Source organism: Squalius cephalus, assembly GCF_949319135.1.
Source record: "Squalius cephalus genome assembly, chromosome: 4".
NCBI lineage: Eukaryota > Metazoa > Chordata > Actinopteri > Cypriniformes > Leuciscidae > Squalius > Squalius cephalus.
In genome coordinates, this window is record NC_137125.1 from 12,906,448 (window position 1) to 13,050,626 (window position 144,179).

A 144,179-nucleotide genomic window follows, 5' to 3' on the forward strand; every position below is an offset into this window, starting at 1 on the left:
TACTGTGAAAAGCCCTAAAACCTGACTGAAAAACTTCAAAGATATCGTTCTGAATCAGAAAGCTATTAATTTGATTCAAAACGACCTTCTCCAAAACCTTGGACAAAAAAGGTAACTTCGAGATTGGCCGGTAGTTTGATACGACAGCAGGGTCCAAATGAGTTTTTTTCAAAAGGGGCTGAACAAGAGCGTATTTAAAGTGTTTAGGAACAACTCCAGTTAAAAGACTATTGTTTATAATGACTAAAATACTATGGCCAAGAACATCAAATGCTTCCTTTATCAATTTAGCTGGAATAATGTCTAATGAACAGTCAGTTATTTTTGACTGTTTGATTACCTCAGCTAGTGACTGCAAGGAGATCATTTCAAAATGGTCAAATGTAACAAATGGTGGCCGAACAACAGAAGGATCAAACAAACTAGGTTTGATTGTGGTTTTAATGTCAGAGATCTTTCGGACAAAATAATCCAAAAAAGTCTCACAAGTAATGGGTGGCAGATAGAGTAGCACATCTGATTTTGGATTAAAAACAGAATTTACTATATTGAATAAAACTTGCGTCTTACTACTATTATTTGTAATTACTTCTGCAAAGTAATTCCTCTTAGCCATCTGTACGGTATTCTGATAGTTATCTTGAGACTCCCGTAGCATTTGAAAAGATACCTGTAACTTATCTTTTTTCCATTTTCGTTCAAGTTTTCTACAGGTTATCCTCAACCCACGAGTCACATCATTCAGCCAGGGCTCTGATCTAAATTTGCACTTTTTGACATGAAGTGGGGCTACTGAGTCCAAGAGAGATAAACAAACAGAATATAGCACCTCAAGTGAGGAGTCCACATTAAGAGAAAAACTATCCATAAAATAAAAAGGGTTAATTTCAAGAAATTGATCTTTAAATTGCTCTATTGCTCCAGCATTTAAAGCCCGTCGTAGTTGGCTTTGAGCTCTAGGTTTTTCAACTTTACGTGGTGTCAACATCTTAAAAATAATTGACTTATGGTCAGAGAAAGCTTGATCTGATATTTCAACATCAGCAATAGATAAACCATAAGTCAAAACTAGGTCTAAAACATGACCTTGAACATGAGTGGGTTTATGCACGTGTTGTATAAGATTAAAAGAATCGATTACATTCAAAAAATCTCTTACCAGTGGCTTTGTAGGACAACACACATGTATGTTAAAATCACCCACTAGTAGCAATTTATCATATTTCAGTACAATTTCACTTAAAAAATCAGTAAACTCACAAATAAAATCCTTGTTGTATGCAGGCGGTCGATATATTACAGCACATACAACTTGATTAGTCAGAAACAACTGCAGTTCAAAGCTTAGAAAAGTGCCGGCAGATAATAGCTGACACGAGAAACTGTTTTTAAAAATAGATGCCAGGCCTCCACCACGACTTGTGATGCGTGGAGTATTAAGAAAGCCACAGTCCTGAGGTAACAGATCCGTGAATGGGCTTAAATCGTCAGGTATTAGCCACGTCTCAGACAATAATAAAAAGTCTAAGTTGCGTTCAGTAAAAAAGTTATTTAAAATAAATGTCTTATTTGATAACGAACGAACATTCATCACTGCCAATGTTAATTCAGTGGATACCTCCTCTAGGGTTGATTCGCAGCGAACTTGTCGGAGATTCTGCAGGTTCGCCTTCCGTCTGCAAAGCCGAGGGATCCGATAGTATGATGATATGGCTCCGTCACATGGACGCACCGGTAAAATCCATTTATACGAAGATTCAGAAGGGCGCCCGGTGAGAGACCACCTTTCTTCCCGTTCAAATGGTAGTTTGAGGAAATGAGAGTGGGTCGCATTAGAGGAAGTAAAACTCGCCTTCACCTTCACCTTCACCGCGAAGCCACCTCGCCGTCCGCGTCTCCTGCGACGTCTGTAAGCGCTCAGCGGTCGACACAGGTGGAACGGGAGCGAGCGCCCAGGTGGCAAGTAATCAAAGCCAAAACCTTTCTGCGCACAAACGCTTGCTCCGTCCATTGATAATTTAATATCCAAAACCATTTGCCGGTCATAGGTGATCAAAGCAGAGGAGTTTATCACATAAAAAGATATAATCACGAATACAACAAGGACAAACTCGCAGAGCGAGAGACGGCGTGCCAAGTACACCAGCGCCATCTTTTCCCGAAATGTTCATTCATAACGGAAAGGATGTTGCACATGTGTGGTGTCAAAAAATGAACTCTTTGAGTAACTCTTAACTCTAACTCAATACTCCTGATGTGAAAGATTTGTTCAAAATTAATCGTTCATGATCGACCCACAGTTTGGTCGCTGGAGGGTGAGGACATCTCTCACTGAACACCGCAAGATACATAGCTCTTTTGCTAAAGCTAAATTAAACCTGTGTTTCTAGTAACAAAAGCTACTTGGTTAAAAACTTTTTGAAAACTCCATGCCCTGCGCCTTTAAAACCATAGTTGTTTCATAGGTTTTGTGTCATAAACACATTTGTTTTCTTTTTTTTTTGTTAAAATATTTGAATGCTTCATACCTGTCTAGACTTTTTGATTTTGCCAATAAAACTGAATGTACCTTTTCAAGAAAATAATAAAATATACATTGAAAAATGAATAAAAACCTTTTGCAATTGGAAAAAAATAATTCACAGGGAATATTTTGTACTTCGTTTTTAAATACGCTGCTTTGGTAACTGCTTTCTCTTCTTTCTTTTGCTGATCTGGAAGTAAAAATGCACTGTTTTTATTTACACTTCTCTTATTTTCTTTTACAGTTCCTGAGTTTCCGTTCCTGTTCTGATTCAAATCCCTTGTGTGGTCGGTGGTTCTCAATGGCAATTGAGTTTTTGACAAATTCTTGACCCGAAAGTGAAGGCTTCATGTTGTTTAGAAGTGTGACTGAGAATCTGTAAGCGACTTCCTGTTTAATTTTAGTGATATATAGGAGTTTCATTTTTGAATTTTATCTGTATTTATCTTCTATCTACCACTCCTTTGTCGACAGGCTTCCAGGACCAGTGTTGCTCCAATATTGTGTACTGGACATTGGTATGGTACAAAATTAAAATATTAATGCAGCCAGTAAAGTTAAACTGTGGCAGAAAACTGTAACGAGTTGCTTTACAGCTTCCTCCTCCTTGACCTAGAAACCTGAGATTCACCCAGAGTCTGGATCAGAGTGAATCACAATCAGAGGCTTATCTCAGGGTGTTTACATCGGTTTTAATGTGTGAAATAAGGGATAATCCACGGCTAGCTGTGGATTAAACTATTATAATGCACGACGTGCAGGCAAAGAAACATTAGATGCGAAGCAGAGTGCATAAAAACAATTTAAAGTAGTTATTGATGTTTGCAGCACAATATTTAACCAGAAGGGTAAAAATTACAGTTATTATCGTTATTTCGACTCAGATCTAGCATTCTGCCCATTTTACATCAGACACAGAGATGAAGCAGTGCAGAAAGATTACATTTATTTGAATGAATGAATTATAGCATATATTCAAATGAATTATCGAGAGATGCATGTGTGAATCACCTACCTCTGTTCAGCATCTCAAACTACAAACAACAAAGCTGTAAATTTAATTATTTAAAAATCAGCAATGTAACCCCCTCATTGCTGAGAAGTATAATGTATTCAGTAGTAATCAATTCAGTAATGAAGCAATATGACTAATAACATTTGCAAGGCAGTGTTGACAAGAAGTTTCTGTGCTCCTGTTTCTGTGTGCTCAGAGCGATCGCCGATCTCTGTGCGAGTGATGGACATCTTGTTTTCCTTGTTTTACATCTATAATTACCAGTGTTGAGTTTTCCCTTACACCTCAACCCACCCTTAAACCTACCCATACCACCAAACCTGCCCCTAACCATACCTGTATCCACCTTAATAGCAGCATATGTACTGTGATGTAAGTACATAGTAGATAAAGTCCCCATGTGGTGAAAATCAAGTTTTAAATGTTATTTATAATATGCTTTAAGACAAACCATGTGTAAATTCATAAGTCGACACCATTGCTGAGTATTTTCTCCTTGCAGTGAACTGCAGTGAACCAAAGACAGTCTCAAAAACACGCTTTGAAATCGCTGGTGTTTCTGACGTCACAAACTACCTTGTAACCAATCAGATCAACGCATGATCATCAACGAGTGGATCTCTGAGCTGCTGTGAGTGAGTGGAGGCGGGGCTAATTTGCATATTCATTGAACCACGTATACTAAATGAGGCAAGGGTGTCGAGTTACATTCTGCTATTTTAAAGCATGAAGAATGTTTTTTCAAGGAAAAAAACATTTAACTATGTCATTTTGGTGATCAAAGATGAGTTTTAAGGGATAAAATTATTGACTACAGGGGGACTTTAAGACCATCGATTATTTTTCTTAAACCATTGGCAGATAATTTACCCTAAACCTACCAGATAGTTTTAACAAAAGCAAATGCGACATAAAACCGTAATCATAACCATGGCATTTTAGCTTGTATTTTAACTTTGAGCCCTCATATATTGTGACTCGTCTTTCACAGGGTTCTTAGAGCTCTCCGCATCACAAGTACAATTCTGTACCAGCTGAGCTATCGAGCAAGCTTAACAAGTCAGTAAAACATATGGAGCTCTGGATATCTAGTAAATGCATCTTTTTAAAAACATTTTTAGATATTTGGACTGGGAAAAAGACAAAAATACTAAGTAAGAAAAAACTTACTTTTTTTTTGCAGTGCATTCACATGGAAAGGTGACTTGGAACTACATGTGCTTTAAACTGTTTAATTGTACACAACCAGCCAATTGAGTATTCAGACAATGGTATAAATACATTTAAAATATTATCTGCTACCAAACTTATATGTTAAAGAGTAAAATTTGAATTGTAAAACAAGACAAAGACATTAATAAAACTACTCAAAAGAAAAAAGCCGAACTGCAGATCAAAGCGATGTGAGAACTTTCTGAAGAGCACATTCATCAGCGGGGAAGCACAAAAACAGCTTATTAGAAAATATTCATTTAAAAAATAAATACATTTATTTACATTATAGTGCATGATCTCATACTGAACTCTCTCTGAACTCCCTGAAAACCCTGATCTTTCTCTCTGATTTTCTCTCAGAGACTTCTCTTTTTTTCTTCTTCCTGTTTTCTATAAATTCTGGTGTTTCCCTATCATGCACACAAAAAGAGGAAGTGTGAAAGAAAGTTGGAATTGGAAATATACAACTGTGTTTAGGACATGTATATGTGAGAAATATTGTGACAACCTCATAAATAAGTACAGAAGGGGGATAAGCTTAGGAACATTTAAGATTAATTTATCTCATACATTGTTTACTTAAAGTTGCCAGTGATAATATTTAACTCCTGGGTTCTTGTTAAGAATATAGTGTATGATAACTGATTTTTTGGTATAATTTCTTGAATAATTTCTGTATCTGCAGTTAATCAACACAACACAACTGTTTATATTCATTTAACACTTTTTAACACATTTACGACTGTGGTTATGACAAAACAGAAATTTCGATTTTGTTTGTTTCTGTCTCTTTCAAGTGTGCTTTCTAATGCTGTATTCTGTGCACCCGTTTCAGGTATTTGTTCACAGTGTGCCAGTAAAGATTTTAGTTTTTTTTTGTGTGTGTGTGTGTGTGTGCATATTATCACGCTTGAATGGTTTAATAACTGTAACAGCCAAATGATGAAAAAACAGAATTTTTTGAATATAACTTATTATTGTGATGCAAAGCTGAAATTTCAGCATTATTACTCCAGTCTTCAGTGTCACATGATCCTTCAGAAATCACTCTAATATGATGATTTGTTGTTCAAGAATCATTTATGATTATTATTATCCTTTCTTCCCAGGATTCTTTGATGAATAAAAAGTTCAAAGGAACAGCATTTATTTGAAACAGAATATTTTGTAACTCTATAAATACCTTTACTGTCACTTTTAAACAATTGAATGCATCCTTGCTGAATAAAAGTATTCATTTCTTTAATTTCTTTCCAAATTTTTTTTTTTTATTACTGAGCCCTTTTGAACGGTAATGTTTAATGTTACAAAATCAGAATCCTGAAAAAAAAAAGAAAAAAAAACAACATTGATAATTGTTACATATTCATGTATTTGTGATTTATTTATTCTGTTATGATTGGTTTGTCCTCTAGGGGGCGAGTATGTTGTGTCTTTGTTTTATTAGGCACTGATTGCCGGCACCTGTGGATCCTGTGTGTTTGGCATAAGAAGTCTTAGCGGCCAAACCTGCATGGCGGGCGGGGTGTTCGGCGGCGGTTCTGTGTGCTCTCTTGTTGTGTGTCTTACCCTGGTTCATTTTCCTATCGTTATGTCTATATCATTTTGTTAATAAACCCCTATTGTACGAGCTGAGTTGTCTATGTCCTCTCTTGTGTTATGGCCGCGGTCGTAACATAATTGGGGGCTCGTCCGAAACTATTACGTTTTTGTTTTGCTTTTTCACGTGTGGAGGAAAATGTGTGACGTATTTTGCCCGTCCTGGAAAGTGTTTGGTGTAACTGCTGTGGTCCCACGTGAGTATTTGCCCTATATTTTTGTAGTCGCCGGGTAGGTTGGACCTGCCACTTTGTTATTTTGCCTTTTTTATTTTTAGTGGTTATTCGGGTACGCTTCAGTTCACGTGTGGCTGATCTTGTTAATGGGATCGGTGCGCAGGTGGGCATGAGTTTAGCGTTTAAAGTCGCCCCGAGCCCCTAACGCCACTGAAGACTAGATGGTAAAATTAAACTTGTTATAGGGTAAGTACATTTTTCTGTGGGATCGCTGTTAGTTACAATTAGGCCTAGTCCACACGGACACGGGTATTTTTATAACCGGAGTTTTTCCTCCTGCGTTTAAAAAAAAAATCCCGTCCACACATGCTCGGTTTAAAAGAAATCTCCGCCTACATGAAAATGCAAAAAACACGCTATCATGCGTTGTCAAGAGCATGCCACACCAGCAGGCGGCGATCGTTAAGCCACGTTGGCCAATCAGAAGCCTGAATCAGAAGCAAAAACCCCGGTTTTACTGTCTACACGACAACACTGCAACCGGCGTTTCTGAAAATCCTCACCCTGGCAGGGGTTTTCAAAAATGTGCGGTTTCAGTGACCTGATACTGCGTTTCCGTGTGGACGAACGGCCGAACCGCGTAAAAAAAGTCACGGTTATAAAAATACCCGTGTCCGTGTGGACAAGGCCTTAGTTTGTTAGCCGCGATTGTTTGGTTGCGTAAATGATCGTTAATTAGTGAGAGCAATTTGTTTGCATACGTGCTTACGTTTGATATTCATTCGTTTATTCGAGTGCGGATAAAAGTTTGAAATGGCTTCGGTGGTGGATGTTTTTCAGGAATCTCCTTCTGAAGAACTGCTTTCATTGTATACAAAGGAGCAGTTGTTGCAGATAGCAGAGTTTTATAAAATAGAAATAGCTTCTAAGGACAGGAATTTAAAGGAAACTTTGCGGAGCATACTGAAAAGTAACCTGGTTAAGTTGGGTATTCTAGAAAGGCCCTTAGCAAAGGAAACGGCTGGTCCTTCTATGGGAGATCATGCCATTCGTTTGAGAGAATTAGCTTTGAAAGAAAGAGTTGGAATTTGAAAATGCAAAGTTAGAGTTACGAAAACGTGAATTGGATCATGAGTTTGCATTAAAACGAATGGAATTAGAAATGGCCACTAAGAAGGGTGCTGCTGTCTCTGAATTTGATGTGGGACGAAATCGGAGGATGGTTCCTCCTTTTTGCGAAAGGGATGTTGAAAAATACTTTAGTCATTTTGAGAGAGTTGCGATTACTTTAAAGTGGCCTGCAGATTTTTGGTGTTTATTACTGCAATGCGTAATCACTGCTAAGGCACAAGAAGCTTACTCTGCCTTGACTATAGACGAAGCAGCAGATTATGAAACCGTGAAATCAGCAATTCTAAAAGCCTAAGAATTAGTTCCGGAGGCGTATAGACAGCGTTTCAGACATTATGTAAAACTTTCTGATCAGACTTATGTGGAGTTTGCGCATGAGAAAGAGATATTGTTTGATCGTTGGTGCGCGTCCAAAAAAGCTGAAAGCAGAGAACAGTTGCGACAACTGATGTTGGTGGAAGATTTTAAAAATGGTTTACCTGCTGTTCTTTCTACGTATTTAAATGAACAGAAAGCTGAGACACTTCACAACGCTGCTATGTTAGCTGATGACTTTGTGCTGACGCATAAGGTAGCATTTAAGGAGAAGTCGTGGGACCGATCTCCTGTTTCTTCATCAGTTTTAAGTTCGAAAAGATCATCTGGCAATAAAACAGTCATTCCTTATGATGACAGGGCTTGCTTTTATTGTAAAGCTTCTGGACATTTAATTGCAAACTGTCCCATTCTTAAAAAGAAGTCCAGCCCAAAGTCTGTTGGTTTGATTTCAGGTGATTTTCTTTCGAAATCTGTTCTTTCGTCTGACTCCATGATTCAGCCCGAGAAGGCTGGATATGGGCCATTCCTGAATAGTGGAACTGTGTCCGTGTCTAGTTCTAATGAGTGTGTGCCCGTTAGCATCCTCCGAGATACTGGGGCTGCTTTGTCATTCATTTTGGAGGGAGTATTGCCGTTGTCTGAAAAGACCGCTACTGGTACTTTTGCTCTAGTTCGAGGTTTCGAAATGGGAGTTATAGAAGTTCCGTTACACCGTGTTCACTTGAACTCTGAATTGGTGTCAGGGAACGTGATAGTAGGTGTTCGTTCGTCTTTGCCCATTCCTGACGTAACTTTCATCTTGGGAAACGATTTAGCTGGAGGCAGTGTGTGGAGTTGTTCAAATGTGCCACCTGAAGTTGTATCGTCACCTCTCGATGCTACTGCTGATGAGTGTGCTGTAAAGCACCCTGATGTGTTTTCAGCATGTGCGGTTACACGTTCTATGGCTAAACCTGATGCTCATATCTCAGACGAGGTGGAGTTAAGTGGTACGTGGTTTGAAAATCCTGATTTAACCAATTTGTCTTCTGTTGCTCCACAGGGGGAATTAGATCCGCATCCTCTGAGTGCTGAAAAAGGTAATGAAAAAGGTGAAGGTTCACTTTTGGGGGGTGAAGGTGTTACATATTCATGTATTTGTGATTTATTTATTCTGTTATGATTGGTTTGTCCTCTAGGGGGCGAGTATGTTGTGTCTTTGTTTTATTAGGCACTGATTGCCGGCACCTGTGGATCCTGTGTGTTTGGCATAAGAAGTCTAAGCGGCCAAACCTGCGTGGCGGGCGGGGTGTTCGGCGGCGGTTCTGTGTGCTCTCTTGTTGTGTGTCTTACCCTGGTTCATTTTCCTATCGTTATGTCTATATCATTTTGTTAATAAACCCCTATTGTACGAGCTGAGTTGTCTATGTCCTCTCTTGTGTTATGGCCGCGGTCGTAACGTAATAATAATAATAATAATGTTTCTTGAGCATCAAATCATCATATTAGAGTGATTTCTGAAGGATCATGTGACACTGAAGACTGGAGTAATGATGCTGAAAATCAGCTTTGATCACAGGAATAAATTACACTTTACTAGATATTCACATAGAAAACAGCTGATTTACATTGGAATAATATTTGACAATAATACTCTTTTTTTGTATTTTTAATTAAACAAATGCATGGGGGGTTCAGGCGGCATGCACCCCCACCCCACCCCACCCCGTAAGAAAATTTTGTGCTTTTTAATGTTGAATTCATCAATCTGGTGCACTTTGAGAGTTCAAAATTAAAAGCTCCAACCCATATTCAGTGTGCAAATTAAACAAAGAAAAATTCTAACCTTTTTTAGTAACAGTGTCTGTCTACATTACACTAGTGTTGTATGTCTCGAGACCGGTCTTGGTCTAGGTTTAGTGGGTCTTGATTACAAGTCTACATTACACTACTACATAATAGTAGTTATAATATTAATATCATGATAGTAATAGCCATATATTGTAAATGCACTGAAAAATAAAGGAAACTTTTATAATTAGTTTTATACTAATTTCTATACTTCACATTAAAGATGTGATTGGGCCAGCCCAGTGTCAATCAAGAAAAGAACCAATGGGCCGCTGATCTACGTGTTTAATGAAAAATGTAAACAAAAAAAAAAATAATGCTGACTTTTTTTTTTTGACCAATGCATTACAACGGCACTAACCCAGCGCCACCAATTAAGCAAAGCAAAACAAAACAAAACGAATGGGCTGCCGATGTACAAATTTTAATGGGCCGTTAAGACAAAGACAAAAAAAAAAAAAAATAGCCTATTAGATGTATCGGCCCAAAAAGCACGTCGGCCCACCGGGAATCTCCTAGCCTACATGCGTGGACGTCACACTTTAAATCCTACCTGTTGCCTTTGACCATCCACTTGTTTAGCTGCTGGCGCATCAATTGACATGCCATCTCCTTTTCCCTCTATATTTTTCTATTTTTAGTCCCGACCGATTTTTTGCTTGATCCATCTTTTTCGACTCGTACCTGTTCGCTCAGCACTCACGCCGCCCCCGCCTGCTCGCGATATTACCCCCCCCCCCCCCCCCCCCCCCCTCTCTAAGGCAAAATTCTATGATGCAATCTTATGAATATCCTACTCTAGCCTGTTAGTCCTCTAAAAAGTTATATAACATTGAGGAAATGCAGAAATTATTTAGAAAGGCACAACAGCAGCTATACGTACAGATTTAAAAAAATAAAAAATAAATAAATTACCATCACTTTGGCACGCCCCTATGTACCACATATAGTGCATACCCACTTTTTGCGCCACTGCCTAGAGGGACAGAGGTCCACTCAGCAGTGGATTCATCACTGTGAAGTATAGTTGAATTTTATTAATAAACGACAATTTTGTACTTATTTAATCTGTTAACTATCACTCGTTCCTCGCTCATTACATGGCACAGTTTTTTTTTTTGGGGGGGGGGGGGGCATGCAGCAAAATTGTTGCTGCATACCCCTCTGACACTGGGTAGTCGCGCCCCCTGATTGCATCCTTGGTGAGCAGAAGAGACTTCTTTCAAACACATAAAAATTCTTTATATATATATATATATATATATATATATATATATATACACACAAAATCTCTTATCTTAGTAATATGTGTGTATGTGTGTGTGTGTGTGTGTGTGTGTGTGTGTGTGTGTCTTAAGTAGTCCTAAGCCCAGCCCCCTTCACATTCTGATGGACAGTTTATAAAGAGCATCAGACTTCAGGAGCTGTTTCACTTTTCTCACAGACATCGCCTTGTATAACTGGAATGAAATCAGGTTGTATTTTGTGTGTGTGTGTTTTTTTTTTTTTTTACTTTATTAAGTTTTGCTATAATTAATGCAATTCCAATTGTTTTTTTTTATCTTACCTTGCATAACTGTTAAATACTGACTAGTATTCCTTGTTTTACTGTAACAGAATATCCTGAATAATGGGGGCCAAGGTTTCAGTCGTCAATGAGACTCCTTATACCTGGCACTATGCCACCCAGGACAAAGGGGTGAGAACTTTTGCATTCACTACACCACATTATTTATGCAAGTAAGTATTCTAAATTCTGTTTCTTAGTTATTTTTTCCATATTTAGCATGTCCTCTGATTAACCAGATAATAACTGAGAGCATGAAATAATATCTCACAACAACGTAATACTGTTCTTTGCATGTCATTTTATTTATTGCTTTTCTGATGGAAACTGATGTATAATTCTGCTCCTCAGTTTACTCGTGTCAGTCCTTACAGCAGAGCAGAATATGAGGAGAAAAAGTTAATCCATCGCTACATCTACGTCAGATATGATCATCACTCATGGAATAGTATGTCCTACGAGTTTAACACCCATAAAGGCGACACCTCCTTCATCTTAAGAGAAACCTACAACCGTTCCCAGATTCAGATGCACTGCACCTCTGAGGGTGGCACTCATTACTGTCCCAACTATGGTAAGTTTCTGCAAGTATTTCAGTTATGCACTACACTATACAGCCAGAAGTATGTGCACCCCCGACCATCACACCCATATGAGCTTGTTGAATGTCCCATTCCAGAATTATTTCCCCTTTGCTGTTATAATAAGCTCCACTCTTCTGGGAAGGCTTTCCACTAGATTTTGGAGCATGGCTGTGTGTTCATTCAGCTACAGATGTGGCCTTTGAGAATGCGTGTCGAAAGAAAAAGGGGTTACGCGTAGTCAAGTGGGATGCTCTGGCACAGGAAATACATGATCAGTAGGGGGCAGTCATGTCACGTACTGAGGCGACGGAGCACAATACACATGTGAGAGACATAGCATATTCAAGTTTATTGTTCAAGTATTATTCTGCGCTCATGCCGATAAAATATTCCTGATTCTGTTATTAACAGTATTATTACGGTTAACATGCTAGTTCGATCATGGATAAAATATCTCTCATTACTACTGTATAGCGCTATAGAGTTTTATTTTATGCTCCGCTATACGTCCATGTAAAACGCATGTTGTAGTGTGGTAAAAAACAATGACAAGAAACCAGCAATTTTTTAATCACACTCTTCTTGTCTTATGCCCAGTTCACTACCAAAACAATGACACTATAATTTAAGGCGAGACACTACAGGTGAATAGGGTAACATTTTTAACTAGCGGATATCACAATGAAACTTTCCCAGTTGATTACCTACATTAAGATGAGAAAAAAATGTATTACAAGTTTTCTGTAATTTAATGTTTAAATATGCAAATTAGGCAATATCTAATTAAATATGCGCTAATTTGCATATATTTAAAAAAAAAAAACGAAATCTGAGTATTGGATAAAGCCAGGTTAAAAAATTTTTTTTCATTGTGTTCACATATAAGATGGGAAAAAATTACAGAGGGATTTATGGATATCTACTTTTGTTATCCTGTAAATCAGAAAATACTGTCAATAGCCTAAAAAAATTTATTTTCGCCATGTTTTTTTGGAATAAAATGTTATATAAATCAGGCTAGGAATAATATATTTACAAATCCCTCCGTAAATGTCTTCATAATATAATAACATAGATTTCAGACTTGGAGAATGAGAGAAATGTCATTTTGAGAAAACGGGCTTTAAAGATTTATCATCAGCCAATGAGATTGCGCATTCAGCCCTTTTACTTTCATGATTAGTTGCTGATAAAAAGGAAATGACCATATTTGGATCCGACAGCATTGTACAGGAGAGAGAGAGAGAGAGAGAGATAGAGAGAGAGAGAGAGAGAGAGAGAGAGAGAGAGAGAGAGAGAGAGAGAGAGAGAGAGAGAGAGAGAGAGAGAGAGAGCTTCCTAACGGTGTGTGTGATGACAGGGTGCCGGCAGCGATCGCGGAGCAGCATGTTGATTAACAACACCAATTTTTGTTGAATTTATGAGAAATCTACAGATGCAAACAGACAAAGTGTAATAAAATAAAGACCTAAATGTGTATTTCTGACTTTATTTCACCACAAGTCTGAAAGAAGACATGTTATTGAAGACAAATATCCAAAAATCTCAAAATTGACCAGTAAAAAAAAAATATGTTTTTGCCTGCCGTGTCTCGCCTTAAGAAGACAAATAATATTTTACATTAAGCCTTTTCTCCTCTATAGAACATGATAAAGATAGCGTTCATGCAAGACAGACAAACTGAAGAGCCCATTATTAATTGCACATTCAGTTTAAATTAAGTGCAAATATCCTGTGTTGCTGGCAAAGGCCGTTTACACTAATAGAACAAAAAATTGACGCAGCGAGCAAGAACAGGTTGCAGTTGTTTCATTCTTTGACGCGACTGACCCTAGTTTGAATCCACATTTTCCTGATCCCAACGGACAAGCAAATGTATTTGTACATTTGTACATGAGATCCAGCTCTCAGATTTAATCAGAAATATCTTAATTTGTGTTCCGAAGATGAACAAAAGCCTTAGGGGGTTGGAACAACATGAGGGTGAGTGATTACTGACAGAATTTTAATTTTTGGGTGAACCAACCCTTTAACAGTTTATAATGATGTTTCACACTTATCTGTATGGCCAAACATGATGGAGTATTTTAAGCTGTTTCCGCTGTCATGAGGAAAAAAATCCAGCAGAGCGCTCCAGTGTGTTTTGAGACCCCAGAGAAAGAGTGAGACATGTGCTACCTTTGTTAATATAAAAATTACTAAAAGTAGTAGAGATAAAAAGATAAAGCCGTTCCAATACAGTGTCAATTGTGCAGTTAATACAAACAATACAGACATCACTAATGTTCATCTGTGACAGCAGCACGTGTTTAGAGCTGAGTGATAGCCTATAACTTTTGTATGTGCAAATTAAGTAACCCATAAAATGATAAAGTTGAATCTGTACGTTGTTTCTAATCCCATGTTGTCTGATGATATCTTTCAATAGGAAAAATTGAAGAAGATGAAAGACAGAGACGGCAAGAGGAGGAGAGAAGACGTCAGGAACGTGAGCAAAGGATTCAACAGGAGCTGGACAGAAAGAGTGAATATATCTTTATCTTCTACATTTATTGGAGTGCTTACCAGCTGGAGGTAGCAGACAAAAAAGCTGTTACTCAGAACTGGCTGCACAGTCCTCCTATGATGGCTCAGTGGTTGGAAACTACACATAGAAAACCTTACATATGTGTACACACATACACACACTAGGGCTGTAATGGCATGAGATTTTCATGGTGTGATAACGGTCTCAGGTAATATAACAGTATACGGTATTAAACAATTATTATTATCATTATTATTATTATCATCATATAGTCCTATGAAATGTAGGTAACACTTTAGAATAATGGTCCGTAGTTAACAAGTAGCTATGCAGGAAGTAATAGGTAGTACTGCATTAACACCGAACTTAATACTATTAACTAATATGGAAGCAATATTAACTAAGCAGTAAGTAATAGCTAATTTAGTACAAAGGTAGTTCCTTGGTAGGTATTTGATAATTAAATAACTTGTATTACTTGTGAAAAACATGTTAACTCCTCACTAATTACTCAAGCGTTACCTTGTCATCCCGCAGGAACTACTAGTGATGTGACCCATTATTTTAAAGTGAAAAACACTTTATAACACTTAGAGTTTTTAAACACTTCACTATTATACTACTAGTGAATCACTAGTAGTTCCTGAGGGATGACAAAGTAACGCTTGTGTAATTAGTGAGGAGTTAACATGTTTTTCACAAGTAATACAAGTTATTTAATTTTATATTTGACACATACTGTACATGCATACATTTCTGTGAGGCACTAGTAATATTCTAACAAACATTGTAATCTGGAAGATGTGGTTTTGCGCTTATCGCAACATAAATGCAGCCAATTTCTTCATTAAGGATGTAAATTGTTTTTGACAAGAGAACATCAATGTTTATATTCATATCCTAAAGAGAAGTCCTCCTCAGACGGCTACTGTAACATAAATGTAGGTCTTTGGAGTCTGAGACATATTGAACTGACACTCATTAGAGCTCATAATAGTGAACTTATCCAATTATGTGTGTCAGCATCACTCCTAATTATTTAAAATTTTAAACAAATTATCATTATTAGTATTATTCTATGTTTAAGTTTGAAATAAACAGAGAACATACGTCCATCCTTTGGCAAGTAGTCACAATCTCAACCTGTAGATAATGTATTTGGGGGGATATAATATTCATAAACTGGTTTCCACAATTTGAGGCACAAGCTTCTGAAATGTTATGACCCACAATTGTTCACCTTTTAGACATTTTACTTTTGTGATTAGTAATTAATTGGTTATTCTTAAGTTCGGTGTTAATGCAGTACTACCTATTACTTCCTGCATAGCTACTTTGTTAACTACGGACCATTATTCTAAAGTGTTACCGAAATGTATTTTATTCAGAAAATTAATTTTTCTTTTTATGATTTAATATTATCAAAAACGGTGGTAATCAAATGAATGCATAAAACTAACATTGTAACTAGTGTTTTAAAATGTAATCAAATGAAAATAACTTTTTTCGTTTTATATTTTGGCACAAGTGCTGCACAACAGAGATTTACTATAATTACAAACAGACAAAAAATATAAAAAAAAATATATAAAAAATATATTCCTTAAATAATGTTGAAATAAATTGTATTATTATTATTATTATTGAGAAGTACATTCTATTGTGCAATAGTAATATATTTATGTCATCATTTTGGGGTTGTAGTGAAGACCTTTGAGTTTATTTGACAATAATTTTTCTCGAATACAATTGCGCAGATATTAACTTAAATACATAATATTCAATAAAAATAAACATATTGCAAAAATTAACTAGATTAATCATACTTTTTTTTCTGTGATAAATCACGATGAATCACCATTAAAAAAGTTTTTAACGTTTTTATATTAAAAAATTAACGTTTTTAATATATTTTATAGAGTTGATCCGGATACTCGGCTGAAACGAGTATCCGGTACGGATAAAGCACTTTTGCCGAGTACGAGTATACGAGTAATACGAGTCAATATCTGTGCTCGGATTGAATAAAAATCTTTTCGGGTCTTTTCCATTAACGTTTAGGGTTTCTTCAGCTTCAGGTTTTTTTTTTTTTTTTACTTTGGTTTGTAGTACTTACTTATTAACCAGTAGAGTTCTGGTAAACGTGGGGTTTGTTCAGACGTGGTGCTTGGTAGAATGCGACTTGCGTTGCGTCTCTGCCTGTCGGAGATCTTTTTCTTTTTTAAACCGTCTGCTGGCTCTAACCAGTTTTTTTTTACTTCACGCACTGAGTGTCTGACACGTTCTTGCTGTATTTCATTAAAAAAAAAAAAGGAAGTAGTGGTATAAAACTATATTACAAATTAGCTACACACACACACACACACACTCTCTCTCCCTCTCTCTGCCGGTCATCGGAGTTTTTTTTTTTTTTTAAACGTCTGCTGGCTCTAACCAGTTTTTTTTACTTCAGTGTCTGACACATTCTTGCTGTATTTTATAAAAAATAAAGGTAGTTGTTAGGGATGAGCGAGTACAGCATTATCTGTATCTGTAAAAATATAAATCTGTATCTATAAATATAACAATTTCTGATCAACCCACATCAAATGCATGCTTAAAATAACATACTGGTTAAAGCCCCTCCCATTTCAAGACAACCCGACCCACTTCCGGGTTAGGCCCCGCCCAATCCGAGTACAGATACAGATAATTCATATGGTTAACAGATACAGATACAAATACAGAGAATGCTGTACTCGCTCATCCCTAATATTTTATAATGTAATAATTTCACAGTTAATCTCCAAATTAATGTAGAAACAACATAAAGCCAGTATATTTAAAATATGTGTCTAACAGGTAGGAAATATACAGAAATTTAATAAAGTTATCAAACAGTCTGGACTGCATACATTTAAATTATATGTAGATTAATCTTTATTAAAGGAGAAGTTCACTTTTAAAATGAAAATTCTGTCATCATATACTCACCCTCATGTTGTTTCAAACCTGTATGAATTTCTTTCTTCTGCTGAACAGAAAGGAAGATATTTAGAAAATTATCAGTAACCAGACAGTTTTTGGGTCCCATTGACTTCCATAGTATATTTTTTTCCTATAATTTCCTGTATAAAAATATATACACAAAGAAGTAAAACACTGAAATACAGCACTCAATCACCTTAACTACTACTAATAATAACAGATTTTATCAATAATAATGCCACAGGCTATTCTGATTATCGATCCGATTCTTTAACGATTCTTCTTGATAGCACAATGTGGAAAAATGTAGTCCAAAAAAACAAGTGGTTTTATTTATTTTAAAGCTTGAGTAAGCAAACTACTTTTTATGTAATTTATGTAATAAATAGAACCTTATTGTAAAGTGTTACTGATTAGTTATACACCGATTCAGAGTTCAGAGTCTCTTGAGTTCACTGTTGGAAAGATCAGTTGTTTTAATCATTCATTAAAATGAATCGGTTCAAAGGAGTCATAGTTCACGAATTGGACGTGTCATGCACGTTGTGTGATTATCCCAGCAGTTAGGACATGGACATCCAAGATTTGTGTCAACACAAAAAACATTTTATCACTGGATATTTTTTTTATTTTTTTTATTAAAGTGTGATTTTATGTCAGCTGAATGTCCGGAACGCTTTTCAGAGAAGATAAGGCAACTTATTTATCACAATTCACACCCAGCTGTAATTCAGAAAAAAAAAAAAATCTCTGAATGCTCCACGTGAAACTTTGGTCTTCCGACCTTTTACCACCGTGTCGATTTATTTTGATTAATATGTGCGAGGGAGAGAGAGCAAGACCGCGCTTAGTTTGGAGACGGTGAAGTCTTGTTTATATGAGGTGTGATTTGTGCACTTTTTGACGATCGCGAAGCAAACTGAGAGGTGAACTAACGTGTATACGTATGGCAAGCCAAAGTGTTCATAAACGCCTGGTCTATGGAACGCCGTTGGGGACAATACCTATTATATGCAACGCGTGAAATTTGGACGCATTAACACGCACAGTTTGTACGCGTAAATACGAAGTATATGTTCGGGTGTCGCGTCAGACCGCACAACAGCCAATAGCGTTGCTCTATTTAGGATTTCATTTGCATTTGTGATGCGATGGCACGTTGCTGTATACATATATAAACATCAGACGACATTTCTTTCCGTGAGGGATGATGTGCTGTTAGGTAAGCAAATACCTATGCAAACGTCACACGTAACATTTGTTCGTGAATGAGATCGTAATTTTACGTTGGCATGTACATAGGCAAGCGTAAAACTTTAGAGTCAATGATGCATTTATACGTTGGTTGTGATGTCAGTGCTGTGTCATGCTGTGGCATCTCATCTGAATGCAGGTTTTTTGTCTCCGGTAACGTGGAAAAGTGGATTGCTCTCTACGATGGCTCTTAGAATTTTTTTATTAAACTGTCAAAGAACTTTTACAGACTGCGTTCAGTTGGCATCCTCTTATAACAGGCTATATACACATGTATAACATATGTTAACATGTATACAACATACAACACTGGATACGGCCATAGCCAGGGTGTCAATAATTATACATAATAGTGCCAATAAATGCCATAAATCATTCAACTTTAATAAATACAATGAATAATAAAGTTAGCAAAGGCTAAATAAATACTAAATACTGTGGCTATTGTTTTTTTCAAAATGACTAATGACTAAATGAGTAATCTCCGAGTGGGCCAGCATCAATCTGGTATGAGAGACTCTGGAATGCTCCTTGAAGTCGGGATGTCAGTTTGACTGGAAATAATTAATACACATATAAACTTTACTCAAGAGATATTTTGTCGTACAACACAATTTGTTTTATTTTGTGACTTCAAACATTTGCTGCAATATTTTTGACTTGTTTGGACTACTAACAAACAACAAAAACAAACTTTCTGTGTCCCAGTCTTGCAGCATAGAAGTGAAAAACAACTGTATATAATAGAGAAAAAGAGGATAGAAATTAGAGCAGGGCGATATATCACTTGACATTGTTATGCGCATCTCGTCAGTAAAGCCGGTTCCTTGATTAGTAGTAAATCGCCATCACCTGCTTTCAGATGGAGCGGCGTTTACTACACAGAGCCGTAGTTCACTGACAAGCTGAGCCATATCGCATTAATTATCGCGCCTGCAGCAAATGTTTGAAGTCACAAAATAAAACAAATTGTGTTGTACGACAAAATATCTCTTGAGTAAAGTTTATAACAACGTGTGTGTGTGATTTTTAGAGAAAAAACTACTGTACCGCCTCAGTGGAGCTTTGCTGCATCTAATGGGTAAAATCTGGCACTGCGTCCAAACAAACTTTTAATGAAAGCTCTTTTTTGATACATCAACCTCAAATTTGGAACTTATTATTCTTATTATGCAACTTGTTTAGATTTATGGCTTTGATTTTCTAGCCCTTTTTGAGTTCAACATGTTTCATAAAATATATGATTTAAATACAATATTGTTCATAAATAATTTTTCCTAAACTTAAAACCTATATAGCTTTTTTCTTTCACTTTTTAAATAATCTGCCAACCGTCGTCTTTAAAATGGGACCAAACTTAAGTCTGCACTCCCATGCTTCAAATTTTTATGAGTGTGTCTGTATAAGGACATTTTTGTTCACTGGACCTATGTGTAATTTTTGTAATTGATGCACAAGGTTTAATGTGTCAAAACTTACGACTATGCAGTTAATGATCAGGGCGAAGCCAAAAAGTACCCTTACACTTAAGACACTTAAGGCCAGGGGTGAATCAGTGATAGCCCTGTCTTCTCTTCCTTGGAAAAGAGCAGGGACACAGATTTAGACCAAAAAAAATCTGTATATTATGGAATCAATTATTACTAAGCATTGCTGCTATGTAATGGTATTTATGTAACTGGTCTAAATAAATGACTTTGGAGCACCCCAAACAAAGTAGCCTACACCTCTCATATCAGAGGAGCCAAAAAAAAGACCTGGAGCATGTAGGTGGTGTGGCCTAAATAACTGCGATATCAATTATTGCTACTACACATACATGTACTAACAACACATACATTCAAAATGTAGTTTTGTGGATTCAGATTTAGTGAAACTCAAATCACATTGTCTACCATTTGTATTGTATCAATTGAATAAAAACTTCTTCTTTTTTTTAAAATAATTAACTTTTAATATATTAAATAATAAACGTTTGGATGTCATCTAGTGGAAAAGTTTGGTACTGCACACAATACAATATTTCCTGAAGCTCATTTATTGAGACATCAACCTAAAATCTGGCCCAGAACTTTGTATTGATTTTCTTGAAGTTTTAGAGTTGAAATGTTCATAAACTTAAACTTCATAACTTTTTTAACTTTTTAAACTTTATTTTTACAACTTTGTTTTACTTCTTTACTAATCTGAGAAGTGTACCCTTTTAGTACCCTGTTAGTTCGCAGTGCATTAAGTAATGTTAACCAATACAACTTTTGATTTGAATAATTATTAGTAAACGTTGAAATTAACATTAACAAACATCATTAAATTCAGTAGAAGTGCAGTTCATTAGTAATTCATGTGAACTAATGTAGTTAAATAATGTATGAAACCTTTTTGTAAAATGTTACCAAAATTACAATTGGAAAATAAAAAAACGGTGTTTTTTTCTCTCTTTCTTTTTTTAACTTAAATTGTAACTATTGGATTATAATAACTCACCAATTATAATCCCCTCCTCTGTAAAATTTGCCATCAATAATTCCATGCTGTTTTGCTTGGGTTTAATGATAATACAAGAGACCTAAACCTATAGGGACAAAGGCATGAGCGAAGAAAAACAAGGCAATTTTATTTTTATCTAAATTTTGATAAAACTGCAATTTAAATATATTATTTCTATAAGTTCTACAAAAAAGGACAAAATAGATAGGTTAAATAACCTGATCTATGGCATGTTAAATGGTGGTCGCCTAGTCTATGAACAGTAGCTAAACCCCCCTAAGCCCACAGAAATGGTTAGACCCAAGCCTTCAGCAGCCAATGACACTGACCCGTTCAAACTGATTTTAACTCGCATTTCACGCGTCCTTTTCGCCTGGTTGGAAACTTCACACACGTTTGTACTGCCTGTTTGGGTTATCTGTTTACACGTCAAAAGCGTGCGTTTTGTCCTAGTCAAAACACACGTTTTCAACGCCCATTTTTGTTATTATAAACGTTTTCGGTGACCCCAAAGCGCACGTTGCAAACGCGCGTTTTAAATGGCAGATCACACGTCGATGACACGCGTTTTGATGCAAAAACCGCGCGTTTGTGACGCGCGTTTTCTGTGACCACAAAGAACGTTTCATTAAAAGTTTAAGAACGTGCGCTTTTATGGCAAATCGCGCGTCAGGGACGCGCGTTTGGCGGTCGAAACGCACGCTTTTGACGTGTCAGTGTGCAATCAGACGCCCGACCAGGCGTTTATGAACACTATGGCTTGCCATATATACGCTCGCCAGTCGTCTGGCCAAAATCCCATAGTAATCAGGCGTCAGACGTAAGATATGAGACGTTAGACGTCACGGCCACGTGTTGGAGCTGCGCTCAAAGTGCACGGTGATGTGGCGGCGACGTAGCTGTGTAAGGATTTTTTTTACTTTGCGTCTGGATAACGTATGTGTGGATAAACGTGTGGAAAAAACGTCTGGATAACGTACGCATGGATAAGCGACTGGTTAAATTCTATTTTCTTTAATATTGTACCTTTTTAATTTGGGATATGATCATTCATAACACACTGTTTTCATGTTTTTATGGGTTGTACAAAAGTGTACACACTATTAGTAATATCTCATTTATATATGTTTATATATTTATTTATGTGTATGTTTAAAGGTAATATTGTAAATAAAAAACAGAAGTAAGGTTAAAAAAAATAAAGGTAGCCTATTAATTTATTTTTTAACTGGTTATTGACTGATTTTAATTTACCTGTTAAACGTAATGTTTTATGGGTTTCTCTGTCGGTTCTGTATGCTGCATGTCGCCTCAATCAGAATCATCTTATTCAGATCAGCTCATTAATAGGGACTTTATACAAAAAGAACATGTTTTTCTCGTAATAACGAGATGTTATGTCATTAAAACGACATATTTTCTTGACCTTATAAGGCAGGGTTCACCAATCTCGGTCCTGGAGGGCCGCTGTCCTGCAGAGTTTAGCTCCAACCAGCTCCAACACACCTGTTTGAAAGTTTCTAGTATGCCTAATGAGACCTTGATTAGCTGGTTCAGGTGTGTTTAATTGGGGTTGGAGCTAAACTCTGCAGGACATCGGCCCTCCAGGACCGAGATTGGTGAACCCTGTTATAAGGACATATGTAGTCATGTACAAAATATGCCTTTATCCACATACGATTGATAGCCTATCACGCCTTTATCACACTTCTACGTTCAAAAAGCTTAAGCAAATAGTAGCAGCCCCCAATCAGAGGCGAACAATTAATCAAATTAAACAAATTAATCAATGAGGCCCTTTTTAAAAAATATATTTTATATAGGCCTATACGTTTTTTTATATAATATATTATAAAATGTATTTTTGTTAATAGGCTATATCTTTATTACCTAGAGATATAATTAAACAAAAAGTAGTCATCTAACAGAACATAGCCTAAGTTGTTTATTTTTTACAACATTATGTTCTTATTTTGTTTAATTAACGAAATGTCAATATTCGTCTTTATAACAGAAGATACAATACAAAACAAAAATCTTCAAGATACAGTCTACAGTCTTCACATGCCGGATTGCCACCTTTTAAACAGTCCTTTGTGTGGTGGAATAAGCAATGCTATAGACATATATTGTTAGTTTCTTAATTTAAACTTTATTTTATTATTTTATTAGTTCATTAACTAATTATGCTAACTCAACTATTTAATGTAAAGAGCTGGATACTAATTACCTACTAATTAAATAATGTCAAATAGTAGGCTATTGATTAGAGTTGCCATAGGCTAGTAGTCATTCATTTAAGCAATTAGGACTAATCACACGTTTATATTCAATCCTGGCTGCATAGGCTATAGCCTATATTCCGCGCTCAAGCGCATGCTTAAAACTTGCCGCAAAGCACCGGCAAAAGTAGGCTAATGATAATAAATAACTGAAAAACTGAAAAAAATAACGAAGCATTTTAACTGTTTATTAATAAACTAGTCTTTTCTAAATCAGTGTAGGCTGCCTGCAAACATATCTCCATACATCTCCGCTGTAATGTAGCCTAGATGCGCCTTTCATACGGACTGGATTACATAATCAGATGGTAACGTATTTTTTTTCGTTGGAGGACATTTTTTATAAGCTTTATATAGATAGCTATATTTCACATGTCTGTGAGGCGTGTCTATACATTGGCGTCGGAAGAAAAAAAAAAGTGGGTGGGCCCTCCCCAGAAAAATGTTACTGGAGTAAATACCATTTCATTCCTTTTAATTTAACAAGTAAACTCCACTTAACGTCGGGCGGTTCTTTGCCTCCACGTCGTGCATTAAATGCACATCTATCCGTGGATTATCCCCCTAATACGGTCATCTGCCAGCAATGACAACTTAAAGCTGTTATTGATGTTTGCAACACAATATTTGACTGGAAAGGTACAACAGGCGGTTACTTTCGTCAGTTGCGGCTCGTTGAGAAATATAATGTAGCGATTCAGCGGAAATGGAGTTTAATTTATTAATTGTAATAAAAAAAAAATTAAAAAATTCCTCAAGTGGAATGGATTTGACTGACGGCGCTCTGAAAAGCGAACAGACAAATGCGCTGAATTAGAGATGGTAAAAGTGAGTGGGTCCAATATCATTGATCTTAAAAAGTGGGTAGGTCCTGTCCCACCCATATACAATGGTTCCGACGCCCATGTGTCTATACACTGTTTTTCAGTTTATTTTTGAGACGCGCTCCAATTCACGGAGATCATGAAAGCGCGCCCTGTTCGTCTTTTATTTTACAAAAGCACAACGTTTTATTCTTGTTGTGAGTTTACACAAATAAAAGTAGTTGCAACTGATGTATTATTCTTTTCTGTATGACCAGAAACGATTGAGTATTTTAAGTTGTTTCCACTGTTGATAGGGAAATGCGAGTGATGGCACCGGCGCCTCCATGTCATGCAGCGCGCGCTCCACACTCCGCACAAATACTTGGATATGCGCTTAATAATAGCGAACATTTATCTAGGTTAACGTTAGAGCGAGCGGCCATGCCAGACGGATAATCCTCTTCATGTTTAACAAATCAAATTATGTTGCATTTTCTTGTGCCAGTTTGAAAATGGGTGGCTGAAACACTTAGCCTATACAGATAAACGCCAAACGCTGGTGTTTTTCTTTAAACAAATTCGTTTAGGCTTTAAAATAAATATTGTTTGAGGGCTAATAAATGCCACAATAATTTGTTTATTTTATTGCCTACTTATATTTTTCATTTTTCTTTTACATTGAATACCATTTAAAGGATTTGCTGTGCACCGGCTTCGAAAGACACGTTAAGAGACACCTTTATTTTCTTTATAATAAAGAGTTTATATGGGAGGAAAACGCTTAACGTGTAATTAAATGCGTTGCGTTCATATTCTGGGCTCATCTGCTTTTCTGTAGGATAGTATGGTTTATTAATAAGGTGTGTACAGAATTTGATCTTTTAACATAAATGTCCATTGGGGGCTGCTATTGCTTCAGATTTTTGAACGTTGAAGTGATGAAAAATGATTGGCTATAAATTTTATGTGGATAAAGGCATATTTTGTACATGACTACACATGTCCTTATAAGGCCAAGAAAATATGTCGTTTTAACATTATATTTCGACATAATTGAGTGGAAAAAAATATATTTGTGGCAGCAATGCGTCACCGTACTAACAAGCCCAATTAAAGACTGCTACCTGTTCTTTTGCCTTGTTACATTTTGGGCGTTCATCCTGTGTTTGTTCCTGGAGGTGTTCCCTCAACACACTGTCAGCTTATGAGAGTTTGTAATTACATTTACTTGACTTCAGCGTGTTTCTTTTTGTGTCTTCATTGCTTGGTTTGTAAATTAAAACAATTGCAACCAATACATTTTGAAAAAAATAAAAATAAAAATAAAAGGTTTGCTTCTTCTAAGTTAACTGAATGTAAATATTGTCAGTGCACTGAACTTAAAGTATTTACACGACTATAATAATAATAATAATAATAATAATAACAACAACAACAACAACAACAACAACATACTCGTTAATGCAAAATTTTTGCCAAATAATCCAACGATTTATATTTGTGTTAAATTTATTGGTCAAAACTATACTAACACAATAACATACACTCACCTAAAGGATTATTAGGAACACCTGTTCAATTTCTCATTAATGTAATTATCTAATCAACCAATCACATGGCAGTTGCTTCAGTGCATTTAGGGGTGTGGTCCTGGTCAAGACAATCTCCTGAACTCCAAGCTGAATGTCAGAATGGGAAAGAAAGGTGATTTAAGCAATTTTGAGCGTGGCATGGTTGTTGGTGCCAGACGGGCCGGTCTGAGTATTTCACAATCTGCTCAGTTACTGGGATTTTCACGCACAACCATTTCTAGGGTTTACAAAGAATGGTGTGAAAAGGGAAAAACATCCAGTATGCGGCAGTCCTGTGGGCGAAAATGCCTTGTTGATGCTAGAGGTCAGAGGAGAATGGGCCGACTGATAGAAGAGCAACTTTGACTGAAATAACCACTCGTTACAACCGAGGTATGCAGCAAAGCATTTGTGAAGCCACAACACGCACAACCTTGAGGCGGATGGGCTACAACAGCAGAAGACCCCACCGGGTACCACTCATCTCCACTACAAATAGGAAAAAGAGGCTACAATTTGCACGAGCTCACCAAAATTGGACAGTTGAAGACTGGAAAAATGTTGCCTGGTCTGATGAGTCTCGATTTCTGTTGAGACATTCAGATGGTAGAGTCAGAATTTGGCGTAAACAGAATGAGAACATGGATCCATCATGCCTTGTTACCACTGTGCAGGCTGGTGGTGGTGGTGTAATGGTGTGGGGGATGTTTTCTTGGCACACTTTAGGCCCCTTAGTGCCAATTGGGCATCGTTTAAATGCCACGGCCAACCTGAGCATTGTTTCTGACCATGTCCATCCCTTTATGACCACCATGTACCCATCCTCTGATGGCTACTTCCAGCAGGATAATGCACCATGTCACAAAGCTCGAATCATTTCAAATTGGTTTCTTGAACATGACAATGAGTTCACTGTACTAAAATGGCCCCCACAGTCACCAGATCTCAACCCAATAGAGCATCTTTGGGATGTGGTGGAACGGGAGCTTCGTGCCCTGGATGTGCATCCCACAAATCTCCATCAACTGCAAGATGCTATCCTATCAATATGGGCCAACATTTCTAAAGAATGCTTTCAGCACCTTGTTGAATCAATGCCACGTAGAATTAAGGCAGTTCTGAAGGCGAAAGGGGGTCAAACACAGTATTAGTATGGTGTTCCTAATAATCCTTTAGGTGAGTGTATAGCAATAGTTCAGTGATATTAACACATCACTGGGTTAGTTTCTGGGTCATTTTTAAAACATTTTTTAACCTAGGCATTTCATTTAAACATGTTTACTAAATGTTTAGATTTATAAAATTGCTGTAGGCAGTAAAATCTGTCAAATACCAACTGCAAGATTTAATTAATTGATTTACATTTTTCTAACTGGCAGCCTTAAAGGAGCTGTATGTAAGAAATGTATTTCAATTAATCATAAAATGGCCCTGATATGTCACTAGACATTAAGAAATCATGTTCATTTCAAATACTTATATCACTGACAAAAGTAGTACGGCCAGGATATTGTCATTTAAAAAGTGAAGTTGCAGCCCTCAACTGATGTTGATGTTGTCATCTTGTGTTTTGGCCTGAAGCGCCGCCCTCCATCTATCTACCAATCACGAAGTCAGTAGTGTTTCTGCATCCGGGTTGCCAGCTCTGCTCTAGTTACCACAGCTGCAGCTACAAACTGCAGCCTATGTTCCTGCTGGATCCTGCAGCCTATCTGGCAACCTCGAGTCAGGGGGAGGGGGAGGGGATACACCGCTCTATACAGTAATTTGAAAGTGATTGCAGTACCAGTTTTGGCCACAATCTTACATACAGCTCCTTTAAGTAATATAGCTAACACTTGTTGCAGTCCTACTATATTAAATCTTGGGTAAATATAATTATACTAATTATTATTATACTCATTACTAATAGTCTACACTGTTGCCCAACCCACAAAAACATGAAAACGTGTGTGTTATGATCATATCGGTACAATAGTAAAGATAATAGAATATAGCCTAAGTATTAATCCAGGCGTTCATCAACACGTTCATCCACACGTACGTTATCCAGGCGTTTATCCACACGTTTATCCACACGTACGTTATCCAGACGTTCATCCACACGCACAATATCATACGTCATTGTTCGCGGCAAGGTACGCGATGATTGACACGGTGATTGCTTAGTTTGCAAAGTAAATGCACAAATCACACCCCGGGCCCTATTTTAACGATCTGAAACGCAAGTGTCAAAGCGCAAAGCGCAAGTAACTTTGTGGGCGGGTCTTGGCGCTGTTGCTATTTTCCCGGCGGGATAAATGACTCTTGCGCCCGACGCAAATCTAAAATGGGTTGGTCTGAAGTAGCTTCATTATTCATAGGTGTGGTTTGGGCGTAACGTGAAATAAAACAATCAGAGCGACATCTCACATTCCCTTTAAGAGCAGGCGCGCTTGTTCTAAAGCGGATTCCTATCATAACGGCGGATTTGCCAGGCGCGCGCGAGGAGCGGTTCACAGCAGAGGAGAGCAACGCTCTCGTCAGGGACGTTGGGGATGGAGAAACCCACCCAAATTAACTTCGGTTAAAAAGGCGTATGATAATTTGGGTAAATGTGTAAGCTAGATGTATGCTTTTATAATAAATTGTCTATCTATCTATCTATCTATCGTAATAATGTATGATTTGCAAAAATGAAAACTGCTGCTTCTGTGTAGATGAGAGAATCAAAGTGTATGCGCGTTGTGCACACGCTACATTGATTATGGCCAAGCATGCGCCCTTAAAATAGCATATGAATAACATGCGCAACGCGCCACTGACTTTAAACTATTTTTTCCTGGTTAGTGGCGCAACTGTTTTCTAAACCTGCAAAATAGCATGAAGGAACATTTGCGCCTGAACACGCCTCCTTTTTTGCACTGAACCGCCCAGGGAGCGCAAGTTCATTCCCTAGTTTAGCGACGTGCTTCTGTGGAGGGAAAAACGCGCTTAGGAAATGATAATGAAAAATAGGAATGATATATGCGTCGGTGTACAAAGTCAATTGCGCTGGGTGCAAGATAGGGCCCCCCATATGTTTACACTTTTGCCTGGCTCCGAAAAGAGAGAGTGCGTGCGACCGAGTCTCTCTCTCTCTCTCTCTCTCTCTCTCTCTCTCTCTCTCTCTCTCTCTCTCTCTCTCTCAAATTCAAATTCAAATGAGCTTTATTGGCATGACTTGTACAGTATTGCCAAAGCATTGGCCATTACATAAATGGACATTACATACACAAATCTATCTATAAATTACAGGAACGTCTGTCTGTCTGTCTGTCTGTCTGTCTGTCTGTCTGTCTGTCTGTGTGTGTGTCTGTTCCTCGCATATCTCTCGAACCGTTAGTCCGATTGATTTCAAACTCGACAGGTGTCTCGCCACGGGCACGAGTAAGTGCAGTGCCAAGTTTGACATTGTTTGGATGAGAAATGCAAAAGATATCGTTAAATATATCATTTTTAAAAGGTTGTGGTTTAAAAATAAACATTCTGACATTAGAGAGTTGTATCGGTCAAAGAAGCCCCAAGAAGGTTGTGGTTTAAAAATAAACATTCTGACATAAACACTCAAGGTGATGATACACAGGGCAACTTTTTGAGCAATCTTGCTGGGCAATGTTGCCGTCAACGGGCAACCAGATGAGACACAGGGCCCACGACTGATCTAAATTATCCAGACAGAAATTTACTGCCAATTTTCAATGGGAAAGTGCCTAAGCAACAATCGATCTGCAAGATTGCCCAGCAACATTGCTCAAAAAGTTGCCCTGTGTATCATCACCTTCAGTCAGCTACACTGTTTACTTCTGAATATTATAGTTTGGTTCCCGAACCTGATAAATCCATCTATCTATAAATTACAGAAACGTCCGTCTGTCTGTCTGTGTGTTATTCGCATATCTCTCGAATGTGAGATAACCACTAAATGTGTGAAAACCACTATTTTCTGTTTCAAACTTTCACATAGCATCTTTAGGTTATAACAACATTGAAAATCAAAATCTGGATTTGAATTTTTTAAGATTTATTATAAAAACGGATTATTTTTTCCCAAAAATGCAATAAATTCATGACTTTTTTTTTCTTTTCAAAATGCAATTAATCCATTGAATCAATATAAAGTTATTTTTGATCATATTGCCATCGCAAGAAATATCTCCTGAACTTTTTTGACGGCGATCAGCTCACAAAAACTGATTTTGCACGGGCATTTTGCACTGCTCCCTGAATCGACACGCTTATTCATTTGTGGATGTAAACTGAATCTGTAAGTCAGCTATGCTGTTTACTTCTGAATATTATATTTCATTCTGGTGCGCTTAACGCTATCGCTACTGTGTAATAGTAGCCTATGCTATTCACCAACTAAACATATCCTATTCAATGCGTTCACAGTCTCTTTCACGGGCATCATTTGTAGTTGCCTATTCACAAACTGTTTGCTCAAGCATAGCGTTTTCTCGGAGTTCACTGTGTGCTTTTTTCCATGCACAAATAAAGATGTCACTAAACTTTTGCTGTGTAATTGTAACAATGAGCACTCAAACACACCAAACCAACAATTACTAAAAACACACACAAAAACTGATTTTGCACGGGCATTTTTTGCACTAGTAATCAATAAATTCAATAAATCAATCAGTAAACAAATTTTTGTCCACTGGCTGACTCTCGTAGTTTGTGGCAGGCTGTCACATATTTTGCTGCTGTTGTGAATGAGCTGGAGTCCTCACCCAAAATATGATTTAATTTTTCTGAATTTGGTAGTGCCATAAAATTTGGTTCTAGTTGTTGGAATCTAGTGAAATAGTCTGATCTAATGCTGTGATAGTGATCACAGTGTATCAGGAAGTGTTCCTCTGTCTCCACCTCTCTCTGAGAGCACAGTGAACACAGCCTCTGCTCTCTCGGCTGCCATCTCTGCCTGTGCCGGCCTCTCTCTACAGCCAGACTGTGGTCACTCAGCCTGTACTTGGTCAGGGTCTTTCTCACTTTATGCTCTTTCACACAGCTCAGGTATTCTGCTGGTTTATAATCTCTTTTCAGGTGTAAATAGAGTTCCATCTTCTTTTGTGATTTAGTAGCATCTTTCCAATAGTTAATGTAATTTTGTTTTTGTAATTTAATAATTTGGTTGGGCCAGATAGTGCTGTGCTTGTCTGGCTGTAGTTTCAGCATGAGCTGAGAGAGTGCGCTCCGGTGCCGGTTCTGCTCCTGACACCGCAGGGCCTCAGCCTGGTATGAGCTCGGGTCACTGCGCTTTAGGTGCTGGTAGAACTTCACAGCTCTTTTCTGGATAGTGATCAGCAGGGGGTATTGTCCTAATTCAGCTCTGCACGAGTTGTTTGGTGTCGCTCTGTTTACTTTTAGGATGCTTTTACAAATTTGGGTTTGCAGAGTTTTGATTTCCTCTTTTTCCCATTTTGAGAAATCTTAGGTTTTTAGAGGTCCCCATATCTCGCTGCCATACAGAGCAATGGGTTTGATTATTGCTTTTAGGATTTTTAGCCAGGTTTGAATTGGAATTTCATGCCGAATAGTGTTTTTAATCATGTAGAAGACTCTCATTGCTTTTGCTTTCAGTTCATTCACAGCCAGATTAAAGTTCCCTGTTGAACTCAGCTTTAGTCCCAGATATGTGTATTCGTGGGTGTGTTGGAGGACTTGGTTTCCTGCTCTGAAGACATATTTATTTTCCCTACACCTGGATCTATTTTGAAAAATCATTATTTTTGTTTTAGCTAAGTTAATTTTGAGAGCCCACGTTAGACTGAATGTCTCTACGACGTCGAGGAGCTGTTGTAGTCCCTCTTTTGTTTCTGACAGAATGACTAGATCATCTGCAAAGAGGAGACATCTGATCTCTGAGTCCGTCAGGGTTGGGCCGGGGGCAGTGGAGTTATTTAAGGCTTTGGCTAATTCGTTTATATAGATGTTAAATAGAGTGGGGCTCAATGGGCAACCTTGTCTGACTCCTTGATTTTGGGGGAAAAATTCTGTTCGATTATTCCCTATTTTTACAGCACATGTGTTGTTTTTATACATGGTGTTTATCAGATCAAATGTTTTCCCTCCAATCCCATTTTCCAGTAGTTTTAGGAATAGTCCTTCGTGCCAGATCGAATCGAAAGCCTTCTCAAAGTCAATAAAGCAAGCGAAGACTTTAGATTTATTCTGGTAAACATGTTTATCAATGATGGTGTGGAGGGTGTAGATGTGGTCAGATGTTCTGTGTTTGGGCAGAAAACCAATCTGACTTTTGTTCAGAATTTTGTGGGTTTTGAGAAAGTTCTGCAGTCTTATATTAACAATCGAACAGAATATTTTCCCCAGGTTGCTATTGACACATATGCCTCTGTAATTGTTTGGCTCATATTTGTCTCCTTGTTTAAAGATCGGTGTAATCAGGCCTTGGTTCCAGGAGTCGGGGAAATATCCTACACTCAAAACAGTGTTGAATAATTTGATTATTGCAGTTTTGAATTTTTCATTTGTGTATTTGATCATTTCGTTTAATATTCCATCAATGCCACATGCCTTGTTGGGTTTTAAAGCATGTAGTCTCTCTGTAAGCTCATCTACAGTGATTGGGAAATCTAGGGGGTTCTGGTTGTCTTAAATTTTTCCTTAAGGATTTCTAATTTGGTTTTTAATTCATTTCGAGCAGGATTTGTTTCAGGTGTTTTGTACAGATTTTCAAAGTGTGTCCTCCATATGTTCCCGTTTTGAATGGCCAGTTCTCCCTGTTGTGGTCTATAGAGAGTGTTCCAGTTGTTCCAGAAGTTACTGGTATTTATTGACTCCTCCATTTCTTGAAATATTTGTTCTGTGTGTTTTTCCTTTTTTACTCTTAGAGTTTGTTTGTACAGTCTAAGAGCTTCATGATATTGATGGCGGAGTTCTTCATTGTCAGGATCTCTGTGTTTTTGATTTGACAGATTTCGTACTGTTGTTCGGATATGTTTGCACTCACTGTCAAACCACGTTTCGTTGGTGTTTTTTGGTTTCCTTTTTGATGATTTCTTTTTCAAATTGCACATGGATGCTGTTTGGTGGAAAATGTTGGTAATGTCACTTAGTGCCAGATTTATGCCTAATTTATTTTGTGAATATGTGTTAGTTATAAATTTGTCTAATAATAATTTGATAGTTTGGCTTTCTATTGCATTTTGATAGTTTTCTGTGCTGTTTTTTGTCCACTTGTAGGGCTGTTGCAGCTTCAGTAAATGGGAGGGCTGTCTGCGTGATTCATTGGTATGAGTTCGTCTTAAATATAGTGTAATTGTACAGTGGTCTGACAGAGGTGTTTGAGGACTGACTGTGAATGCTCTGAGATGCACTGGGTCAATGTCTGTGATGAAATAATCGACAGTACTGTTGCCCAGGAAAGAATTAAAGGTATAACAACCAAAAGAGTCTCCCCGTATGCGACCGTTCACTATATACAGGCCCAGTGATCGACAGAGCTCAAGTAGACTTCTCCCACTTCTGTTTGTGAATTGGTCATAATTATTTCTGAGCTGGTATGAGGGCAGAGGGTGGCTGGTGTTTGTATACTTGTCTCCCTGTGTGCTGACAAAGTCTGGTTAATTTCCAGTTCTGGCGTTTAAATCGCCACACATTAACACATTCCCTTTGGTCTGGAAATGGCTAATATCATCTTGCAGGATGGAGAAGGTGTCTTCACTGTAATAGGGAGACTCGGCTGGGGGGAGGTATATAGCACACAAGAATATGTCACGGTCTGTGGAGACGATGTCTTTTTGGATTTTTAACCAAATGTAAAATTTTCCGATGTGTATGGTTTTGATTGAGTCTATGAGATTTGCTCTATACCATATCAGCATCCCCCCTGACTCTCTGCCCTGAGTCACCCCTCTTAGTTTCGTTGATGGTAGAACTACTTCTCTAAATCCAATTGGGCAGCCAGTGGACAAATCCCTAACATTCCATGTTTCTTGCAGTATTATGATGTCAGAATCATGAATTTCCTTTTTAAAGTCTGAATGTTGGCTCTTAATACCAAAAACAGAGGACCTCAGTCCTTGAATATTCCAACATGTGACTTTTAGAGAATATGAGCTCATTAAATAATTACATTTGTTATTTCAAAACAAGACAGACATCAGTATATTGAATTGACAAATCAAGAAGAATATATTAATATTATGATGTATCTAAGAATATAAACTAATTGCATAAACCAAGTAAAATAAATATGCAAAGACATCACATTCATATTATGTATGTATATACATCCACACATACACACTCATATACATATATATATATATATATATATATATATATATATATATATATATATATATACATATACACACATTTTTTTTTTTTAGAAGAATTAATATGAGGTTTCTAAGAATCTGATACAAAATAGACAAAATAAAAATAAATACACATCCATACTTTTTTTTTTTTTTTTTTTTTTTCAAGAATAATAAATAATAGGTTTCTAAGAATCTGTTTTAAAATAAATAGAAATAAAACACTCACACCACACACATACACATGCACGCATACAGACATTTTCTTGTGTATAAATTTTTTTTTTTTCTGTCACTAACCCATGAGGTGTGAGCACAGCAGAGTCAGCATGTGCTGGATGTGTGAGAGGTCTCTGGATGGAGATGAGGCCGGCTGGCTGTGGACTGTGCTGGGGTGGGTCAGTGATCGGCTGGCTGCTTCAGCGTAGCTCCGGCTGCCCGGCTGCTGCTCCTGCTGATGTTCGTGTGGATGAGAAGGCGAGGGGGCTGCAGGCCGGGTCATGCGGTGTCTTCCAGGGGGAAACACAGGGCCTGTCGTGGGGCTCCTCCGGTCAGAGGTGAAGGGGTGGTGTTTTGAGGGGTGTCCCTGCAGTGGCTCTATGGGGTGTCCATGAGGTCGCTGTGGTGCGCTGGATCTGCGGTTGAGTGCGATGTCCTTCAGGGTTTTGGCGAAGATGGGGATTGCCCTTCTGTGGAGATGGACATGGTCATAAAGGCTGCTGAGGTTCAGTGTGGGGTGCTGAGCCAGGTGTACGTTGGGCATTAGGGCACAGTCTCTGGATACTCTAGCATTTATATGCCTGATGGTGTCTGGGTGGAAATCAGAGCGCAGTAGCAGGGTGGAGAGGATGATTTTGGAGTTGGGGAAGTTGGAGGTTGCCTTCTCTGCCACATTAATGAGAGCTGTGGCTACTCTCTCTCGCTGAGCTCTGAGGTCGTTGGTGCCGGTGTGGATGATAATGTGGCTGGGGGAACCCAGCTGCTCTTCACACAAGAGCTCCAGGGCCTTCTGTGTGTTTGGGCACCATATTTTCTTTATGTTTGTTCTTGGAAACAGTTTCTTTTCGTCGATGAACTTGCCATTGGAGTCCATGAGGAGTATAACCTGAGGCTGTGACTGCCTGCAGGAGTCGGATGGAGGAGGGCCACTGGGCTGGGTCTGTGTGGTCGCTGGAGGAGCCGTCTCCTCTGAGCTCTGCTGTTCTCCTCTCTGTGTCGGCTGCTTCTCCACAGCTGACTCTCTGTTCTCTCTCAGCTTCCTCAACTCTTCCCTCATTACAGACAGCTGATTTTTGTACTCCTCTCCCTGGTTTTTCATTTCTTGGGTTTCTTTCTTAAGGATTTCTATTTCTTTCCTGTAATCCGCTTCTTTCTCTGTTGGATCAGTCTCCTTCACTGCTCGATGCATCTCCTCTCTCAGCTGCACCAGCTCCAGCTCCATCTCCCTGAACTTCTCCTTCATGTCGCTGATGATGCTGTGCAGAAGGGAGATCTCCTCACTGTCGTCCCTGGACTGATGGCTGGAGGTCGAGGTGTCTTCTGCACTCTTCTGTGTATTAGGGCTGAGCTTGTTCAGCTGAGCTTTTTCTTTAATTTGGAGGAAATCTTTTTCAAATTGTTTCAGCTTCCCCTGAATCATTACAGTCCCATTTTTATATAGGTTAGCTGTTATTGTGACATCAGAATCTGAATCATCTCCTTCTTTAATCTGCAGTTTCCATCCATTACTGATGCCCTTTCTGATCACTGTGGGGTAATGATGTCTGATCGCTGAGTGCCAGGCTTCTGGGTCTTCTGTGTAGAATATGATGTTACTGACCTCTCCGGTCCTGTACAGGTCTGAGTACAGGGTTTCTGGACTGTTCTTGAGGAGATTTTCTTTGTGTCTTTTCTTTAGGATCTCATTGGTAGCTTTGGATGGGTATGTTATGGGTATTGATTCTGTCATTGTTCAAATATTTTGACAGTTGCTGGCAGTTGGTTGTTGTTGTTGTTGTTGTTGTTGTTGTTTTATGAATATGTTAATATCCACTGGAGTTAGCCCTTTAACTGTAGCTTAATTTGTTCAAACTCAGTTTTTGGGCAAATCTTTTCCCCAAAATAAAGGTAGTTGATTGTAGATATTTTGTATTATATCTCTACTCACTTAGAGTTCTTCTTTCTTCTCTCTGGTGGCAGTTGTGGGACCTTTTAGCCTTCTGTCAGTTAGCTGTCTGCTAGTTGTCTTCTGCTGATTTTTTCTTGATGGATTTAAAGTCCTTTTGTAGTTAATATGTTGCAGAAGGTCTTATTTTGTAGAATTGTATCAAAACTGATTGTCTGTCTTGTCTTAAAACAACATTTAAAAAGCAAAAAATCAGGAGCTCATTTTCTTGCTGCTGTTGCTGAATGGAACTCTCTCTCTCTCTCTCTCTCTCTCTCTCTCTCTCTCTCTCTCTCTCTCTCTCAGTTAAACATGCTCCCTGTCATAAGCGCAGCAGTTCATCTACATTACTCACAGATCAAATAAGACTTTGGCGGGACGAAAATTCACTTTGGCGGGCGCTAAAGCAAGTTCAATGCAGGAAAATTCCATGACCATGCACTCGCACAAATGCGACCACATACAATTTTAACTCGCACATTCTCAAATAATGCTCAAAAAGTCTGGAACCCTGATGATGATCGTTCGTTTGTTATACATCACAAACTCACCTTGTTATACAACTCAACCCCCCTATGCACGTCCCTGGCTGTCCCTTTAAAACCAACCGCTGCTGACAGAGATGCGGGTCTCATTCTCTCACAACTCTTTACGTTCATTTAAAACTTTATTTAACTAATTTAAGACTGCTCAGTCTGCTCTTATGAGGATACTCGACAAAACAGACATTTTGGCATAATTGCATGTTAGTGTTCGTACAACTTCAAGCCGAAAGAGAACTTGATTCTGGCGCTCAGGCGCTTTGTCTTGGCTTAAATGGTTTAAAAGCATATTGCAATAAGAGCGCATCATATAATATAACGCCAGCCAAAGGATGACAGAAAAAAGGGATGCTGCTTTAATTGCGCTAAATATTTACCACTGAGTCTTCTCTTCCCATTTGTACCAGTGCGTTTATTCAACTTCTCGCGTCTACTTCCTGCGCAGATATCTACTGCGCAACTGGGTTGTAGGTTGCCAGGTTGAGCTCACAAATGGGTTGAAAAATAAAAAAAAATCCAGTTTGCTTAACATTGCTGGAATGTTATCTTAAGGTTAGCATAACGTTACAGGAACATTTCATGTTAAAATGTTATTTTAAGAAGTATATCAGCATAACGTTGCTGGAATGTTAACATAATGTTCAAAGAACGTTTATTTGGAACATTCCAAGAACATTAAAATGTCCACTTTCTTTCATGTTAAAATGTTATTTTAATGTTTCTGCACCAATCTTGCAACTTATTTTTTTTTAACACAACCATGTGAATTGTAAGTGCACACACTTTAACAGCAAATCAAAAAGGTGAACATTTCATATGATTATCATACATATGAAATAGGGCTGCACTGAATTGATCGAATTGTCGCAAATGTATATATCGTGATATCGCAACAGCTTGCAATAACTGGGGTGAACAAAAGACAAAGAGAAAATCACTCACTGCTCTTGGCTGAATAACTTTTGTAGCTTTAATAAGAATCAGGATATATTTAATTCATACAGTGAAAACTAAGCAGTGTTGTATTTTTACATTTGATCATTCAGGTTCTGTTGTTAAATAAACCTAATGTAGGATAACCTAACCCCTGTGGTTTACACTGATGTTAAAATAACACTTCTTATGGCTACAGTAAATAGTAATGCTACACTGCTGTTCATTTTCAGAAGCTGTAGGGATGTTTTCTTGTCATAAAAAGAATGTGAAACATGCATGTACTGTAGGTTATAAAATTTTGAATATATTTGAAAGATAATTTAAATTTATTTTACACACTTTAAGTATTATTGGATCGCGTATCAAATATTGCATTATTTAATGAGTTATTGCACATCGCATTTTTCTTAAATATCTATTTTTCTTAAATATCAGGAATAAATAGATTTTTTTAAAATAGGCCTCTGTGTGACGTGTGGCTGTGCGCTTAAATTAAAAGAGCATATTAATATAAAATGGTGATTCAACTGACTTGTGCATTAAATGGTTGCGTGACATTCATGTTAATACTAGGCGTAAATGGCATTATAACACCCGTTTGATTTGCCCTCCAGGTGGGCGTTCCTATATTGGTGTGAGTCGTGTGACGTCACGAGAAAACTATGAATTAACCGTCCAGTGAATACTTTTAAGTTAAATAAGTTAGTTTACTTTCATTCACACATTGAAAAATTGCCAGCAAAACCTTCACAAAACTATCAAAATCTCACATAATATGGGATTAAAAGCCCAAACGTACAGCTCGAGTCTATAGTTAACCTAACTCTAATGAGCTTAACGGTTGAGATGCTAACAGACTTTTCCCAAACCATTTCTATAACGTAAATATTCAACAGAAGCGTAAATTAATTCAACTTCATTTACATGAAAGAATGTGTCAGAAGCATTTGTATGTACTATTTGTGTAAGATTGGGGACTAAACTTACCTGAAAGTAGTGAAAACAACACTGAGAGACGGAGTTACTGCTTGTCTCAGTTGAGCTGCCGTCCCGTTTCCATGACAACGCCCTCTGCTCCAGTTCAAATGCAACTCGAATGTTCAGCGCGCGCACCCATTAAAACACATAGAAGTCACGCAGCATTTACATAAATGTAGAATTGATGGAGGGAATTATTTGATCATTAATAAGTGTAATTTGTGTTTTAACAATGTTTATCCGGGAAGTTTGAATCTGTGATTATATTGCCAACTTCACTGAACTCCTTAAAGGTGGTATCAGTGATTTCAGGCCCAAAAATATATATATTTTTTTCCTAACGATCCACTAGCTGCCCGCCCCATATGCATGCCGTCAAAAAAACGCGTCTCTGTAGGCAGCCTAGGCTCTGAGATCTGCACACAAAAAAGCCGTGCTCATGCACGGCTGCACGCGAAGTCGGAGATGAAGAAAAAGCTGGCTCAAAACCTCACAACACACTCCCCCTGTCTGTGATTGGTTGGAACACTATTTGTTTTTGTTTTGAGTGTTTGGTGAAACCATTTGTTTTTGTGTGCAGATCTCAGAGCCTAGGCTGCCTACAGAGACGCGTTTTTTTGACGGCATGCATATGGGGCGGGCAGCTAGCGGATCGTTAGGAAAAAAATATATATATTTGGGCCTGAAATCACTGATACCACCTATAAGTTAACAACTGACCGCATTTCTTTGTATTTGAGTCCAAGTTCAAACACGAAACGCTCCATTAACGTACAGACCTCTGAAACACTGCCAGCGGGACATTAAACAGGAAGTGTCTGGCTGAGCTCACAACAGGTTTTGCGTGGCAAAGCAAATATCTTTGCGTGGGAACCTCTGATCTATATAGAATGACTGGATAGCTCATGACGCCATAAACAGTGAAGCCACCGCGCCACCATATTGGTATTCCCTAGTGAGCTCACGCGTTCAATTGAATCAATAGGAAATTTTATGATTTGACTGAGAAAACATTGCCTAAGGAGGAACCGTTTTTAAATTTAAAGTCTCCCTGTACATTCTTACAATGCAAATATCCTAAGCATTTAAATGGGCATTTGTTTAAAGTCGAAAATTTGTCCTGCTTATTAAAAAACGGCCATTTCTTTGCAAAAGGAATAAAAAGCTGTATGAGAACACTAGTCCGCCTTCTCTGAAGAGCTATCTTCACAGGTAAGAAGAACTGTTTGATACTATTAATTAACCCTCTATCTATGGCATGGTGTTGCCCTCAGGCAACAAACCACATTTTTGGACCTCACACCGCCCCTTTAATTTTTTTATATATATTTTTTTTATATATAATATCACCTGACATGTCTGTTCAATGAAATGAGGGGCTGAAGTGGGTGTGACCTTTTTTGGGGGGGTGGAGCTGTGCTTTAATGAAGCAAAACCACATGCTACAGAGTGCCACCAATTAGTAAGATAAATATCACTTTTTAACATGTTTAAGTTAAAATATTGTTTTATTAAAAAATATATGCATGTGCATCAGTATGTAAAGAAGTATGTTTGATTGTTTAAAGATTTATTTTGTTTTTATTTATATACTAAAACTGTGTTTTTTTTTGTTTGTTGCCTCAGGGCAACACTGTGCTACGAGGGTACTAAAACTCAAAGGTTTTCTACATAGGTGGAATAGGGAAAACAAATATTAGAAGGTTTATTTTGACAAACATCAATCACAAATGGTTTCAACCTATCACAAACATCAAATAATCAACAAAAACAACTATTACTACTAATTACAACTAACACCCCCCATAACACTTTATGTATAAATGTTCATATTCATATGAACATTTACACCAAACACTACACATACACATACATATGGGGGGTGTTAGTTGTAATTAGTAGTAATAGTTGTTTTTGTTGATTATTTGATGTTTGTGATTGGTTAAAACCATTTGTGATTGATGTTTGTCAAAATAAATCATTTTCTAAAGCATATATTGCTTGTTTTCCCTATTCCACTTATGTAGAAAACCTTTGAGTTTTAGTACCCTCGTAGCACAGTGTTGCCCTGAGGCAACAAACCCATATGTGGTTCAGGGGTGGAGGGGGGGCACATTTTATGATGGATATGTTATCAATAACCCCCAAGCTCCCAAAAAATGGGACAAAAAAAAGTCATGCCATAGAGGGTTAAATAGTGAATGCTAAAGATCTATATTTTTGTGAATATTCAGGTGAATATTGTTTGTGGCCACGAATTAATAATAGGCTACCTCAGCACGTTTTACTAATTTGTTCCCTCATTTTACTATATTGTGGCCACGTTGTAATTCATTAAATCAAAATGAGGGATGGAATTAGTTAAACGTGTTCACGATTTATTAAAATGAGGGAACAAATAAGTCGTTGTAACAACAAATTATTTAGATCAGTGGACAGGGCACCTGTAAGAACGAGCAGAGAGAGAGAGCGCACTCTCACCGTCTTCAAACAACACGAGTAAGCATGATTCTCTCCCTGGCGCATATCAAAATCAATTGACACGATAGTAAAAGGTCAGAAGACCGATTGTGTTTTATAGATAAGTAGTTTGTTCAAATAAAGTGTTTGATTAGTTAGCAAGTACATGTTCAGGAAATGCATACCGTAAAACTTCAAATAATAGTCCAGGCTTTTATTTTCCCAAATTGACAAACTGCACCGGCTTGTATTTTGAGACAGGCGTCTATATGAGACAGGCCTTTAATTTAGTGTTGAGATGAGCATGACAGTAGGAGGATACCATATCTGTGTTTGTGTTTAACAGATCAGTTAATGTCAGAATTAGCCTACTATATTTCCGAATGTCTAAATGGGGTCGCACACCAGACGAGAAGCGCAGCGCCACATCTTTAAAATTCAAACACATTATTCTCTATGAGTGTACATTGTCTCAAATCGTCGTTAATGTATATACTGACTTCACCTTGTGCTGCAATATAGATTCAGTTTTACATTCATTTACAGAAATCAGCTGCTTGAATGAAAATTGCTGATGTTATCGGATTTTCAGGTGATATTCTCAATTCATTCAGTTGTTAACGGATGCTCTTGAGTTAAAGTAAATTCAGACTGCACACTAAGCAACGATTGTATGTAATTGTACAGTAAAATCATAACATAGTGCAGACATGATCTTAATTCCATAATATTCTTAAACATAACTATATTGCTGGCCATAAACTGACAAAGTGCGTGTCCAGTGTGCGATACCTCGAGTTGTCATAGATGCGACGCGGCGCTGCGCCTTTCGTACGGCGTGTGCGACCCCCTTTAGATTATTGGCAGCATAAAAAAAACGAAACGATGTGACAGCCATGGGCTGAACAATACAAGTTACCAGTAATATCCATCGAGCCTATGAACTAGTTGCCAGAAACACATCAACGAGAAAGAATGAAGGCTACCCTGTAAAACAACTGCAATAATGTGATAAAAAAGGACCCTATTCATCACTATCATCATCACCGCGATCCTCAACTACACGTTCATTGGTAAATTCCTCCTCCTCATCGCTTTCCTCCACTTCTCCCTCTCCGGCCTCCGCTAACTCTGTTTGCGCTAACAGCTCCCGCCCAGATGCGCAGGGCTCTCTTGCGTGTGCAATCTGCTCCATAGAACTGGCTTAAACAGACGATCTGACAGGTTTAGAAGATTAAATACAACCCGAAACTAAAAAACAGACCAGGCCTCTATTTGAGACCGGCCTTTATTTATACAAACCTGTAGCCAAACCGTGTAAAAGAGACAGGCATCTATTTGGGACTCGGCTATTATTTGAAGTTTTACAGTAATACAAATTGTATGGGTAGCGGTAAACGGACTCTGCACGAAGCTCTTTTGAAGCTGTCAAATGGTGTCGCTATTGAACACTTAATTGTGATTACCGGTATTGCTTCTCTGAGGTTTCGTATAGGCTACTGTTGACTGTTTTATAAAAAAAATAAAAATTTTGAAGAAGAAGCATAACTCTTGCCTCAGAGAAACCAACACGGGAATAGCGACAATTGTGCATATACATTACTACTTACAGGGCTTGAATTACAACCTGTGGGCAGTTTTTCTACATATTTTAGTGAACGTCGTTTTACACTTGTATGCTGCACAGCTTAGAAGTGTCGTCGGAGCTACCAATCTCTGTATAACGGCCGTTGGAGCCCTCTGCTGGTAGGGAATCGTAAGATGGCCGCTCGAACACTTCCGGTGGCTTCACTACCCTCTGGCAGTTTAGAACGTCATGAGCCATCCAGTCATTATATAGATCAGTGGTGGGAATGCATATGTTTGTTATATATTCAACCCTCTCCTATCATTGGCCTGTTTGGTGTCCTGCCTGCTGACTATTCGGTTTCCTGCTATTTTGCTGATTTTGTAGCTTTTCTCACATTGTTGACCAGATGACAAATTTTGCTTAACTGGAAGAACTCCCATCCCTCATCACACTCTAGATGGATTAAAGATGCCTTGTACTTCGTCAAACTTGAAAAAAAGTTTCTAAAATTCATTCTCTAAAATTTGGACACCCTTTTTTTCATGTACAAACATTGCATTTTCCTAATTTGTCTGATTAGCCCTTTTCATTCCAGATAATAGTATCATTTTACATTAATATTTAGAATTAAGTGCATTTATTACTTTCTCTGTCTAAGATAATGGAGAACTGAAAAATACTGCTGATGAGAATGTATTTGTATTTGCATTTATATATTTATTTTACCACCTTCATTTTTACTCTTTGTCATGTCTTTTATTTTTGTTGTTATTATTACTTATTTATGCCTGTGTATTTACTTTTTTTTTTCTTTCACCCTGAATGTATAATAAAAAATATAAATGAATCATAAAAAAAATTGGAACACAAAATATATATTTTTTTTATTCTCCCATCCCAAATTTTTTCCACCATCACGTCCCTTTAGGGCAGTGTTACTCATTGCGCGGCTCGCAAGCCTCATGCGGCTCGCCAAGCTTTAATTTGTGGCTCGCATGGCGGTAAATAATACGATGATATGATAATGCATTCACTACAGATATTTCATAAAAACATTAATAACAAGTAGGGCTTTAACATAACCCGTTAAAAACTCGAAGTGTCAGCTCTATTACAAATAATTTCGATCGGATTTAAAGGGGTGGTTTATCGAGAGAACGTGAAAAAACGTGATCGACTGAAAACCGAAACTGAAAGGACGACGTATGATGCGCTGAACGAGCTGTTCTCCTGATTAATAAAGTGTCACATAAATGAATGTCCTGTCATTCTATAATTCTCCTTTCACTCAGCATCTGTGAAGTGAAGCAGGACAACGGCTCACCAGTCCTTGTTTCAGATTATCATACAGACGACTGGTTGTGGGCATTTTTACTGCGTGATAAATAGCCTACAAACAGCACGGCACAACGGTTCATATGTTCATATTCCGATTTGAATTTTTTTACTTATAAACACGCACATCAACCCGATCATGTATCACATCGCGATGTTTAGCGTTCATGTAAACTACAATACATTCAGATTCATCAATCGGAATGAATTCAGTCCGATTGAAACAAAAGTTGTGCATGTAAACATATCCAGTCTCTGCAGAGTTGCCAGTTATGGCGGTCTTTCCAGCTCTTAACGCTGCATGTGCTCTTGGATGGTTAGATAGGCCTACATGATGGGCTAATGTAGAAAATACTTAAACGTACAGTATGGAATTTTTTGTCCACTAGGAGTCGCTAACTTCTTACAATAACAAAGGCGTAGTTTGATGACGCAACACATGCTACGAATTATGGATATTGTCGTCAACGTCAAGCTGACCGATCTAATAATGTTTATGGATGACTGAATACATCGATGCTTTTATCATGACTGTGATATGAAGCAGGTCGGGATTGCTAAGAGACAGCTATCAGCTCCACATGCGACGCGAGTCCCGCGGATATAAAAGGAATACGGACATTTCATTCTACGTTACCGAACTACACGCAAGTGCAGAATTACAACTCACAGGTCAGTTTATTAGACAAATTAAACTTGTGAGGTAACGCAGCCCTGTTTCACCTGGTCTAACATTACACTATCACACTAAACTGCATTTCAATTCAGTGTGTTGAAATGTATGTGTTAGTTTGTTGTTCATCTGTATGAGACTAACGTTAGCAGTAAGCTAAGTTACATCAACATTAGAATAACATACAGATCATATTATAACATTTTATCATTGTTGAACTATATAACATTGATTAGTTTTATGTAAATGTGCTCACCTGTTTAATAAAGTACATGTAGGAGCGGTCGAAGTCTCGGACGTGGAGCTCTCGTTTATATACTGTCTATGGGAGCTCTAGGCATCTCGAAAACACCGCGCTGATATTGATTCTCGTTTTAGTTCTCCTTTTTTATCCAAAGTCTGCTTGCCATGGTCCATAATGTTTGAACGAAACAACAACAGCGTGCAGATAGACATTGCGAACTACACAGTTGTCTGCGTCTGTCGCTTTGGTTACTATCAGATGGCTCTGCTCATAGCTCTGGTTGCCATGGCAGTACGAGCGGAAACTAGAGACAACGCGGATATGACGCCATTGACTGCGACAAAACGGAAATAAAGAAACGCGCCGTGTCTAAAAATTAAATTAAAATTTCTCCTGGTTTGAAAGTTGTTGGAAACAGTCGGGATAATGTAAGTACACAACTAAAAAAAATATATAACATAGATATAGTGATTTTTGCTATTTTTAAAGCAAAAAAAATACATATTGTGCCTTTAAGGTCATTCTGGGATGAATATTTTCTGGAAATCCTGTTTTTTTTTTTTCATTAAAAGAAATCACCTTGTCTCAGTTACAAATTTGACTGATAAATCATAAATAATTCCCCCTTTTTGTATTTGCACTGCATATTGTATGTTCAGGGGTGACTGATAGGCAGACATGGTATTTATGACTGGATGTAACTTTTTATACTTTGCGGTAAAATGGCTCTCCTACTGACTTTGTCCTATCAGTGCGGCTCTCATGAAAAAAATAGTGAAGACCACTGCTTTAGGGGATACGTAGTTTCTAATCTTGTGGTATTTTATGATATCTTTAAACAGGACAAATGGAAGAATATGAAAAACAAAGACAGCAAGAGGAGGAGAGAAGACGTCTGGAACGTTTGGAACATGAGCAAAGGATTCAACAGGAGCTGGACAAAGAGAGCGAATCATCCAGACTCAAGCTTTCTCGAGCAACTGAGCGGCTTCGTGAAAAACAGAGCTTCAGAGGTCACGAGCAACATCATGAACGCACACAAGTTCTCCATCAGCAAATAGAAGATGACGCTGCTGCGATCGAGAGGGACGAGGTATGATTAATTTGGATTGAACAACATAACTGTATATACAGCATGTGATAAAATACCACTTTACTGAGACCCATTTTTGTTTTGCATATTTATGTAGGTTAATGATGTTGAAGAAAAATTCAAAGACCTTTTGTTAAAGTACCAGATCACAGAAGATAAAGAGATACTAGATGACCAGATTTGGGACAGGATTAAGACACTCCAGAATGAACTTGCAGTTCAATATTGTAGAGAAAACAACCTTTCAGTATGGTCTCAGTTTACATTTGATCATGCTATAAGATATAATGAGCTGTCTCTTACAGAGAAACTCACAGTTCTTGAGGCATCTCTACAGTTCATTCTGTACAGTAGCACTGAGGATGCTAAAGATGATGAAGATCAGCCGCTTGGCTGGGAGAAGAAGTATGACTTTCTCTTGGGTTTGGTGGAGCAGCTTTATTCCACAAATCCAACTTTGGCAGAACACATTTTATTAAATGTGCTTGACATGATCTCAGAGCTTTCACCACTAAGTAGGGACATTTTGGGTCAAATGTTGTTCAACAGAATCTGGACACCAACAGAAATAATGCTCTTCATTTGCAAAAGTCCAGGTATCAAATGTGATCAACTCGATTCAGTTCTCCACACAGCACAAACCTACCACCTGGACTGCATCCACGTTCTCTCTGCTCTTACAAATGAAAACCCTTTAATGTTTCTTCAAGAACAAATAAAAAACGACAAAGAAAAAGACGCTGACACAATTGTGAAGGAACTTCGTGAAGCAAACTGCCCAGAGAAAGTCTTGTTGCTGTTGAAGGATGTGCTTCGATACGTAGAGTCGGAACTCCCAAAATATCAATGGGTGGACCTTAACAAAGAACAAATCACTGATTTGAAAAAGAAGATAACATCCCTTAATCTTACAAACCCAGATATCACCATTCTGAAAGACGTATTAATTGGAATGTCAATAGCAGTGCAAGACTGCTCAACAATAACCACGAAAGACAACATGACGATTCAAGGCTATTTTCCAAGATGTACACAACTAGCATCATTGCTTTTGCTCCTCCTGGCACAGCTGACAGAAAATAAAGGATGTCTTCTAGAGATTGGCACAGGTGAGGGCAAGTCCTGTATCTTAGCCATGTTTGCAACAATTCTGGCCATCCGTGGAACAAAAGTGGACATTGTGACAAGCTCTCCAGTTCTAGCCAGACGAGATCAAGAAGAATGGAAAAAGTTTTTTGAAATGTTTGGTGTCACCTCATCTGTAGTACCTCCACATTACGGAAGTGACTATTCGCCAGAGAAACAAGAGGAAAATCTTAAAGATGCTTACAGGCAACAAATAGTATATGGCACAGTGGGAGTATTTGCAGCAGACATACTTAAACAGGAATTTGAGAAGAGAACAACTCGTGATACAAGGCAATTTGAGCTTGTGATAGTGGATGAAGTGGACTACATGACCTTGGACAATGGAGTTCAAGTAACATTCTTGTCCCATGAATCTACTGGATTTAGGCATGTGGAGCAAGTCCTTTCCAACATATGGGCCATGATATCTACTTGTCAACCAGTTGAAATGCTTGAAACAGGGGAGATAAAATGGGCGACAAGGATACAGTGTTTTCATAAAGCCGTAACAGCAGCCGTTATGGGACAGGAAACAGACAGCTTTTCAGCAAATGAGATCTTGCTACCCGGAGTGAATTTGGGATTCTACACCCAGGAGGATATTGAAATGATATGTCAAGATGATGTGAAAGAGGACGGAATGTCTAAAGCATTATCTGAAGTCATGAAGAAACTTGGAGTTTCACAACAGTACGATCTTCTGAGTATATTTGAGGAGGTCTTAGAGAAAAGTGCAGTGTTTAAGTGCTATTCATTAGAGAACAAGAAAGCAAAATGTTTTGAAGCTCAGGAAAAACGAGGTGACCTTAATGTTGAAATGCTACTGCTGGAAGGAGGACTGGCATGTGAAATCATGTCTGAGAAATCGCTCATTGATGCAACTGTAAGCACAATAAATTCATATATCATATACTCAGATAACCCTCAAACAGCCAACAAACTCAACAACTTCATTGTCATCCCTGTTTTTTTGAAAAGCTATGTTGAGAATCAGTTACCAGTTTTTGTTGAGAATGCACTAAGGGCTGTTGAGATGTCACAGGGCCGGGAATACATGATCGACACCTCACCGGCCGCTGAAAGAGAAGTTGCTGACAGAGATAAGTCTAATGCGATAATTCCTGTGGACTTCAAAGCGAGCGGTGTTCTAGAGAAAAACAAGAAGTGGGGAAATGGTCTGCAACAATTTTTGGAGTTCAAGCACCAACTTGCAATTTCACCGATATCCAACGTGACAAACTACATGTCAAATTTCCATTATTTTCAAAGGTATCTCAGTGGGAGTGGTATATTTGGTGTCTCTGGTACATTAGGAGGTAAGGCAGATCAGGACTTTCTGGCAAGACATTATAAAGCCAAGAGCTACACTGTACCTGCACATCGCCATAAAAGGGTGGTGGAGCTTCCAGTCGTCCAGGTGAAAGGTGGGAATCACCAATGGATCCAGACCATTTGTGAAACTTCGTGGAAAGCAGCAGAGAGAGGACAAGTTGTCTTGGTAATTTGTGAAGATGTTAAAACAGCAGATGAACTACATGAGAAAATACAAGATGGTGGCAGATTCAAGGCAGAACAGATTACTCTGTACACAATCAGTGAGAAGCACAACATTGAAAAAGAGAAATTCTGTGCAGGCAGAATCATCATTGCTACAAATCTCGGAGGACGGGGTACAGACATCAAGGTTGATGAAAGTGTGAATAAGTGTGGTGGTCTTTTTGTACTTCTTACTCACTTTCCACCCAACCGAAGAGTCGAGAAACAAATATTTGGTCGTACATCTCGGAAAGGCAATCCTGGGATGGTCCAGATGGTTGTGAACTGTGATCATCTCGCACCAGCTTACCAAGGTCAGTCTGTGGAAATCATGCGCCAGCTAAGAGAGGATTATGAAATTAAACGAATCCATGACATGGAAAGTGATGAGCTGGTTGAAATAAACCTAAAGGAAAATCTGTTTTCCACATTTTGTACATTGTTGAAAAACTTTGATGGGCATTACACACAGCAAGAAAAACTGGACCCCATGCGATTGCAGCTCAAAGATATTCCTGATTGCTTTAAACATCATCAGCCTAAATTTGATTATCAGCCTGCCATCAACGCTTTGAAAGAATCTTGGGCCTTGTGGTTGACCCTTCACGAAGATCACATCAATAGGCATGATGACTTTGAAAAACTTGAAGCAGACCTTATCGTGACAATAAACGAAACAAGTGGAAAGCTGCTAAGAGGAGAATGTGATAATTTCTATGATCACATCAAACAGGCAATTGTAAGAACTGATCTACACTGCCGTGAAAAATCCAAAAATGCATTTGGAGCCGAATCCTATTGGCAAAAAGTTGGTAGCTCTGACCCACACTACAAGGCTGTGGCACTCTATAACCAGGCGTACATCACCATCAACCTTGGTAAGGGTAACTATAAAGCAGACGCTATGAAACTGCTGGAAGATGCAAAGAAATCCATTGACGTCTACGTCTCAGAAGTCTCAAACACAATGGTCTCATGTAACTTATCAGTCACTGGTAACAAAGATCAGAGTACAGACAACAACAACTTTCAGAGTCAAATGGAGGCCAGAATGAACATCTTCAATTCTTGGAGGACGTACATTGATAATGCATCTGCTAAACTTAAAGAGTTGGAGGAAAAAAACAGTGACGCCATAACAGAAGACTGTTCAGTCTACACTCTGTCTGAAGAAAAAAACTTCATCATCACTAATGAGCTAAGATCGTTATATGACTATGGCCTCGGTGTTGTTTTTGAGGTGAAAGAGAAGCCCAAGTTTTGCATCGATGCTTTGATTTGTTTCATACTCGGGGTGGTGCAGGTTCTCGCTGGGGTTCTTGTTTGTGCGCTGACATTTGGAGCAGCCAGTCAGTTTGGATTGGGCCTGATTTCTGAAGGAGTTAATGACATGATCAGTGGAATAGAGGGAATGATAAAGGGCACATTTGATTGGGCGTCATGGGCAATATCTAAGAGTATCAGCATTGGGCTTGCTTTGCTAACGGCTGGCTTTAGCGCTATCAAGAAAGCAGTTACCACAGTGTATAAAGTGACAAAAGGTCTACTTAATGGTACAAAGTCTTTCTCTTCTGTTGCTTCTGAATTCATTAAATCAGGAAAGGCAATGTTTACTTCATTCAAAGGAAGTGTTCAGTCTGGTTTATCGTCCCTCGGTAAAGAATCTTTTAAGTCTGGAATGAAAAACATGACATCTTCAACAGTGGTCAAACAGAACTTCAAACTTGCGACTAAGTATGCAGTTCAGGAAATGGGGAAAAAGACTGTGCTCACTGCCATGAACTACGCAGTCGATGCAGCACTTCAGGAAGTCTTTAAGAAGATTTTACAAAGCAGTTTTGAGAATGCTGTTACTTTATCGGTGAAGCAGAGCAGTGAACTGGATCAGGCTCTTGTTGAATTCATCAGCTCAGGCATTCCGAAAGCTGCCTTGAAAAAAGAGAATTTCAAGATTGACCAGAATTATGAAAAGCAAATAAAAAAATCAGTTGATATGTTCTGTGAAGAGATAATTCCTCACCACATACTGGACTGTACCAAAGCACAGGACGTAATCAGCAAACTTTCTGAGGTGTGTGAAGGAGCAACAGAGCTTATGAATAAAGAGAAACTGTCAGGTGTGATTGAAATGGCAAAGCTGGCTCTGAAAGTAGCTGAGTACTCAACAACTCTCTGTCAAATATTGGGTGCCGTACCAACAAATGATATAATACAACAAAAATTTGTTCCTGAATTACTGGAGAGCATCAGTGAGCTTGAAAAAGACATGACAAAGTATGACCAAGATGGACGACACAATTTACACGATGTACAACGCCTTAAAGGAGAACTTCTACAGATTATCGCTCAGAAAGTTTCTGAGCAATTCATCAGTTCCTGTTCTACACACATGACTTCTTTAATGACCAGCACATTTAAGAGTGAGTTGGATAGTGCTGCAGGACAGGCGGTGGACAAGGTAATGCGCAGACATAAGACTCAGCGTTTCTTTGATGACCAGAGAGGAAAACACAACAAGAAATCTGCGAGCCACAAGGAAGTGGAACAGCTGTCAGTTGAGGACAAAACAAAACTAATGCAGTATACAGAAGATATGTGCAAAACTGATCAGCCTGTTACAGCCCTTGATGTGTACATGCTCACAAAAACTAACCTGCTCGATGGAAAAGGAATTAAACTCACTGTCGTTGATGAAAATGGAAAACAGCTCACTGAGGAACGTTACCCAGGAACCACCAAATCAGCAGGCGATATAAAACTGAGATTAACCAAATCTGAAAAAGCCCCACATACATCTCAGTAAGACTAATTACTAGAGCATTATACTGCTCACATATAGAAATAAATTTCAGTAAATTTTTATGAACTTTGTGTACTGAATGTGGTTACTTTTAATTTTCAAAACAGAGCTGATGCACAGCTATACAGCGGCCATTTTGACATTTTGCAGGATGATGGCAAGATAATCAGCGTTAACTCAGATCATCAGAGTGCTCTTTATCATGCTGTAGCACAAGCAACTGGCAGCAAGATGGAGGACGCATTAATGCTACGCAAGAGAGTGCAAAATGAGGTGAGTACACTTCATTTGTCTGCAAAAATCCAGAGTGCAAAAGCCAGATATTAGTTGAAGATATGCTCAGATTAACTGATGTACTGAAATCACTAGCTGTTTGTCAGACAGACAGACCGAACGACCAAACAATAGATCACTTTATCACTACCAGAAGTTTATCACCAGGTTACCTTTTAGGGACCGTTCGGTATTTATGGAAGGGGCCACTGGAGGAAAATAGGGGAGGGTCATGTCTTTTTATTCTTTGTTGAGGGGAGGGTCATCCAACTTTTTTTAGTCTAGGGGGAGGGTCACCCAACTTTTATATTCATGAAAACAGCAACATTTCAAAGTGGCTTGTTTGGTGCTATTTTTTTCCATTTAGCTCCATGTTGATCTCGCGTTATCAGCCCCCCTTCGATATCAGATGGGTCTGACCCAACAAAAATCCAGTTTGGCGCTGTTTGACAGTGCGCGCGCTTCAGTTCGCGCTTAGAAAAAGTGCATCATGTCAGAACAGTACGCCAATGAAATGTTTACCCGGCAAAGCTTTAAAGCACGAGCAAATAATTTACTTTTGTGATTGCGAATAAGTGCACAGTGTCCTGTGAGTGTAACTCTACCGCTGCATTAACATGTGATGTGAATGTACGTCGAGTTTGACAGTATTGGGACTGAGGCGCTAGAACTGCTGATAGAATGTGCGCTGTAGCGCGATACTACCATATTTTAGTTTCCATTCTTATTTTGTTTCCACGATGTGTAAGATGTAGGGCTACCACATCTTTAAATTACTATTAGTATTATAAATTCGTTAAAATTGGGCGATTCCAGTGTTATGGACGTGAGTGACATTTGCAGTCAAAACTCAGAAAATGCATTTAATACCAATATTTTGAAACGTCTGAAAGGAGTCAAGACATTAGAAAAATATCAGTCTACACATGCGTTTTATATTTAATATGAGGGAAATACACATGTGACGTGACACAAAAAAATCTTTAACTTTTAGGTGGCAAAATATTTTTTAGTAATTCTATAAATTACACTGTGCAAACCAAAAGATATATACCCACCGGATTAATAAAGATCGGCCTCCACAGAACATAAAATATTATATTATTTTTATTTTATTTTTCGTGTTCGCATTTATGTGAAAAAAAAAAAAAAATGTTACGGGCGTGACAGTTCTCCATTACGGACATGACTGCTCTGAAAGCGAAATTTCACAGAGACCTCAAACAAAAAGCACAAAGCCTTTCTTTAAAGTGAATTTCGTTTTTTTATTAATTGTATCTTAATTTTAATCAATGTTTCATCTGGATTTAATAAATAAGAAGTAAATATAGTAGAAAATAGATAATCATGACACGGAGGCGCGGGCGAGTGAACTGGACTCTTGTCTCATAAATGAACCGAAACTCAGCGTAAGGTATGCTACTTGCCTCACAGACCTGAGAAATATATAGAAAGCTTGAAATGTCTACTTTTAAACAGAACAATTCAAAACGAAGGAAAACAGACTGCTTTCTGCTTATGAAATGTCGCGACGCATCGTCAACTTCATCTTTGCAGTCGACACAGAAAACACTTGTTTATTAATAAACAATTAAAATGTCTCCTTGCTATATTTGACATATTAGTAGTCATTACTTTTGCCGGTTCTTTGTGACAGCTTTTAGATGCTTTATTGGCAACGCCACCCTCATGTTGAACGAGTCACACCGCACCGAAAACATGATTTTTTTTTCAAATCTAAAATCAGAAATCGTGATACGAACCGAATCGTAGGTTTGGTCTATCGTTACAGCCCTAGTAAGATGAGAAAGCAAGAGTTTAACGTTATGGTTTAAAAAAAACAAAAACAAAAAAACAATAGCTATCTGAACATCTTTGCCAAGCGCAAACCAGTATAGAAGTAGGCTAATCAATAAATTATCGGGGAGGGTCATGCCTTTTTTCACAATCATTTTGGAGGGTCATAGAAAAATTTATTGCTGGCGAAGGGAGGGTCATGTCTTTTTTGACAACAGATCTCAAAACTCCTCCGGTGGCCCCTTAAATAAAAAACTAACAGTCCCTTAGGAAAATACAAAAGCACAAAATGTTATTAGCCAGCCCAGCTCATGTCACCTCCTGATTAAATATGAAACATTATTCATTTGTAAGAAATATAAACACTCAAGGGGTGAAGTTATAGGAAAATAATCACTAACCGGGTGGAGTGATGAAGCAGAGTTATTGTTACTACCCCAATGATTATTTTCTCCTAACAGCACGTCCCCAAGCGTGTTATTCTTCTTAAAGGAGAACTCCGGTCAATAGCGTACCGCACGATATACGTCACCTTTTCTCATTAATATTCATTAAGCTAGCGACGGTTGCTAGGGGGGTCAAACTCGCGCGTGTCACTCATGCTAGACGCATGTAAACAGTTCACGGACGAGATGTCTACTGAGCTAAACCTGCTAACTCTGTCCGAGAATGATGTCCCCGGTGCCAAATTCACTGGTATAGAAGTAGAAGAACATACAAATATTCAATTGAAGAGATGGCTTGAGTGTAGAGGGCTGAAAAAGACGGGAAAAAGAGCCGACCTGATCCAGAGGTAGATTGTTATCGACAGAATTTCTCCCCCAAAAAACATCGCCTTACGCCACTGACAGTGACATTTTGCAGTTTCATCAAGCTATCTTTTACCACCCTATGTCCTGTCTGTCATATATACTATGTCCTCTGGTTGTCTTACGTCTGACAGTTGTTGGGGGTAATTTATATTATTATTATTAATGTATTTATTTTTTGTTTAGCGATCGCTAATGCTACTTGGTCACAACCAACAACACTTAATTTTTAATTAATATCAAATCTAAATTCTCTCAATTATTTTACCCTCCCCCCTAAGGCTGTTTCCTTACTACAGAAAAAGTAAATCTGTCAGATCTAGGGCCTACCTGTAGCATGACCAGACTTGCTAGAAAAAGGCAGAGGCTGAACATGTCTTACATATTTAAATAAGAGTATTTTAAGAAAGTAGGCCTACATATGACTTTTATGATAAATGTCATTCAAGGCAGTAGTAGCACCTACAAGTAACTATATGTATATAAATATATATATATATATATATACATACATATATACATATATATATACATACATACATACATATATATATATACATACATACATACATATATACATATATATATACATACATACATACATACATATATATATATATATATATATATATATATATATAGAGAGAGAGAGAGAGAGAGAGAGAGAGAGAGAGAGAGAGAGAGAGAGTTATTCATTCATTCAAAATAATGTCTAGGGCGTAGACCCATCGTTCACATTTATCCCTCTAGGTTTTTGGCTTCGGGAAACGAATAAAGAATACATCCTTCATATGTGGACGGTCATAGTGTCTGGAGTCGTTTCTGCAAGTTCCATAACAGCAGTGTTTACTCGGCATGTTCTTATTTGAGGGATAACCGGCAGAAAACAAGCAGTACTAGCATGAATCATAAGCGAGCTCGCTTCTATGTTGACCCCCTTCCGGTTTACGTTGCTGACGTCACGCGGCCTTGCGGTCTAAAAATAGCACTCGTGCGGCACGCTATTTTAACATTGAGCTAATTTTTTTGTAAATTTGGAGTGCTGTCAATACAGAGAACAACTGCAGTCAGATTCACTCGTGTTCACTCTGAAGGAATCACTCACATTGGCTGTGCACTTGTAATGACACATCAAGGATGTTAAGAGGCTAAAAGCAGGTTTAAAACTTGCCCCATTGAAGTCAACAGGGTGCAAATTTTAAAAAGAGGATAACACTGTGTAGGCAACACCGATTTTTGTCGTTGTTCTCTGTATTGACAGCACTCCAAATTTACAAAAAAATTAGCTCAATGTTAAAATTGACCGGAGTTCTCCTTTAAGCTGCATTCACACTTCCAGCGACACAATACCATTCACTTCAATGGCGATTTCCGGCGACACGAGTGACCATGACCATTGGCGACGGATGGGGCGTGTCCAGCGTCGCGACAAATTTGAGATCTTTCAGGCGACAACCAATTCAGGAGCGAGTGAAGTCAGTGCAGCGCACGTGATCCGTCTCTCTTCAGTGCCAAGTCCTACCGAGGCAAGATGAATGAGAAGCTCATTTTAGTAGAAACTGTCCTATAATTTATGACATCTCTCAGTGTATATTCGGTGGTACTCGCAGTGCTGACTCCGAGCCTGAATGGTTTTGTGAACCCAGACCGGCATTTGCTGCAGTTAAATAGCCGCGATGGCAAAGTTCATATTTAATATTATGCATTTTATTTACTGATTCCATTTAAGTTTAGACTTTTTCTTCCAAAATGTTTGTTTGTAGAGGCAAAAAGAAACTGATTTGTTGTCTACAACATGGAGTAACATCCATGAATGTCACTCACAAACATTACTAGGCAACCAGTAGTGGGAACGCCCACTGGCGACATGCTTTACGTTTGCTTGTAGTGTGAATGCACCTTTACACCACAGCAGTTTACCAACAATTTGCATTTTTATTTACAAAAAATAACACATTGTACCTTTTAAATGAATTAGTTTCTGTTGTTGTTCACGGGCCTCTTTTTTCTCTCTCTCTTGAAATTAATAGAACAAAAAACACAGCTTGTAACACAGCAAGGTATAAACTCCTCTGTCCTGAAGATGTCAGATAACTTATAGCTTTTATTGATTCAGTGGTTGATATGCCCTGGATATATGAGATATATACATAGCAAAAACCCCAATGTTAAATTAACACAGCTCAGTGTTTATATAATTCACACTCAAAGTGTTCAAAAGTAACATTGAAGTACTGTATAAGTTAATAAGATAATTAAAAAAAGATAAAAGATAAAAAAAAAGATAAAAGATAAAAAAAAAAGATAAAAAGATAAAAGTGATTAAATGAACATTAATGACAAACACTTGCTGCCAAGAAGCCGAATCACTGAAAGGATAACTCGCCAAAATGCAACCTAGGGGTCTTTTTGTTAATCTATCCGAGGCAAACTTTCTTTTAAAAGCATAATTAGAATGGAAATGGCACTTTTAAGTTTGACCGTATTTTCGTTTTCAGTCAAATTGCCTTTTGAATGGGAGTGCTTGGGGCACTTCTATGATAGCATCAAAATCACTATTTTTAAAACACTAAGAAGGCTTGACACAACATGAAACTTTGCTGGAAGTGTCATCAGCGGCTCTACACATGAACTTGAGCATTGAGAACATTGTTTGTGTACACAGAGTTTACTAAAAATAAAGATTTTGAACAACTCACTGTAGCTGTCCGCCGGCATTTTGTCAGTCAAAAATAGTCGATCTCCGAATGCAACGTAACAGGATGGAGAGTAAAGGTGTAAAGCCCCTAAAGCTTATTTCCATATAAATTCACGGATAATTTGTTGTTTTGTTGTTAGTGAAAATCAATTTTGACCTTGTATTTGAAAAAAGATCCTCATATACAGTAAGAAACAATACTAAAATTCAGAGTCAGCTCATTCGCATTCGGAGATCGACTATTTTTGACTGACAAAATGCCGGCGGACCCAGAGACAGTGAGTTGTTCAAAATCTTCCTTAACTAAGACGAGTTGATACACACCAGTTAATTCATTAGGATCCAAACAGAGATGAAGTTAGAAGCGGCCAAACACCTCTACGTTTTCCCTATTTAAAAACAGCTACACAATAGTTACATGACCAAGTATGGTGACACAAAATAAAACGTGGCGCTTTTCTAAGCGGGTAAAAAGGATAACTATAATGTATGGCGGAATAGCTATTGGGAGAACTTCGACTCGGCGCAATTCTAAAAAGTCAAGTCTAACAGTCAAGTCTAAATTCATTCATTGCAGGTTGATTGGCATCTCTAAATTGGCATCTGTAGTGTGTGAATGTGAATGTGTATGTGATCGTGCCCTGCGGAGGGTTTGCACGGTGTCCCATGCCTTGGGGCTTCAGGCTTCCCGTAACCCTGTGTAGGATAAGTGGTAAAGAAAAAAGATTGATGAAAATCCCATTCCTGACCAATCATTATACAGATGATCAGTATTGTGTTTCACGAGTTCACACTTACATATAATTTGAGGTGGTAAAGTTTAATGCGTATTTGGCGTGCTGTCCGGAGGGAGGGCTCCGAGCTTGGAGTTCGGCCCGAACCCAGAGTACTCCCCCCGTATGTAAGTGCTTAGGACTAGAAGCGTGGAGAAGGGGTGGTGGAGGGATGCTGCAAAACTGTCAATGGAATGAGGTGAGACTGCTGAGTATATATACACCTCTTACCATTGATTGCTGAGTGCTCTCCACTTGTGTTAATTATCTGAACGTGCTCCTCCCGAACCTTGTTAATAAAACATTATTTAATCTCACAATCTTAATTTTTTTCTCATTAGATCCAGACAAACCTTGAATCGTACAAACCCCTGCTTATTCTCCAGAGAGGATACGACTTCTGTCACAAAAACCCCAGGATATATAACATAACGGGAGGAATTAGAAAGGAGACAGACGTCGCACTGCAGAAATACTTACAGAGTGTTAAATTCATCAGAAGTGACGAACGTATCCTCATCAAAATGTACCATCTTGGATTTGTTGGTGAATATAATAGGTAAAGTTTCTGATTGCTGAAGCAGTTATTTATTCACAACACAATAGGACTGTGTCTGGAGATCCACAAAGGAAATAGAGAAGATTCACCTGATACACCATATATATATATATATATATATATATATATATATATATATATATACAGGTGCTGGTCATAAATTTAGAATATCATCAAAAAGTTGATTTATTTCAGTAATTCCGTTAAAAAAGTGAAACTTGTATATTATATAGACTCATTACATGCAAAGTGAGATATCTCAAGCCTTTATTTGTTATAATTTTGATGATTATGGCTTACAGCTTATGAAAACCACAAAATCAAAATCTCAGAAAATTAGAATATTACATGAAATCACACAGTAATTACACAGTGATACCATGGTCATTGAAGCAGGTTTTGGTTCTTTTGGCAGTGTGGGCCGGTGCAAATCCTGCTGGAAAATGAAGGAAGCATGAAGTGCTCTGGAAATGTCCTGGTAGACGGCTGCGTTGACTCTGGATTTAATAAAGCACAGTGGACCAAAGTCCTCTTTTCTGATGAGAGCAAATTTTGCATCTCATTTGGAAACCAATGTCCCAGAGTCTGGAGGAAGAATGGAGAGGCACACAATCCAAGATGCTTGAAGTCCAGTGTGAAGTTTCCACAGTCTGTGTTGGTTTGGGGAGCCGTGTCATCGGCTGGTGTTGGTCCACTGTGCTGTCCACTCAACGCAGCGTCTACCAGGACATTTCCAGAGCACTTCATGCTTCCTTCAGCAGACAAGCTTTATGGAGATGCTCACTTCATTTTCCAGCGGGATTTGCACCGGCCCACACTGCCAAAAGAACCAAAACCTGATTCAATGACCATGGGATTACTGTGTAATTACTGTGTGATTTCATGTAATATTCACATTTTCTGGGATTTTGATTTTGTGGTTTTCATAAGCTGTAAGCCATAATCATCAAAATTATAACAAATAAAGGCTTGAGATATCTCCCTTTGCATGTAATGAGTCTATATAATATACAAGTTTCACTTTTTTAACGGAATTACTGAAATAAATCAACTTTTTGATGATATTCTAATTTTATGACCAGCACCTGTATATATATATATATATATATATATATACATACATATATATAATTTAGGTATTGAAAAATAGTATTCATAACCAGGAGTGTCATTTGTCCATTTATTTGATTCCACACAGCAACAGAATTGAGAGGAAGATCATATCCTCACCTGAGCTCTAAATCAGCTTACTAGTTTAAATAAGCAGATTTCATGCTAATTTTATTCTATCAAATTGTCAGTAATTCTCATTCTCTCTGGACAGTGTTCAAAGTGCTCGGAGGTCCAGTAAGAACAACACAGGGACACTCAACACGAGCCATATTCCACCAAAGGACTCCATCAGACTAGCTCTGACGTTCATAGAAAGCCCAAACTCAGTCAGCGAGTTTAAAAATAAAAACCCTGAGCTTCATAAACTGATCAGCAGCATAAAGACTGACAATAATGGACAGAACCTGATTGCCATGGAGGTTCTGGGACACGATCACAGACAAGCTTTAACTACGGGCCCAAGCAGCCGCTCACAGATGGCCAGGTAACGTTCACAGTTCTGGACCAAGTGCTCATGCAAGACAATTATACAGAATTCCAATGAACACTACAGGAATCTAGAGTAGTGTTGAAGATTGAATATTTTAGGTACAGCATCACAAAGGTTAAATCTGCTTTTAACATTTGTTTTTTACAGGAAACTTCTAGCAGACTCAATGATTAGTGGAGACGTGGAGCTTCTGCTGAAACACTCCATGATTCTTCATCACCCGTTTACTTCACAAAAGCTCAGAGAAGCTCTAGGTAAGAAACTCTTGAGGTGTTAATCCTGCAAAACATGTGTATAAACTACCCTCCTGCAGATACTGTGATTTTCCAGGGTGTTTACGGTAGATATGATAATGCAGGAGCTTTTATGGTGAAGATGTAATCTTTGACCAATTAGATAAGGAAGATTAAAGAGTTTTATTGTCATTTGAGCCATATACAATGATACAGTAGAACGATTTAAAAGTCTCTAAAGCCTTGGTGCATCATTACAGAAGTCACAGACAGCAGTGAACACACTCAACAACATGTAGCACACAGATTAGAGGAAGACAAACTGGCAGTACACAATGGAGAAGACAATAAATACAACACAAGATATTAAGAGGAATTAAGTAAATCAATGAGATGTTGTTTTGATTGTTCTTTGTGAATATGAAACTATTCCAAGCATATGTTTGGTTTGTCGCCATTGTACATCTTTTACTGTAAAAAATGACAAATGAAAACAGCCAGCTAAACTTTTTTATTTATACAATAAGAACTGACCATAGACCATTGTAAAATTGTTATTAATCTCTAAGAAAAACATACATGTGAAATGTCATTACTTTGAAGGATTTGAAGGAGGTCTTAAAGGGATAATTCAATTACTATTTTATTTTATATTGTACAGCACTTTGGTCAGCCTTGTTGCTGTCATTAAATGTGCTTTAGAAATAAACTGAACTGAAGAGAATACTAAATGTAAAGCATAACACGACTGTTAGCCTGAGATTAGCAGAGCTGTCGTGTTGCTGCACTTGATAATATTCTTGTGTGTAATTCCAGGTGACAGCGTTCTGTCTCAGAGCTGCGTTTTGTCGGATGAAGGCATCCGAGGCTACTATAAAGCAGGATACCGAAACCTGGTGTCGGAGTACAGCCGTGTGGGAATCCTGGATCAGACGCAGCGTGAGCGTCTGGATGAGTGGGTGAATCAGGATCAACACGAGGACACCAACACTGAGGAGTACGGAAAACTTCTGCAGGGATTACAGGGAAAATGAATGTGTGTTCTCTTCAACACCTCATGATGAAGATGGTGGTGATGGCTATAGAAAGTAGAAAATGATTGATCTCTACACCTAAAATTGCATTTACGGCAAAAAAAAAAAAAAAAAAAAAAAAAGCATTTTAGCAAATCTATTGGTGATCATTTTGGTAATTGTAAGCATTTATTTCTAGAAGTGATAGAATAAGAGCATTTAAAACTCAAAATCAGTAAAAATGTCTAGAAACTGTTCTATTGAAAAAAATTACAATATGATTACATTTTTTTAGTTTTATTGTAGTTCCTTCAGTTTTCAGGGTAATAATGTTTTAATGAGTATGTTTGAGGTTTAAACATGTAGAATTATCCCACAAAACATGAATTGAGTTCCAAACAGAGGAATGGTGTTGAGTTGAGTGAATAAATTACAAAAATATATATAACAATAATGAAATCCAAATGCAATTTTTCAGTAGACTGATGTAAACACTGCTCTGTAGTGTAGAACAGGAACATACCATATTTGATGCTTATTAAAAGTGAAATAACACACTGTGAAATCATATTACTTTAAATCATATAATTCTTTATAATTAGTGAAATGAAGGGAGTTTTTTTTACACATGTAAAACATTTTGAAGATGATTATGGTGATGAAAATTGGAAACAATTGATCTCTGCTCCTAAAAAAAGCATTTTAGCAAGTAAATATGACTTGTTCTATTGGTGATCATTTTGGTAATTGTAAGCATTTATTTCCAGCATTTAAAACTCAAAATCAGTAAAAAAAAAAAAAAAAATTTGTCTAGAAAGATTGTGTTCTATTAAAAACTTACTTGTATTTTACTTTAAATCATATAATTCTTCTGAGTTTTTAATCATCTAAATTTGTAAAATGTAAAATGTTTTGTTACTAATCTGCATGATGCTGATGAATGGATTTATACTTATAACTGATCTCATTTTCTGAAATTTTTGCCAATAAAATTTGATTATTTTACTTGTCTGCCTTTTTTCATTCTTAAACATGAGGTTATCACTCATCATCAAATAAGATAAACACTAAAGATAAGATAGATGACTAAACACATGGTGGAACTGATCAAATATACAAAGTAAGAAGGTGAAAAATAAAAGGGACCATAATTGATAAATTAAGTTTTAAATATATCACGTTTTTATTTGTATTAACTTTGAGATTTTAGAAAATAATGAAAAAAAAATTACAATTAAAAATCACTCTATAATCCCCATTCGTATTTGGTTATAAATGTAACTTATTACATAGCTAATTAAATTGTATATTTAGTGCTGCAATATTGCTATAGCTTGCAATCCACTGTCTGTATATACTGTACGAGTGGACAACCTTAATCCTCATTGTGTGGTTTGGAAGACCACACAATCTATTTTTTGGTTAAAATAGAAATCTCTATCTTGCGATAACGGATTGGGCCACTCTAGTGTCGACCGCAGTGCTGATGGATTTTGACCCAAAGTCATGCCGATGCGTCACGTAACTTTTATTTTATGCTATTATTACAGTATCAACAGTGGGTCCCTCTTGCTTTTGTTTGAGGGTGCTTGTACTGGCTTGTTGTCGTCCCATAGTGCATCCTGGTGCCATCACTTCCCCAAGATACAGTACTGTACAAGGCCGTCCACGTGAAGTAACAACAACAGCAAAACAAGAGCAAGGAACATAATGAGGAATATAATAAATATATGAATGATAAAATGAGACAACACAAATATGTTTGCTCAGGTTCAGGTTCATTTAAAAAGTAAAATGACATCTATAGATTCTTCATAGAGGGCAATAATAGCCAGTGGTGTGAATCTGAAGTTTTAAAATGAAATCAATATATGAAACAATACTAATATACAATCGAAATTAGAGGACGGCGACTGTAACTGCTCAATATTTGAAACAATAGGAAAGCAAATGGTCAGGCGTGGCCACAGGCATTCATTGTACAACCAAAGGAAAAGAAAATGCATCAAGGTAAAGTATAAAGACATTAAAGATGCGAACAAAAGAAGTGGCCATGGCCAAACAACTAGTGATAAACATGCCAGAGTGGTGCGTCACCTGATGAGTATGATAGAGGTCACATTTAAAATGTTGTGTCATTGCCAAACTGTTCAAGTTTCAGATTTCTTTATGGTGAGAAGATTTTCAACAATTAAAGACTTAGAGGCTTCTCTGCAGTGTAAAGCCTCATGGTCATGTCAGTCTTATGCCGTTTTTCACTGCGTGGTATGGCTCGGCTCAGCTCGCTTTTCCAATGTAGTTTAGTACCGCTTCAAAGTGGCTGGGATTATAGACTGATCGATATAGTTGTGCCGCGATATCATCGTAAATGTAGCGCACACAAACGCACAACACAGGAGCAAGGGAGCATATTGATGGAATGTGATCTTGATTCTCGGCTTGTGGATGTTTTTCACTGCAAGACGGAGTTGTTTGTTTCTAGCAGGTTCGTCATCCAATGATGCTGGTAGTGACGATTCTCTCTGACCAATCAGTGATCTGCAGTGTTTACACGTCACATTTAGTGATGACGGCTCGGCTCGCTAGGAACCTCAACCATGCAGTGGAACAGCACATTAAGGATACACTTTATTTTAAGGTGTCATTGTAACTGTGTAATTATATATTTCAGTACTGAGTAATAATAGTTAACAACATGTACTTACTATAAGGGGTAGGATTAGGGTTTGGTTTAGGGTTAGTTGCATGTAATCATGCATAATTTACTGTTATTAGTATGGTAACATATGTAACAAGGAAAATGTATATTAAAGGAGCTGTATGTAAGAAATGTATTTCAATTAATCATAGAATGGCCCTGATATGTCACTAGACATTAAGAAATCATGTTCATTTCAAATACTTATATCACTGACAACAGTAGTACGGCCAGGATATTGTCATTTAAAAAGTGAAGTTGCAGCCCTCAACTGATGTTGATGTTGTCATGTTGTGTTTTGGCTGAAGCCCCACCCTCCACCTATCTACCAATCACGAAATCAGTAGTGTTTCGGCATCCGGGTTGCCAGCTCTGCTCTAGTTACCACAGCTGCAGCTCCTTGTAGCAGCCTATGTTCCTGCTGGATCCTGCAGCCTATCTGGCAACCTCAAATCAGGGGGGAGGGGGAGCAGATACACCGCTCTACAGTAATTTGAAAGTGATTGCAGTACCAGTTTTGGCCACAATCTTACATACAGCTCCTTTAAAGTGTTACCAAATTATGTCATCATTTACTCACTCATGTTGTTCCGAACCCCTAAGACTTTTGATCATCTATGAAATGGAAATAAACAGTTTTAAAGAAATCAGAGATTTCTGTCCCCGACAGTCTAAGCAACTACTACTTTGACAAATCAATTACATTGAGATCATAAAACTAATTAATCCATATGACTTGAGCGGTTTAGTACACATTTTCTGAAGAAACTTGGGTCGCTTTATAAGATAAACAGATTGAACTCAGGCTCTCAGAACTCAACATATACACATTCATCAGTTGTGGTAAACGGAAGCTTCAGCTTGTTCGCTTGACGTGTAAGAACCAGTGAGGATCATTCTTGTGTTACGCAGCACGTTTGAGCTTCAGCTAGAACCAATGAATTGTATCACTTTATCAGTTAGTGAGTTGTACAAAACCTTTCTTTTTAGTCAAATTTGTGTCCACAAACAATGTAGTCAATGCTCAAGGCGAGAGTTACCCTTTAAGGGGTTTCTATTCTGTGAACTCCTCCCTCACTAACGACATCTAAAACAGCTCTCTCTAACCCTAAATCCTTAAGTTGCAATTCAGGTCTTTACATGTGTAACTGACGTGAAACAGTGTGAACTCATGTCTAAAGACTTTCTTTTCAAGAAACATTCTGCCCACACAGTTTGCAGGAGTAAGGACACACTTCCCAGTGTGAATTATCATATGGACTTCAAGGTTTCCTTTTTGGGAGAAACTTATTCATCACTGCAGGTCAATAGCCTTTTTCCATTGTGAATTCTCATGTGCCTATTAAGGCTTCCTTTTTCAGTAAAACTTTTTCCACACTGTTGGCAGGTGAACGGCTTCTCTCCAATGTGAATTCTCATGTGGACTTTAAGGTTTCCTAGTTGAGAAAAACTCTTTCCACACTGTTGGCAAGTGTATGGCTTCTCTCCAGTGTGAATTCTCATGTGGATTTCAAGGTGTCCTGTTTCAGTGAAATTCTTTCCACACAATTTGCAGGTAAAAGGCTTCTTTCCATTGTGAATTCTCAAGTGCCTTGCAAGGCTTCCGTTTTCAGTGAAACTTTTTCCACACTGTTGGCAGCTGTAAGGCTTTTCTCCAGTATGAATTCTCACATGGGCTTTAAGGTGACCTTTTACAGTGAAACTTTTTCCACACTGAGGGCATGTGTAAGGCTTTTCTCCAGAATGAATTCTCATGTGAACTTTAAGGGTTCCCTGTTGAGTAAAACTCTTTCCACACTCGTGGCATTCGAAAGGCTTCTCTCCAGTGTGAATTTTCATGTGCCTGGTAAGGCGGTTCATGCCTGGGAAACTCTTTCCACACTGATGACAACAGTTCTCTCTTGAGTGAATCCTGAAATGGTTATAAAGGTTTACTTTACGTGTGAATCTTTTTCCACACTGATCACATGTGAACGGCTTCTCTCCAGTGTGAATGCTTAAGTGATAGCTAAGGTTTAGTTCTGTTGTGAAACTCTTTCCACACTCTTGGCAGGTGTAAGGCCTCTCTCCATTGTGAATTTTCATGTGGACTTTAAGGTGTCCTTTTTGAGTGAAACTCACTCCACACTGTTGGCAAGTGTAAGGCTTCTCTCCATTGTGAATTCTCATGTGGATTTTAAGGTTTCCATGACGACTGAAACTCTTTACACATATAAAGCAAGTTAAAGAATTTCTAGTTCCTTTCTTTTGAGCTTTATTTTGTGAGGTAGTCTTTTCAGTCTGTGAGCAACTAAAATATGTTTCTTCAGTTATGAAATTAGGATGTTTCTCTTCATTTTCATTCAGGTTTTCACTCTCCTCTTTCAGTGGCATCAGGTCTAAGACAAAAAGAGACAAATTAAGAGACAAATTAAGAGACAAATTAAGAGACAAATTAAGAGACAAATTAAGAGACAAATTAAGAGACAAATTAAGAGACAAATTAAGAGACAAATTAAGAGACAAATTAAGAGACAAATTAATCCCAGTTTATTGGCAAAAACCAACAGACATCAAAAGATTTAGGCATCAAAACCAACAACATGTATGCTAGATCATATACCCACTAGGCTACTAAAAGAAATATGAACTCTTCTCAATGTTGGTAACTCTTCGCTCTCTTTTTCAGAGAAAGATTTCAGTGATTTTAGTCAGGATTTAAGCCCTATTGTATTACTTATAATCACAGCTAAATCTCTCTCCTAATGCAATAAGGTCTTTCAACAACAGAGCATGTCAATCTTCTGGATAGCTTGAGATTTATGTTGACATTTGTGAACAAGCAATAGTACAGTTTAGGTCCAATCAATCCAACTGCTATCATTTTGTTAGTGTAAATGAAGAGACATCTCATCAAATGCCACAGGGCTCAGTATTAGGTCCTCTGCTTTTCTCCTTGTATATGCTTCCACTGAGGGACATAATCATTAGATTTCACTAGATGATACTCAGTTTTATATTTCCTCACATCATGACAAAATTTCTGTAGCAAATTAGCCCAAATGGAAATATGCATAATTAATTAGAACTTGTTATAATTGATTATAAATATTTGGATCAGTTGTAATTAACTTGATGTAGCAAAATTAAAATTACAATCAATTAAACTGCTTGTCTAACAAACACTCAGTATTAATCGTCTATCATCTCTGAGGAATGTCATTCTTGTGGCTACTGTAAGGGAAACAGGTCAATTTAGCTCAAAGGGAATTATTAATTACTTTATTGGGAATTTTGAAAGAATCACTTATTTTATGTAACATAGATCAGCAGGTTAATACATTAAAATTTGTAAGCACATAACACAAGATACTTCTCTTTAAATACAAATGAGACTTTATTGATTATTCTAACACTCAAAACTAATACCTAACACATAAACGCGCACACACACATTCACATGCGTTGCAGAAAGAAAGAAAGAATGAGTTTAAGGGAGTGAAATTATGAATTCTAGTAGTATATGCACTTTGTAAAACCTGACTTGAATGAACCATCAATCATTAATTTAACCCTTCTACCATTTTCTTAGGCGAGGTAATTACATTTTATATCAATGGACCAGCTAAGAGGCTTTCCTTGCGTTTGTGTCTTCTTTGAATGAGAATTCCCTTAGTGGTCCTTGCCGGAGAGGGGATTTCCCAGGTTCTTTGATTCACTGGCGGTCTCATTGTTTCCTTGAGTGACGCCTTGAGAAGCCAATTAATGGAGTCTATCTCGTGGCTGAAGTTTGAAGCTTTGAAGTAGGTGAATGTTGTAGAGTCATTGAAGAAACTTTGCGGCAAAACTTAACGTATAATATGAGACTCAATGTAAAGAAAGAAACTAAGTAAGAGGAAAAAAAGTAAAGACGAGAGTAGTTAGATGGCTTGAATGAAACTGTTAACCCATTTTCTGCGGTGTCTCTTCCGATGCTTTGTTAGTGTTCTGAGATTTTAAACTCAAAACGCTTGTCCAGCCTCCCGGAGGAGTTCTAACCAATTAGACTTTGTCTTTAGCTTAGGGTGTGACTATTCCTCCTCCTCCCCCATAAATAACATGTTATCTGACAAGTCACAAGTCTTAACTTTCCTGCTCTAGTAGAGTACAATTTGGACATGATTTCTATAAGAATTTGATACATTTTACACACATTTCTTTTAAGTCATCTTTTGTCTAACGAGCAGACGATCATCAGTCCCTCCAGAAACTCGCGATGTTGCGATCGCGCCAATTCGCGCCAATTCAGCCAATCCACGCGATTTATTTGCGGCCTTGCAATTTCATCCAATCACTGCGACTTTAGCGCAAATTCGACCAATCAGTTTGGTCCGTCACTGCATGCGGCATTATTTTCACACAGAAGGACGTCCTTATCAGAGAAAGCAGGCATGAGCGCAAATACATCACACTTACCTACAAATATCACTGCGAAAGACCGTGCAAAGCAATTCCCTAATGTTCTCCATGAAAGTGGAGGGAAACTATTTTGCACTGTGTGCAACATTGTCGTGGAACACAAAAGAAAATCCTCGCTTGACCGACACTTCTCTACAGCAAATGCCAGAAGGATGTCCGTGCAAGAGCCTACACGGCAAGTGACTATCACCGAAGCTGTTGCTCGCAAATCCATCGCAAGCAACGAAAGGAACAAGGTAAACAACAAAACTTCATAACGTTTGTAAAACTAGGTGTGTGGTGGTTTGCTTTTGTCAGTTGTCAGGCAGGCCTTGCATGGGCACAGGTGATATTGCTTGCGAGTTTGAGAGGGGCAGTTAAAACTATTTTTCATGCTTTCACACGGTAGTTTCATCAATCATTTATCCAGTGTTTCCCCTACATAGACTTAGCCGCGGGAACAAAATGCTAAAAGTCTAAATATTTTATGGGGACAACATGATTTTTTTCTTAATTCACCCTTCGCAGGGAGCTTGATTGACAGGCAATCTAACCAATCATAATCCGCCATCCGCCATTTTGTCCGACAAAGCAGTCAGGAGATATAGCAGATTAACATTGGAGGATTTGAACTTGAAAAACGGAATGTACTGATGCCTTTCCACGGTTTAAAACAACATTCCTTCTTATGCTCATTCATGTTTATTTGATGCTATAAATGAACTAGAAGGAAGAGATGATCGGTTCGCGAGCAGCTTTAACTGATGCTCTACAGCGATCTGTCAGACACATTTAAGAGCCACAAAATGGTATTTATCGTTTAAATTTCTTTTAAAAAAAATGACCAAATTTGAAAGGTGAGACTTTGTTTAATATGTTTAATATTAAAAGTAACCGAAAAGTAAGCTGGTCTGTCCTGTCTGTCACAGTGTGTTGTCAGTCTCCTCTCTGCTCCGCGATGTATTTTTCACTGCGTGAGAATATGGTGTGGCGTGAGAGCAGCGTAGCTTGTCGGACATAGCAACAATAACTAAGGGGGGCGGGTCTTTGCGAAGGAAAATTGACAAACTGATATCAGTATTCCTGCTGCTGCTCCTGAATAAAGAATAAAACATGACAGTAAAAGCTAAATTAGTTACATAACATAAATATAAGAGTTGTAAGGGTGAAGCATGAACTAATATTAATGTTACCAAGCAAGTGACCATATGTGTGGACAAGTAATGCAAGAATAAAGGAGGAGATAATAGTGATAGTGAGTGAAGACACTATCACTTTTTTCTTTTTTTTTACACATCTCACTGGTGAGTTGTGCTATTTTTACAATTGGCCTGTTGGCAACCTCATTCAGTCCTTTGGGCTTACCTGGTGCCCATGGGCACCACACTGGTGACCCCTGCTTTAAACGGTGTTCTAAGCAGGGTCATTTTTTAAGTTTTGTACTGGTCAGTCTTTTAGAAACAAAATGGTTAATTTTTGTTGCATTGGGCTGTACTGGAGACAGTAATTGTTTAATGTCATTAACAAAAATGCATGTTCTGTTTACTCTTTGTCTCCTAAGATATGTGAAGACTGGGTTGCCACATGCACTGCCTTGAATATCCCACTCTCCAAAAGTGACCACCCAGCAATGAGGAAGTTTCTTTTTGAAAATGTAACGAATGGAGGAGCCATTCCTGGATTTCACCAGCTGCAAGAAAAATACCTAGGCAATGTTTACCTGAAAGAAAAGGAGGCACTCAGAAAACGTTTAACCAAAAAGCCTGTTGCAGTCATATTTGATGAGACTCCAGATGTAGAGGGGAGATGTGTTCTAAACATTCTCATTGCACCCTTGGAAAAGGATGAATCTGGGAGAATACTGGCCTACTTGGCAGACACCGTCTTCCTAGAGCAGTGCAACCACTCAACTGTCTCAGTGTCTGTGGTCAAGTGTCTGCAGGAATATGACATAGCAAATGAGGATGTCATTGTTTTTGACACCGACAATGCAGCCTACATGAAGAAAGCATATACAGCTGCTTTGCAGTCTTTATTCCCAAACTCACTGCACGTTACGTGCATGGCCCACATAATGAACCTCATCGGTGATGCCTTCCGCAGACCTTTTGACCAGCTAAATGCATTCATGCTCAGCTTTTCGCAGATGTTTTACCATGCTGGCTCTCGGAAAAGAAGATACCTCCAGTTCATGTCAGGAAAACATCCTACCAGACAAAAGGCAACCATGGCTCCAAATCCCTGTGCTACACGGTGGAACTCCTGGTTCAGTGCGGTGCAATACCACTCAGAGCACTTTAAACTCTACAAGGAGTTCATAGAGATGGAAATAAAGGTAAGACTCTTCCTCCTTTCAGTACAAATTCTCACAATGATAACAAGTTCCAATTCATCCCAGTTTAGACTAGCATTCGCCCTAATAAACATGTTAAAGTTTTTGCAGATGGTTGTGTGCTTTTGGATTTGCTTATGTAAATTGCGTTGAAGCAGGATTCAATTCTGTTTTAATTCTATTCATAGGTGTGTGGCAGCAGTGCACCGCAGTCTGTGGAGAGACTCCATGAGATGCTACAGAATGAAGACATGGCTCAGTGTCTCCAGGTTCAGCTCAGCATCATGGCAGATAAGTGTGAACGTATTCTACAGCTACTTGACATCTTTCAGAGCAGGAAACCTATAACCACCAAGGTTTTTGACTACTTCGAGGATCTACAGATGAACTTTACTGCAAACAAGGAGTTACAGTATGAATCCTGTGCTGAGCACTTTGAAGGGCTTGATGTCCATCATGCCGCCAAAACACACATCCTCAACTTAGTGCATCTAGCGTACAGCAATGCAGAGGAAAAACTCACCAAGTACATGTCAGAGGGACAACCTGCCATCAACTTCCTTCGAGAAGTCAGAGTATTTGACCCTCGTTACATTTCATTCATGGAGGACAGTGTTTCTGGCTACACACACATCCCAGGCTTCAGTGCTGTCCCCAATGATGAGTTTGATGCCTACTTCCAACGCCTGGGTCCAGCAGCACTCAAAGCGTCAGCATGTGGAGTGGTAGATCTAGATGTGTTTTGGGATGGGCTTCTCGAGAGACTTCCTGTCCTCAGTGCCTTAGCCAAACGATACAAGGATGTCATCATGAACTCAGCAGATGCTGAAAGAAGCAACAGCCTTTACAAGCTTGTGCTATCAAGCAGAAGAAGAACAATCACTAACAGCAACCTCAAAGCCTTGGTCTTCTTGTACCACAATCAGCGACTCACTAGTAGAGTGTTTGAGAGGGATGAGCTCAAGATCAACTGTGGGCCCGACTCTGAGGATGAAGTGGAGGACAGTTTGGATACGTAGGAAGTTAGTGTTGAAGAATGAACTGTCTTACCATTCTAATGAATGATTTTATTGTTGACGTGTTTTAGTCTGCATTTCATATGCTATGTTGGAAGAACATCCAGTTGGTTCATATTTGTTCACACTGGACAATGTCAAGTTGAATTTAAAAGAAATGGGCTTTTTTTTTATTTAATGAAACAATTTATTTTATTACAAGATTATTCTTTTGGAAACTTCTGTTATGTGCATTAATTGTCAGGGCTGAAAATAGCCTTTGCACTTTATTCTAATGCAACTGATTCACTGCATTTCATATTTTATGTTGGATTTTATGTTACCATCCAGTTGGTTCATACTTGTTTACACTGGGCAATGTCAAGTTGAATTGAAAAGAAATGGGCTTATATTTTTTGCCCATGAATTGTCAAGGTTGAAAAATAGCCTTTGCACTTTATTCTGATGAGCAAATAAAACATATTTTGCCAGAATTTTTGAATTCCTGTGCTTTGGGGGAGTAAGCTTGCAAAGAACACTTAAAAAAATCATAACATGTTTGTGAAATCACAAGGTAATGCAATGCTGTTGAGAAAAATCTGTCTAAAAAAAAAAAAAAAAAATCGCAACTTTTCCCGCAACTTTTTGAAAAAGCTGTCGCAAAATCTGGCATTTTAGGCCGCAACAATCACAAAAAAATCCCGCGAAATCCTGGAGGGACTGGATCATACTGATAGGAAACAAGAAACACTTTCATTCAACCACTCAATAGTCTCAGTCTCTGTGTTCTTTAAGAGATTTCAGTGAGAGATCACTCAGAGGTCGTTAAGAAGAAGGTCTGTTTTGGATCTCTTTCGTGGGGGTCAACCAATCTCTGGCATTAACCTATGGTTTTCCTTGTGCGAGTCACGATGTCTTGCCCTTTGGACCATTAGTCTTTGGTTAACTGCCTATCATTGACAAGCTCTTCCTTTAGCTAGGATCATCTCTTACAAACTTGCATGGCCATAAAGTACTTAGCTGGGGTTTTCTAGACTGAATGGCATCCCAAATGGCAGATCCTCTGATTTGGGGTCCTGAGTGTTGATTTGGAATTCGGCTCTTCATTCACAGTCTGGTGGAGTCATTGCGCTCTAATTTGCTCTCAGATCCTACACCACAGAGAATAACTATTTCTTACTGCATACAGTTCTTCTCTTGCTACAGGCTCTGTTTTGCAAGCAGTGATCAAAGAATAAATACTCACGTAAATGTGCACAAACGTTTATTTAAATCTCAAACACATAACTAGTCTAAACACACACACACACAAATCATGGACACATGGATAAAATGGAAAGTGAAAGTGAATTCATGAAATGAAACGAAACAACAAGTAGAATGAAGCAATGGAAATATAAAAGTCACTTAACCACCTGGACAACCATTAGCAAGGGATCTACAGCTAATTCTCGGTTTGGTTTAGTTAAATGTATGATACTTGCATTGCCTTAGCCGTTGAACGAGCATCCAGATGCAGTCTTGGATGAATGTCTTGATGGTTCAATAGTTCGATGATGGTGAAGTTGCAATCAGGTGCTATCCCGGTTGAGTGAACAGTAGCCCCATTTACATGCCACTTTGTGACTTGCGCACACAGTTTCTTGAAAGCCCACATCTACTCTGTTTTCTCTGACGTTGGATAGTGGTCGCCCATCACCCATGACTTCGTCCATTTGCTCAAAGAAGGGGAAGTTTGTAGGATCCTCTCCACTCCTGTTGTTATGCATTTTAGCTTTGTTATACACCAACTTTAAAGTTTTCCACCTGTTGTTCAACCATACGATCCATGCCAACTTCTTTCAGTTTCTCATGCACTGTTTTGAAGAGGTCTGATTTTCTAAACTTCCTACCATCCAGTCGTTCATATATGTTCTGCTTTTTTTAAATACTGTTTAATACATTTGTCTCTGTCGCACTCCAGTTTGATTTGGCTGCTGCCACCATTTTGTATTATAATGTCAAAACCAGGCATGTGCAGAAGTACGTACACTCAAAGTAATCGGATCAGCTTGTTTAAATGTATGAATTTTTAGTTTGATCGTTTAATGAAAAGATTTATTCCACCCCTTTCAATCTGACTGAAATTTAAATCGGTTTGAGCATTTTTATTCCGATTATAAACAGTTTAAAAGTCCAATCTGAATGAAAATGCTCCATGGAAACAGGCCTCCTAGTCTGACCCGGAGAATCTCCTGGGTTGAAAGTTACAACATGGTTTGTTGTGGTTGATGTCTTGCCAGTATGCAGCTCTTGGGCAAATTAAGTTGATGGGGTCTTACCGGATGTCTCGACTTCTTTTCCAACAACTGAGGTCACAAAGATAATGACCTTTAATAACCTTTTTAATTTTAAAAGGTCACACCTCCTGCAACTGGCTCAACCAATGTAAAAAGAGTCATTTTTGGGCAGGAAGAAGTTTCTTTGTTTAGAAGCTGACTCATTTGCATGATCAGAGAGGGCTGGCAATTTTGGGAGAGGGACCAGGTTTTAATAGTCAACTGAACAGGTCACAATTCGTCTGTGTGTCTCGCTGCTGTAGCGTCAAATATACTATGTTTCAACTATATTTCCGTCAGGAATGGCTGATGGCAATTACATGGTTTAGATATTCAAAAACACCAACAGCAGGAACTGTATTTTCTGCTCTCTATGTGGTCTAAAACATGCGTGAAAACCAATTTTGTCGAGGCACCACACAGTTTAAACATGACACACTAGTTAAGCACAACAGCAGCTTAAAGCATTTGAAGAGACAGATACATTAATTAAACTCTACCACTTCCAACAGCATTTTGCAGACAGAAAGCTAACATTCATGACATTTAACAACTAACTTTTAACATTTAATAATTTAACAACAGAGAGGAACTACCAGGGTTTTTCCTGCATTGAAATGATTTTGACTGCAGCCAAAATGAATCTTTGTCCCGTCAAAGATTTATTTGATAATTTGACGATAACTGCTGTTCTTACAGTACTGGTACCTGCTGATAGTCGTCTGCTTTAAAACTCTCTTGTGAGTGTGCTCTGTAAAGAGCGCCAATGATTTCACAGCATTGAGCTTTGTAGCCAATCACAAACATACAGTGGGGACAACAAGTATTTGATACACTGCTGATTTTGCAGGTTTTCCTACTTACAAAGCATGTAGAAGTCTGTCATTTTTATCATAGGTACACTTAAACTGTGAGCAGTGGCGGATTTTTCTGTAACGGGCCATTAAGGGGCCACATGTTACAATCAGGGGCCAAATACAGGGTACATTCAAGCACACAAAATAATTTATTCAGTATGGTGCAAATACATTTCGGCAGTCATTCCTTTTTCAAACGCTCTAATAAAAAATTATGAGCCAGTAAAGTTCTTAATAATTTTTTTCATTTATTTATACTGTGCATAAAGGACACAATGCACTTCTTTCTGAATTCCACCTTTTAAGTTTCATAATCATGTCGTCGCTTATAAACAGTAAATTATTGTTAATTGTTTGGGGGGTGGAATTGCATCTGTGATCGTTGTGAAGAATTCTCCGGTTGCTCTTCTCGTCGACGATTGATGGGTGGGAATCTCTAGGCACCTCACGATTCGATTCGATTACGATTCAGAGGGTAACAATTATCGATTATTAACGATTTCTTTTTTTACTACTTGGTACTTTTAAAGCAAAGTATTTATGATGACCAATAACGAACTTACTTCCAATACTTCCTATATTAATTTTATTAATAAAACAAATGGAAGTGATTTGGCAAGTCAACTGTAAGGTTACATTTGCCAGCATTTGTCCCAACATTGCAAAGAACCAACAGGAAAATAAATCTGTGCCTGTACTAGCAGCATACTTGTAGTAAATTAATACAAACTTCAGCATATTCTGAATCTCTATAGCATTTAATAATAGACTTCTAACCAACATCCTCTTGTTATTTCCAATGAGCAATATAATCCTTCAGACAAAAAAAAAAAAAAAAACATTTTGCTGTAGCAAATTCACAAACAGTTTTCGTTCAAAAATATAGAATTATGTACCAGCAGCTCTCATATAATGCTTGTGGACTTATGCATATTCTGAATGAATAATTAGTAACATACAAAGCCGCTCTTAATCACAACTAAATAATAAAGAGTTATGACTTGAAATGTTTGCTGTATACCACAATCAAAAACAGCTTATACAAAAAAAGTGAATGAACATCTGCAGAGAGCACAGTCAAAATGTAACTTTTTGTGACTGGCATTGCACATATTGCAGGGCAGTATAACGTACTTATAACAGATCGGTTTACAGCATATTGATAAATATCAGCTCTCATACAAAAAAATACTAAATAGGTAACAATGAAATTGCCAATTTTCCATACGTTAGCTTTTAACGAAGAGGGTGCCGTTCGAATTTGGCGCTCAGCCATCATGCGTCTGTTATGTACACGCCACAGACTGCACGCGCACCGCACGTCCGCTTTAGAGTTCCGCCTTTTGCGTTCCGTCAATATTACGTTATTAGAAAATCAATTTTTTACATTTGTGAATCGATTCAGAATCATCGTCCACGTCCGCATCGCGATGCATCTAAGAATCGATTTTTTCCCCCACCCCTAGGAACGGGGGCCAATCAGATTTCAGCAGGGGCCAGGGCCCCTGTGGCCCCGCCTCTAGAACCGCCCCTGACTGTGAGAGACGTAATCTAAAACAAAAATCCAGAAAATCACATTGTATGATTTTTAAATAATTAATTTGCATTTTATTGCATGACATAAGGCGACAGAACAGCAACTGATAGAATGCACGATACTACGATATTTCTTTAAAAGCAGATCGTGGAGACATTTTAATCGTCCACGATCAAAAATCGTCATATCGCACACCCCTAATTTCGAGCCTTGGTTCACATGAGGCGACACACTCCATATCAAATAAAAGTGCTTTAATTCGGACATTCTTCAAAAATATCACTAATTTCTGTAGAGCTGGATGTTATAATAAGGATCAAATGACTTTGAGAATGAGACCAACCTGTTTGTTCCTCAGTTTCTTCTTGTTTCACACTGAATGTTTCTTCAATCTTGATGTCTTCACTCTCCTCTTTTATAAACTCCATGTTTATAATAGTGTCACTTGGATCTCAGTCGCTTCATCAGGAGTTTTTCTGTGAGTTTGTCCTGTTTAAGATGAGAATAATTAACAGAAAGAAAAACCCTCAAAACTAAATCTCTGAGTGTGTCTCAATCAGATCTAGTTCAGTAGTTCAGTTCACTGGTAAGAGAGTCAGTCAGAGAGAGAGTTAATGGACTTAAAATCACCTGATTAGACTAAAAACTCAAAAATAGTGCTACAAATTATTAAAAGAACGCAAACTTCAGATATTTCATATTTAGTTATTGTTTTTATTTTATATTTAATGATTTTTAATTACACATAATAAATACATATAACTTAAATGGTTAAGCTTTCATTAAAAATAAATTGAATTGATTTTGCAATTTATTTGCGACGTGCATGTGACGTCAGCGCGCGCTGTTTCAAGTGAATCATTTAATTACTGGTTCAAATGACTGAACAGTTTCAGTTTCTCTCCTTCACTAATAACTAGTGGCTGAATTAGTGTTTACGATGAGCTGATGCACGATATAGGGAGCGAAATGAGACGCACTCTTTCTGTTACTCACGTGGGGATCAGCTTTACTCTCAAAAATATCATTCATTAATGTTAGATAACGCATTACAATGTTACATTCAATAATACATAGTTAGTTTTGCAGTTCTTGTTAAAACTAGAAAGTCGCCTGAACGGTTTGCATGGATTTAAACATTTAAAATGCTTAAAAACACAAACCTTCCTTCAGCAGAATCACAACAGTAGCAGGAGCTCGACGCAGCCTTATGACGTCACGTCGGATTACCAAAATAAAAGTCCTGTTCACAACTGTTCAGAACTTCACACGCTAAAATCGCATAAGTGCATAGAAATGTGCATATAAAAAACATACAAATAATAGAACTATGTCAGAGCATTCAGATTTAAATTCTTGGTAAAATGTATGTTGTTTCTGTGTTCTGCTAAAAATAACTATTGATTAAAGAGTTTGTACCACATCTATGTGAGATTCTGTGTAATAATAGACAAAACAGTAATGTTTGAGTGCAGAAACCATTTATTTCATTGGTCGGGAACCTTTTTTTTTTAACAATACCAACCTTTTTCATTATTTCATTTTTGTTTTTATTTTACTATTAAACTATAAACCTGTGAGTTTGTGTCCTCTCTGATTTATTTTCCATGACCTTTATTTACATGAAAGAAGCGTCAGTTATGCTTTGGCTCAGATGCGAAGAGAGGGAACCGCTGGTCGAGCAAATACTCGTGTTTACTACATCAATACGCTGGACTCAAACTTCACATGATCAAATTGAGAAGCTTATTGATTTTGGTGAATTTAGTACTTCATATATAGTTTGTGAAAATAAGGCACATTTGCTTCAGTGGTCTGTTAATAACAATGTTTCTATTTACTTCCTTAACTATTTTGAACACATCTACATTGTCAGTACATATATACATATAAAAAAACACCAGTTTTCCACTTATAGAAAACAGTAATAAATAATAGATATTGTAATAAATGGCTATAAACTGCTTAGGGATTGTTACATGTAGACAATTTCATCTGGAAGTCTAAAACATTTAAGTATAACTTTCTAAAGAAAAAAACTCCAAGAGGTTCTCTCCGAGTTCACAGTAAAAAAACAAAACAAATAAAAAAACATTTTGCTGGCGTTTTACTTAATTCTTGTAAATTCACCCATTCTCAGACAAAATAAAAATAACATTGGACCTTTAAATGAGCTAGATTGAAACTTCAACTTCTCATGTTTAAGATTATATAGAATGGGTTAGAAAAACGCAGGCATTGTCAGGTGACCCAAAATGCTGTGAGACTATAATATGCCTTTTGTGTTTATATGGGACACTTCCTTTAATGTGAGAAGAGCACACAAACATCTCAACACACACAGGAAGAGGAAAGCAGCACTTCAGACCGCAGCTTCATTAATCACTTGAAACCTGACAGACATACATAGACAAAGACTACACAGCAAAACCCCCAGTGTTCACTTTACACTGCTCAATGTTTATATAATCCACACTACAGAAAAGAAACAGTTCAGTTTCAGTTTATTGTCCCCTAAGGGAAACTTGTCTTGCAGCCAGGTAAACATACAGGTAGCGCAACAGGTAAACACCACATACACATATGAATAAACAACACAAACTACTAATTAAAAACACTGTTACACTACTACTCATCTAGGTCAAAGAATTGTGCAAATTTAGCAACCAAATTGCACTTGGTATAAAAGAGTTCTTTGTGCTACTGGACTTAAAACAAGGGACTCTGAATCTCCGGCCTGAGGGGAGGACCTCAAAAGAACAACGAAGGGGGTGATTTACACAGTCCAATATGGCATCTGCTTTCCTCATAACCTGCCTCTCATAAATATTTGTCAAGGAAACCTGTGGACAGCCTATTAACTTACCAGCCACCTTCTCAATATGGCTGAGGTTATTTTTCTCCCTCAGGCTGATGCCCCCATACCAGGCAATAAAAGCAAAAGTAAGGACAGATTCAATAAAAGATTTATAAAATAAAGACAGGATAACCTTATCAACATTAAAAGAGTTAAGCTTCCTTAGGAAGTACAATCGTTGTTGTCCCTTTTTGCAGATTTGCAAATCTGTCAAAATTGAGTTTACTGTCTATCACAGTGCCCAGATACTGCTCTTCCACCTCTATGCTGATTCCTTTTATATAGGTGGGTGGAGGAGAACCAGATTGTTTTCTCCTAAAATCTATGAGCATATCCTTGGTTTTAGAGGTGTTAAGCTGGAGAAAAGACCTGTCGCACCAACTGACAAACTCGTCGATCACTGGCCCATGCTGAGATTCATGTTTTCTGCAGTAAACTGACAATAACTGTATCATCAGCATATTTCAGGATGTGTCTATTACTGTACTGGCTCCTACAATCGTTAGTGTAGAGCAGGGCTATTCAATTGGCGGCCCGCCAATCATCTCCATGCGGCCCGACGGCACCAACCTCCCTCCTCCTCTTTTCCTGGCAGTGCGGCTAATTCAGTTTGATACTCGCTCCGATTGACCTGAGAAACGTTTTACATGCGAATATTTCAGCAGTTATTATATGTGTCCCGAATTTATGTTGACTGAACCAGCGATAGGCTACCAATCATTCGTGAATGAAACATTCTTTTGGTTCGATTCTAAACGCGCTTGCATAACGGTCTAAAACTATTCGGATTCATTCGGACCGCTAAGTCACTGAATCATCTGAAGCAGTTTCTCGTTCAGTACAGTATTGTCACGCATCACACACAAAAGAGAGAGATCCAAGTGCAGTTAATTTATTGGGGTAATCCGTACTCACAATCAGTTCAGGCAAATGGTCAAAATCCAATAAGTCAATCCAAGGACATAAAACACGAACAAGAACAGGCAGCAAACAGGAACAGAAGTGTGAGGACATTAAACAAGGACTCCGTGACAAACACTGAAACTGACAGGGTATATATACACAAGTGCTAAACGAGATGACGAGAAACAGCTGAACACAATGAACACTCAGTGACAGACAGGATCATGGGAAATGTAGTAACAGAGTGTAGGACACCGTGCGGGAAGAGGACCTCTAGTGGACACCCAGGGAACACAAACCAGACACTGTGACAAGTATAACAACAAATAGTGCTGTTTTCAGTTGTTTCGCTAGTTGTTTCAACACGGCCCAGCGCGGAGTTGCGTTTACTCCCGGTCCCGGACACTATATTAAACAGCGTTGCGACAACCAGTGGGAAGCGTTTCAGTTCGACAGAAACCTCTCTGTTACAAACCACAAATCACTCGATGATTTAATTAGTATTAAATCGGATGAAACAGCCTCAACATTCCCAACAAGACTGACGAGGAAAGCAGGAGAAACATTGTGGCATGAACGAAATTAGAAGACTTTAAATCCCCTAATCACCCTTACAAACATTTACCATGAATGTACTGTAGTAATTTACCATGGTTGGGCAGAAATGTGCAATATTTATATTGAATACTAGTAATAAATAAATATAGTAAATATATATACTATAATATTATATAGTATAATAGTAATAGTGATTTATATTGCATTAGTTTTATTAGGTGGGTAGAGGAATATATAATTAATGCTTGTTATGAAATTATGTCAGTTTCTTTGTAAAGGTGCGTATAGTTTTTAACTTGTGTTTAGGCATTTTTTATACAGTGGGAGCGAGTAGCCTGTGGTTAACAAGTCTCACTGTCAGAATGTTTTCATTTAAGCATAACAATTATAAATAAAATAATTATTATTTCTCACCAACAGCTATAAGTTTGTATAAAAAATGTATTTGTTCCAAGGAAAATAGTTGTACACAGCTGTAAATTATCAAGTTTTTTATTTATTATGGTTTTATATATTTGCATAGGCTACTGTTGGGTACCACATTTCCAAGTATATACCACACTTTTTTAGGGTTACTTTAACTTATTTATTGAAACTGTTATGTTTCAATAAATAAGCTAAACCCCCAAACCAACCCACCGGCCCACCTCAACTTTTCGATTTGATAATGCGGCCCTCGAATGAAACTAATTGAATAGCCCTGGTGTAGAGGATGTATAGTAGAGGTGAAAGTACACAACCCTGCCAGTGGAAGAGACACACCTTTCAGAGAGACAACCATTCACCTTAACTTGCTGTGTTCTGTTTGTTAAAACAGAGTCAAACTACACTCAAGTAGTTTTGCGGTTAAATGAGAGAAATAAGTGATTGAGTGTTAGTGATGAACACATGCTGTTAAAAAGAAGAATATCTTTAGGAAATAGGAACAACAAGAACAGGAAAATAACCGCAGTTGGGTTTTTCTTTTTTCAACAGTGCACTGGCTATAAGAGGAGGTCTTGTGTAGCTATGGGCACTTCGTTTAATGTGGGAGAAGAGAGTTGTTTTTTCACTGACTATGTGTGTTTTTCCTGTTTCTGAGGAAAATTGAATCACGAGGCTGCGGTCTGAAGTGCTACTTTCCTCTTCCTGCAGTTCGTCGAAATGCTTGTTTGTTCCTCTCTCACATTAAAGGAAGCACCACAAAAAAAATCACACTGCAAAAACTCCTGCACTGCAAAAAAATGCTTTCTTAATTAGTATTTTTGTTTTTTGTTTCCAGTCCAAATATCTAAAAATTCTTACATCAAGAAGCGTTTACTAGAGAAGTAAAATGACATAAGAAATTCTGTTTTGTTTTAAGATAAAAAGAAAGTCATTTAAGTAATTTTTGCTTAAAACAAGCAAAATGATCTGCCAATGGGGTAAGAAAAATAATCTTGTTTTCCATTCGAATTCAGATTATTTTTCTTACCCCATTGGCAGATCATTTTGCTTGTTTTAAGCAAAAATTACTTAAATGACTTTCTTTTTATCTTAAAACAAAACAGAATTTCTTATGTCATTTTACTTCTCTAGAAAATGCTTCTTGATTTAAGAATTTTTAGATATTTGGACTGGAAAAAAACAAAAATAGTAAGTAAGAAAAGCATTTTTTGCAGTGTGATCTAGCAAGACCTGCAATCTTATATCTAGACATAAAATCTTATTGATTCTGTTTTAAGAATAAAATGTTATGCAAGAGCAGATTGTGTAAGATTGTTTAAAGATAATGTTTTTTTCTTAGTATATTTAATTCAATTCACATTTACTTGTATATCGCTTTTCACAATACACGTCATTTCAAAGTCCACATTACAATTTACAGTGATCTGATATCAGAGGGGACTGTCTAAGTTATGTATTTCAGAAATGTACATATACAAAATCACAGCTCAAAATCACGAAAAATTTATTAATTTAAACAAAGTAATAATTAAATGCAGAAACAATGAGCTCATTGAAGTAATGAATACTTGTTTGCAGGCATGAAAACAGGTCAGGGGTAAAAAAGGTGAGAAGGATGCGGCATATTTATACCCCCCCCCCCCCCCCAAATAAAAAAAAAATTTAATGAGTGAGTAACGCGTAAGAGTTAACACGAACAGATGAAATTCTCACTTATTAATAGATTAGAACTATACTCCACAGTGATGAATGCCCCCCCAAAACCTGTAAGCTGCATTGGTATAGTATTACCAGTGTTTCTCACAGGATTTTTGGATCACTGTGATGAGTGGACCTCTGGCACTCTAGGGGGGTTCGGGGGCATGCTCCCCCGTAAGAAAATTTTGTGCTTTTTAATGTTAAATTCATCAATCTGGTGCAAATTAAACAAAGAAAATTTCAAAACTCTTTTAGTTACAGTGTCTGTCTACATTACTGCTACAATAATAGTTATGATATTAATCCCATGATAGTAATAGCCATATATTGTAAAACAAATGCACTGAAAAATAGAGGAAACTTTCATAATTAGTTTTGTACTAATTTCTATACTTGAAAGAGTATATTTCTATACTTCACATTAAAGATGTGATTGGGCTAGCCCAATGTAAATCAAGAAAAGAACCAATGGGCCGCTGATCTACGTGTTTCATCTGGTGTCAGAGAAAAAAATAACTGTTTACTACTACTATTTATCACGCATTAAAAATGCCCCAAACCAGTCGTCTGTATGATAATCTGAAACAAGGACTGGTGAGCCGTTGTCCTGCTTCACTTCACAGATGCTGAGTGAAAGGAGAATTATAGAATGAAAGGATACTCATTTATATGACACTTTATTCATCAGGAGAACAGCTCGTTCCGCGCGTCATACGTCGTCCTTTCAGTGTCGGTTTTCAATCGATCAAGTTTTTTTACGTTCTCTCTATAAACCACCCCTTTCAATCCGATCGAAATTATTTGTAATAGAGCTGACACTTTAAGTTTTTAACGGGTTATGTACTTGTTATTAATGTTTTATGAAATATCTCTAGTGAATGCATTATCATATCACCGTATTATTTACCGCCATGCGAGCCACAAATTAAAGCTTGGCGAGCCACATGAGGCTCGCGAGCCGCGCAATGAATAACACTGCACTAACTATACCTGTTCCTGCTCGCTCACGGCGCCCGCGCCCACTCGCGATATCATCTCGCCCACTTCTATGTCAAAATTAAAAATAATGACATTGGCAACATCGCTGTCTGTATCTGACAGGACAGTTAACATTGTAAACTAACTTACCTCAGGCTTGCTTTCCGACGTGCGGTTCTTTGTTCGGCAGTGTGTCCAGTTGTCAGACTCACGGTGTAAAAGACTTTGAAAACATTTCTGCCCTAACTTTACTCTGACTCGTACTGGCTGTCATATTTCGGCATTAGGAATGATGATTGTTTTTTAAAGCTGCGAAGTTTATGGTAACTTTATAGGGGATAAATGCTTGCCTCGGCCTCGACCACGACCCCCCCCCCCCCAAAATAAATATTTTCTCATCGGATCTGCACAAATCACGTAGGTGACCCTTTTAGGTTTTAAAACGGCGAATTTCGCCGAAAGGTGAGGAGTTTTCATGCCTGTGTTTGTTAACAAATTTTTATGACATTTATACTCATCTGAGTATGAGTGACACCTTTCAGCAATGAGATCCTGTTGATGCTTTGTGTTCACACTGTCAGTCCAAATCTGATTATTTGTTTCCCCAATCAGAATCTGATCTAAATTATTGCCTGTAAACACTGTGTATCGTAAATGTTCGGATCTGATTTGTGAGTCCAGTTGCGATCTTTAGTTTCCCGGAATATCTGCTCTGGTTTCTATGCCAATGAAATTGCATTAGGAGGGATACACCGAAAACAACAACAGCAACAATAAAATGGTTTCTAATGCAGATGGTGTGTTATTTACAGTATGACAATGTGTAGTCATCGCGCTGGACTACTGTGTCAGAAACGTAGGAGGCTGGTATGACTGGCTTTATTCAGTGCTGTCGTCTCCGCCGGTATCTAAATTCAACACGTCTCCATTATATTGTAATTTTCAGCTCTTCGCTACGACACAACCTTGTTTCTACAGAGTTTTTCAGCATGTTTCCTATAACAATGTCTGAGGTTTACGTGGCGTGAGAAAGTAACAAACCACGTGCAGTCTGATCAGAGCAGTCAGACTAAAACGAATTTCCAGAAATTAGATATCAATAGGATTTCGAACCACATATGAATGTAGCTCAAAATGTGATTTTTATTTTTTGCTGTTCTCACTAAATATGATTAGATTCCAATCAGATATGCACTAAAAAGTCTGAACGAGGCTTTTGTGACTCATGGCTCTTGTAGTAGCCTAGTGTGCAACTAAGATGATGTCAGAAAAACCTTAGAAGAACAGATGAGATTTATTTGCAGTTAATCAAAGTCAGTTAAGGTGAAGTCAGGTGTGTACTATTTCACATGAGCTTGATGATCAGTTAATTCTGAGCAGCCGCATTTTTATCCCATGATCATTAGACATGGTTAGTAAATAAGTCTTTCTCTCTGAGCGGATGTTGGGAGTGAGTGGGTGAGGTGTAGAGCCCTGCAAGCCCGTCGGGGCCCGACGGGGCCCGACAGGCTAAGCCCATTCGGGCCGGGCTCGGGCCGTTTTTTTTTTTTACAGATCGGGCTCGGGTCGGGCTCGGGCTTATTTTAGCTTCTCTCCTCATTGTGTATATAATTAACGTGCAGCAGAGCACACGTCACGAAGTGTGTATGAAATATTGTTATATTGATTATAGTGTAATGATTATGATTCGATGGACGGTGCGTGACGTCATTGTCACGGACAAACACGGAAGGATTTATGGTTTCTGGAACACCTGTGGACGATGAACGATAATTGGGGACTTTTAAAATGGGGGTTGTCGGACACTGAACGAGAGAAGAGACTGATAAACTGTGTTTTTAACCTGCTGGGTTCACAAAGGGGATCTGTGGCGTTCGTGGTTGGCTAGCACCACCGGCGTGAAGAAAACCGGGGTCCCACTTATTGGCCTGGAGGTAGACAGTTGGGGGGAAAAATAGAAAGATAGGGAAGTAAGTGTAGGTGGACCTGGCTGGTGTAACGAGACCTTCCTACCATTACCGCGGCGAGGAAGGTTGAGGCCTCACAGTGACGGCAGGGTGTCGTCGGACGTGGACAGGGAAGTCCGAAATTATTTTAATCATTCTATATGATTTATTATGTGTGTTGTGTTGTGTCTAGCCCTTGGTGATTATTGCCTTCATGAACTGTATGTTGATTGCCTATGCTGGTTATTGTATCTAGGGCATGTGATTGGAGTTTCTAATTAAGTGTGCTTTGTCTGAGATATCACTATAGTTTGCTGTGAATTTGGAATGAGTACTTGGTTCCCTAACAAAATGTGTGTTCACGGTTTAATGAAATGAGATGACCAGTATATGTAATCAGGATAATTGAGTGAGCGAATGCCATACGGCTGCTATTGTTACTAATAAAAAGTGTATTCCTTTGGTAATTCCTGTGTTGGAGTGTGTTTGGTGTGCTCCCCCCGGACCAGACCGGGTTAGAATTAAAGGTGGTGGCAGTATAGGTCTCAAGCCGCAAGAAGGCTTGCCAGTGGCCCCTAGTGGTGGCCAAAAATTATTACACTGGTGGCAGCGGTGGGATAGAATTGTAATATACCCATATTTATTTATTTATTTATTTATTTAGTTGTGTTTTTTTTTTTTTTTTTTTTTTTTTTTTTTTTTTTTGGGTGTTGTTAAATTATTAAAATGGAGCACACTGAAAATGCACATTCTAGTCAGGAATTGTCTGCTGAAACAGCTATGGGTAGGACTGCTTCTGCTAGTAGTATAGTGAACCGTCCTGTGTTCATGCCAGAGACATTTACAGGTAATGGGCGTGATTGGTCTGATTGGTCCCAGCAATTTGAAATGGCCGCAGAGGTGAATAATTGGAACAGGGACTTAAAATTGAAGTTCATGTCACTTTTGTTGTCTGGCAGAGCAAGAGATGTGTTCTGTGGTTTGACCCTAGAAGATCGTAGTAGTTATGCTAAACTTAAAGAAGCGTTGAGTAAGTGTTTTGATCCTTGCGAAAGTGAGGATTGGAATCGTGCAAGTTTGTCAGCTAGGCGACGATTACCAGGGGAAAGTGCACGTGAGTTTGGTAACGCTTTGAGGCGATTAGTAGCCAAATCCTATCCAGTGGCTAACTGTGATACTCAAGATTTACTAGCACGTGAGCATTTTATTGCACATGTTGGAACCGGTGATCTACGAATACAGCTCCGTAGTGCTAGACCAGTTACATTAGAGGCAGCCATAAATTTGGCTTCTGAATTGGAGCTCATTCGAGAGTTAGAACGTAGTCAGATGACACCTGAATTGAAGGTGCGCGGAGTGTCTAATAACAATCCGAACGATACCCAAATGGCTATATTGCTTGAAACTGTGGAGAGTTTGCGCCAGGAAGTTAGAACCTTACAGGTGTCTGTTCAAAATCTTACTAAGACTCAAGTCAATAATGCCTCTTTTTCTAGGGCTCCTTCCCATTCTGAATTACAAGGTTGTAGTCGGGGCCAAAAGGGCCGTGGCGATGTATGTTGGGAGTGCGGTTGTGATCGCCATTTGAGAAGAGAGTGTCCTTATGTACAGGGAAAATAGAGGGGGCGAGTAAAGAAGGTCAAATGCTCGCCCCCCTCCCTGATTATACGACTGGCCTGCAAATTAGTGTTTCTTGTAGTGAACAGGGTGTTGGGGTGTTTTTATTAGCTAAAGTGGGAGGGGTAGCCTGTGAGTTGTTGTTAGATACTGGGGCTCAGGTGTCGGTAGTGTCTAAAGAATTCTGGCAAAAAGCAACAAATGGGGGCTCTGAATTAGTGCCATTTTCAGGGAAGGTGTCTGTAGCTGATGGGGGACAAATGAATATTGTGGGAAAATGGTCAACTGTGTGCCAGATAGAGGCGTTGGCTTTGGCCACAGACTTCTTAGTAGCTGATATACCTTTACAGGAGATCATTTTGGGCACTGACTTCTTGAGGAAGTTTGGTGCAGTAATTGACTTAAATGCACAGTGTTGTAACTTAATGGGGAAGAGCCTACCGCTACAATTGGGTAATGTGAACAACAAGACCAGGACTGTATCAGTGAGGCAGGATGTGATTGTGCCCCCAAGAACTGAGGTTATAATTCCTGGTAGTGTTGAAGGAGTGGGGCTAGAGTGCATGGAAGGAATGCTGGAACCTTCGGATAGATTAGTTACTGAAGTTCTGGTGGCCCGGGTGTTATGTAGGGTGGAAAAAGGAGTGCTGCCACTAAGGGTAATTAATGTGACAAGTGAGGAACTTGTATTAAGGAAAGGGATGACTATTGGGACTTTGTGTACCGATGTTCAGACGGGGGATAGTGCAGTCAATTCTCTAAGTTCAATGAAAGATGCAGTAGAGCAGCCATGGACAGCCGAAGTGCTGTTGCAAAATCTGGGGTTAAATAATAGAGGCCTGGAACCCCTACAGTTACAAGCTGTGCAAGAATTATTGAGTGACTATTTTTCTGTTTTTAGTAAAGGTGACACGGATTTAGGACGGACCCATAGGACTCTCCATCAAATTGACACAGGGGATGCAAAGCCCATTAAATTGGCCCCTCGTCGGGTACCACTTCATTTGCAGCAGGAGGTGGCAGATCATGTGAAGCAGATGCAGGAAAGTGGTATCATACGACCCTCCTGTAGTCCTTGGGCTGCTCCTGTTGTGCCGGTGAGAAAGAAAGATGGCACATTGAGGTTTTGTGTCGATTATCGTAAGTTAAATGATGTCACTAGAAAAGATGCATATCCCCTTCCACGTATTGACGACGCATTAGATAGCTTAACCCATGCACAGTGGTTTTCTACTTTAGACTTAGCTAGCGGTTACTGGCAGGTCGAAGTGGACCCTATTGATCGCCCTAAAACAGCCTTCATAACAAGACAGGGGCTCTTTGAATTTAATGTTCTTCCGTTTGGGCTGTCTAATAGTCCAAGTACATTTCAAAGGCTTATGGACTTGATTCTGGCAGATTTGCAGTGGTCCGTGTGTTTAGTGTACCTAGACGATATTATAGTTTTTGGGAAGAATTTTGGGGAACATCTTCAGCGGTTGGGTCAAGTGTTGTCCCAATTGCAGGCTGCCAATCTCAAAGTAAAACCATCTAAGTGTAATCTGTTTGCCACCAAAGTACAGTACCTTGGTCATGTTATTTCGGCTGAGGGGGTTATGGCTGATCCCAGCAAAGTGGAAGCTGTACAATCGTGGCCAACCCCTAAAAATCAGACTGAGGTACGAAGCTTTTTGGGCTTAGCCTCATATTATAGACGATTCGTGAAGGGCTTTGCTGAGTTGGCTAGACCGTTACATCGGCTAACAGAAAAGGGGAGGCGATTTCAGTGGGATGATTGCTGTCAGACTGCTTTTGAGAAGTTGAAATTGTGCCTTACTACTGCTCCGGTTTTAGCCTATCCAGACCCCCAGCGTTCATTCATCCTGGATACAGATGCCAGTGATTCGGGGATTGGGGCTGTTTTGTCACAGGAAGTTGATGGGTTGGAGCGAGTGGTGGCGTATGCTAGTAGGACTTTGAGTAAACAAGAACGTAAATACGCCACCACAAAGAAGGAACTGCTTAGTGTGGTTACTTTTACCAAGTATTTCAAACATTTCCTTTTAGGGAAAGAGTTTTTGTTGCGAACGGACCACAATTCTCTTCGTTGGTTGCATAATTTTCAGGGTTTGGAAGGCCAGTTGGCCCGTTGGTTGGAACAATTGGCTGTTTTCCAATATAAAATTGTTCATCGACCAGGTAAAGACCACATTAATGCTGATGCGCTATCCAGATTACCAGCTTATTCTGGAGAGGGTGTGGCTAGCTCTGTTAGTTATGTAGAGGTAAAATCTTTACCTCAGGGTGGTGCTTTGGAACAGGGAGAGTTCTCGAATCAAGAAATTAGGGGGGTGGAAGGAGGAGAGAATGATTTGACACAAGCTCAGCATAGGGACCCAGAGTTGAGTTTGATGTTAACATTGAAGACTCAGAAAGGTAATCGACAAGCAGTTATGAAGACCTACCCATCCCTTAAGAAGTATGCCTTGGTCTGGGAGCAGATAGAGGTTAAGGGGCAGAGGTTGGTGAGGGTGTTGCCTTCAAAAATTGGTCTGAGGGCAAAAACTCAAGTTATTATTCCACAGTCTATGGTGCCAGACATTTTGAGGTTGTTGCATAATATAACTACGGGAGGCCATTTAGGAGTGCAAAAGCTACAAGAAAAGGTGAGGGGTCGTTTTTATTGGCCAGGATGGTATAAGGATGTGAAACGATGGTGTCAAGAATGTCCTGAATGTGCGGTTCATAAGGAAAACGGTCCGGTTCCCCGGGCCCCGCTTATTCCTTCTGTAACATCTCGTCCTTATGAACGAGTTGCACTTGATATATTAGGGCCCCTCCCGGAGACCCTCCTTAAAAACAAATATGTGTTGGTTGTGGGGGATTATTTTTCAAAGTGGACAGAAGCGTACCCACTCCCAAACCAGGAAGCAAAGACCGTAGCCAGAGTACTTGTAGAAGAGTGGGTGTGTCGTTATGGAACCCCTAGAAGCCTGCATTCCGACCAAGGTCGAAATTTCGAATCAAATTTGTTTGGGGAATTGTGTCGGTTACTAGGCATTAATAAGACAAGGACATCTCCATATCAGCCGCAGTCAGATGGAATGATTGAGAGGTTTAATCGTACATTGCTGTCCATGTTGTCTTTTTATGTTGAGGATAATCAGCAGAATTGGGATGTCCTTTTGCCTTATGTAATGATGGCTTATAGAAGTAGTGTTCATTCCAGTACTGGCTTTACCCCATATAAAGTTTTATTTGGGCAGGAGATGGTTTTGCCTATTGATGTCATGATGGACGTAGATGGACAAGAGCGATTTGCAACCGTGAATGAGTATGTGAAGGGGGTAGCTGAAAGCCTTGCAACTGTAGTTGGGGCAGTGAAAAATCATCAGGCTAGAGCCTCGGAACATCAAAAGTTGCATTTTGACTTTAAAGCCAGGTTTCAGTATTATTCAGAGGGTGAGTTGGTGTGGCTAAAGAATAAGGCCAGGAAGAAGGGGGTGAGCCCAAAATTGCAGAAACGGTTTAAGGGCCCCTATAAGGTGTTGGAGAAGGTATCTGAAGTGTTGTATCGGATACAACCAGAGGCAGGAGGTATAGATCATGTGGTGCATTTTAATCAGCTGAAACCTTATGTCCCTTCTATGGTTGCAGAGTCTGGGGGTGGCTATACAAAAGCCAAAGCTGACCAGGAGATTACATCTGCCCAGACTACGGGGAGGAAGGAAAGGGGTCCAGGCTTTGGGTCTACTTGGGTGTTTCGACGATCACGGCCACCTGATGTTCCTGTTGCTGTTGGGGACGTCCATTCATCTGCTTCTTCTGGTGTCGCGGACGGGTTTCAGTTGGCTATTTCACCTGCTGCTGGAGTACCTGCTTCACCTGGGCTGTCGGCTGCTATCGGGGGATCCCAAGCATCGCAGCTTTTTATTGAGGCTGAGCTGCCCTCTGCTTTGGCAGAAGCTCCAGTGGTGGACAGTGGTTGCCCCCCTGTGTCTCCGGCTACAGTGAGAGAGCCTCCCTTACCTGCTGGATCTACGGTTGCGGAGGGGGCTAGCAGGAGTGATCTGTTTGCGGCTGGGGGGAAATTGTCCACACCAACGATATCTATTACAGAGGGGGGCCGTCCCCTACGAATAAGAAAACCCCCTGTGTGGTTTAAGGATTATGATGGAGCTGTTTAGGGACTCGAGGACGAGTCCCATTTTTCAAGAGGGGAAGTAGTGTAATGATTATGATTCGATGGACGGTGCGTGACGTCATTGTCACGGACAAACACGGAAGGATTTATGGTTTCTGGAACACCTGTGGACGATGAACGATAATTGGGGACTTTTAAAATGGGGGTTGTCGGACACTGAACGAGAGAAGAGACTGATAAACTGTGTTTTTAACCTGCTGGGTTCACAAAGGGGATCTGTGGCGTTCGTGGTTGGCTAGCACCACCGGCGTGAAGAAAACCGGGGTCCCACTTATTGGCCTGGAGGTAGACAGTTGGGGAGAAAAATAGAAAGATAGGGAAGTAAGTGTAGGTGGACCTGGCTGGTGTAACGAGACCTTCCTACCATTACCGCGGCGAGGAAGGTTGAGGCCTCACAGTGACGGCAGGGTGTCGTCGGACGTGGACAGGGAAGTCCGAAATTATTTTAATCATTCTATATGATTTATTATGTGTGTTGTGTTGTGTCTAGCCCTTGGTGATTATTGCCTTCATGAACTGTATGTTGATTGCCTATGCTGGTTATTGTATCTAGGGCATGTGATTGGAGTTTCTAATTAAGTGTGCTTTGTCTGAGATATCACTATAGTTTGCTGTGAATTTGGAATAAGTACTTGGTTCCCTAACAAAATGTGTGTTCACGGTTTAATGAAATGAGATGACCAGTATATGTAATCAGGATAATTGAGTGAGCGAATGCCATACGGCTGCTATTGTTACTAATAAAAAGTGTATTCCTTTGGTAATTCCTGTGTTGGAGTGTGTTTGGTGTGCTCCCCCCGGACCAGACCGGGTTAGAATTAAAGGTGGTGGCAGTATAGGTCTCAAGCCGCAAGAAGGCTTGCCAGTGGCCCCTAGTGGTGGCCAAAAATTATTACAATATTATAAATATTATACATCACCTAAGAAAGTAACACAAACGCAACACGCATACACGAACGCGCGCGCGTCACTCACGTGCATTAAACAGGTGACACTTCAGTTACTGAAAAGCAAAGAAAGGTAGGCCGTTTATTTACTTATTTTTGCGGTTTGATCCCGTAGCACTATATTCTCCCTTCATGTTTATGCTTCTGTGTAATGGACGGTTTGTCCAATATTTTTGGGCATGATGTTTCAGGCCTATAATAAAAGTTTACCTCTTAGTAGCGTGTGACGTGTGTGTGTTTGCGTGTGTAGCAGAGACAGTGCGCATCAGAGAGCGCGCGACGTGTGTTTGCGTGTGTAGCAGAGACAGCGCGCGTCAGAGAGAGAGAGAGCGCGTCAAAGAGCGCGCGCATCAGAGAGAGCTTAAAAGTGATTGATGTTGGTCTCGGGTCGGGTCGGGTTCGGGCTGAAAAAATTGCAGGCGTTGTCGGGCTGGGGTCGGGTAGGGCTTGAACACCACGGGCCAGGGCCGGGCTAGGGCTGGAGTTTTTGGCCCGTGCAGGGCTCTAGTGAGGTGGCATGTGGGTGAGACTGTTGCGAAACGAGTCTCTAGTCTTTTTCATTTCTCTAGTCATTTCTTTTTCTTAGTCTCTAGTCATTTCAAACTTTCTTTTCTCTTTTGGCCCAGAAATTGATTGAAGCTAGCCACTCTCAATTCTCTAACTGTACCAAGGAGGTATAAAAAAATAAGGAGAGAGGAAGTTTTAATAGGAGTTATGAGCTAGAATACACGAATAACCCACATACATCAAAATGCCCCACTTGGCGAGTATTCAAGTAAAAACAATCTGTTATGTCTTTAGTGAATATTTAGAAGTAGGGATGTTCTGAAACCGATACTTTCATTTTTAGTCCTTGCCGATACTGAGTACCTGTATTTTCATTACATCTTTAAATATTGGGCAGAGAAACCAAAAGAATATGAATCAAATAATTTGGCTTTAGCGGCTTGTGTGTGAACAAGTAAGCTTATCACTTAGCAAATTTGCTGTTCATATTATTGCTCTATCATTCTTAATCTTTACCCTTACGAAACAAAAATATATTGCAATATACTAGAATTTATATTGCAATACATTAGAAAATATATTTCAATGTATCAGAAACTTCCTCATATATTTGAAAATATATAGCAATATACACTCTAAAAACTGCTGGGTTGAAAACAACCCAAGTTGGGTTATTTTATAACCCAGCTGCTGGGTCAAAAAGGGTCTCACCCAGCGCTGGGTTATTTTAACCCAACCCAGTTGGGTTATTGATTTAACCCAACATGTTGGGTTATGTTTTCTACCCAAAGTTGGGTAGAAATTACTAAATTGTTGGGTTGAACTGACTAAACAATGGGTTGAAGAATACAACCCAAATTATGGGTCATGGGTATCATTTGGATTAAAATTACTTTTTTCAATTAACCTTTGCATTATGAGAGCAACTTGTACAGTTATTTTATAAAATTAAAGATAATATTCAAAACATTATTCTATCAATACATGTTTGTATTTCTTATTTACCAATTAAAAGATCTTCAATTGACATGAGTTGGTCTTTAAAAATATTTATTCATTTCATAAAGAATTTACAATTTAAAATGAATTCATTAGCAATTCATTAAACATTTAGTTCAAGTTCATTTTGAAGATCATTTACAAATTCGCCCAAAGTGCTGCACAATATCAGAACCAGAGAACACCATTTAAAAACAATAAAAAGTATATAGTTAATAAAACAAACAATAGAACAAATATTTAATGCAAGAATGCAACAAATTTAAATGGAATTAAATTGAGCCCGGAGAATTTTGACCTCATTTGCCTCTTGTCCAGGGATTTCAAAGAGCGCTGTTTGGATAAACTCCCAAACTTTGCTGCAAACTTTTGGGTATGCGATGTCAAAAACAAAAAAAGCCTTAAAGCAGACATCTACAGCTCCCAGAAGGGAAGGGTGCTCCAGAGCCGTCCCATTGATGACAACAAAGGCCTGGGAGCACTGATGCCCGTCCCCCAACATGAGTACAAAGGGGTACTCTGTGGGTGCCTTTGTCAGGTATTCCGCCAGGTTAGTTCCAACCTGTAAGAAAAACAAAACAAAAGGAAGTTGTTTGAACAGGTCAGGTACTTGTAACAGCAACAGCAATATCACCAGAGTTGTCATGATTTACGTGCTATGCCTTAGCTTCATAATAAGGAAGAAAAATAAATTCAGGTACAAATCATTGTAACTTACAGGCTGAACATCAATAAAAGCCCTGCTGAGCTCAAGGCGGCTGGGGCGGCACATTTTTTTGCCAACCTTGTATACCCCGGTTGGCAGCAACACCGGGAGCAGCTGCAACGCAACCTCCCCTTGTTTGTCTGTAAAATATATATGATAGATTCATCAGTCAAATACAACAGTAAATGTATCTTATGGTTGGAGGAAGGAAGATTTTTCACAATATTGGAAAAGTGGGTAACACTTATTGTTTTCCCTGGTTACTAACCAGTAGTCCCCTAATAAGGCTGAGTTGGGCGTTCACCAGTAAGTACTGGTTAACTGATTAGTTCCCTAGTAAGTAACCAGTATTTCCTGATTAGTTCATCTGGTAACACTTTACAATAAGTGACACAAAGAATGCTTAGTTACTAGGGAACTCCTTAAGGAACTAATCAGGAACTAATGGGTAGTTCCCTAGTAACTAAGCATTTTTTGTGTACCTTATTGTAAAGTGTTACCGAAAAGTGTTCATTTATTAATTGTTTGCAATACAGTAACAATAAACAATGTATAAGCAGAAGAGAAGTCCCAGTGTCCCACAAGCGTAAATCTCAAATCAACATTCTACAAATAACATTACCTGCTGAAAGAAGATCAATGTTTTTTGTGATCTCCGTTTTTTCTTTTTGTGCCAGACTGATGATCCTTGGGGCGAATAGTGTGTTCCAATTTGCTGTCAATTTGTCTGGGGCCTCGGGCTGCAGCATCATAAAATCTTGGGATATCTAAGTCCAGGAAAAGTGCAGGAAAAGTCAATGATTTAGTAAGCAATGGGGCACAAATATTTAACAGGGTCACACATACGATTTGGGATGCAAGCTCACCATTCCGGGCGTGTCCACTAGACGTGGAAACTCCATCATTATGTTCACCACCGCCTTTGTTCCATTTGCCCGGATCCACTTGGCCCTGTGGATGGCCGTCTCCTCCATGTAAGCAGCCACCTGGCTTTGTGGCCACACATTACTTTTCAACCACTCTGTCAACTGGACTGCCCGGTCCCCGCTTATAATTTGTTCTGTCATCAGCAGAAAAATCAATCAATTCCAACAAGCAGTGATTGATTGACATATTCCAAATTAACTTGTACACTGGTATGTGGAGATCTAGGCACCCTTCTGAGGATTCATATCTCTACCTACTGCAACACTGAATGTCTGTTTGAAAAGCACTCAGTACTCAGATACAACCAGAAAATAAATGCTATGAAATTTTTTCAGGAGTGTAAATTATCATGAATCTTCAGGGCCCAGTATTTTAAAATCTGAAATCCACATCAAAATGATCCGGATTTCTAAATCCCACTATCCTGATCCATGGATCAGAGTTCTCTATCCCAGTATTTCAAAACTTTGCGAGATTAGATTAAAATTATCCTGATCCTCTCAGATAGAGATTTCCAAATCCATACCGCCCCCAGGATCACAGACAGGAAACAGGAAGTGAGGTGTAATTTAGAATCTAAAGGCAGTGAGTTCAATATACTTCCTTCAAAAGTACAAAATAAAAGTCATAAACTAGTTTTCTGTTGCATAAAGTCAGTGTTTGCTCAGATTCTCTCAGCTTAAGGCTGCTATCAAACAGCACACTGACTTGTTTTATATGTACGACCCAAGATGGTTGTGGAATTACTCGGCTACATGTTAGTAAAGCTTTTAATAGAATATCTTCTTTGACTAAAGCTCTTTTTAATCCCATTTTATTCTATTTTATTTAATTTTATCTGGTTCCTTAAACTTATTTTATTGCATGGTGTGCTGCTTTTATTGTTTTTACTTAATCTTAACATTTTTATTTAAACTTGCAGTGTTTTCGACTCCCCAATGCAGCTATGGGACGGAGCTTTTAGAGTAATAATCATTTTATGGAATATATGTTGGTGTGTGATTACATGTGTGCATGAGTATATGTTATATTTGTGTGTGACTCTTGGATCTGGGATCTAGGAGACTTGATGGGTAAAGGTGGGCTTCTTTCTTGTTTCTTCATCTGTTTATTTTGTCTTTAATATAAAGGACTTTGTGTTGCATTTCTATGTATGAAAAAGTGTTTTATAAATAAAGGTAGGTTGATTGATGTTACTCCTGTCTGTCAAGGGAAATATGAAGTTATTCATGCAACATATTGACCTTTTTCAGTAGTTTGTTGCTAAATTACATTAAGACTGTTTTAAAAGAATTCTTCACTATTTTGTGTAATAATGAAAATGTGTACAAACACTAATTTTGGAAATAGTGAAACTGTTTTTCTTCCATTAGTGAGGAAATGCTCCAGTAAAACTTCCAGACTTTTAAAAAAATAATGAATATATGTGAAACAAATACATGGGATCACCTTCAAATCCACCTCTCAGGTTGGATCATTATAATGCTGCATTTTGGGATCAAAGTGATCCAGATTAGTCACAAAAGTTTTGAAATACCCAACAGAGGCTGAAATCTGGATTTGAAATCTGAAATCTGAAATCTGGAAATCTGGATCAGCCCAGGATTAATCCTGGTGGATTATGTTTGAAATACTGGGCCCAGGAGTGCCAAAACTTTGGCATGCCACTGTAGGTCAAGTCCAAAAAGTTATTTAAAACAGCATAGAAAATCACTTCTATCTACTCTCAGTTGCATTGATATTAACTGGATTGAAATTCAAGGGCAAGACATCTTACTGTACCTGGTATAATCCTTAGTGGCTCTTGTGGCACTTGTGCTGCTGCCCTACGCTTGCCACTTCGGATTCTTTTTCGGACATTCCGGAGGCGCTCCTCCAGGAATCCCGTGGCAGGTTTATGGTGCCTCCCAGGGGTAAACCATGCATCCTCAAGTTTAGAAGGTAGAAAAGGAATATATTTAGCTTGACAGTTATTTATAAATACCAGTAAGTATTTTTTATTTCAGACGCAAAGGTGGTCCGTAACAAACAGACAGACAAAACTGAGTAATGAATACTACAAATGTAGTTCATGTAAACAGTCTCCCCAGTGCTTTCAGACACTACTCTGATAAGGTGTAATAAAAACGCCCAGTTCATTTTTTGAGTCCATGACTGTCATTATATGCCAGCTATAATTTCTTGTATTTGGCTGTTGTCTATTTCCACCACAAGTGATCAGTTTAGAGTTTATACAATAGGGTTTAAACAAAACTGTTTTAACAATATCACTACACATTCCAAATTCCCGTGCAACTTTTTGTGAGTGTAAATTGTAATGAGGATAATAACTTTACTTACATAGCCTGTGCCTTGGCAGTCACGCAAGCTTGTGAACTGGTCCACTATAGCCTTTGCCAGCATTGCTTTGGCTTCTGAATTTGGACTGGACAAAAACAGGAGTTTAAAATTTTGGGTGTGGCAGTTCTGTTTTAGATACAAGATCTGTCTTGTTTATTCACTTATGTGAAACACATAACACTCTGAATCAAGATAGAGAAGAGAGCTGAGAGTTAAACCAGAGGGGTGTTGGGCGTGGGAGGAGGAAAATGGAAGCGGGGAACGGATTAATCGGGGAAGATATGGGGAAGTGCGAGAGATAAGTAAGTGGGATTGATTTCAACAATTCTTGATTGTCATGACAATCAGGATAAGCTATTTTATTACCTTGGTGTCTTTAATGCATTACCACTAATTACACCCCATTCAAGCACATGTTATCAATATCATAAGGGATGAATGATTCACCCCCTATTATAGCTATGTTAATGCTGCACTTTAGCATTGGCAACATGAGTCATTGCAGTGCTACAATGATCCCCATAGTGCTGAAGTATGCTGACATTCTGGGCCAAAATGCTTCCTTACGACCGGGAATATATGACACAGTAAGGGTGATGTCATAAACATCACATAGCCTACCGGTAATTATTCCAAATACACACTTTTTCACATACTGTAATTATTTCAAACACACACTTTAAGAATCATGTCACACGCAACAATAACCCAAACGATCTCCCAGCATCCTTTGTGCTCATGCGTTTTTTGCCTTGCTGACAGAAGGCAAGACTAATGCGGCCTGGCAAAGCATGCTGGGAGATTGTTTAAATGTATAATTTTTTTACCTGGTCTTATTTCTCCCTGCGTATTTTTCTTCAAATATGTATCTGGTTTTTGTTACGCCTAATATGAGTGTAAGATGGGTCCCTGAATCTTTTTTGCGATGCTTTTGTTGCCACCGTTAGTGTGTCACGTATGGCTGATAGTCATACTACACAGGTACTTCGAAAAAAAAAAGAGAAGTACCTAACCTAAGCATGATTATGGTAGATATCACGATCAGCTATGGCAATAGGGACTAGTTGAGTACAAAAAGTAGAGCGATAATAATAGGCGCTTCAAGGAACGAATGAAAATAGTTTATCAATACGAACAAAGGTAACAAGTAGCTGCTTACGGATGGGGTAGGGTATTGGAAAGGGAGATAGAAAGTAGTGATCTTACTTTTCTTCGTAACGTTCAATTAAGTGAGAGACGAGGATCCTGACCATCGATCTCCTCTCAGATATGGAAACGTGCTTGTGTTCATCTAGACTCACAACCAAGCTTTTCCCTTCAGGTGTCTTATTGAGGACTTCACGGATATTCTGCCAAAAAAATATAAATGTAAAAAAAGAAGGTGTTAACTCTGAAGTTAACCACACTTAAGCCGCTTTTCCACCGAAATTACCCGGAACAATTTGTCCCAGGAACTTTTTTCCCAGGAACCTTTTTTGCCCCAGACCGGTTGCTTTCTGCGTTTACACCGCGGTCTAAAGTACCGGGAAGGTAAACTGCGCGCAACTGCTCCTCCCAGTCTGCGACGGACAGTAATCAGTTTTGAGCGCCACATTTATAAGTATGGAGGAGATTCAAACTGTGCTGCAGTTATTGGTTTACTAACGAGGTAGGCTAATTAACATAACAAAATAGACGAGCACTGATACTAAAGCGTGTTCAGAAAGCTCGTATGCGTATAAAATTAGACAAGGTACGTTGTGAGATGACTGGGACGAACGCGCAAAAATTTCCTTTTGCGCAAATACTCTTAAAAAAAGCCTGAACCCCGTCTATCAATCATAAATAGTGACAGTCTTGTAAATAGTTGTTTGTTACCAACCTCAATGCGCTATTTCAATCCTGTTATAGTAAATTTGTAACATGGTTTGCCTTGCAATAGATGACAATGTGTAAACATAATGACTTAATATTAAAAGCTGTGGCAGAAAAGAGACGAGCACTGATAAAGCGTGTTCAGAGCTCGTAATGCTAACGTTAGATATAAAATTGTATGTTATCAGCTATTGCGGACATTGGCCGTGAGATGGCTGTGACGAACGCGCAGAAAGTTTCCTCTTCCACAAATACCCAAATAATAAAGCCTGAAACTCGTCGCCAGTCCCCCAGTTTTTTTTATTAAATTCCATATTTGCAGACAGACAACTTTACTGCATGAAGCCACTTTTTAAAAGGGAGGTTAAAAATAAAGAAAATGCTGCGTGGAGTCATCCAACCAAAATGCGGCGTGAACACAACCAATCAGCTTGTGCAGCGCACAAGTCCCACCCCTGAAAGTTCCTGAACTTTGAAAAAGTACTACCTCGTGAGCAGGGACTATCGGAGGGGCAAATATTTACCCGGAACTTCATTTAGACCCTGGTTCCTGCGGTGTAAACACATCGAGTACCAGCCCAAAGTTCCTAGTTCCTGGGGAAAGTTCCTGCGGTGGAAACGCGGCTTTAGTCTCCCAATGGTCAATGCAGTTTTAGTCTTTTTAACAAGTGAACTTACAAATGTTGCTCCAAGCTCTTCAAAAACATGGGTAGTGGGCTCTAATGGCAATTCCAGGGCCGGAGTGGCACCAGCCGGTTCAGTTTGGGGGTTTGAATCCTTTAAAGAATGTAAAAGAAATAATGACTATTGCACCAAGGTGAAATGTAGACATGGAATAAATTGGTTAAATTGTTCTAAGCAAAAAAGGTTAAAGGAGAACTCCGGTCAATTTTAACATTGAGCTCATTTTTTTGTAAATTTGGAGTGCTGTCAGTACAGAGAACAACGACAAAAATCGGTGTTGCCTACATCGTGTTATCCTCTTTTTAAAATCTGCACCCTGTTGACTTCAATGGGGCAAGTTTTACACCTGCTTTTAGCCTCTTAACATCCTTGATGTGTCATTACAAGTGCACAGCTAATGTGAGTGATTCCTTCAGAGTGAACACGGGTGAATCTGACTGCAGTAGATGTGAAAGATATTAATAAAAATGATGTTATTTCAGCCAGCGCACATACCTGTATTTTCTTCCTGTTTTCGGTCGAAGTCCATAGTAATCGATTGTCGAGTTCACACGCATAGGTTACCTATGATCACGCGCGTGAACTCGACAATCGATTACTATGGACTTCGACCGAAAACAGGAAGAAAATACAGGTATGTGCGCTGGCTGAAATAACATCATTTTTATTAATATCTTTAATATTAATTAAAGATATTAATTAAAGATATCAACACCGATTTCTGTATTGACAGCACTCCAAATTTACAAAAAAATTAGCTCAATGTTAAAATTGACCGGAGTTCTCCTTTAAGTTGTAAGGTACTTACAAGATGCATTATATGTGTTACCGATAATTCCACGGCAGTGAGATTACATATTGTATTAAACATCATCAGAAATAAATGAGGTGGCAAAAGGACAAAGCTATAGACAAAATGTAGTTAAGATCAACTAACTATATACAATATTCCTATCTATGCATCTTATCTAAAATAACTTGTATCTCAAAGAAACGTAGCGATCATTGCAACTCTCCTTGTGGGACCTCATGACATGTAGTGGGTGATGGTCAGCAATAGAATCAAGGTCAACAACTTCTATTGCAGAGGTAGCACACACGGCAAAGGCAAAAAAATGCCTGTCAAAGCCTGTAGTTTCCCAGTTTTTCACAATCACTCTGATGTTTGAGTTCACCATCACAATGCTCTTAATGGTGCCAAATTGAGGCTCACCATCAGCAGAGTGAGACACCAGAAGAGTCATCCCTGGCCTGTAGCGTGTACCCTTGTACTTGATCCAAGATGGCAAGTATACCTCTGTAAAAACGGCAACATCACCAAAGCCACTTTTGACCTTGTCAAAATCGTCCATGGTTCCGAGGAGAGTTGTGGATCCTTGTCCAACTTCTAAATCGTGAGTGAACAGCTGGCCAGACAACAGGGTGTAGCACATCATTATCTGATGTCTAAAGGCTTGTGTCTTGCAAATGTTGCGAAAATTACAAGTCACATGGCTTACCCGTTTGAAAAAGCCATGTTTCCCTTCAAAACGCATGCACCAAAAGTGAATCACTGGCCCCAGTTTTCTGATGGCTCCAGGGTAGTGCAACATGAAGTGATGTTTGGGCTTCAAGTGTCTTTCTGGGTATAGCTCTAAGAAAAGACAATGGTGTTCCTGAATCAAATATGCCAAAAAGATAACTGACCCTTGTGTCAATTGAGGGGAAAACATCAGCTCCATACAGCTAAGTAATGAAAGGAGCAACTCCCAGTGTTTGTTTCCCTCTGGCACCAAATCCCCTATCATAAGGGGAAGCAGTCTCAGTAGACACCATGTCTGCGCTGCAGTTTGCCTAAGTGCTCCATCAGGATTTTTCAATTCTTGAGGCTTGATGGCAGATGGTTTGTTGCGGCAATCACTAAACCCATAATCAAAGCTGGTCAGTCTAAAGTTTAACTGCTCAAGGGTTATCAGTTTTTGCTCAATTAAAGAATTGATAACAAGCTTCATCTCATAACCACCAACTCCTTCAAGTACATCATGCATTACATCAGGAGTTACATTGTCAGTTACATGGTAGAACAGCAACTTGTTGAGGCAGCATTCTCTTTTGATGCCAGTTTCAGTTTGGTTGTTTAGTAGGGAGTCTGAGAGGTAGTTCACTTTATCACGCAATGATGAAGGATCCTCAAAAGTTTGGACCCTCAAAACCTGTTTGTGCACCCTACACCATCGACATACACTATTGGCGGCAAAGCTTTCTGTGTAACCAAGGATACTGTTGAGCCCAAGGTTGTCCCCACAGACCTGAGCCACTCCAACCTTAACAGTGCCATTGAAATGTGGGGTCTCGATGAGAATACCATTAACCTCCATGTCTCTAATGTCATCCACAATTCGCTGTAGAACAGCATTCATCCCATATGTTTTCGCATCATCAGACTTGTACACTGCCAACAAGAAATGAGACTTTAAGCTCGAGAGATACTCTGGTGGCAAGCATTTAATTGTGAAATAGATAAAACCAAGTTTGTGGACAGATGTTTTTGAGCCTAGTGGATTTACCATTTCACAATCGTCACAATAAATTAAAAGTGGAACAGAGAACTCCTCAGAAAAAAGGTGATTGGTTCTAAAGACTTCACCATCTCTAAAATCCTCAAGGGCTGTAGTTTCAAGCTTTCGCCAGTCACTGATTTTCTCCATTGTTCCAGGAGTTTCCAAGATCAGTTTTAGCATAGGCTTTAGTGGAACATACTGAAAAGTGTCCCGAACAGCCACTTGTTTCACAGTTCCTGTCACTCCATCAGTTTCTTGTGTATAGGAAAAGCCAGGGAGAGGTACTGCCTCTGGCTGTAAAAAGTATCCAGACTGAGAAAAATACTTAATTTGCTTGTACTCTGATTCAAACCCACGAAAAGGTTCAGCAGCTGCTTCAAACTGCTCCAACAGTTCTGTCGCGTTTTGATTCTCAAATTGTCCTATCTCTCTTAAAAAAGAGACAGTTTTTCTTTTCAGGTTACCAACTATGTCTTTGATGAGGTGTGAGGTGTTTTCTACCACATCCTTAATTCCACTGAATGTTTGTGATGATTTCGACCTCAGCCTAGCCAGGAAGAGAGCAACTCTGTCTGTTATACTTTCATCTTCAAGCTCATCCCACTGCTCCACTGTACTCTCACTATCTTCCACCTCACACAATCCACTGCATCCCACCTCACATAATTCATTAGAGTGTGGATCTAAGGAAGTTGACTGAGCAGGCTCAACAAAGCTTTCATGCTCTGGTTCAAATTCAACAACATGCCCCAAAAGGTGTCTCCTGAAAGAACGTATGCGGTCAAAAGATCGATGGCACCCAGTCTGACCACACTGGAAATAATTTGAGGTGGAATAAATGTTATGCCTCGTTTTCAGATGTGAAAAGAATGTTCTTAAGTTGTTGCCTAAACATCTTTTACATTTGAAACACGTGAAGCCCATTTTGTCTAGGTCTTAAGGCCCTTTCACACCGGATGCGTAACGAAAAAGCGAAACGAAAAAGCGAATAGTTCGTGTGCGAATAGTTCGCATCAAAACCATTCACATCAGCCGCGACGCGAATTTGCGACGTCTGTGACGTTCAGAGAGCTTCAACATTCCAAAACTTTCGCGCGAATCGCGCCGACAGCTGAGAAAACATGGACACTTCATCATCATCATCATCATCATCATCATCCAGTCATAGTCATAGCATCCAGTGAAGACGAGCTTTTCATTTTATTTAAAAGACAGAAAAGAAGGTTTTGGGTGCACCCAATCTTACAGAACAGAGAGTCTGAAGGGGAGTATGCTTATGTGCACAGTTTTGTTTTGTTTTTTTGCGTCTTCAACAGTGCGTTTTGTAATGTAACTACACATTACATGTAACACACGAAGTAAGTAAGTTAAAAATCATTCGACTAGAAACTGTAGATATCACACAAAGAATGTATAGTATAGCCTACTAAAAGCAGCCCTAAATAGTCTCACTGCATTTTGTTACGTGTTCAAAGTAAACACGGTCTCTGTCTCTATCTTTGACGATATAGTGTTAGCTTTCTATCCCAAATGTAGTTTGGTCTGCTAGTCTACACAGCACAGGACTATACAACGACTAAAACTATCACACAACACACTCACAGTCGTGATAACCGGTTGGTTGGCAATGCTACGCCACACATTGTCTTTCAAATCATTGTTCTTGTAGTAGGGGAGCGCGGGGCACAACCTAACGCGGGGTTAGTTGTAACACGCTTGTTTTAAATACTTCCGCACATGCTAGGATGACGGAACTTTGTTTATTTACTAGTTGCCATATCAACACTATATAGAAAAAAAAAATCCGCCAAAATTATTTTCTTTTTGGAAGATATCCATAGACATTTATTAAACCATAGCAAAAGTAAATTTCTTACTTAAGTTAATTTTTCATCTCTATTTTTTGTGTTTATTTAAAATAAGACAAATCTGATATTATTTTAATCTCCAAGATGTTATTTAACAGTTGAGATAGTTCTTTAATGCTTCGCTAATTAGCAGAAGACACTAGCCGGGTTTAAATCCCAGTTGTGCAGGCGGGGCATGTTGTCACACTGCGTTACAATGTGCCCCTATTAGAAATATGCTATTATATTCTATACTTTTATTAATTTTATTGAGAAAACGTGAGAAAAAGGTGAATAAAGACTGAGAGTCAATGTTCAGAAATTACTAATTATTTATTTGTTTTGAACTATGTTGTATAGCTGTGTTTTCATGTGTTCGTAGTCAAAACTCAAAAATGAGTTTCTATTTAATTATTAAAAATTGCCATTATTTTATATGAAAAAGTTTTTTAATTTTATTTTATTTAGAAAATATTTTAGTTTGTTTTGTATATTTTTTTTATTAGATCAGATAACATTTTAAGCTGTCATATGGTCATGTTACAATGTGCCCCACACATGTTACAATGTACCCCTCCTATGGGGCATGTTGTCACATTTCACTTCCATTCTTTCGGGCTATATCAAGAAAAAAGTATATACTGTATTAATAAAACAAAACCACATAATTGTACTAGACATGTGGGAAATTAATGTGGGGAAAAAATAAATACTCTGAACCATAAGTAGATTTGCACAAACTGAGAAAGTCAAAAAGCGTTACTTTGTGCCCCGCTCTCCCCTATGTGATTGGCTGAAGCCTATTCTGTCGCCGCAAAAGTAAAAAAAAATCGACATCGAAGCGAAAAAAATAAAAGTCGTTTTTTCGCCTCAGCACATTCGCGTTCGGTGTGGAAGCGCTCATTACACAAACAGCTGATCAAAAAATAAACCCATCGCGCGAATTATTCGTGCGTCAAAATCGCGTCCAGTGTGAAAGGGCCTTTATCCTTAGCGTACCTCAATGAATTTCTTAAAATGCTGCTGAAACCTCAGCCGGGGCCCAAGCTGTGGTATCAGGGTGACCAAGTCGTCTCCACCCAGGAGGAAGAAGCTTTGCTCTTCAATTTGATTGGCTGCAAAATACACAACATTCATTTATTCAACCAGTACTTACAATACTATGCAGTATTACACATGAGAGAAAGAGAATGAAAATTGGCATGGTGTTTAATTCTAACAATGAAATGGATTGTTACATACCTTCAAACGCAGGGATTAAATTAATAAGGTTCCACTCAGACAGTTTGTCCTTCACAAAATTATCCATCTATCAGAAAGACAAAGACAAAGAAAAAGGACACTCAATAAATATTTGATTACTTATAGTTGATTGCTTAGAGTTTTGAACTAGTTAAAAGACAAGTTCTGTTTTTTGCAACCTGGACCTTATTTCTAGCATGAAATATGTTAATTTACTCACCCAAACAATTGTGAGTAGATCTCCTGAATGAATGCAAGTTACACCAAATTGTTTAGGTGAGTAAATTAACTTATGTCATGCTAGAAATAAGGTCCAGGTTGCAAAAGGGGGAGAAGAGAAGCAGAGTGAGGATGAGTTGAGGGAGGGGAGGAGAGCAAAGAGACAGGAGGAGAGGAGCAGAGGAAGAGGAGGGGAGGTTGGGGAGAGGAGAGGAGAGGGGAGGAGAACGTTTAGGTTCAACTTGTTTCTGTTATTTCAACCAAATTATTGTTTAAAACAGCCATTCTCAACCTTGGGGTCCCGACCCCAATTGACCGTTCGCAAAGACCCGCCCCCCATAGTTACTGTCGCTATGTCCGACAAGCTACGCCGTTCTCACGCCACACCATGTTCTCACGCAGTGAAAATACATCGCGGAGCAGAGAGGAGACTGACAACACACTGACAGACAGGACAGACCAGGTTACTTTTCGGTTACGTTTGATATTAAACATATTAAACAAAGCCTCACCTTTCAAATTTGGTCATTTTTTAAAAGAAATTTAAACAATAAATACCGTTTTGTGGCTCTTAAATGTGTAGTGACAGATCGCTGTAGAGCATCAGTTAAAGCTGCTCGCGAACCGATCATCTCTTCCTTCTAGTTAATTTATAGCCTCAGATAAACATGAAAAAAAATTGGAATGAATGTTGTTTTAACCACGGAAGGGCATCAATACACTCCGATTTTCAAGTTCAAATCCTCCCATGTTAATCTACTAACTCTCCTGACTGCTTTGTCGGACAAAATGGCGGATGGCGAAGTATGATTGGTCAGATCACCTGTCAATCAAGCTCCCTGCGAAGGGTCAAATTGGGGTCGCGAGATGATTTCTGGGGTCGCCAAATCATTTTGGAAAAATATAAATGAATGTAGCTTCCGCCTGGACGTTAGAAGGACGACAAGCGGTTGGTCTCAAACAGGCATTTTATTACTCAAAACCAGTTACTGTCGGCCGTAACAAGGCAACACCAAAAATAACAACAACTAAACTGCCTACTAGTCTCATAATATCTGCTCTCGTCATTCACACATCATCAGAGAGAAGAAATGTTTTTTTTTTGTTTTGTTTTTTTTTCGGTCTGCTGTCAGCAGCGGGGGCTGCAGAAAGCAGACGCATTCACAGACAGTCTGAAATCGCAGAACGTCCTTCTGATCTCACATAACAGACTGCTTTCTCGGCATGCGCATTGGAAGAGTTCTGGTTGCCAGTAGCAACAGAGTACGCACGCGGCACTGTCAAAAGCGGCAACCGATGTCCTGTTTCCATTTGCATCCACATATCTGTGCGAAAAGAAATTTTCTACGCTGACCCACATGAAAAACAAATACAGATCACGACTCCTCAAATACAGATCACGCGGAGAGCAGTGCATGTTAAATTGGGGGTCGCGACTCAAAAAGGTTGAGAAGCACTGGTTTAAAACACCTGCCTGCACGACAGGCCATGCAGAAAGTCTGTTTAACTCAAATGCATTCACATGAAATTGTCAAACAAAAGAAGAAAAATAAAATCTGCTACACACTGGTCAACTTAACGAGGCTGCAGCTTTCATGTTGAACTTCACGAGTGCAAAAACAGGCGATTATCGCCAAATACAGGCTTATGTCAGTAAAATAAAATGCATGGGGTTTGACAGATATATTCGGTCAAAGTAGTTATTTACTCGTGTAATCAAGTTTTTTCCTGTTTTACAGACGGCGTTTGAGACTTAATTAGCTTGTAAACTCGTCACATACATTTCCCAAAATAAGATATAACTAAAAGAAAACTCACCATAATAACAATCCTAGGTTAGCTGTATAAATGACAAATGAGCGTCCGTCTCAAAGCTGCGCCGGACGGCGGACAGACCCTTAAAAAAACCGGACTGTCCGTCTAGCCGGACATGGCCATATTAGCCTATTAGCAGCTAGTTAGCTATAGCTTGTTTCAAAACTACTTTTCTTGCATGGAAATTTGAAATAGTTAGGGAACATTTCATACATATCGAAGTGCCATTTACTTAAATAATGCAAATTCAATCGTAAATATGCCTTTTGACGACCTCAATATCAGCGGTTCAAAATGTGATCTGATTTCTAATTTGCGATTGGTAGGCTATTATGTAGTTTAAACGACCCAGGCTCAAAATAGCGTTCCCATCAGTAATCAAGCTAACGACCTATAACTAAGACAATTAAACTAAACTTTATGTGGTTTATATCTCACCGTTTGATGTTATATAAATCAACTTACTTGGAGCAGTGCAAAGTTGCGTGTCCTGTCCGTCGTCCTCAGCTCTTGAAAGGGCGGGCAGAAGCATCTCCGACCGTTACTTCTACAACCCAATGCGTTGGGTTGACATTTATAAACCAACGTTGGGTCAAACTGACCCAACCCTAGATCCAACTGCCTCAACCCAACATTTGGGTTAGGGAAACAACCCAGCGCTTTTTAGAGTGTATGGATGGACTATATATTGATTCATATATTAAAATACATTGATATACAAACAAAACTGTATTACATTATTGCATGTATGTTTATTGAAACAAAGTATTTTTTTATGAGTTAAGCAAGCTCATGCATAGGTTTACAGAGAGGTTGATTAACAATAGTCCAAATCAAATTTTTGCATGACATTCATTATATTTTACATTATATAGCCATATGGATGGACCATATATGGCTATGTATTGATTCATATATTGTAAAATGAAGATGAGAGTATTATAAATTAAATTATCATTAACAGCAGCAATTACAACTTTTTTTTTTGAGTCCACTTTTTATTCCTCCACATGACATTTCATCATCAACATGACATTTCAGTCCTCCACACTGCAACGTGGAGGTATACATGCATAAAGGTTGGCATAATGTGGCAGATCAACTAACATACATTTCCTGTTGAATTGCATCACATCAAAAACCTTTTTCCTGCCCTATAACACTCTTTTCAAGCCAACTACATTTTCTAAATTTAGCACTGAACTGTGTGATTTGTCATACTGTCTTCCAACAGCAAAACATTTTCTGTCATCAAGTCTCTCTACCACAATGTAATAATACACAGTGATTATGTGTCAATTATCCAACAAAACAGTGAAGCTGTTCTTTTCATTACTCTAGTGAACTGCTCTGAGTAATACAGTTCTCCTTTGACGAAAGTTCTACTGAATATTTTCACAATTGTATCCGTGGTGACTGAAAGTTTCTCTCTCATAGCCAGTATCTCTTCGTTAGTAAGTTTTCGTACATAGTGTAAACCAAGGGTCACAACTTGATCTGCTACTCTTTCAAACTGTTTCAGCTTTTTTTCACCAGTCAAGTTGTTATACAGCTGTATACATCTAGGCACAGCATTTCTCAGTGCATTGTTTTTCAAAAGAGGCAACACTTGTTTATATGTGAATTGTTTCATTATTTGTAAGGGAACACACTGGGTGCCATGAAACATCTTCAGTATCTCCCCATTAAAATACTCAAAAATATATCCTGAATGTGCCCACAAAGGTCCCCAATTTCTCACAGAGTCTGGCAAATGAAGACATAAATGTACGTTACATGACACATTTTCCTTTCCATACAGTGTTTCAAACTGTTTGACAAACTCAACAACTAGTTTTTCACATCTTTTTAACCCCTCTGATGTGAGTGTCCTTACATAGCAAGAACATGAAGGTGACAAGGATTAACCAGTGCTGGTAAAATGCATGGGGTAGTATTCCCTTTAGCACAAAGATGCTATAAAAAAGTAACCAGTTCTGCCATTCACTGGCTTTCCAAAACTTCCTTTGCTGAAAAGAGCGGGGCACTCTTGTGATATTGCCAGGTGGTTTAATTCTCAAGAGTTGTTTGTCGAGCTCAGGAACACGATTACCAATATAGTATGGCTACTCATGGTGTTCACTATCCAGCCACATGCTTGTCATTTGCCGAACAACTCCAAGATGTACATTATGCATATGGTCAGGAGGCATTCCAGATATGAGGTCAAAGTGTGGGATGTTGACAAGACATGTGGGCCCTTTAATGCCCCTCACAGATTGTGTGGTACGCACAGCCTCCCTTGCATCATTTAGGGTTGAAGCATGATCCTTTTTGGAACTTCTTTGTATGGATAAACCCTAACAGTTCCATTTCCCTTTGGAACTTGTTCACCAGGATGTAGGCAGAGGCTGCACCCATAATGACCATTAAATTGGGTAATGTTTTGCAGAATGGGCCTGGCACCCATACACAAAAGAAATATATTTGAAATATATTTTCAAAATATATTTTTGGAATATATGCAAATATTTGAAATTGGCCCAGTAAATATATTTTAATATATGTTTACATATATGTTCATATATGTTTTAACTTTTGCAAACTGTTTCATAAAAAGTTAACATTTTCACAAACAAACAACACATTTTCAATTTATTTTTTAGATACACTTCCCCTGCCCACATTTTTCCTACTGGTCGGGGATCGAGCCGGAAACCCTTTGGTTACGAGCCCGAAGCCCTAACCAGTAGGCCACAGCTGCCCCTTTACTAACTTTATTGACCTAAAATGACAATTTTATGTAGGAAATAAAACACAGAATGCAGAGTTTTTTCCCCTATTTTTACAGAATTGAATACAGTTATTTAATAGTGTGTGTATGCAGTGTTAGACACTGAGTTCTATCTATTGTTCTATCTAGTGCACTTCACTGTTGGAGTGTCACTGCTATACTTGCATCATAAATATTGTGCATATTTTCAATATTTAAATGACTTCAGGAAAGAAGTCAATAAAACAACGATAAATCTAATAATTGCACTTAGTGTTAGGTACGTGCCACCTAATATGGCCTAATAGTCCTAGGAAAGCAACTATCTGTCATTTTACATTGCAGTCATTTAAATGTAAGTACAGTATTTATTATAGCTGTGTGTCATAATACAGTAGTGAAATATGGTAGCCTACTGTTGTGTATAGGGGAAAAGGTAGAGGAATTACTATGATCAAAATACATTTTCGACCCTTCTTTAGCAAGCTAAACATTTTATGACCATATATTTTGTCATATTGTCACGAACTGCACCGGGAAACAGACAGGTGATCCAAATGCAGGCTTTTATTGAAGGACAATCCAAAGAGCACAAACGGGGAAACAGGCAGTAGTCAGAGTCCAGATAAGCAGTCCAAATCAGCAGCAGTACAAACAGGGAACAAGCAGTCGGGTAATCAAAGCAGGCAGGCAAGAGATCAGAAACACGGAGACTAAATACTAGAAAACTTAGAAACTAGATACTACAATACTCAGCACTGAACAAAGGAAACATACAGGTTTAAATAAGGAACTCAATCACCAGTAATCAAACACAACTGAAACATAATTAAACATAATGAGTCCAAGGTGAAACATAATACAGGGAGAGAGTGCCCTCCAGTGGCTCACACGGGCACTCCACATCACACATATATTTTACATTACATGTTATAAATGTAAATATATTTCACACTTAACATCATATATTTATGTTATATTTCAGAATATATTTCAAAATGATAAATATAAGTGAACAACAATGCAAATATATTTCAATGTATTTGGAATATATGCCACGTATATTTTTGACACTTTAAAATATTTAATATTTCAATATTTTTTTTTTTTTCTGTATGGGCAACTGAATCACACATCATAACAGCTGCTATCACTCTACAATGATTCACAATGTTGTTGCTGTGTAACTTGAAGCCAACAGTTGACAATGACTGACTATCAGTGCGTCTCAAACACAGCTCGAGTTCACTTGAAAGGGAACGTCTCAGGTTACGTATGTAACCCTGGTTCCCTGATAGGGAACGAGACGCTGCGTTCGCCTGCCATACTTCCTGCATACCTTGACCGACTTGCTTCAGGATTTTTCAGAAGCTAACTCGATCTGTGTCAGGGGGGCTGCCTTATAATTTCCTGGTCGATGACGTCACCCGCCTATGACGTCTTGTCTTTCCATTGGACTGATTATACACGTGCTTCACGACGCAATCACGCAGGGCGTTCCCACCGCGTCTCAAACGCAGCGTCTCGTTCCCTATCAGGGAACCAGGGTTACATACGTAACCTGAGACGTTCCCTTTCAAGGGAACTCGAGCTGCGTTTGAGACACGGTGGGAACCCCATACCCACTACGCTATAATGCCAAATGCTCGTTCTGTGTGAAGTCCTTGCGCACACTAAGAAGCAAGCAACCTGGCCCCAGGAGTGGTGAGGTCTAGATCATAAAATCTGACAAATGTATGTGGTGAGGACCAGCCCGCCGCATTACAAACATCTTGAAGAGAAACCAATCACGCAGGGCGTTCCCACCGCGTCTCAAACGCAGCGTCTCGTTCCCTATCAGGGAACCAGGGTTACATACGTAACCTGAGACGTTCCCTTTCAAGGGAACTCGAGCTGCGTTTAAGACACGGTGGGAACCCCATACCCACTACGCTATAATGCCAAATGCTCGTTCTGTGTGAAGTCCTTGCGCACACTAAGAAGCAAGCAACCTGGCCCCAGGAGTGGTGAGGTCTAGATCATAAAATCTGACAAATGTATGTGGTGAGGACCAGCCCGCCGCATTACAAACATCTTGAAGAGAAACTCCTGAAATTAAAGCCTTAGAGGCAGCCATACTCCTCGTGGAACGAGCCCGAACAGCCAAAGGTGAAGGCTGTCCGGCCGCTTCATAAGCCAGTGAAATAGCCTCAACTACCCACTTGCTCATTACCTGTTTTGATGCAGGGCAACCTTTCCTAGTTGACCCAAAGCAGACAAACAATTGTATTGATTTATGCCACAGGGCAGCTCTGTGGACGTAAGCATCCAAAGCCCGCACAGGGCATAACAGATTAATATTTTCCTGATCTGGGGTATTACATGGTGGAGGATAAAAGGCCTGCAGCACTATTGGCCCCGCAACATTAGTAGGGACCTTAGGGGTGTAACCCGGTCTAGGGTGAAGAAATGCCTTCACCATACCAGGTGCAAACTCCAAACATGAAGGAGCAACCAACAAGGCTTGCAAATCTCCAATTCTCTTAATAGAAGAAATAGCGAGAAGAAATAAAGTTTTTAGAGTGAGGAACTTTTCTGAAACCTCTTCAATGGGCTCGAAGGGAGCCAAGGCCAGACCCTCAAGTACAATGGCCAAATCCCAAGCCGGTGCTCTAGAGTGCAATGCAGGGGCCCGTTCTTCGTACGTTGCTTATTACATCCGAGATCAAATGACACATCCAAGATGATATCATCGTGCGAATCATGATCTGGCTAACTCGGTTCTTCGAACACACTTGCCGGATATGATTAGTATCGCTGGATTGAGTTATCTGAGATAATTGCGCGTTCATGCGCTGGTTAAAAGGGGATATGTATCGATAGTAGAAACATTGATCAGCAACGCTGCTATTGGCTGCTCAGCGTGGCCAAAGAGCGCGCTCAGTTTTTCTCCTCAGCAGAGCAAGAACTAAAATTCGAAGTTTATTCGGAATTTTAATGTTTAATCAAAACGCCAGGGAACACCTCAAAGTCTGCAAAAGCCAGGAGAGAGGGCTGGCAAAAAGTAGCAGACAATTTAAATCCGTAAGTGGCCATGTTAGATGTTTTTATCACTTATTAGCCTATATTTTTGTATTTTAATAATTGCATAATTACTTTGTGCATTGTAATGTCAGTCACCATACTAGAACATGGGAACAAATAAAAGTGAAGTACAAAAATATTCTACACAATGGTCATTTTTAGTTAGATTATAGTCTCTTTTATAAAAGGCACTGTTAAATAAATGGTTGTCGGTTTAGAAAAAAGCAACCAAGAAAAAGGCTGAGAAAAAAATAGAAAAGATCTTAGTAGCCTACACTGTAAAATAATTTTTGCTGCGTTAAATTAAGGCCGTATAGTCATTTCAACTGTTAAATCTTGAGTAATGATGAAATGCTTTGACTTGTGAAAGTGAAAACTGATAAACTTATGTTAATGTAAAAATATTTTGCCATGAGTTATTGATCACATTTTTCCCGAGTGTAGTTCATTGTAATGACATTGTGTTTTCCTCTTTTGTGCACTTTTACACAATACACCAACACTTGTATCTGTTCCCAAGAAAGTGGTGGCTGAAATATGTGCAGTAAGTGGACATTTTCTAACTTTCCAAAGGAAAGAAAGTATATAAGACTTTGTAATGTCCATTTGTTTCCATTGCACTGGACAGTGAATAAACCCTCTCAGATAACTGTCATATGGAGGAACTAGCCTACCTGCAAGTGCATAAATAACTTTACTTAATTTATACTTGTATGCTTTATGGCTGCAATATAAGTTGCAGGATTCCACATCTACAGAAAGGCCCACAGAAGAGTCTGCACAGACAGAGGAGACATAGGCCAACAGGTGGGCAGTATATAGCCAACTTTTTCCTTTTTATTTGTTGCATGAGGCATGTGTCTAATATCTCTTGTTGCAGGCACTTGACCACTGGCTTTTCTTTACAAAGAACAATTGAAATAAAACTCAAGGAACTAAGCATATTTGTCTTTTATTAAACATTTAATGAAAAGTTTTTTTTTTTTTTTTTTTTTTGGCAGTGTTGTGTAATATGGCACATGCAACAATGTCACAGGCCCTGTCAGGTGTGTAACCCTCAGACTTTTCAGACACTGAAATCTTCCCTTTTAGCCAAAGTTCATTTCATTGTGTGCCCTTGTCCTGTCTAGAGCTGCATTGTAACTGGTTTGGGTCAGGGAATGGGGTCATAAAACACCTGTCTGCAGGAACATGTCATAATCACCTATGAAAAAATGCAGTTCTGTTAGGATCAGCATAAGTGTATGTAATACAGTGAGCTTGATATTTAATTGTGGAACTTTTCTTACCACTTTCAAATAAGGCATAAATGTGAATCTCTGAAAATGCTTAAGTCATGCACAGATCCTGGCCATTTTGCTTTCACATTTGTGATATGGAAGATTTTAGTCAACTGCCTTTTTTTTATTTGATATAATATTACTAATCTGGAATATTAAGAATCACAATAGTAACTGGGCTGCACATTTACATTGTGAATCCCCTTTCTGTTCACATAATCCCCTTCATTGAGGCCTTGATGGCAGTCTATGGTAGCCTATAGTCTATGGTACAAATCACGTTAGTGAAGCCTGAGTGACATATCTGTAATCGGCATGGTCATGATTGTATGATCTTCATAAAAAATTATGATAGCCTAAAAAAATAAATAAAAAAAACCTGCTTTACAACATTGGGTCTTAAGTGGCTTGGAAATGCCACAAAAAAAAAAAAAAAAAAAAAAACCTAAAACTGTTTTTTAAACATAAAAAAACGTAAAAACGACAATCTCACGAATCACGAGAAAAAATATATATCTCAGAAAGAAAGTGCACTATCGCGCTGCACTGGACTTCCCGTATCACTATCAGCTCCGTTTATGAAGCCGGGATCTAATCCTGTTAACATGAAATAAGCCTGCTCCCGAGCAGGTTTAAGTTTGCGCACATGTTGCTATGACAGCAAGTCCAGGATGAGCATTGAAGAACCAAACAATCCAAGATCATGCCAAATCGCCAACAATCAAATCCAGCTAAGTGAGTTAGCGACGTACGAAGAACGGACCCCAGGTCTCAACCTCAAAGTACCACGGAGAAAACAAATAATTAGAGGATCTCTCCCAAGAGAAGTGCCCCCCAGAGGGGTGTGGTAGGCCGATATAGCCGCCACATATACTTTCAAGGTAGAAGGTGACAATCCAGCAGAGAAACGGTCTTGCAAAAAATCAAGAACTGAACCAACAGGGCAGTTAACAGGATCTAGGTGACGTACACCACACCAGAGCATCCCATACACAAAAGAAATATATTTGAAATATATTTTCATGATATATTTTGGAACATATGCAAATATTTGAAATTGGCCCAATAAATATATTTCATACTTATATTTCATATATTTATGTTATATTTCAGAATATATTTCAATGTATTTGGAATATATGCCACATATATTTTTGACACTTTTGGGGACCCATACAGAAAAAAATACATTGAAATATATTCTGAAATATAACAAAAATATATTAAATATAAGTATGAAATATATTTATTGGGCCAATTTCAAATATTTGCATATATTCCAAAATATATCCTGAAAATATATTTCTTTTGTGTATGGGATGTGAGCGGAGTGGAGCGGAGTGGAATCTCCGCTCATCGCTCACGGAACTGTTCACCCCTTCGCTCCCCCGCTCAAAGCTACATCAGGCTGCTCTGCTCATTATCGCTCAGCGCTCAACGAGGTTTGCTTCGCGCTCCACTCAAATCGCCCCCCGCTCGCTCCAAAAAAGGAAAAAAATCTACATGTATATCACTTTTAGCTTAGACCACAGCCTTACCTCCTAAAGAACTAATGAGTAACAACAACATTTTTCAAATAGAAATGTTTTATTTCAAATTACAGGTGAAGGGTTAAAATTTAAGAATATGTTTAATATCTGCTGATCTTACTTCCTTACATAACATCACATGAAAAACTAAGGTGAATTACACTGTATTGGGCATTCAAGGTGAACATGATGGCATCAATTTACTGATCAGAAGTCAGCTTTAAGTCAGCTGTCTAAACGTTGTAATAGTCAGGGGTTTTGTTAGTCTTTGATCTTCCAACTGAGAGTTGGACTGTGTGGGAAGCACCATTATCTCAGTTGGGGGCAATTGCCTCTATTGTCTTTAGATGATTATATTTAGTGGTTACCTCTAAGGCTGTGTGTATGTTTAGCACCTTTAAGGACAGCCCACTGAAAGGCCTATAAAGAAACCATTTAAAGTATGTTAGGCAGACAGATCATGTTGGAAGTTTCTACAGCCTCGTACAGTGGAGTTCTCAATAAAGAATAACTTCTGTTGAACGTGATCCCAACTGTCTCCTGGTCTCTTGCTTCGACGAAGAAAAAGTTTTCAACACAGGACTATGTAAGAAGGAATATAGCCTACACAAAAAGTCCTATAAAATTAAACGAATAAATGGGCCTAATAATATAAATAAAAATTATATAAACAAAAATATACATACATTTTTAAATTAAATTAAAGTAAATCAACTATAAGGCCAGGGGGGGCGCTGTTGGACACCGAGCATGTAGGACGTGTCTCCCTTTTGCTCCGCGAGTTTGTGTTTATTTTAACTTTTTAACACAGTTTCTCTTCACTAATTTGTCCGGTGCGCAATTGTGACAAGTACTTGGTCAGTTTCGGTGTGCTTTAAGGTAATTTCAACCGACAATGGCAGCTGCACGTGGAAACTCGGCTCGCACAGGCCGTGCTAAAGCTTCACCCTCGACTGAGCCCGCATCTCCGCCGAAGGTGGTCACGGACCCTGAGTGTGCGCCCAATTTGGATCACCTCCGGGCTATGTTAGACCAGTTGAAAGGGGACATTTGCGGCAAAATAGACTCGCTGTCTTGCGAGCTTCGTGCGGACATTTCTTCGGTAAGAGAGGAGCTTAGGCACGCAATTGAACCGATGCAACAAAAACTTAGCTCCCATGATCAAGCTATCACGGAGTTGCAGCGCGCGTGCACTGACCACAGTGACCTGCTAACTTCACTGGATTCAACAGTTTCCACGCTGAAAGCCGAGGTTAAACTGCTGACCGATAAATGTGAGGACCTGGAGGGTAGAGCGAGGAGGAACAACATACGGCTGGTAGGTGTGCCGGAGGGGGCCGAAGGTGCGTGCCCAACCGAATTTATTGCCCAGCTGTTGATGGACTCCCTCGGCCTGGATGAGTTGCCCCTGCTCGATCGTGCGCATCGCACTCTCCGAGCCAAGCCTAGTGATGGTAAACCACCCCGACCCTTTGTGATTCGTGTGCACTTTTTTCACGTGAGGAATGACATTTTACGCCGGGCCAGCGAGGCTCCTCTTCTCCACCAAGGCAAAAAACTGTTTCTCTTTCCTGACTATACTTCGTCAGTTGCGAAGAAACGTGCTGCATTCACGGACGTTAAACGTCTGTTACATTCGTGTCCTGGAGTGAAGTTCGGTTTGAGGTTTCCCGCGACTTTGAAGATCACTCTTCCCGGTGGAGCTACACACACCTTTGAGGACCCAGCCACTGCAATGGACTTTGTCAAGGTGAACTTGAAGTCTGGTGTCTCTTCAGGAGCTACAGTTTGAAAGTGGCTGGCAGTTTGTTCGGTAAACTGGGGGTTAATTTAACCCGTTCTCTGTTGGTAACGTTAAGCTGCCCTGCTTTAAGTTTGTGTCACTTGGACTTGAGTCACTTTTCATATTTTTCTACTGTGTTTGTTTACATATTTATTTAATGCTTTATTACAAACTCGCATGAGCACTACTGGATTGTGCTGTTAATGGAGCGTGTTAGGATGTTTTTAGTAGTTTGTGGGATTTGCTCGCGTCTTGTTTGGGAAGACGCTTCAGCTCGTGGGGTGGTGGGTGGGTGTGTGGAGTTCTCTCTTTTTCTCTCGCTGTGTGTTTTGTGTTTTGTTTAGTCAGGTCGCCCATGTTTTAATTTATTTCTGTGACTGTTATACATTCCATGCTGCAGTGTACACTAATACTTGACTAGCATGCAGCAGTCTAGTATGCCACGACAATCAGGGACAGGACTCAAATTTGTTAGCTGGAACTGTAATGGTCTAAATCAGCCTATTAAACGTAGCAAAGTTCTTCACCATCTTCAACAATTAGGTGCTCATATTGTCTTCCTTCAAGAGACTCACCTAAAATCTTCCAGCCATATCAGATTAAAGGGGAGGTGGGTCAGTCAAGTATTTCATTCTAGTTTTATTGGTAAATCTAGGGGGGTTGCAATTTTGATTCACAAATCGGTTCCTTTTGTGTGCTCTAATGTAATAGCTGACCCCAATGGTAGGTTTGTGTTTGTAACAGGACAGTTATATAGTAATTCTGTGATTCTGGCTAATGTGTATGGTCCAAACTGGGATGACGACAATTTTTTCCATCAATTGTTCGCCAAATTACCTGACATGTCTACACATCTACTTATTATGGGGGGTGACTTCAACTGTTGGCTTAATTCTGTATTAGATCGTTCTTCTATTAGACCAGGAGTGCCCTCAAAGTCCTCTAAGACCATTTTATCTTTTATGGATGAGTTCTCGGTCTCTGATCCATGGCGCTTTCTTAATCCGTCTGGTAAAATGTATTCTTTTTTCTCTCATGTACACCACTCCTTTTCTCGTATTGATTATTTTCTCCTGGACAACCGTTTTCTCCATTCTGTTCAGTCTTGCTCTTACGACTCTATTATAATATCAGATCATGCTCCGACCACACTGGACTTATTCATACAGGAGCGCGAACGTACGTGCCCCCCTTGGCGTCTCAATACGCGCTTGTTATCTAATGAGGATTTTGTTAAGTTTGTTTCTAATCAAATTGACTTTTTTCTTACTACCAACAGAACTCCAGGGATCTCAGCCTCTCTTCTTTGGGTGACTTTGAAAGCATACATTAGAGGTGAAATTATTTCATACAGCAGCTATGAGAACAAACAGAGGAAAAAAAAAATTAAAGGAATTGAGGTTACGAATCTCCCAGCTTGATCATATTTATGCTTCCTCCCCATCCCCTAACATATATAAGGATCGTCTCTCTCTTCAGGCTGAGTTTGATGTTCTTTCTACTAAAGAGGTTGAGGAGCTCTTATTTAAGGCTAAATATTGTTATTATGAATCTGGGGATAAGGCGACCAAACTTTTGGCCCATCAGCTTCGACAGGCTTCCTCCTCTCAGCAGATTTCACAAATTCATACTCCTTCTGGCGTCACAACTGATCCAAAAAAAATTAATGACCAGTTTAAACAGTTTTACTCCTCTTTATATACTTCTGAGGTTGGGTCTGATCTGTCAGCCCTGGATAGTTTTTTTGACTCACTGGAGTTGGTTAAGGTTGATGCTGATACTGCTGTGCAGTTAGAGGGCCCAATCACCATAGATGACCTTAAACGGGCAACCTTTTCTATGCAGTCTGGAAAATGTCCAGGCCCGGACGGTTTTCCGACCGAGTTTTACAAAACCTTTTTTGACAAATTAGCACCAGTTTTGATAGAAATGTTCAATGAATCTCTTACTCTTTCTAAGTTACCTCAGACTCTAAATCAGGCCTCCATATCATTACTCTTAAAAAAGAATAAGGACCCTCTGTCCTGCTCAAGTTACCGTCCAATTAGTCTTTTATCTGTTGATGTAAAACTTCTGTCCAAATTATTAGCTCTGCGAATGGAATCTGTTTTGCCTTTGATAATCTCTCCTGATCAGACAGGTTTTGTCCAGAACAGACATGGGTTCTTTAATCTCAGACGACTTCTCAATGTTGTTTACAATCCTTCTACGTCAATGGGGCCGGAAGCCGTAATTTCATTAGACGCGGAGAAGGCTTTTGACAGAGTGGAGTGGAACTACCTTTTTTACGCTTTGGAGAAATTTGGTTTTGGTCAGGAGTTCATTTCTTGGATTAAGTTGCTTTATTCATCTCCTGTGGCTTCAGTCAGAACTAATGACACCCATTCAGATTATTTCCCTTTGCACCGCTCCACTCGTCAGGGCTGTCCTCTGAGTCCTCTTTTATTCGCTGTTGCTATTGAACCTCTGGCTATTGCGCTTCGTTCAGAGCCACGCATCACTGGAATAACAAGATATGGTCTTGAACAGAAGGTCTCCCTCTATGCCGATGACTTATTACTATATGTGTCCAATCTCTCTGTCTCAGTTCCAGCTGCTCTTGACATCCTTAGTTCATTTGGTCTGATTTCAGGCTATAAACTAAATTTGGACAAAAGTGAGCTGTTTCCTTTAAATCAAGGTGCCCAAAATGCTGCTCAGGGTTTCCCATTCAAAATTGTTCCATTTGGCTTTAAATACCTTGGTATTCAGATTAGAGACCGTTTTGAAGATTTGTTTGATTATAATTTTGCCCCTTTGTTAGATCAGATACGGATGGACTTTCAACGGTGGTCACTGTTGCCTCTTTCCCTTGTGGCCAGGGTTAATTCGGTTAAGATGAATATTCTCCCCAAATTGTCTTATCTCTTCCAGTCCATACCTATCTTTCTCCCTCAGTCTTTTTTTCACAAATTAGACAAATCAATTACTGAGTTTATATGGAACAGGAAGGTCCCTCGTATGCGAAAGGAGCTGTTGCAGAGACCTAAGACCCTTGGGGGCTTGGCCCTTCCTAACTTGAGGTTTTATTACTGGGCTTCCATCCTTAGAGTAATTCAGCTTTGGATTTCTCTGGAGGGGGCACCAGTTCCTCCTACATGGTTGTGTATGGAGATGTTTTCTGTTAAACCTGCTTCGTTGACTGCTCTCATCCACGCTCCTCTTAGCTTTTCTCCCTCCCCTTTTTGCAATAATATTTTAGTTAAATCCACTTTTAAAATTTGGAAGCAATTTCGACGCTATTTTGGTCTACAGTCCTTCTCTTTCCTAGCACCTTTATCAGCTAACCCTGTTTTTCATCCTTCCTTAATTGATGGGGCTTTTTCTTTGTGGTCTGACTATGGCATCAAGGCATTTAGGGACTTGTATATTGCTGGTACATTTGCATCTTTCCAGCAACTCTCCGAGAAATTCCATTTGCCTAGACAGCATTTTTTTAGATATCTTCAAGTTCGTAGTTTCATCCGTAATCTTAGCCCCAATTTCCCAAATCTCCCAGCGGTCTCTCTAATTGACTCCTTTCTAACCCCATTGCCTACCATTAAGGGTGCTATTTCATATTTATACAATCTTATCTACTCTTTGCAGCTTACCCCGCAGCATAAAATTAAAACCCAATGGGAGGAGGATCTAGAGGAGGGGATCTCGGAGGAGCTGTGGGATGCCATTTTGCGTCGGGTTCACTCCTCATCTATTTGTGCTAGACATGGTCTGATCCAGTGCAAAATTCTACATCGTACCCATTTCACTCGGGTTAGGCTTTCCAAAAATCTATAATGATGTTGATCCCATGTGCATTAGATGTCATCAGGCTCCAGCTACCCATGTCCATATGTTTTGGTCTTGCCCTTCACTATTTAATTTTTGGACACAGATATTTAATTCTATTTCTGTTTGTACGGGGGTTCAATTTGATCCAACAGCATGTACCGCTTTGTTTGGGGTTTTACCTCCTACTTTGCAGCTTCCTAAATATAAAGCTGACTTTGTAGCCTTTGTCTCCTTATTGGCTAGACGTTTGATTTTATTGAGGTGGAAGTCTCCTGTGCCGCCTTCTCACTCGTCTTGGATCAGGGACATCCTACAGTTTGTGAAGTTGGAGAAAGTTAGGTGCTCGATACATGGTTCTCTTGCAAAGTTCAATAAAACTTGGGGTCCATTTTTTTGCACATGTTGAGGGGTTGACTTTTACGGCTATTCCAGAGTAGCCACCCTGATTGTCTACTAATTGTTAGTTTTTTGTTTGTTTTTTCTTGTGTGAATTGGTAGCATGCTGGGATGTTTTTTATTTATCTCTGTAAAGTTTACATATTGGGCTTTTATTTAGCAGTGGGGGACCATTTTGTGTTTTTGTTTTGTTCTGCTTAATTTAATTTTTTATTTATTTATTTATTTATTTTTATTTTATTATTATTATTTTTTTTATTTTTTTAACTTTTTTATTTTATTTTATTTTTTCTCTGTAGTTGTACTTGTTGTACTTGACATTGTTTTGACTCCCGAATTTACCTCTTGATTTTGTTATGTCACTGAAAAATCAATAAACAAATGTTTAAAAAAAAAACTATAAGGCCAGAATTTTGATATGTGAACTTTCACGATTAAAATTTAAATTGGCTTCCATACACACAAACTGCATAATATAAATATTATTACGGACGACACAGATTCGGCTAAATAAAACGAACCATTAGGTCTACTTGAATGAAAAAAACGAATTTGTTTGAATATTACACTATATTTAATTTACACTTTTTTAAATTTACACACAAGTTACTGTATTCAATTTGCTAACCTTTTGTTTTCTTTCCAGCGTGATCGCGTAGCTCACGTTCAACAGGAAGTTGACTTCCTGTTGTCGAATTCGCATGCACGTTGTTGTCTTTGGAGCTCCATCGATTTGATTTATAATTCTTGATTTTACTCTTTAAACTTACTTACAACAAACATTTTCTACTTTTCCTCACTGAGAAGCACTACTGCTCAAACCTCATAGTTACAACGCGGACTGTTGAGCAGACGTGTCTCAAGCCTATTAGTGATCCAACGCTGGATACTCTTATAGGTTACTCCCGGGGATCACGGCTGAACGCGTCTTCTCAACACTCACTTACAAACATTTTTTTTTTCGCCTATCGTGCGTCTACTCTACACCCGTACCACTAAAAAGATGGATTATATCTAAGACGTTTGTCAGAAATTAGTATTAATATTGATAGCATCACTGGTAGTGTCGTTGCTAACTTACTGTCCATCTGTTAAAATGGCGAATATATCAGATGTAAGTAGTCTACCTTTTGGTGCAGGTGAAGACACATTTGAACTTCACGCACTGCAGTCTGAGCTGGAAGCTGTTGAGAAACAGATCCACGACCTTTTAGTGAGACAAGCCGAGCTAATAGACCGGCGGTTAGCTCTTGAAACATCACGCGCCGATGCTCACAAATCAGAGATTAATGTTACTAACCCGCTGACTCCGACCTCGTCTACTCCGTGCGTAACTCAGCATCGGTCCGGAGCGCCAAGGTCGCGATCAGCCATGGTCTCGTTCACTCCGGCTCCAACACGCCACCACGAAGCCTGGATATTTCCGCAGCGGAAGACGCGAGTCAGGTCTAGACCAAAACCCTCTCCGACCCTCCCGGTTTTCGAGTTATCCACACAAAACCGCTTCTCCCCTCTTCGCGAAACAGAACGCGATGCTGTGATCATCGGTGATTCCATTGTTCGACACGTACACGCTACATTAGGTAAAAATAAGGTGCACAGTCACTGCTTTCCTGGTGCTCGTGTTTCTGAAATTGCTGCTCACGTTCCCGAGATTCTGAACGATAACGAGCGCGTCGGAACTTTGGTATTGCACGCGGGAGTGAACGACATCAGGCTGCGCCAGACGGAAGTTCTGAAGAAAGACTTCAGGAATCTGATCGATACGGTACGCAGCACATCGCCTGATATAACGATCATTGTGTCAGGACCGCTTCCCACGTACCGTCTAGGACATGACAAGTTTAGTAGATTATTCGCACTAAATGAATGGTTAACGTCATGGTGCAATGAACAGAAACTGCTCTTTGTAAATAATTGGAATCTGTTTTGGGAGCGTCCTAGGCTTTTCCGTGCTGATGGCTTACACCCAAGCAAATTCGGAGCGGATCTTCTGTCGGATAACATATCCAAAATGTTAAATACCTTTTGACTAGTAACCAAAAGTCCAAATCATAGTCTCTGCTGCACCAAATTAACTGATATAAATACTAGTGTAGAACATTGCATAGAAATTGTGTCTATTCCTCGTTTAGTGCGATCAAATAATAAATCTACTGCAGGATCTAGGAAAAATTTAGTTGTTATTAAACCAGAAAATGTTGCTATTAGTAAACAAAAACAATTTCTAAAGCTAGGTCTTTTAAACATTAGATCACTCACACCTAAGGCAGTTATTGTAAATGAAATAGTCACAGATAATAGCATCGATGTACTTTGCCTTACTGAAACCTGGCTTAAACCAAATGATTATTTCGGTCTAAATGAGTCTACTCCATCAGGATACTCCTATAAGCACGAGCCCCGTCTGATTGGTCGTGGCGGCGGTATTGCAACTATCTATAGAGATTTTCTTAGTGTTACTCAGAAAACGGGTTATAAGTTTATTTCATTTGAAGTACTTGTACTAAATGTTACACTCTTAGATGATAGAAAAACATCCCTATTATCTTTAGCCTTGGCTACCATATATAGACCGCCAGGGCCTTACGCTGATTTCCTAAAAGAATTTGCAGATTTTCTCTCAGATCTATTGGTCAATGTCGATAAAGTATTAATTGTTGGAGATTTTAACATACACGTAGATAATCAAAATGATACGTTAGGGGCTGCGTTTATAGATTTATTAAACTCCTTTGGGGTCAAGCAAAACGTTACCGGACCAACTCATCGTTTTAATCAAACACTCGATTTAATTATATCACATGGAACCGATCCAACCGATATAGATATCATTCCACAAAGTGATGATGTAACTGACCATTACATGGTAACTTGCATATTACGTACCCCGGTAATATATCATGCTGCGCCGCGTTATCGATTAGGCAGAACAATCCTTCCATCCACCATAGATAATTTTTCAAATTGCTTATCGGATCTGTCTCAGCTGCTGCCTGAACCTAAACAAACAGATGAACTAGAGGAACTAACCATCACTATGAGCACCATTCTCTCTGGAAAATTGGATATTGTTGCACCTATGAGACTAAAAAAGGTCAGAGAGAAAATTAAAGCACCATGGTACAAAAATACTACGCGTGTTCTAAAGAGAGAAACCCGTAATTTAGAGCGTAAATGGAAACAAACTAATTTAGAGGTTTTTAGAATCGCTTGGAAAGACAGTATGTCACGTTATAAAAAGGCCCTAAAAGTAGCCAGGGCTGAGCACCTCCGCAAACTAATAGAAAATAACCAAAACAATCCAAGATTTTTATTTAACACCGTGGCTAGACTAACAAATAAACAAGCGTCACCTGAACAAAATATTCCGTTACAGTTTAGTAGTAATGATTTCATGAATTTTTTCACTGAGAAAATAGAAAACATCAGATCCACAATTGTAAACGTTCAATCCTCAATCGCGCCTTATAATTCAGCCTCGATTATCACCCCGCAAGAACAATTACAGTGCTTTACAACTATAGAACAAATAGAGTTAAATAAACTTATCACTTCCTCTAAAACAACAACATGTTTATTAGATCCCATACCAACTAAACTACTGAAAGAAGTGTTACCTATAGTGGAAGAGCCTCTCCTCAATATTATTAACTCATCTTTAACTTTAGGTCATGTTCCAAGAACATTTAAACTGGCAGTTATAAAACCACTCATTAAGAAACCACAATTAGACCCAAATAACCTAGCAAATTATAGACCAATTTCAAATCTTCCTTTTATGTCCAAAATATTAGAAAAAGTTGTGTCTGCCCAACTGGGCTCTTTCTTACAAGAAAATGACATCTATGAAAAGTTTCAGTCTGGATTTAGGCCGCACCATAGCACTGAAACTGCGCTCGTTAAAATCACAAATGATTTACTCTTAGCTTCTGACCAAGGCTGTATCTCAATACTAGTTTTACTTGATCTTAGTGCTGCGTTCGATACTATAGATCACACAATACTCTTAGATCGACTACAAAACTATACCGGTGTTAAAGGACAAGCATTAAGCTGGTTCAGATCATACCTATCTGACCGATACCATTTTGTCTATTTAAATGGAGAAAAATCGATCATAACTCCAGTAAACTATGGAGTGCCGCAAGGATCTGTGTTAGGCCCTCTATTATTCTCAATATATATGCTGCCACTTGGAAATATTATAAGGAAACATGGAATTAGTTTCCATTGTTATGCTGATGACACTCAAATATATATTTCATCACGGCCGGATGAAAACGCTAAATTATCCAAATTGACAGAGTGTGTTAAAGATATAAAAGATTGGATGACGCGCAATTTTCTTTTATTAAATCCAGACAAGACAGAGGTAATACTTATCGGTTCAAAAAACCGCCCACAAAACCTCTCACAATACAACTTTAACATAGTAGGATGTCCTGTTACTTCATCCTCTACATTAAAAGACCTGGGTGTTATACTAGATTGTAACTTGTCTTTTGAAAATCATATTTCATATGTTACAAGAACAGCCTTTTTCCACCTTAGAAATATTGCTAAGCTACGTAATATGTTTCTATCAGTTTCTGATGCAGAAAAGTTAGTTCATGCGTTCATGACCTCGAGATTAGATTACTGTAATGCTTTATTAGCTGGTTGTCCTGCATCCTCAATAAACAAGCTACAGATAGTCCAAAATGCCGCCGCTAGAGTTCTTACTAGATCAAGAAAATTTGACCATATAACACCAATTTTATCATCACTACATTGGTTACCTATAAAGTTCCGTATTAATTACAAGGTATTGCTACTGACTTATAAAGCCCTAAACGGCTTAGCTCCAGTTTATTTAACGGATCTTCTATCGCCCTATAATCCATCGCGCTCTTTAAGGTCACTAAATTCGAGGCTTTTGGTCATACCTAGGATATCCAGATCATCCAAAGGAGGGAGATCATTTTCACATTTAGCTCCAAAACTCTGGAATAGTCTTCCTGATACTGTTCGTTGCTCAGACTCGCTCTCCCAGTTTAAAACTAGACGCATCTCTTCAGCCAGGCATTCATATAATACTTTTAATCTTACAGTTAAGTCCGACCTCTAGTTTATAAACGCCAGAGGAGAACTGGCCCCGACTGAGCCTGGGTTCTCCCAAGGTTTTTTTTTCTCCATTAGGTCACCTGATGGAGTTTTTCGGTTCCTTGCCACTGTTGCCTTTGGCTTGCTCAGTTGGGGATACTTAATTTAATTAATCAATTCAACAATACTATTGATCAGCATTACCAAACGTGGATGTTTTACACCAGAAACAAACACTGATGTACTATTTTATTTAATACTGTGAAGCTGCTTTGATACAATCTGTATTGTGAAAAGCGCTATATAAATAAAATTGACTTGACTTGACTTGACTATTTGTCGTGGCCACGAGTTATGTTGAGGGAGCCACAGCGGCCAATACTGTAACCGTACCGCATAGACTGGGCTACAGCAGAGATGGAGATGACAGAAGAAATAACATTTTACTTTAAGTTAGGAATGTCATAAAAAGATTTAAGCTAGTGCGGTCTTTTGCATTATTAATTGGATGGGCTTTTTTGTCGCACTTTTGCACTGGCATGAAGTTGGTTTGACGTTGGACGTTCGATATTCGCATATTTAGGGACCGTCTCAAAATTACATGTGAAGTTGGCATAAACGTTTCTAACTTCAATAGCATTTGAAGACAATGATTTACAGTCATAAAACCAACTGTACATTGTTCACCCAGGTCTCGTGTATGATGCACACCTTTTAGATTTTTGATAGGCCTATTTATGACAATAAACTGCTAAATCATATGCAAATATTGCTATGTATTTCACTACTGTCACATACCTGACACCTATATGAACAATGTACAGTTGGTTTTATGACTGTAAGTCATTGTCTTCAAATGCTATTGAGCTTTAAATATTGTCATATTCTGTATATGATCACACAGTAGTGCAATACATAGCAATATTTGCATATGATTTAACAGTTTATTGTCATAAATTTCAAAAATCTAAAAGGCGTGCATCATACCTGACACCTATATGATCAATGTACAGTTGGTGTTATGACTGTAAGTCATTGTCTTCAAATGCTATTGAGCTTTAAATATTGTCAAATTTTGTATATGATCCCATACAGTAGTGAAATACATAGCAATATTTGCATATGATTTAGCAGTTTATTGTCATTAAATATCAAAAATCTAAAAGGTGTGCATCATACACGAGACCTGGGTGAACAATGTACAGTTGGTTTTATGACTGTAAGTCATTGTCTTCAAATGCTATTGAAGTTAGAAACGTTTATGCCAATGTCGCATGTAATTTTGAGCCGGTCCCTAAGTATGCGTGCGACAAAAAAGTCTAAAATGCGCTTCATGTGTCTTTCACTTATAACGTACCCATGTCTTAATGCCAAAGACTGCACTATATCTTTATATGACATTCCTAATTTAAAGTAAAATGTTATTTCTTCTGTCATCTCCATCTCCGCTGTGGCCCAGTAGATGCTATGGAACGGTTACAGTATTGGCCGCTGTGGCTCCCTCAACATAACTCGTGGCCATGACAAAAAGATGTCGTTCTCTCAAAATATGAAGTCGTGGCCACGAGAAAAATATATCGTTCCCTCAACATATGATCTCGAGGCTACGACTTTGCATCGCGTGGCCACAACATAATGATGTCGTTACCTCAACAAAATGATCTTATGGCCACAACTTAATATGACGTTCCCACGAGATTATTACTTTTAAAAAATGACATGCGTCTTACAGATGATGTTGTCAGTAAAGTCTGTGATTGTGTGAAGGATTCAGATTTGTTCTCCCTCTGTCATCAGGGTCCGCTGAGAACAAAATATTCAAGAGCTCATACATTCAAACAAATGTTCCATTACATAGAGCCTAAGAAAGTAACATTAGGAAATGATGAAAATATGAGACAAAAGTTTGCATACTACATACCTGTAAAGCAAACATTAAGTAACTTACTGGAATCAGAATTCTGGAAGAATTCAGTGTCACAACAGTCTCATGAAACAGACTCGGATAATTTTAGTGACATAAGTAATGGTAAAGGCTTTAAGTCTAACCAGTTCTTTATTGAAAATCCAGAATGCCTGAAACTAATTCTCTACCAGGATGCTTTTGAAATTGTAAATCCTCTCGGCTCTGCTAAGAAAAAGCACAAAGTTGTTGCAGTTTATCTTTCTTTGGCTAATCTACCTGCACATGTTCGGAACAATACTGATCACATGTCCCTTGTCTTATTATGTGTAGAGAATGATTTAAAACAATTCGGATTTGCTAATGTTTTCTCAGAGATGTTAGTGGATTTAAAAGATTTGGAGGAAAATGGAATAACTGTAGGTGGTGAAACGGTCAAAGGATCTTTGTATTGTATTGCCGGTGATAATTTGGGTTCACACAGCATTGGTGGGTTTACCGAAAATTTCAGTCGTTCACAATATTTTTGCAGGTATTGTGAAGTCACGCGACATGAGTTTCAAAATAATGACCCTAATGTTTGTGGTCCACAGCGCACACCCGAACGTTACAATTCTATTGTTCGTGATCTAGAAGCTCAAGACAACAAAGGCATAAAGGGAAACTCTGTTTTCAATACTTTGAAATCTTTTCATGTTTGCCAGCCTGGTCTCCCTCCTTGTTTAGGCCATGACATATTTGAGGGCATCTTATCCTATGATGTTGCATTGTACCTGAAGTATTTCATTAAGAAGAAGCAATGGCTCACATATTCAATTTTGAACCGGCGCATCAAGCAGTTTAAGTACAAAGGAACTGATGCTCTCACAAAGCCATGTGCTGTCAACTCTCAGGTGCCCAAGCTTTCAGGGCAAGCCATTCAGAATTGGAATTTCTTAAGATTGCTTCCTGTATTAATTGGTGACAAAGTGCAAAATCCAGAAGATGATGTGTGGCAGTTAACTCTCCAACTTAAAGATATTGTTGATATGGTTTGTGCACAAACAATTTCATCAGCACAGGTAGCCTATCTTGACATTCTGATCCAAGAATATTTGGAATCAAGAAAGTCTTTATTTCCTGAAAGTTTACTAAAACCAAAACATCATTACTTGCGGCACTATCCAGCACTAATTTTAAAATTTGGCCCCTTGATTACATTATGGACGATGCGTTTTGAAAGCAAACACGGCTACTTCAAGAGGTGTGCCAGGCATTTAAAAAACTTTAAAAACATCTGCCTAACTTTATCTGAAAGACATCAGATGTTTCAGGCATATCTTTCAGCTGGGCCAGGGTGCAGTCAGCTTCTGCAAGTCAAAGACTGTTGCACTTTTTACCCCAACCTTTACAGTGACACAATTAAACATGCAGTGAGAGAGTTTAGCTTTTCAGAAATCAATACTAGTGTATCCACAGACATCGTGTACAAAGGTACATCATATAAAAAGGGTAATTTTCTTGTGTCAAAAAATGATGAGGCCATTGAGTTTGGAGAACTTCTCATTATTTTAATTCAAAATGATGACACTGTGTATTTTGTGATGGAAGTACATAAAGCTGACTATCATTCTGAATACCATCTGTACTCAGTGACAAAACAGAACACCAGGTTGCAATGTCTTAACATTAACGATTTGGTAGATTTTTATCCGTTACCATCATACATTTTTAACGGGCGTCAAGTCATTCCACTGAAACACAGTGTGTTGTCGAAATAAAGAGGTCTTGGCCACAGTGGTGGAGAAACCACACAAAAAATGCTCATTTATGGTATAGCCTAGTAAATATAGTAAAAAATATAGTAAAAACAAAACATACAATTTGAAAAATGTGAAAGGAACAATTTTTTTTTTTTTTACTTTTAAATGCATAAGTTAAAATGCTCAGACACATATTCAAAAGAAGTGGCTTCCCTTATATGCATGTTGTTACTTCACTAAATACCTCATTTTTATTTGCTTGATTCTAGAAATGTCTGATTTGGAGAGAGTGTTTCTACGTACCGCCATCACTGAGGTCTTGCCGGACCTTCCAGAGGTGACAAAGGACATTTTAGAAGAGACATTGCAATCTCTTGGTGTGGAGTCATATGAGGATTTTAAATTTATTGAGGAAGCTGATTTGCTGTCAGCGTTGAGGCCAATTCAAGCCCGAAAAGTCATTGTTGCTTGGAAGCTGAGATGTAAGTGATGTTATATTAGAGAATGCAACCGGTGCCAACACTTGGATGTCCTAAAACATCTGAAAGGTTGGAAATAACAAATTTCACATTGTGTTAATAATTGTCTGTGTGCAGGCCAGACCCCTGAAAGCAGCAGCTCTTCTGTTGATGCTACATCAAGACCTCCCACAACCTTAGAGTCTCTATCCAGAAGTTCACAATTAACCTCTACCGACCACTCCCAAATCTGACACTGGGTGGACACCTTTCTGGTACCATGGGAAAAGTTACCAGAGGAACTGATACAGTTATTAGAGAGAGGTAAACGTCCAAGTCCACGGATCAGAAGAGAGATGGTCCGGATTGTCGTTTGTGAGATGATGCGAAAAAATTCTTGCCCAAGTAAAAAGAGTTCTACCGAAGTTGCTAAAAAGATGGTGGCGAAATATCCTAAATCTCTGCAAGACGTAATCGAGGGAGATGTGATTGGGCCAGGTTACCACTCTTTGGTAAAGCAACTGCAATATAGAATTGAAAATGCGAAGCGCTCTACGACCCCAAAAATGAGAAAACGAAAGCATCCCACTGATGAGTCTGACACAGACAAAGTCCCTCCAGAACAAAGAGCAACCATGCAGGACACTTATGGGTGTATTAACTGGGATTTAAAATTCCTCCCCATTGAAGAGACCCCAGAGAGCCAGAGAGAAAAGAAAGAAACACTGAAGATGATGTCCCAGCAAACTGATGCAAATCTAGAGGAGGTCAAACGTCTAGTGAAATTGACTTTCTACACACAGCGTAAACAAGTGAACCAGGGCGGAGATATAAAATGCCTCCTGAAAGAGTGGCCGTTTCTATTCAACGAACTTGGCATGGCAGTCCATTTCAAAGAACTTGCCGGAATTGGGCTTATAGAAACTTTCACCCGGAATGTGGATCTGAAGGGGAAACGACTCTTGAACTACCTCAATACTGTTGGTGTGAACTAGGGCTGGGCGATAAATCGATTTTATCGATTAATTCGAATGTGCAGTTTACGTCGATTTTTTTGAATGAAAATCGGTTTTCTCTTTAACATTCGCCGACGCTCCCCTCTGGGCTCCCGTAGCTCCGAACGGGCTCAGCTCTTCCCCCGCGCGTTTGGCATAGAGATACACAAACAACACGGCAAGACCGCGGCAGCACAAACACATCCGCCAAAAAACAACCTACAGTCTTACAAACTGAATCCGCAGAGCTGCCAACTCTCACGAATTCACCGTGAGACTCACGCAATCGTCACTTTTTAAACGCTCTCACGCCACACATACATTTTCTCACGCAGAGAAAAGTCGTGAAGCAAAGAGGACACTGACACCGACAGACAAGACAGAGAAGGTTACTATTGCTATGAAACAAATTCTCAGCTCTCAGATTCTGTCGATTTAATTACGAAATTCAAACAATAAACACCGTTTTGGCGCTTGACAGATCGCTGACAGAGTTCAACGGCACGTGAACCAATCATCTGTTACTCTTTACTACTAGTTAATAGTAGGCTAAATAAACACGAATGATCAATAGGTCATTTGAAAGAAACAGTTCAACTTACCGAAATGAAATAAAATCGATCATCTGTGTTTTTCAACTGCGGAAAGAGGTCTATATAGTAGAGGTCCTGGGTAAGATTTGTATGCACTTCATTTAGCGGAAAATATCTCAACTGTTATAGACTAATATGACCCCATAGAACAACGTGGGATGTGTGCCAAAATCTCTACCCGGGACGAAAGTCCTGAAAATGACCACAACCTGTGACACTATTATCACACTACAGGTGAATGGGACTTTTTTTTTTTCCTTAATAGATATCCTCATACATTTCTACCAGTTTAATCTTCATATTAAGAGAAATAATTTTTGTATTACACTTTGTCTTAAAAATAAAATAAAATATGCAAATTAGGCAATATCTCATTAAAAATGCGTAACATTACATATAAACTTTTGAAGCTACAGATTTTCTGAGGTGATCACAATGATCATAATTATAAGGTCATAGAAGAGTGTAAGCATTCTGGTTTGATATAAAGCAAATGGCTAAAAAACCTATTACAAACAACTAGCAACATACAGGAATTGCCAGTATGTATTAACCTAAACTTTAAAAGCTTACATTTCCTACCTGTTCTAAATATTGCTGTCATCACCTCCAACTTTTTTTTTTTTTCAACAAGTTTACTTGGCAGCCATAGTGACCTGAGGTCACATTTGTTTTGTCACAGGTGTTTTTTTGTTTTGTTGTTGTTGTTGTTGTTGTTGTTGTTTTTGCAAAATGAGGAAAATGCCATCACAAGTACATCACAACTTGTGCTCACATAGTCTCAGACAAGTTGATGAAGTTACAGTGTCTTCATGTCATGAAGTCATTCCTCACAAAGAACAGATAAGTTGGTACATACCAATTATTCATATTTGAAACCTTATTTTACAAAATTCCAAAAGATCTGGAGAGAGTGAGAGAACAACTTATCCATCCAGTGTCACATACAGTGGGGAGAACAAGTATTTGATACACTGCTGATTTTGCAGGTTTTCCCACTTACAAAGCATGTAGAAGTCTGTCATTTTTTATCATACTGTAGGTACTCTTCAACTGTGAGTGACGGAATCTAAAACAAAAATCCAGAAAATCACTTTGCATGATTTTTAAGTAATTAATTTGCATTTTATTGCATGACATAAGTATTTGATACGTCAGAAAAGCAGAACTTAATATTTGGTACAGAAACCTTTGTTTGCGATTACAGAGATCATACGTTTCCTGTAGTTCTTGACCAGGTTTGCACACACTGCAGGGATTCTGGCCCACTCCTCCATACAGACCTTCTCCAGATCCTTCAGGTTTCGGGGCTGTCGCTGGGCAATACGGACTTTCAGCTCCCTCCAAAGATGTTCTATTGGGTTCAGGTCTGGAGACTGGCTAGGCCACTCCAGGACCTTGAGATGCTTCTTACAGAGCCACTCCTTAGTTGCCCTGGCTGTGTGTTTCGGGTCGTTGTCATGCTGGAAGACCCAGCCACTACCCATCTTCAATGCTCTAACTGAGGGAAGGAGGTTGTTGGCCGAGATCTCGCGATACATGGCCCCATCCATCCTCCCCTCAATACGGTGCAGTCGACCTGTCCCCTTTGCAGAAAAGCATCCCCAAAGAATGATGTTTCCACCTCCATGCTTCATGGTTGGGATGGTGTTCTTGGGGTTGTACTACTCCTCCTTCTTCCTCCAAACACGGCGAGTGGAGTTTAGACCAAAAAGCTCTATTTTTGTCTCATCAGACCAGATGACCTTCTCCCATTCCTCCTCGGGATCATCCAGATGGTCATTGGCAAACTTCAGATGGGCCTGGACATGCGCTGGCTTGAGCAGGGGGACCTTGCGTGCGCTGCAGGATTTTAATCCATGATGGCGTAGTGTGTTAATGGTTTTCTTTGAGACTGTGGTCCCAGCTCTCTTCAGGTCATTGACCAGGTCCTGCTGTGTAGTTCTGGGCTGATCCCTCACCTTCCTCATGATCATTGATGCCCCACAAGGTGAGATCTTGCATGGTGCCCCAGACCGAGGGAGATTGACCGTCATCTTGAACTTCTTCCATTTTCTAATAATTGATTGAAGATTCTCACCAAGCTGCTTGCCTATTGTCTTATAGCCCATCCCAGCCTTGTGCAGGTGTGAGTGTGTGGACAGGTGTCTTTTATACAGGTAACGAGTTCAAACAGGTGCAGTTAATACAGGTAATGAGTGGAGAACAGGAGGGCTTCTTAAAGAAAAACTAGCAGGTCTGTGAGAGCCGGAATTCTTACTGGTTGGTAGGTGATCAAATACTTATGTCATGCAATAAAATGCAAATTATTTATTTAAAAATCATACAATGCTATTTTCTGGATTTTTGTTTTAGATTCCGTCTCTCACAATTGAAGTGTACCTATGATAAAAATTACAGACCTCTACATGCTTTGTAAGTAGGAAAACCTGCAAAATCGGCAGTGTATCAAATACTTGTTCTCCCCACTGTAGATAATACTTCATTGGACTGGGCTACAGTGGGAAACATGGTGAGATAAGATTTAATTTAAATAATTTAAATTTTTCTGTGGATTATGGGGGTTAAAAAATAGAAAAGTGACATGCCATCCTTAAGGCAACTTTTGTTTGCAACTTTTGTCTCTGTCTAACAGAGAGTGCAATACAAATGGCAGAAACATTCTTGTCAAATATCTCAAACCATCAACAGACATGGAGACATTTGACGACCTGCGCATTGCTGCGTTCGATGGTAATGCCTTTAAGATGGACTTTGAGAGGACCGCTTACACCTCAACTAATGCAAGAAAACATATACAAAGAGCCTATTATCAACAGCAGCTTTGGGTCCAAGCACCATTTACAGACACCACCTCGATCTTAATTGCAGATTTTTATGGTTTTGTAAGAAAGGGCAGTTTATTAGTCCCTGAGATTGTAATCTCAAAACCTGAAGGTTTGCCAGATCCCTGCTCGTGTGGCAAGTGTGCACACAAGAATGGGTGTCCCTGTCGGGTAGCTGGTATCCGTTGTTGCAAGTACTGCTATTGCAAGGGAGGCAATAGTTGTAAAAATCCTATCACTGAATGCCTGGACTCTCTGGTGAAAGTTTTACCTAGCAACACAGGGAATAAACCTGTTGTTTTGTATTTCTCACTTTAAGTTAACGTTCCAATGATAATAGCAAGGTTGTATATAAAATGTCTGTATATTAATCAAATGCTTGTTTTCTTTCTTTTAAAAAAGTCCCTTGTTTGTATACAATTTATAATTTTCCATTCAATACAGCACAAAACAGGACATCGCCCCCTCCCCCCCCACACGACATCCACACTGAACATCTACAGAAACACAATTAAAAATATCAAACCAGAATTCTTACACTACACGGTCATTGTAAACATTGTGATCACCTCAGAAAATCTGTAGCTTCAAAAGTTTATATGTAACGTTATGCATATTTAATGAGATATTGCCTAATTTGCATATTTTATTTTATTTTTAAGACAAAGTGTAATACAAAAATTATTTCTCTTAAAATGAAGATTAAACTGGTAGAAATGTATGAGGATATCTATTAAGGGAAAAAAAAGTCCCATTCACCTGTAGTGTGATAATAGTGTCACAGGTTGTGGTCATTTTCAGGACTTTCGTCCCGGGTAGAGATTTTGGCACACATCCCACGTTGTTCTATGGGGTCATATTAGTCTATAACAGTTGAGATATTCTCCGCTAAATGAATCGCACACAAATCTTACCCAGGACCTAGACTAATAATAACAGCTAGAGACAATACGTCACATAAAGTTACTTTTACCTCTGGAAAACCCATTAATGACCATAGCACGTTAGTTGGACTTTAAAATAATTGCTGTAGAGAGTAGTATTTTGCTAAATATGATAACTATATTACATATTTATTATATTTGTACCTATATCATTAAAATATTATAATGTTGAACTTGTTATTATAAAAAAACGCATAATATTTAATTTGAGATGTTATTTTTAACCTTTAATAATAATACCAGCTGACAGGGTTTAAATTAACATGTATCTACTGTACCTAGTATTTATCCAAAGGAATCGATATTGAATCAAGATCAGAATCAAATCACAAGAATTGAATTGAAATTGTGAAAGCAATAATAAAAACAGTAGCATACCAGTCATTGTACCATGTAAACATTGTGTTGTCACTAAACTTAATAAAATTCTGTTTAGTTACCAAATGTTTTGACAATCACAATACATTTTATTGTGATGTACATTTTTTTTTTCACGTTCCCCACCAATCCCAATCCACCCATTTCATGTTCTGTTCTGTTCTGTTCTGTTCTGTTACATTTTCACTGTTTACAAAGGCAGGGCCTGCCATCTTGTCTTTTTGGCTTGTTGTTTCTGATTGCACTTTAACCCCAAGGGGAAAATCCAAATCAAATCCCAGAAGGGAAAATCAAAACAAAATAAAGTTAAAAATTGTTTTGAACAATTTCTTTGTCATCTGCAGATTGATTTTAAGTAGGGGAAGAAAAAAAAAATCGGTTTAAATCGTAAATCAGATTTTTTGTGAAAAAATCGGGGATTTTTTTTTTAGGCCATATCGCCCAGCCCTAATGTAGTGTTTTGGCACACCAGGCCGAGTGGCTTTACGCATTGTTCAAAAATCAGGTTTTATTCTGGCATGTTGAATTGGCGTTAGAATTTTTTTTTAGATTTAGATTTTAGATTTCGTTAGATTTATTTTTCTCATAACAGCTAAAATAACTTAATATATGCCTTGTCTTAATATGACCTACTTAATATAGGCAATAGGCATATAATAGCCTATATAATAAATTAGCAAAACTTGGCCACTAAAATTTAATTTTCAATTATTTTAATTATCACAATTAAAGTTTTAATTTTATTAAATTGAACAAGCGCAACAATCAGCATTTAATCAAATATTCTAAAAGATGTATTATTAATAATAATGTTATTTCAACATAATATTTCGTTTTTTCGACATAATATGTGTGCGTGCAACAAGCAAGATGTGTATTTGTAAATCCGGTGATGCGTGCATTGATTTTTATCAATAAACTAGTGTTTTCTGACAGTGTCGACTGCAAAGATGAAGTTGACGATCGCCATATTTGTAGTGAACGCACCTAGAGAGAAATGCACATAAAGACATAATCAGAGAGTAGCCTTTTTCTTTTCGTTTTGAATTATTTAATTTGAAGACATTTCAAGCTTTGTGTATTTGATGTATTTATCATGTCTGTGTGAGGCATACGCTGAGTTTCGTTAAGTTAAGAGGATGAGATGCGCTCCAGCTGACGTGCAATGCAAGTGACCGCGCGGGCGCCTCCATGATTAGTGTCTGTTATATTTGCTTCTCTTACTTATTAAATCCAGGCAATTGGTTGATGAAAAATTGATTAAAATTAAGATACAATTTATAGAAAATGAAATTCACTTTAAAGAAAGGTTTTCTACTAAACAAAACTTAATGAAGTGGTCAAAATCATGTCTGACCCACTCCATATCCATCTCTCGATATAATGCATCCTATCTTACTCGTGCTGTTCACTTTTCATATTCAACATAGATGGAAAAAAATAACATTATAATATTTTAACAAATATGATACTACATGAGATTATTTAATGGCTACAACAGTATAGTAGGCCTATAGACTCTATTTGTACAAATTGCTGCACATTAATTTAATTAAATGAAACCTTGTAACGAATTCACACTGTAGGGTAGACTGTGTACAGTTGAGACACCTTAAATAACTTGCGTTCGCAGCAAGCACAAGTTGTGATTTTTGCTGTGCACTTGCATATTAGTGTCAGCTGGGAAGGAAATATAGAGACCAGACCTCTTGGAACTTTAATTGAATACATAGCGTTGGTAAAGCATACTGAAATTACATCCCTACAAATGTATTAGGCCCTACTGAAAATAAATGTATCGAATTTAAGCAAAGTAGCCTAAATGTTAAGACTGTAAGCCCTTTGCTTTTTTACGTAGCCTATAAAGGAGTCTTATAGCCGACTTTGTGTTAATTTCATTTGTAGAGGATTTTTTTAACTCAAACATTAACACTGAAATAAATGAAACTAAATTATTGTAAATTAATTCAAACATTGACTTGCTATTAGCTAACATATAACTTTCAACACAGTTGTTTTTTTATTTGCAGGAGTCTGGCGACGAAGACAACAATGTCGTCTGATCGTGTCGTCTGAGACATGAACACCCGACTGCATCAGAAATGTCCTGATGTTAGATAAAAGATGTCCTGCTCTCCACATAGACCTGATCTTGATGCTCATCTCAGGGGAAATCTTTGCCATGGTCGACGGTGTGGCATAAATCGAGCTAAAAAAACAGGACCAGTTATAGCCTAAAAAGAGACCGCCCCTGTCATTTATTATGTTTTAATTTCTTGGGTTGTGAGCATTTGTGTTAATAGGGCGATTAAATGGCGATTTGTGAGCTAATGTTAAGGGATTAAAACGTAATGGCCTAAAGTAGAGGTGTTTGTTTAACAGTTATGCAACTAGCTATTCAATAGGCTATAAAGCAAACATGATTGCAATAACAACCCAAAACATGCTAATGATCAGTTAATTTCCCAGGTACTGTATAGGCCAGGGGTGGGCAAACTTTTTGGCTCAAGGGCCACACTGGGTTTTAAAAATTTGACAGAGGGCCGGCCCAGTAGCAGATTATGAAGCACGATCTCATGAAAGTGCGTATCTATACCACAAATTTTATTTCTCGTGCCATTTATATGGCAAAAATGTTTTTTTTTTTTTTTTTTGGCGTGCATGCTACACACTGTAAACCCCTTGGTTAGGATTAGGGGTGTGGAGTGCGTGCCTATTACACGCCATAAAGTGCATATCATGCACACAAAAACATATTATGCACTACAAATACAATTCGTGGTATTCGCACTTTCATAAGCAAACAGACAACGACAACAGATACATTTTTTTATGCTAGATATCCCCCATTTAGCATGTTTTGATGTTAATTTTTAAAGATGTTAGATAATTATAGCCTATACTTTTTAAATATTGTTTATCCTTATTATTATTTAATGGCCTAACAGTAAATTAGAAACAAAACATCTGCAAGTGTACACTTAGAAGAGTAAAAATTACAGGTTACGTTAATTCAACTTTTCACTTCCAAAAGTCATACATTTGTGGAAATAAACGAATATACAAATTTATTTTAAGAATAATAAAATAAAACATAAAAGGCAAAGGGAGATCAGAACATTTAATGAAAAAAAAAAAAAAAAAAGGGTTCTGTACATGGCAGACAGGGGAGCGTAGTCGAAAGCCGGACGATAAAGGTCGGTAAACGGAATCGGGCAGGATACATCCACAAATCCAGAGGAGCAAAGAAACTAAATAGCAGACAAATCAAAGGAAAAACTAAGGTGTGCAAGCGGTTACCAAACATTTTTTTTCTCATTGAGTTTCCAAAAAAGGAAAAAACATTAACGTGCAACAAGTCTATGCGCTCAAGTTGCTGTCTGTTTGGTTTCCATGGCGTCATTGCTTGTTACGTGACACACCGCAGCCACAACAGCGCTGAATGAATGATGATCTGCTTTTATGTCATTTTTCCTTTTTTACATTTGTTTGCTATGGCATGCAATATCTGATATTCCGATTGTCAAATATATGCAACGCATATATATATATAACGCAAAGTATTGCAAGAAAAAAGGCAAAATTAATGCGATCTTAAGACAATTTTTTTAAATACTCGACGGGCCGGATTAAACAGCCTAACGGGCCGCATGTGGCCCGCGGGCCGTAGTTTGCCCACCCCTGGTATAGGCTATATGCACTTTGAAATAATGGTTCTTATATGGCTCTTTGTCTGGGTAAATGGTTCCATGACAACCCTGTAAATGTACATGTAAAAAGTACATGTTTTGTATTTTGTAACTATGTATCATGAGCTATTAGTCATACAATTGGTGGTCTTTTTCCCCTTTTTAATTTAACAAGAATAATTAGCGAGTGGGGCTGATGTATCTCCAATTGACTAAAATATGAATTACATTCCTTTGTGTAACATAAGATGCGATATGGCCCTGAATGTGTTTTTTAAAATCATGAAAAGTGTTGCCGTTGCCGCTATCAGTTCAGTGGCAATGGCTCATCATCACAGACGAGCGCCTCACAGACGGGGTAAAATCACAATACCAAATGCACACTAAAGTGTCCCTGTTCGTGATATAGAATTATTGATGAATACCTTTAGCTTTGAAGGCTACCCGATCACACTAAATGCGCCTCTATAGCACGCATTGTGTTTATCATGCAATTTATACGCAAAAATGAGTTTTTACGTGCATAGGCCTACTGTGATACGCATGGGTAGGTTTAGTATTGGTAGGGTACGTGCATATGATACTGAAGGCATGGGTAGGATTAGTTGTGTGGGGTGCGTGTATTACACGCAAAAAGTGTGTATCAAATGCACGTGAAAACTGCGTCATATGCACGTTAAAACTCATTTTCGCGTATAAATTGCACGATAAACACAATACGTCCAATCACACACACTTAGAACACACATTTTACGCCATTGAATGTCACACAATAGGAAAGAAGACTTTGGAAATATGTACGTTAATATTAATGTTAGTAGGGTCGGTTGTGAGTCGGAACCCCAACTGAGAAACATTTTTCATTTTATCTTATAATAAACATTGGCTAGTTTATGTTTATATATATAAACTAGCGAATGTTTATGATAAGATAAAAATATTTTTTAGTTGTGTTTGTGTGCGTCACGCGTTAAATGTTTTAGAATGTCACATTTCATTCAGATGCAAAATAAGCACCCTCGTCCTCCGACTTCAGAGGCAAAAAGCCTCTGAGTCCGTCTAACGTTTTTGTTTAATATTAACATTTTTATCAGGCTGCTGTCTATAGGTTTCTACCCAAGTACCGGCATTTCTGAATGGGCTGGGGCTGAAGTTGAAAGTATGATGAGCGTATAGGCGACTATGTGCGGAGAGCATTCACTCAATATTATCATCTCATTTTTGGCTTTTAGAGGCTTTTGCATCGGAGGTCATCATATTATATATAGCCTAGATTTCATTTTTTCTGCTGTCACAACTAGAAATATACATTTCCAGAGAATGCATTTATTACACCAATATATTCCTAATAATGTAATAAAGTTTTCTTTGTGTTGACGTTATCATAATTTTAGCTAACATCCATATATAAATATAGATTATGGCTTTTAGATTTATGGATTTATGGCTTAAAAAATGTTTAAGGATTTATAGATAGGCTATTCGATGTTCTTACAGTTTAGAGTAAAACATGGTTCGGAAAATATATTTATATATAAATCGAAATTTTTCATAATAATGCAATATAAATATATAACTTTTTCAACTTTTTTCACTTCCAAAGCCTGCAAGATTTAGCCTATAGTTTAAGTGACTGTGTTTATTTTTTTTATGTAAAAATGTAAGAAATGTAAAGAAAGTGTATTTTGACATTTAAACACCTTTAGACATACTGATAGTTGAACTTATATTATGGCCGATGGGCTATTTGAATGGACTATTATTGAAGCTTAGTAGACAGCAATTTTACACATATTTTGGGTATTAGCTATACTATGTGTATTTAAATATCAGAAACATAACTAAACCTTATAGCCTATGACTGAAAACACTGAACACTGATCGTCTTTGGTTCAGCGAAAGCCAAAGCGCGAACGAATTTATCAGCTGATAACACGGGACACTGACCATTCTAATCTCACCGGTGTGATTATTTCAAATGAAAACAAAAATAAAACGATATTTTTTGGAAGTGTTTTGGAAGCTAAAGTAGGCTACATTTACAATTAATTTGCGTCATAAATCTGAAAGGGCACGTGCCCCTCAGTTTGAATAGGCGCTTCTCGTTTCATAATGTTTTTCTCACTTTTGATTCACACCTTTGCAAACCCACCCACATTTCACAGCCATGTATATATAAAAAAGGCAAATGCCACAGAACTTATTTTGCAAACTGAACTGTTCCGTCCAAAAAATGAACACCTCTTCGTTTTACAGTTCCAGGATGACGAACACAAGAAAGGTAACACAAAAGCTAATCATTTTATTGTTGTTCAATATGAATTTAAACATTCTTCTGGTTTTAAATGTTATTTATCACATTACCTACTATGTTTTAATCATTACACTATTGTTGACAGAAATCTTTGAAGGAAAACAGACCCCCAGGCCCTGCATTAGCAGAGAGGAGGGAAAATGCTGCGACAAAAAAGCGTGTGGTCCCGAAAAAAGCGGTAATTTGCTTTATTTAATATTTTTAGATACATTTTACATTAAACTGACTAGCTTTGTAACAAAGTAGGCTACCACGGATTTTAATTGTTATTTATCACATAGCCTACCTACTATCCTTTTAATTGTTATTTATCACATTACCTACTATGTTTTAATCATTTGT

The 144,179-nt window shown here is 38.6% G+C and overlaps 4 protein-coding genes across 4 annotated transcripts; 2 read left to right on the forward strand and 2 right to left on the reverse strand.

Moving 5' to 3' along the window:
* Positions 1 to 11,390: 11,390 nt before the first annotated feature.
* On the forward strand, positions 11,391 to 61,470 carry LOC307157625 (uncharacterized protein). The gene is made up of 10 exons (XM_079869552.1): positions 11,391 to 11,507; positions 11,727 to 11,949; positions 14,388 to 14,483; positions 45,880 to 46,130; positions 46,228 to 51,593; positions 51,702 to 51,867; positions 58,286 to 58,503; positions 59,828 to 60,100; positions 60,254 to 60,360; positions 61,156 to 61,470. The coding sequence occupies exons 1-10, from the start codon at positions 11,439 to 11,441 to the stop codon at positions 61,371 to 61,373; spliced, it is 6,987 nt and encodes a 2,328-aa protein (XP_079725678.1). The 5' UTR covers positions 11,391 to 11,438; the 3' UTR covers positions 61,374 to 61,470.
* A 3,109-nt stretch (positions 61,471 to 64,579) lies between these two features.
* Positions 64,580 to 77,736, reverse strand: LOC307157374 (uncharacterized protein). Its single transcript, XM_079869271.1, has 3 exons — positions 77,669 to 77,736; positions 76,849 to 76,994; positions 64,580 to 66,428 (listed from the first exon to the last, which is right to left on the reverse strand). Exons 2-3 carry the CDS (start codon positions 76,931 to 76,933, stop codon positions 65,338 to 65,340), a joined length of 1,176 nt encoding a protein of 391 aa, XP_079725397.1. The 5' UTR covers positions 76,934 to 76,994; positions 77,669 to 77,736; the 3' UTR covers positions 64,580 to 65,337.
* LOC307156982 (uncharacterized protein) lies at positions 68,640 to 71,817 on the forward strand (the record flags this gene model as incomplete). The annotated part of the gene is made up of 3 exons (XM_079868712.1): positions 68,640 to 68,723; positions 70,028 to 70,801; positions 70,987 to 71,817. 3 exons carry the CDS (start codon positions 68,640 to 68,642, stop codon positions 71,815 to 71,817), a joined length of 1,689 nt encoding a protein of 562 aa, XP_079724838.1.
* A 16,650-nt stretch (positions 77,737 to 94,386) lies between the features above and the next one.
* On the reverse strand, positions 94,387 to 97,608 carry LOC307157626 (uncharacterized protein; the record flags this gene model as incomplete). Its single annotated transcript, XM_079869553.1, has 5 exons — positions 97,540 to 97,608; positions 95,697 to 95,890; positions 95,453 to 95,597; positions 94,843 to 94,970; positions 94,387 to 94,686 (listed from the first exon to the last, which is right to left on the reverse strand). The coding sequence occupies exons 2-5, from the start codon at positions 95,802 to 95,804 to the stop codon at positions 94,387 to 94,389; spliced, it is 681 nt and encodes a 226-aa protein (XP_079725679.1). The 5' UTR covers positions 95,805 to 95,890; positions 97,540 to 97,608.
* Between the last annotated feature and the right edge of the window lie 46,571 nt (positions 97,609 to 144,179).

What these genes read in the sequence shown, in the direction of transcription:
- LOC307157625 (XM_079869552.1), top strand. Translation starts at nt 11,439, where the DNA reads ATGGGGGCCAAGGTTTCAGTCGTCAATGAGACTCCTTATACCTGGCAC. An exon ending in CTGCGATCGAGAGGGACGAG is followed by an intron (nt 46,131 to 46,227) that starts GTATGATTAATT and finishes ATATTTATGTAG; the next exon opens with GTTAATGATGTTGAAGAAAA. An exon ending in TTTGTTGGTGAATATAATAG is followed by an intron (nt 58,504 to 59,827) that starts GTAAAGTTTCTG and finishes CTCTCTGGACAG; the next exon opens with TGTTCAAAGTGCTCGGAGGT.
- LOC307157374 (XM_079869271.1), bottom strand. Translation starts at nt 76,933, where the DNA reads ATGGAGTTTATAAAAGAGGAGAGTGAAGACATCAAGATTGAAGAAACA. An exon ending in AGAAACTGAGGAACAAACAG is followed by an intron (nt 66,429 to 76,848) that starts GTTGGTCTCATT and finishes TTTTTGTCTTAG; the next exon opens with ACCTGATGCCACTGAAAGAG.